General features: G+C 36.8%; 2 protein-coding genes across 2 annotated transcripts; both read right to left on the bottom strand.

Moving 5' to 3' along the window:
- Positions 1 to 18,823: 18,823 nt before the first annotated feature.
- LOC142336125 (uncharacterized) lies at positions 18,824 to 100,628 on the bottom strand. The gene is made up of 6 exons (XM_075384675.1): positions 100,386 to 100,628; positions 99,666 to 100,297; positions 98,713 to 98,767; positions 42,588 to 42,762; positions 42,014 to 42,139; positions 18,824 to 19,201 (listed from the first exon to the last, which is right to left on the bottom strand). Exons 1-6 carry the CDS (start codon positions 100,389 to 100,391, stop codon positions 18,999 to 19,001), a joined length of 1,197 nt encoding a protein of 398 aa, XP_075240790.1. The 5' UTR covers positions 100,392 to 100,628; the 3' UTR covers positions 18,824 to 18,998.
- A 1,931-nt stretch (positions 100,629 to 102,559) lies between these two features.
- Positions 102,560 to 103,204, bottom strand: LOC142336591 (uncharacterized). Its single transcript, XM_075385501.1, has one exon. The coding sequence runs from the start codon at positions 103,202 to 103,204 to the stop codon at positions 102,560 to 102,562; it is 645 nt and encodes a 214-aa protein (XP_075241616.1).
- Between the last annotated feature and the right edge of the window lie 18,838 nt (positions 103,205 to 122,042).

The following is a 122,042-nucleotide window of genomic DNA, read 5'->3' as shown; positions in this document are numbered from 1 at the left end:
TTTAGATAATTAGGGGCGACTTACATAGGAAAAAAAATCTCCTCATTACCAGCAGTTCCTAATTACTATACATTACAAACGAAGCTACTGTTAAAGTCCAACGCTCGAAAAAAGAAGTCAACAATCAAAAACGGAGGTAAATGCTCGTTGCTTTCTGCTAAAAAAAACATAGCCAGTAGAGTACCGGAAACGACTCGAATCGTCGTGGATTATAATCTCTAACCATACATTACCGAAATCAGAACCAAAATAGACAAGAGAAAAAAAAACAAAAGTAGCCCAACAAACCACATTAAAGTGCTTCAAAAATGATGACAATTTTTTAGGTGTTGGGGGCTAGGTGGGGTGGGTCGGAAGATAGGTTGGGGAGATGGATAGAGCTGGGGTAGTTGGGGGGGGTAGGTTGGGGTAGTTAGGTGAAGGGAGGGAGCAGCTTGGAGGGTATAGGGGTAGGTGCGGGTAAGATGGGGCGGGGGTGTAGGTAGGTGGTGGGGTGGGTAGGTAGGTGGGTGGGTAGATAGGTTGGGGAGGTGGGTAGCACTGGGGGATGTTGGGGTAGTCAGGTGAAGGGAGGGGGTAATTTGGGGGGTAGGGGTAGGTGGGGGCAACCTGGGGAGGGGGATAGGTAGGTAGTGAGAGTATAGGAAGGTGGGGGGGGGGGGGGGGTACGTAGGTAGTTGGGTGGGTGGATGGTTTAATATATTGTGGAGGTGGGTAGTGCTGGGGTAGTTGGAGGGCGGGGGTAGGTGGGGGTACCTAGGTGAAGGGAGGAGGAAGGGGTAGGTTGGGGTACGTTTAAGTTGGGGGGGGGGGGGGGTAGATAGGTGGTGGGAGTTTGTGCGGTGTAGTTTAGATAATAAAGGGTGACTTACATAGGAAAAAAAATCAAATTGACCTCTTCACCTTGAACATTACCAGCAGTTTCCTAATTACTATACATTACAAACGAAGCTACTGTTAAAGTCCAACGCTCGAAAAAAGAAGTCAACAATCAAAAACGGAGGTAAATGCTCGTTGCTTTCTGCTAAAAAAAACATAGCCAGTAGAGTACCGGAAACGACTCGAATCGTCGTGGATTATAAATCTCTAACCATACATTACCGAAATCAGAACCAAAATAGACAAGAGAAAAAAAAACAAAAGTAGCCCAACAAACCACATTAAAGTGCTTCAAAAATGATGACAATTTTTTAGGTGTTGGGGGCTAGGTGGGGTGGGTCGGAAGATAGGTTGGGGAGATGGATAGAGCTGGGGTAGTTGGGGGGGGGGGTAGGTTGGGGGTAGTTAGGTGAAGGGAGGGAGCAGCTTGGAGGTATAGGGGTAGGTGCGGGTAAGATGGGGCGGGGGTGTAGGTAGGTAGGTGGGGTGGGTAGGTAGGTGGGTGGGTAGATAGGTTGGGGAGGTGTGTAGTGCAGGGTTAGTTGGGGGGGGGTAGGTGGGGTTATCTAGGTGAAGGGGAGGGGGTAGGGGTAGTTGTGGGGTAAGTTGGGGGGTGCGGGGCGGTGGGGGCTGGAGGTAGGTAGGTGTTTGGGTGGGGGTAGATAGGTAGTGGTGGTGGGGGTTTAGTGCGGTGTAGTGACCTCTTCACCTTGAACATTACCAGCAGTTCCTAATTACTATACATTACAAACGAAGCTACTGTTAAAGTTCAATGTTCGAAAACAGAAGTCAACAATCAAAAACGAGGTAAATGCTCGAACAGAAAGAAGTCAAAATTCAAACTTGCTTTCTGCTAAAAAAACTTGTAGAACCTCAATACTCCTCTTCGAGTCGTAAAAACCTGTAGAATTTCAATACTCGTCCTCCAGTCGTAAAAAGACAAAAACGTTTACAATAATTGCTATGAACTTCGTTCAAGAGCAATTAATAAATAATGTGGATTTGATTCAACCAAAATTTATAGGACAAGAGCCGTCCTTCCTCTACAATGTGCTTTCAAATATGCGTGCGGCCATATACAAATTCCTGATGAACTTAAAAACTGAAAACCGCGCAAATAATTTCAAACACGTCGAAAAGTCCGTTCCAAGTTGATTTTTGCTATCTAATTAATTCCCCTGTTCATGTTCTTTTTAACAATAAGAACTGTTAAAACTTCCTAAGTTTATTGACCTCCAGCTGAACCAAGTACTGTTTGGAACTCGCAAAGCTATCCCCGATATGTTAAGTAGAAACAAACTAATTAGCCTAAAAAATTTTAAGAAGAAACTGAAATCGTACAGATTCCCAAACCAGCCGAGACAATTGCTCTCAAACGATAGGCAAGCGGTTGACTTCGGTAGTAGCCAGGTGGAGGGTGAGCAGGGGGAGATTTGATGAGGGGCTACTCAGCCACTTCCTACCCTCCGGGCTTTAACAGTGTCCCACTTTTTGTACAAAAAAATTTGTCCTCGATAGGATTAACAAGGAAACAACACTTGCAAAAAGTTGAAAAAAGAATGAAACATCAACAATCAAAAACTTCCGCTCAATTTCAATCGACAAAACTTCTGAACGCACAAAATTCTCTTAAAATAAGAAACATCAGACCTGCAAAGTAAGTCCTAAATCCAACGTACCTGAGGTCCTTCAGTTGTATAGTACCCTAAGTAAGATTCAAGTATTGCTACAACCAGAAACAAGAACGTGAGTCATTAAAATTTAACGTCTCGAATCGCCAGGCCATGACCTGTCCGTTCACGCAAAATTTTCAAAATAATTATAACAGAAAGCCTATCACCCACTTGTTGGCACGAAATTGACCTATTTGATTGAACGAACAATCTCCAGCGCAGTTTTTGTAAGTTTAGATAAACTCCAATGATAATTTAAAAACATAGCTGGCAGATTGCCAGAAAACAGCCGCAATAGCTTTGTAGATCTGCATTCTCAAAAAGATTTAAAATAAAAAAGACAGAAATATACGAGAAAAGAAAGTTTTTAATAAATGCTGAGATGGTATATTTTGAGTGAGAATCTGTATGACCTGCTTCTGCTTCTATTAGCTACTCTCACTTAAGCTTCAATTAGAGCGACACTTGACCTAATCTCTTAGAAATAAAGTAAAGAAAAGTCAATTTCAGAGTGAGGAATGCATTTTTGAGAGTGAGGTAAGTCAAGTGTGACCAAAAAACTTATTCACGCGAATGAACAACACTTGCTCCAAAGAGAGTGAAAAGGACGTCACACGCATTTCAGTTGGAATTGCAAGAACCAATGAAGAAAAAGCAAATTTGAAGTGGTCGTGACGTTGTCGTAACAAACCCTTGACGAAAGAAAACATTGCAGAACATGACCTGAAAAACAATCAAAAGAATTAAATGGAAAATTTGAGCGATCAACAATCTGACCAGCGAACCAAATTATTTCTACGAATAAAAAAAACAACTTCACTGACTTAGAGAAACAATAACGTCAATCGAGATGTAAATACTTCAAGGATAATAATGAAAACTACCGTTCTATAGCAAATGTGCTGCAGATTTTTCTTCAACTTCCTGATGTCAAATTCTTCAAAACCAAAGTGGTCATTCTTTTATTCTGCGCATGAAGCTAGCAACATTGTCAAAAATCTTTATTGACGACCTGAGTTCAGGAAAATTAACTTTGACAAAATTCCAAAAAACTTCAAACAAATATGATTGCAAATTTGTCTATTATTACGAAATATACACATGTTTGTCATAAAGAATAACTCATCCTTGAAAAGATATAAAGAGTAAATAAATTACAGGCCAGCAGAAATCGCCTTAATCTACTTATACAGAAACAGGTTTGCAAAAGTTCATTGGCCGCGAAAGAATGGCAAAGTCAAAGAAGGAAAAAAAATTCAAACATGAAAAAAGGGGCAAATTGTTAAAAAAAATTGCTAAATTCTTCATATTAACACTTTTTGAACCTTTTAGCTGTCACAAAAAACTATTCAGCAAACCATCTTCAAGGCCTCAAAAAGATACACTGGCCCCTAAATATCAATCAACTCAATAAATGGGGGGTTAGGTAGTTTGGGGGGGGGGGGTTAGATAGGTGGTGGGGGTTTGTGCGGTGTAGTTTAGATAATTAGGGGTGACTTACATAGAAAAAAATCACAAATTGACCTCTTCACCTTGAACATTACCAGCAGTTCCTAATTACTATACAACGAGGCTACTGTTAAAGTCCAACGCTCGAAAACAGAAGTCAACAATCAAAAACGGAGGTAAATGCTCGTTGCTTTCTGCTAAAAAAACATAGCCAGTAGAATACTGGAAACGACTCGAATCGTCGTGCATTATAATCTCTAACCAAACCTTACCGAAATCAGAACACCAAAATAAACAAGAGAAAAAACAAAAGTAGCCCAACAAACCACATTAAAGTGTTTCAAAAATGACGACAATTTTTTAGTTGTTGGGGGGCTAGGTGGGGTTGGTCGGAAGATAGGTTTGGGAGGTGGATAGTGCTGGGGTAGTTGGAGGGGGGGGGGGGTAGATAGGTGGTCGTGTTGGGGGGGGGGGGGGGGGAGGGGGAGGGGAGGTTTAGTGCGGTGTAGTTTATACAATTAAGGGTGACTTACATAAGAACAAAATTTCTCAAAATGACCTCTTCACCTTGAAAACTAATTAACAGCAGTTCTTAATTACTATACATTACAAACGAAGCTACTGTTAAAGTCCAACGCTCGAAAACAGAAGTCAACAATCAAAAACGGAGGTAAATGCTCGAACAGAAGAAGTCAAAATTCAAGTCATGAACAAACTTGCTTTCTGCTAGAAAAACCAGTAGAATCTCAAAACTCCTCTTCGAGTCGTGAAGGCCTGTAGAATCTCAATACTCCTCCAGTCGTAAAAAGACAAAAACGTTTACAATAATTGCTATGAACTTCGTTCAAGAGCAATTAATAAATAATGTGGACTTGATTCAACCAAAATTTATAGAGATTTAGGACAACAGCCGTCCTTCCTCTACAATGTGCTTTCAAATATGCGTGCGGCCATATACAAATTCCTGACGAACTTAAAAACTGAAAACCGCGCAAATAATTTCAAACACGTCGAAAAGTCCGTTCCAAGTTGATTTTTGCTATCTAATTAATTCCCCTGTTCGTGTTCTTTTTAACAATAAGAACTGTTAAAACTTCCTAAGTTTATTGACCTCCAGCTGAACCAAGTACTGTTTGGAACTCGCAAAGCTATCGCCAAAATATGTTAAGTAGAAACACAAACTAATTAGCCTAAAAAATTTGTAAGAAGAAACTCAAATCGTACCGATTCCCAAACCAGCCGAGACAATTGCTCTTAAACGATAGGCAAGCGGTTGACTTCGGTAGTGGGTGAGCAGCGGGAGATTTGATGAGGGGCTACTCAGCCACTTCCTACCCTCCGGGCTTTAACAGTGTCCCATTTTTTGTATAAAAAATTTGTCCTTGATAGGATTAACAAGGAAACGACACTTGCAAAATGTTGAAAAAGAATTAACATCAACAATCGAAACTTCCGCTCAATTTCAATCGACAGAACTTTTTAACGCACAAAATTCTCTTAAAATAAGAAACATCAGAGACCTGCAAAGTATATCTTGATTCCAGCGTACCTGAGGTACTTGTTGTATAGCACCCTAAGTAAGATTCAAGTATTGCTACAACCAGAAACAAGAACGTTAGTCATTAAAACTTAACGTCTCGAATCACAAGGCCAGGACATGTGCGTTCACGCAAAATTTTCAAATAAACATAACAGAAAGCCTATCACCCACTTGTTCGCACCTATTTGATTAAACAAACAATCTTCAGCGCAGTTTTTGTAAGTTTAGATAAACTCCAATGATAATTTAAAAACATAGCTTGCAGATTGTCAGAAAACAGCCGCAATAGCTTCGTACATCTGCATTCTCAAAAACTTTTTTTAAAAATAACGGAAATAGACAAAAGAAAATTTTTAATAAAAGCTGAGATGGTATATTTCGAGTGAGAATCTGTATGACCTACTTCAGCTTCTATTAGCTGCTCTCACGTAACCTTCAATTAGAGCGACACTTGACCTAATCTCTTAGAAATAAAGTAAAGAAAAGTCAATTTCAGAGTGAGGAAGGCATTTTTGAGAGTGAGGTAAGTCAAGTGTGACAAAAAACTTATTCACGCGAATGAACAAAAAAACTTGCTCCAAGGAGAGTAAAAAGGACGTCACATGCATTTCAGATGAAATTGCATGAACCAATGAACAAAAAGCAAATTTGAAGTGGTTGTGACGCTGTCGTAACAAAACCTTGACGACAGAAAACATAGCAGAACATGTCCTGAAAAACAATCAAAAAAATTAAATGAAAAATTTGAGCAATCAACAATCTGACCAGTGAACCAAATTATTACCACGAATCAAAAAGAAAAACAATTTCACTGACTTAGAGAAACAATAACGTCATTCGAGATGTAAACACTTCAAGGATAATAATGAAAACTACCGTTCTATAGCAAATGTGCTGCAGATTTTTCTTCAACTTCCTGATGTCAAATTCTTCAAAACCAAAGTGGTCATTCTTTTATTCTGCGCATGAAGCTAGCAACATTGTCAAAAATCTTTATTGACGACCTGAGTTCAGGAAAATTAACTTTGACAAAATTCCAAAAAACTTCAAACAAATATGATGGCAAATTTGTCTATTACTACGAAATATACACATGTTTGTCATAAAGACCAACTCATCCTTGAAAAGATATAAAGAGTAAATAAATTACAGGCCAGCAGAAATCGGTTTAATCTACTTGTACAGAAACAATTTTGCAATAGTTTCATTGGCGCCTAAAGAATGGCGAAGTCGAAGAAGGAAAAAAATTCCAAACATACAAAAAGGGCAAATTGTTAAAAATTGCTAAATTCTTCAAATTAAAACCTTTTGAACCTTTTAGCTGTCACAAAAAAATATTCAGCCAACCATCTTCAAGTCCTCAAAAAGATACCCTGGCCCCTAAATATCAATCAACTCAATAAATGACAAAAATTTTTCAAGAAAACATGGAAAAAAATGGCAAACGTCAATACAATTTTGCCTAAATTACTCAGATTAATAATTCCAAAACTATTTAGATGTCACACAAAAACCAACGAGTAACCATCTTGAAACCAATGAAAAACTTCACTAGCCCCTAGAGACCGAAACTCAAAAAATTAAACATTTTCAAAAAACAAGAAATTTGTAAATTTTGATAAAAGTTTGCTAAAATGCATCAGATTATCTTCAAAACTATTTAGTTCTCACAAGCACCATTTACAAACTCAAAACTTCTTTCAAAATCAAATATTAAATGAAAAAAATTTCTGTTTTTTACGATAATGAAACTCATTGGTTATTAGTTTCATTTTAAAAGGCAACTTATTCAATTCGAAAGGAACAGCAAAACTGAATGATCTTCGCCTAAATGCAGTTGTGACATTAGGAACCTTCAAATTGTACGCATATTTGCATCTAGTCACCTTATCACTTTGGGAAAATAATGCGCCAAGATACATCAGAATTTTCCACGAATGGTGAACTAAACGGTGACCAAAAAGAAGAATTTTGTAGAGGACACGTTGTTTCATTGGTAGCCAATGAAGCTGTTTGATATAATGTTGCTGTTGGTGAACCAGGTGGTAGAAACGAGACGACACCCTAAAAATGAGACGACACGCTGAGTTCATTATACGCTGTAATTTCTGTATAATATACACGTAGTCCATAGTACAGTGAGTTGCAGTAATCTAGTCGTGAGAGAATCATTACCCGAACTAACTCAACCAAAGCCTATCTGTCGCCTGTATCTATGATGAAGTAAATTGTTCTCAGGAAACAATAACATCTACGTCACACAGAACTAACTTGTTTTGTAGATGAAAGTCTGGAATCTAAATTGAAGCCCAACAAAGTAACATTGTTAGAAAAATTGGCGTCTGTTGGAAGTTTCTTTCTACTAAAAAAACATGTACTCAGTTTTATTCGAGTTTAATCGGAGCTTAGCACCACTGAACAACTTTTGCAGAGTCGTAAGTATCAAATCAAAAGCCCCCTGATTTATCGAAGCATGGTAAACAAAAAAGATATCAGTGTCATCGGCATAAAATGATAATTGATATCAAGACGTTCAAACAAAAATTCCAGAGGAACAAGATATCATGAAAAAAGAACTGGACCTAGATCAGATCCTGGAGGAACACCCGTTGTTATATTTCTTGGCATCGAATATTAACCATCAATCAACTCTTTTTGAGATCTACTACCCAGATAACTATTTAAAAAGCTAAGCACTATCTTTGAAACCCAAACTTGTTTCAAGAATTGAAAGAAGTGATTCATGATTGAGAAGGTCACTGGCAGCTGATAAACCAAGTCCAATGAAAAATGCTTTTTGTCCTATCTAAAGTGAGGAGCAAATCATTTGTCACCTTAAAGAGGGCTGTTTTTGTAGAAAAAACTTACTCTAGGCACTTTGGTATTTGCTAAAGAGATTATTCTTTTCAACTTGTTCACGCATTTGCATAAAAGCCGCGCGTTCTAATAGTTTTGAAATGTAACTTAGGCTTGAGATAGGTCGAAATTTGAAAAATCTTTATTGCCAGAATTTGCTTTCTTCAATTGGGGCTTAACAATGGCCATTTTACAGGCCTAGGGGAAACATCCCGCCTTCAGCGAAAGATTAAGAAGTTTCACGAGGTCGAGAACAAAATAATCTCGAAATGAATTTACAAGATGTGGCAGAATGATGTCCAGTAGAGATGTACTGTTTGACGACGCCGAAATCAATTCTCTAAACTGACTTATCGACAACTCTGTGAACAAATTCATTGAGTTAACTTAAGTTTTCAGAATTTCAGGACCTATCGCAGTGGGAATCAATGCAATAATACTTTCCACTTTAGGTATACAGAACTCGTTGAAGTCGTTTGCAAGCTGTTTTTTGTTTTCACATTTTGGGAGCTGTTCTACATCTTGACCAAGAAGCAATTTTAAGGTGGCAAACTTTTTACGGCTACAATTTTCCATCAACGCATTCTCAATGTATAATCTACGCTTCTCTAGGAATTCTTCAAAATACATATGGGTCATATGAGTAGAGATGTTTTCCACTTTCTGTATTTATGTTCTGCTTTTTCTTCCTTCGTCTCAATCTCAAAAGCTCGTCGTCAAAAAATGGGCATTGATGTTCAGTAAAAGTTTTTCTTTTGAGTGGCAGAACGGATTCCAAAATCTTCTGCTCAAACCTAAGATACATTTTGCATGCTTCAGGCAACATCAAACTTTAAGCACAGCTTCAGTAACTTAATAAAACCTTCGGAGTCAAACTTCTTCCAATTTTTATCCATCAAACGGTGTTGAGATTTGCGTTGTTTCACACTGCTGAGCGCGAAGCAACTATACGAATGACTGAGAAACTGGAACAAAGTTAATCAACTTTACAATGATATTTTTGGCTAAATCACGTTGTTTTATCTGAACTTCATTTGTAGGCGAGAGGACTAGTGTAAGGGATCAATGGTGTTAAAAATGGCCCCTAAAGATCGAAAAGCATGAAAAGTGCCAAAAAAACGTGAAAAAAATGCAAAAATTATCACAAATTATTGTAGTTAGGTTTGGATTAACAAAACCAATACATCAAAAAAGATTGGTGAAAACCATTTCTAGCTGGCAAAAGATTACTAGGAGCGTTAACCAATGTCAATTGAACCGTCGTTTAGGAAATAAAAACTTAAAGACAAAAAGCATTAAAACTTTTAACCTTGAACTTAGACGCTGCTAGCAGCTTCAGTAGATTTAACACCTAAAAGACTAAGAATTTCCGCTGAGGGCCTGCATTGCAACTTAATGCCCGCCGAGCTTTACCAGTTTATCCCGTTTCGAAAGCTAAAAAAATCATCAGAAAAGTGTGAAAACATCTTAAAAAAACACAGCGCATCAATACAATCCAAATTCTTTGGACTTTAAAAAACAAGAGAAAGCCAGTAATAGCGCCAGCTATCTCTGTGCCGCTATTAATAAAACTTCGAATTAGAATAGGTTTATTAGAATAGAATCAGCTTTCACCAACTCTCATAATCTATTGCTCTAAGTCTCGGTGACAGGACTTGTTGGGGCTTTTTCGTTTGAGACTTTTTAATTTTGACCTTGGCGAATTTAAATTACATTAAGTAAAACTATTGAACTCGAAAATGATGCAGCTGACAAAGATGCTTGATCAGTCAAACTTGAAAAAGTGTGGTGCGACAATGGTGTGAAATGAAAAGTTGAAAAGACAAACCAAAAACATGCCCAAGTACTTGCAAAAATGATGAAATGCAAGATCAAATTAAAATCAAAAATATCTCCAACAGACAGCTCAAAGATCAGAGGACCAATCTGGAGCACAAACCCTTTGATTGCTAATGTGCCTCTGCACAAAACTCCAACCCAACAAATCAACTACTTTTTTGCAAATTGAGAGCAGCAAAAGCTGTATATCTCAAGCTGTACATTGCACACGCATCCAATATACCCCAATGTATATGAGCAGTGTACATTTCTCCTCCGACTAGTCGAGCGGCTAAGGCAGTATACGATGAAAAACATCTTTGCTACTCCCTAATATTCTGTTTTTTTTTTAATTTTAAGTATCCATTTTATCAGAATCACAATTAAAATGTGGAGCAATCCAAATATTTTATGATACAAATTTAGTTTTCCGTGCATAGTAAAAAAAGGTTGCAATTATGCAGAAATAACATCAAAGTTTTGAGTAATTTTTTACTACCAGCTAAATGCCCGCTCTCGATTAAAAAACTGATAGTTATTCCATTTAATGCTGCCTTTCAGAGGAAAAACGTTGATATTTTCAAATAGTATGAACGATTATGCAAATTTTCTTAAATCAAAAACATTTTCCCAAATCAAACAATTAATTACGAGGCAACCAAACCATTATTAACGCGGCAACCATTTTCAGATACCGTTTAGTTTTCAGGTTCTCAGTGAAATCAGATCAGACCATTAAACTACAATTAGTGCGTATGGAGAGCATACTTTAGAAGCATAATTTTACAGAATAAGACAACCAAAGATTATTTTCACGATACTTGTAACAATCAGTAGTAAAAAACTTTTAACTGACTAACTTGATTTTCTAAAATTTCATGCCAACATCCAATTATAACTGTTCTTTGCTTCGAAAAAATTGCGTTTCTAGTTCAAATAAGTTAATAGTCTAAATTTTTTTGATATCTAATGTTTTTCAGTCTGAGCATGAATGTAGGTTGTAAAATCTAATTCCTAGAAGCAGTATCAACAATTCATTCGACAAACTTGTACTTTGAAAATTTCATATGGAAGTAGTTTGGTATAACGAGGTCAGGTCCATTTAGAATCAACTAAGTTTCTTTCAACAAGCAGTTGCTATGCTCTGCAAGCAAGGAGCTCTTGTTTTCAGAACGCATCTGTTGCTAACTCTTTCAGTTGCCTAACTTGGTAACATACTGAACTCAGTATATGAAAAAAGGCGTTGGAATTTGGAGGATCATACAAAGCAACACTTTTTTCTCGACATTATTGCCCAACATTTTATTGATGCAGATCCAATTAAAGCTATATTTAATTACCTAAACACCCCCCTTGAGTTCAGAGAGCTTAGAAAAGTTTTCCTCGAGTGTCACAGAAAACGTACCAACACGCAGATATTAATCAAACACGCAGCTATTAATCAAACTAACCGCATAAACAAGCGGCTATTAATCAAATAATCAACTGTCGCATGTGGTCAGAAACGTTTTCGATAAACAGCTCCTTACAGTAAATTTAAAAAATATTATCTTCGAAAAAATTGAAATAACAGAAATGAACGATATTTATTTCTATTTCTCGCCGAGCAAGGATCAAAATTAAGCGTTACTAGCAGGCCCGCAAACGCATCACAAGAAAAATCTTTTAACGACTCCAGATCATTAGCTCCTTAGCTCCAGAGTCATATGTCTAATCTCCTGCACTACCGACGCTGTTTCTTTTGTCTTTTGAAAAGATTACATACGCAAATTTCTGGTCAATGGCTTTTTTTCTCTTGCTCATTTTCGCCTTGCTGCATGCTTAATGAGCACAAAAACATGAAGATAGGAGCGCCGTTAACCAATGCGCTCAAGTGCGACTTACATATAATATAAAAGAAGATAAATAATAGATATTTGAAAGGGAGAATGAAATGAATAAAGAACGAGCGCATAACGAACGAAACGAAGAAGAAAAACTGAAGAACGGAAGAAAAAGACAAACAAACCGTGAACTTTTTAACCCAGCACATTATGCAACCTTTTCCTCTCCTACTCGGGCTCGAGCCCACGCCCCTCGCTTCACAGCCATAGGTCTAATCCTTGGCGCTACCGACGCCTGTTGCTTTTGTCTATTGAACTGACTACATACGCGAAAATCTGGTCAATTGTTTATTGTCTCGTTTGTTTTTGCTAAGCTGCATGCCTAATGAGCACAAAAACATTTACAGATAAGGAGCTTAAGCATGGTCGGTATAGGCTGCATAATTGAGGATCGTTAAAACATGGGAAGAAAGGTCCGCTGTCAACCATTGCTCTCAAGCGCGAATGAAATTTAATATAAAAGAGAAGACGGATAGGAAGAAATCGAGAAAGAAGAGAAGAAAGAATAAAGAAAGAACGAAAGAAAGATATAACAAACAAAAGCAAAGAAATGAAGAAGGGAAGAAAAACGCAAGCACCTCCCGAAATTTTTATCCCAGTATAACATGCATCCTCTTCCTCGGGCTCAAACCCTTGCCCATCGCTTCACAGTCATAGGTCTAATCCCTTGCGCTACCGACGCCTGTTGCTTTTGTCTATATAACTGACTACATACGCAAAATTCTGGTCAATGGTTTTTTATCTCGTTTGTTTTTGCTAAGTTGCATGCCTAATGAGCACAAAAACATCAGCAGATAAGGAGCTTAAGAATGATTGTATTGAGGATTGTTAAAACATGTGGAGAAAATTCGGCTGTTAACCATTGCGCTCAAGCGCGAATTACATTTAATATAATAGATATGAGCGATAGGAAGAAATCGAGAAAGAAAAGATGAAAGAATAAACAAAGAACGAAAGGAAGATAATAAATAACAAATAAATGCAAAGAAACGAATAAGGGAAGAAAAAGACAACCAACTCCACAATTGTTTATCCCCGTACATTAAGCATCCTTTTCCTCTCCTACTCGGACTCGGGCCCATGCCCCTCGCTTCACAGCCATAGGTATAATCCTTTGCACTACCGACGCCTGTTGCTTTCGTCTATTGAACTGAATACGTACATAAAATTCTGGTGAATGGTTTTTTTGTCTCGTTCGTTTCTGCTAAGATGTATGCCTAATGAGAACGATATCATTTGCAGACAAGAAGCTTGAGCATGCTCGGTATAGGCTGCATGTTTGAGGATCGTTAAAACATGTGAAGAAGGGTCCGCTGTCAACCATCCCGCTCAAGCGCGCATTATATTTAATATAATAGATAAGAGGGATAGGAAAGAACCAAAGAAGGAAAGAAAAGATGAAAGAACGAGAGAAAGATATTAATAACAAATGAAAACAAAGAAATGAAGAAGGGAAGAAAAAGGCAACCAACTCCACAATTGTTTAACCCCGTACATTTTGCATCCTTTTCTTCCCCTATTCGGGCTCGAACCCATGCCCCTCGCTTCAGTTATAGGTCTAAACATTTGCGCTATCGATGCTTGTTGCGTTTGCCTATTGAAATGACTATATACGCAAAATTCTGGTCAATGGTTTTTTGTTTCGTTTGTTTTTGCTAAGCTGCATGCCTAATGAGCACAAAAACATTTGCAGATAAGGAGCTGAAGCATGGTCGGTATAGGCTGCATAATTGAGGATCGCTAAAACATGGAAGAAAGGTCCGCTGTTAACCATTGCGCTCAAGCACGACTTACGTTTAATATAAAAGATAGGAGGGAGAGGAAGAATACTGGATGAAAGAAAAGATGAAAGAATAAAGAAAGAACGAAAGAAAGATATAAAAAACAAATGAAAACAAAGAAATGAAGAAGGGAAGAAAAAGGCAACCAACTCCACAATTGTTTAACCCCGTACTTTATGCATCCTTTTCTTCCCCTGCTCGGGCTCGAAACCACGGCCCTCGCTTCACAGCCATAAGTCTAAAACGTTGCGCTATCGACGCTTGTTGCGTTTGTCTATTGAAATGACTACATAAGCAAAAATTCTGGAGAATGGTTTTTTTTGTCTCGTTTGTTTCTGCTAAGATGAATGCCTAATGAGCACAAAAACATTTGCAGACAAGGAGCTTGAGTATGGTCGGTATAGGTTGCATGTTTGAGGATCGTTAAAACATGTGAAGAAAGGTTTGCTGTAAACCATCGCGCTCCAGCGCGAATTTCATTTAAAATACTAGATAAGAGGGATAGGAAAAAATCGAGAAGGAAAGAAAAGATGAAAGAATAAAGAAAGAACGAAAGGAAGATATAAATAACAAATAAATGCAAAGAAATGATGAAGGGAAGAAAAATACATCCAACTCCACAATTGTTTATCCCCGTACATTATGCATTCTTTTCCTCCACTACTCGGACTCGACCCCATGCCCCTCGCTTCACAAACATAGGTATAATCCTTTGCGCTAACGACGCCTAAGGCTTTCGTGTATTGAAATGAATACATACATAAAATTCTGGTGAATGGTTTTTTTCTCGTTTGTTTCAGCTAAGATGTATGCCTAATGAAAACAAAAACATTTGCACACAAGGAGCTTGAGCATGGTCGGTATAGGCTGCATGTTTGAGAATCGTTAAAACATGTGAAAGGTCCGCTGTCAACCATTGGGCTCAAGCGCTAATTACATTTAATATCATAGAGAAGAGGGATAGGAAGAAATCGAGAAAGAACGAAAAGAAGAAAGAATAAAGAAAGAACGAAAGAAAGATATAAATAACAAATAAAAAAAAAGAAATGAATAAGGTAAGAAGACAACCAACTCTACAATTGTTTATCCCCGTATATTATGCATCCTTTTCCTTCTTTACTCGGACTCGACCCCATGCTCCTCGCTTCACAGCCATAGGTGTAATCCTTTGCGCTATCGATGCCTGTTGCTTTCGTTTATTGAACTGAAAATATACATCAAATTCTGGTGAATGGTTTTTTGTCTCGTTCGTTTCTGCTAAGATGTATGCCTAGTGAGAAAAACATTTGCAGACAAGGAGCTTGAGCATGGTCGGTATAGGCTGCATGTTTGAGGATCGTTAAAACATGTGAAGAAAGGTCCGCTTTCAACCATTGCGCTCAAGCGCGAATTACATTTAATATAATAGATAAAAGGGATAGGAAGAAATCGAGAAAAAAAGAAAAGATGAAAGAATAAACAGCGAACGAAAGGAAGATATCAACAACAAATAATGGCAAAGAAATGAAGAAGGGAATAAAAAGGCAAGCACCTCTCGAAATTTTTAACCAAGTACAATATGCATCCTCTTCCTCTCCTACTCGTGCTCGAACCTTTGCCCTCGCTTTACAGCCATAGGTATAATCCTTTGCACTACCGACGCCTGTTGCTTTCGTCTATTGAACTGAATACGTACATAAAATTCTGGTGAATGGTTTTTTTGTCTCGTTCGTTTCTGCTAAGATGTATGCCTAATGAGAACGATATCATTTGCAGACAAGAAGCTTGAGCATGCTCGGTATAGGCTGCGTTTGAGGATCGTTAAAACATGTGAAGAAAGGTCCGCTTTCAACCATTGCGCTCAAGCGCGAATTACATTTAATATAATAGATAAAAGGGATAGGAAGAAATCGAGAAAAAAAGAAAAGATGAAAGAATAAACAGCGAACGAAAGGAAGATATAAACAACAAATAATGGCAAAGAAATGAAGAAGGGAAGAAAAAGGCAAGCACCTCTCGAAATTTTTAACCCAGTACAATATGCATCCTCTTCCTCTCCTACTCGTGCTCGCACCCTTGCCCTCGCTTCACAGCCATAGGTCTAATCCCTTGCGCTACCTATGCCTGTTGCTTTTGTCTTTTGAACTGAATACATACGTAAAATCCTGGTGAAAGGTTTTTTGTCTCGTTTGTTTTTGCTAAGATGCATGCTTAATGAAAACAAAATTATTTACAGATAAGGGCTTAAGCATGGTCGTATAGGCTGCGTTTTTGAGGATCGTTAAAACTTTTAAAGGTCCGCAGTTAGCCATTGCGCTCAGGCACAATTTAAATTTAGTATAATAGATAAGAGGAATAGGAAGAAATCGAGAGGGAAAGAAAAGACGAAAGAATAAAGAAAGAACGATAGTAAGATATAAATAACAAATGAAAACAACGAAATGAACGCAAGAAAAAGGCAAGCACCTCCCGAAAATTCTAAAGCAGTACAATATGTATCGTGTTCCTCTCCTAATCGGGCTCGAATCCTTGCCCCTCGGTTCACAGCCATAGGTCTGAACCCTTGTGCTACCTATGCCTGTTGCTTTTGTCTATTGAACTGACTACATACGTAAATTTCTGGTGAATGGTTTTTTTGTCTCGTTTATTTTTGCTAAGATGCATGCTAAGATGCTTAAACATTTGCAGATAAGGGGCTTAAGCATCGTCGTATAGTCTACGTTTTTGAGGATCGTTATAGCCTTTGATGAAAGATCCACAGTTAGCCATTGCGCTCAAGCACGACTTACATTTAATATAATAGATAAGAGGGATAGGAATAAATGGAGAAAGAAAGAAAAAATGAATAAATAAAAAACGAAAGGAAGATAAAAATAACAAATGAATGCAAAGAAATGAATAACGGAAGAAAAAGACAACCAACTCCACATTTGCTTAACCCCGTACGTTATGCATCCTTTTCTTCCCCTACTCGGGCTCGAACCCATGCCTCTCGCTTCACCGCCATAGGTCTATTCCTTTGCATTACCGACACCTGTTGCTTTTGTCTATTGAACTGACTACATTCGCAAAATTCTGGTCAATGGTTTTTAGTCCGGTTTGCTTTTGCTAAGCTGCATGCTTAATGAGCACAAAAACATTAGCAGATAAGGAGCTTAAGCATGGTCGTACAGGCTGCGTTTTTGAGAATCGTTAAAACTTTTGAACAAAGGTCCGCAGTTAGCCATTGCGCTCAAGCACAACCTACATTTAATATAGTAGATTAGAGGGATAGGAAGAAATGGAGAAGGAAAGAAGAGATGAATAAAAAAGAACGAAAGGAAGATAAAAATAACAAATGAATGCAAAGAAATGAATAAGGGAAGAAAAAGACAACCAACTCCACAATTGTTTGACCGCGTACATGATGCATCTTTTTCTTCCCCTATTCGGGCTCGAACCCATGCCCCTCGCTTCACAGTTAAAGGTCTAAACATTTGCGCTATCGATGCTTGTTGCGTTTGCCTATTGAACTGACTACATACGTAAAATTCTGGTGAATGGTTTTTTTTTGTCTCGTTTGTTTTTGCTAAGATGCATGCACATTTGCAGATGATAAGAAGCTTAAGGATGATCGTGTAGGCTGTATTTTTGAGAATTGTTAAAACACGAAGAAAGGTCCGCCGTTAACCATTGCGCTCAAGCGCGACTTGAATTTAATATAATAGATTAACTTTTTTCATCCCCCAAACACACAAAGGATCATAAAACAACTCAGAGTCGCAAGAAGTGCTCTCGAACAGGCGGCATGGTGTTGATAAGAGATTTTCATGTCTACAAAATCGACTGTACCCGACACGGGTTCGAACCCAGGACCCTCGGAATAGCAGTCCTCCATCTTAGCATCTACACTATAACGACTACAAAAATCTGTTTCTCACAATCGATATTATCGTACCAATAAACATATTACAGATTGCGAGCATTTGAGATCACACAAATATCAAAAAGTAAAGCGTGAAAAACTTAGTTGAAAGCTAAGAGTGTTCCAGAATAGTGCAGAATCTGTAAAGCTAAAACTTTGCAGAAAAACACGTTTACAATAAGAACTTCAAATTTAGTTCCGGAGCATTAAAAACATGTAGTACCCAGAACAGTAAATCCTGCATCTGGGCGAGCATACTTTCAAGCCCTCTTAGCCTCGTGGTAACTGCACCTGACTAACAATCTTTTGTCCCAGGTTCGGTTTTCACCCATCTACTTCAAGCCTTTTAGGTCATTTACCTCTCTCGATCTGTTTGCTTAATCATGCTGCTCAATGCGGCTCTTAAACATGCGCTTCGAGAGGCCCCTTAAACATGCAAAATTTTGTCCCAAATTAGAGCTCACGCGTTTAATATATAGGATTAGAAACCGCAGCAATAGAACAAAAAACTCACAAGTTTGTAAATTTCGCGGCCGCTTCTATACTGAACGGCTTAAGTAAGTCAGTACTCCCTGTCTACAAGAGGTAAAAATTCAATTTTTGAGGCAATATTAACCCAAATTGAAATCACATTTGGGAGACATTTTTAGCACCAATGATCCCCTGCTCTAGTCATCGCGCCTACCAATGAAATTCAGACAAAACAACGTTCACTGAACAGAAATCCCAATGTAAAGTTGAACTTTGTCTCAGTTTCTCAGTTAAAAGAAAGTTGTCACGATAGCACATTTTAGTCAAATCTTTTCTAACTCTTACTTTTAAGGCAAATGCAAACACAATCATAATTAAACAAACGTGAAACATCACATTCTGATACAACTTTCTTTTGACTGAGAAACTAGGACAAAGTTCATCAACTTTACATTGATATTTCTGGTAAGTGCACGTTGTTTTATCTGAATTTCAGTTGTATGTGAGAGGACTAGTGTAAGGAATCAATGGTGTTAAAAATGTCTTCGGAATGAGATTTCAAGTTGGGGTAATATTGCCTCAAAAATTGAATTTTGATTTCGCAAAAATAGGGGGTGCTAACTCGCTTTTGCCGTTCAGTATATTTTTGCCGAGGAATAATTTTAGGATCTATTCTGGTTCGGCCCTCAGTGTTTTTATGCCCCCAACTAACAAATTATGTGTTCTTATATACTAAGCTGGGGGGGGGGGGCAAACAGATCCCAATTATGTGGGACGATACTCACCAATATCAAAAGTGAGCTTGATGTCTGGTCTGATAGCCAGCTGTCCCGAGTGGATCTCTTTCTCCACTTGCGCAATAGCAGATGAGACTTCGGTTGACTTAAGAATTGCAAACACTCTCTGCTTCCACTGCACTACACTCCTTTCATCGCACACTAGCCCCCCAATTGAATCAGCCCCTCCTTCTAGCAATTACACAGAATGTATTAAACTCGCTCATTGAAGCACCTGAACTCTTCCATTGAAGAAAATTAATGTTTCAATAGCCCGTGAAAACAAATTTTGTGTTTGTTATTGATATCTGTTTCGTTGATCTGATAAAAACTACCGTTAGAATTTTTAAGAGTGCAAAACGTTGATGATGATTATTGTTCTACCACGAGAAGACATCCATTCCTTGACGGGGAGGAGTTGATGGGGGCGGGGGATTGGGGGGAGTAGTAAAAAGAACTGACTAGAGGAACAACCGGGGGGGGGGGGGGGGGACGGACACTTTTTGCAACGCGATTTAATAGGTCAATGACCTAAAAGGAAGAAATGATTCATTACCAAAATTGTCCCCCTTGTTTTTTAAGAATTTATTCCAGTTTCAAGTGTTTTATATCTATTAATTCGTCTAAATAATACCTCGGCCATTTGAATTTAGTTCATATTGTTTTGCAAAAGTTGCAAATGTTACTCATTTCCCCGCATTTAATCTTGCGCAGTCAGACAGAGGCGCGTTAGCGTGACATATTTATACACTGTAATTCATGTCAATTCGCTGCTTTATTCTCCAGTGCTAGAAAACTGAGTGTGCATATATCCGGTTTTAACAAAACCTAACCCAATTTTCAGCCAAAATTGTTCTGATTTTTCGGTTTTTTGCCCCCCACAAGGTTTTCGCGGCGAGATCATAGAAAAATTTGCCGACAGATCAAAAATTCAAGATTATGGGAACTAAATAAAGGGTTTGGGGGAACTAGGGAAACCCGCTTATAAACATTTTTGGCTAAAAAAATATTGGATTTGGGTCTAAAAAAACTTTGTCTGTTAAAAGGTCTCATCATCGACCAGAATTTAGTTGTATTCATTTCTACATTAAACACCTCTACATTAGTTGATCAATTCTTAACAAATAATTCAGATCAACCCTCTGAAATTAAAAAAAATTTTCCTTTGGTTACTTACTGAATTTATTCTATCCTCAATCTACAGCAGTAAGCAAGTAAACTTCAAACAAACGAAAGCGAATTTCTCAATATTCTTTTTTTTTATCAGACTATCGTTCTATTAATAGAGAGGGAGAGGGGGGGAAATGTTTTATAATCGCGTTTTATATTTCTTAATTGTATGAATGCGATTGTACCCCTTCAAGTTCAGTTAATTTCTAAAAACTAATCGGGGAATTAAATGAGCGGTTAGCTCATTCTGATTTAAAATGAAAAAAAATGTTCATTAACTTGAGAAATTCGCAAATTCTGAAACACCAGTTCCATCTTTCAAGATATCGAAAACGACTTTGTGAAGATCGATCGACAACCACTTTTTGGAGTTGCTGGGATCAAATGGTAAGTTAATTCGTAATTTAAGATTTCCGTACTGAAAATCGCGAAATTCATAATTTAATATTTTCGTATTGAAAATAGTGGAATTCTTAAGATTTCCGTGTTGACACACTTTGTAAAACAATTGATCCTTTTTATTTTGAACCGAAAAAACAAAACAGTTTTTAAAACAAAAGAACGAAGTAAGAACCCTTAATGATTCTCAGATTTAGTTCAGTAATGGGGCGTGGGGGGGGGGGGTGTATTAATTGATATATCGAAAACCTTAAAGCTTCTTTTCTGTTCCAAAATTTTTACGGTTTGGTTTATAGTCCTTTGAATAGGAGGGAATACGGTTTGATTTACAGTTCTTTTTATAGAGGGAATACGGAAAAAATTGAAGCGTTTTTGGTGTGACGTTATATAAACAAGTTTTAATTTTGGATGTATAATAGTAGGTCTGCGAATGTGCTGGATGTTTGGAACTCTTCACAACAACTTCAAGGATCACAACAACTTCAACCGACAAGGGTGAAACAGGGTCAAGTGTTGTAACATCATTGTAAGACAAAACTTTTTACGGGAGCGGATTATTGGGTAGGAACTATTTTTTCAAAAAATCCGGTCCTTTTATCTGACTTTTATTGGGTGTAAAACAATAATAAGAGAAACCCTGCATGTATGGCAGCGGAAAAGCTGACTTAATAAGTTGACTGCGACACAAATTTTGTTGCAAAGACGAATTTTGATACAGTCTGATATGTGCAGGAAGAACTGTGCTCTGTCACACGCTGTGGCAATTCAACCCCTCCTGGTACGTTGGACCACACCTTTCATTATTTCTCACACTTCACGCGTGCACCATCACAAACACTCACTACACACAAGAAATTTCTAGCCAAAAAGGGGGGACGGTACAAATTTCACTTTTTAAAAAAGCCAATTGGGCCATATAAGCCCGGCTGCCAGTGTTTTTTTGGACAATACAGGTACAAATACAGGATGAGACAAGACTTTTTAGTTTTGTTTTGGTTCTTCAGTCCTCTTCGCTAGTACTTTCAATGATTCTTGCTCGTCTTCTCTTTTTGGTAGGTGGTTCATCTTGCAAATTTTGTTGATCAATTGTTATTGGGAGGTTGGCTGGCGGTTGTTCATCAAGTGTGATTGGAGGTTGGGGGCAGCTATCTGAATCTTCTATCGCTTGACTAAGAATAAATCCATCGCAAGCTTCATCCGTAGAAGAACCACTGTCTGAAAACTCTGATAAATTGTCAAAATCTACCAGATTTTCATTCAATTCATCCTCGCTATAATTTCGTTGGTTGAATCCTGGATCGGGAGGGCTTGAGTTTATGTGTGTGTCTGCTTCAATGTTGTGAGTGACTGGTGGAGTATGTGCTGTTTCTGTTTCGATTTCCGATTCGCTTTCATAACCCCAATCGGGATCTTGCTCGATCATTATGAAGAACATTTCTTCACGAAGACTTTTATGGCCAAAGGGAAGTGTTAATACGTGGTCACTTAGTATATAGCGCTTATCGTCGTATCCTGATAAAGACTTTTTGTTGACAACAATTGTCTGCAGTTGGTGCTTGCTGGAGGCAATTCGGGTGTTTATCAGCCGCACTGTTTCCCCCGAGAGAATAGACTGCTTGTATAAGCAGTGGTTCAATTTTTTCCGGGCATCTTTTGTCACTCCTTTTGCCGACTGCTTGGTTGTGCCTGCAAAAAACTTAACAATTATTCAATTGAACAATTTTCAATTCTAGTGTTATCATGTCAATGCTTGTATGGGCCTGTGTCTGAATGTGTTTGCTGTATGAAAAAAAGTTCGTGTTTGCACAAAAAACAAAAGTTACCTTCTGTAAGGGCAATGGAGTAGAGTTTTGGCTTCAGTCCACAAAATTCACTGATGCTTCGGCCTGCCATTTCATCCCTGAACTTTAGAGTCACACGCGCATTGGTTCGGTTGTGTAGGGGGTGTTCAGCGGGAAAATTTGAAAAGTCAAATTGGTCCATCACGCTTTGCTTCTTTTGCAGCTCGACAAAAAAATCCCGTGAGCGAATTTCATACACGAACGAATCCGTATCGGAGTAAAGAAGCGTACAGTCGAAATGCTTCTTCATCGTGTTGTAATGAAAGTCAAACATGAACTTTTTTGACAAATCAAGAATGCAAGCCCCAACTATTGTGGGTTTATCCCAAAGAACTTCTGATACGGACAACGTTACGGAAGCCAAGTTTTCATCAAAGATTTTGAATGATTGAAATTCGGGTTTATTTGTCCACTGATACACTTCCTCTTCAGAGCGAACAATTTTCACTCGAATTCGATTACGCTCTCCCTCGCATGTTTTTCCAAACGAAGAATTGACAATCAGCTTGTATAAATCCTCCTCAAATTTTGTTTTTGCTTCTTTTCTTTTTTGTGTATTGAGCAGTACATAGGGGGTAAGCCACGTCCCCTGTTTAAAACTTAGCACGCGGTGAAGCTTAGCCACCTTCAGTCCGAGTTGTACATAGAGTTTGAGTGTTTGGTAGAGCAGAGTATAATTCAATTTGGGGAAAAGTGTCTGAATGAGCTTTTTTCCTGCGGGGGTGCTCGGACATTCATTTAATCAAGTAATCCTTCTTGATAATGACTTAACCACAGTGCATCTATTGACTCTTTTGTTGGAGCAAGGGGAAAATCCGAATGCAATTCATGCAGTTCATCAGGATATATTAAATCCACTTCTACAATAAATCCCACGTCGTTGTCATCAGGCGTGCTTAGTATTCGCTGCAATATTTCTTTTTCATTCTCATTTGTCCATTCGCTCTCGTCGAACATTTCAAAAGTACTAATAGGAAGCGGGAACTTTTCCATGATTCCTCCTTAGAGATTATTGGCATCAATCATCAGGATGAAAGTTGATTGTTGTTTTGGTTTGTAGTCAGGCATAAACTTGTTGTTTGCTTTGCACAGTCTTTTGGCGAACATTGAGCTGACAACACCTCTTATTAAATTTTCAACCATATCCAAGTGCTCCCTTTCCGCGAGCAATTCCAAATCGGGCTTGCATATTTTTAGCATTGCATCGCCTGACAAATTTGACGCTGTGTAGTACTGGCAGCAATCGAGGCCGTAGGTTTCGTAGCATACTTTTCGAAAGCAGAGAACTACAGTAGCTAGCAAAAATACATCAGTTGTCAGGTAAAGGTTATAGTAGTCGCCAATATTCCTGCCGTTGAAAAGCTCGAAAACTTCTAATGCTCTTGCGTATTCGGCTTCAGTAACAGTCACTTCATACTGCTGTAAACTGTTTGTCCACTTCTCCCGGGGAGGTAGTTCGACTTCATCCAATTTTTCAAACGAGTCAATGTAGCAATAGGGGAAGCTACCTTTTTGTTTCAATTGATCCACTGATGACCGGGGCCATTTTCCAAAATGGTCTTCTAGCATCTTAAACTGATCGTGTGGGAGGTTCTGCACCAGTTTATCGAGCGATGAATGCATGAATTTAAATGAGTCAAGGAGGCGAATATATTCATACTCGTTTATCCAAACACCTTTCCTATTTTGTCTGGATTTTATGTACACACCAATTTGCAGCGATATGAATTTTTCGCTTGTACTGGGTATTATTGAGAATGTGTTGCGTTCATTAGAGCTCTTCAGGGCTAGTATTACATGATGTAAATCATAGTTTGCAAGGTTGTGCGCAAATACTGGAGTGAAATTCAAGGCTCTTTGCTTGAGGTTGCACTGTGCGTGTGCCCAGCCCAAAAATTTTCCTGTGTAGTGGCAATGATCTAGCACGGTTGTATCGTCAGCACTTTTATCCAGTTCTGCTTCACAAATCCATCATGTTTTTGCCTCTTCTTTGGATATGCTGGGCAGCCCGAAAAAGTTTCGGTGTTTCTGTTTCTCATTGTAGATTTGCTTTCCCACTTGATTGAGAGTTTTCACAAACTGATCCATAACACCGGGTCCGCATTGAAGGCTTTTGCCCTTCTAGTGCAACAAATAGCATTGCATAGCTGCATGGTTTGTGAATTTCAATCGCTCGGGTTTCTGCTTTTTCGGGGTTGTTTTTGCAACCTCCAACGGGTACAATTAGTGATTCTAGATCAAAAAAACCTACAATCGAGGCAAACCAACGCGCCTGAACATTGTTAAATTGAAGTTGTTTTTGATCACTGCTGGGCATTTTGATTATCGCTTGTTTGTTTTGGTGACATAAAATTTCATGCTTCTCGTGACGCTGCTTGGAAGTACTTATGTTGAAGCAATTTCTGCAAATGTGATTATCGATGCGTGGTTGAATGTTTTTGTACTTGTGTATGAAACCCTTGATAATTGTGATTAGGACATAGTGATGCATTTGTCTGTCGCTCAGTAGTAGTACGTCTAGATTGAACTCGAACTGTTTCTTATTGGAGATACGAAAGGGGATCAGTTTTTTGTCGTGATGCCTACAAAAAGTAGTCAACTAAAGTTTTCGCCTTTTGTTTTTTTATGGTTTATTTTTTTAAAGGTCACAACAGGAGGGATTTTTTTGGGAATGGTTAATTTCAGAAATGAAAAGGAAACTCGCCTGAAGACGTTCACGCGAACATTGTTGAGATCCTCAAAGCGATTCATTTGGTTGAGTCCCATCGGCATTGCGAATTCTCCTTTTGGTTGTTTTGCGGAAGGGTTGCTAGCGTCATACAAATTTGGGTTTGATCGTTGTCTCTATGAGTCATGGGAAGTTGTCAGGGCGGGTCCAAACAAGTTATGATATTGCGCAGTAAAGCAATAAAGGAAGCATCTCTCATCTTGTTGGTTTCGAATATTCAGCAGAAATCTACTTCGTGCGAGTTCAGTTGGCAACGCTAAGTAGTAGGAAGCATGAATGGGCTTGACTTTCACTAGTCGAATTTCAATGTCATTGATTTGATGGATTGACCAGCCGCTTCCGTGCGAAGAAAAATTGTTGAGTGCAAGCAACATTTGCTCGGTCATTTCTGTGAAACATTCGTTGGTCATTCCGGCAAAATCAACGCGTTGCATTTTAGAATTTGCATAGATCGTCAAGCGTTCATCTTGGCTGCTGGAGACTTCTGATTCCACAGGTTTTCTGAGCTCTATAGTTGCAGTAAATTGAACTTTTTGCGGCTGAGCCTGAGTGTTCAGCTGAATGATGTTGTCGATTTCTTGCTGTTTACTGCGCATGAAGCTGAGCCGGTCAATTTCATGGGATCCTACCGGAATATCGTAGGTTTTTTTACACCGCCGAATGCTTGCTCGGTTGCCAAAATTCCCGCTTCTTTGTCTTTTTCTGCATCGGCATTCCACACTAGTAGACCATGAATCTTGTTCATGTGTTCCATGTAAGCCGAGTCGACAACGAATAATTTGTTACAATACAAGCAATAGCGGGGATTGACTGAAAGGTGTTCCTTTCTCATGTGCTTTTCCATTTCCAGTACTTTGGTTTTTGCGAATCCGCATTCATCGCAAACGAAGGAATTGTTTTGTGCATATTTTTTGTGAACAGTTTGATTGTGTCGTCGGAGGCTGCGTTTATCGGAGAGAATTTTATTGCAAATGGAACACTTCTCGAAACTTATATTTTTATGAACACTTGTATCAATTGAGAATGGACTCAAAAGCTTGACTTGATTGACAGTTTCGTTTTTGTAAAATTTTGTTTTTATTGAAGGCAATGTTGAAGAAATTAAAGGTAAATCAAGGTGGTTTCAAGGTGAAGGCAAAAAGCAAATGAAAAATATTTTGCCCTGGGGGACAAACGATTACAGGTTTCCGTGAACCAATCAAATCGCTCCTTTCATTTGTTTACTGATAGAAAAAGCGGCTTTTTGTGTGCAAACATTATGCAGAACAGCGAACTGTTAGGTAAACATTCAACCCAATTTTATATTTGTCCACTGTGTGAAATCCTTTCTTTTAAGATCTGTGGGTTGTGGGTCGTAAGTTTTACTTACTAAGGTTAGGTTTGCGTTGAGCAAATATCAGGAAGCCTTGAAGACTGAAAAATAAATAACCAACTAGTCTTGTGTTTGCTCATTATATGATATCTGTTAACTTTCTGTTTCAGATGGGGAGATCTCAGGGGCAAAGTTACTCTTTATGTTTGCCAACCCTAATTTTTTCTCACTTTTATTTGCCTACCTTGGGCCTGAAACAGTTGTGCGCTAGATTGTTTATTATTTAATGGGTAGATAAAAGGAAATTACCGCCTGATCTTATGCTTATTGACTCTGAGCTTGCAATCTCATGGTACTTTGAAAAATCGTGCTCAATCAAGATCAATGAGGAAAATTGTTGAGTGCAAGCAACATTTGCTCGGTCATTTCTGTGAAACATTCGTCGGTCATTCCCGCAAAATCAACGCGTTGCATTTTGGAATTTGCATAGATCGTCAAGCGTTCATCTTGGCTGCTGGAGACTTCTGATTCCACAGGTTTTCTGAGCTCTATAGTTGCAGTAAATTGAACTTTTTGCGGCTGAGCTTGAGTGTTCAGCTGAATGATGTTGTCGATTTCTTGCTGTTTACTGCGCATGAAGCTGAGCCGGTCAATTTCATGGGATCCTACCGGAATATCGTAGGTTTTTTTACACCGCCGAATGCTTGCTCGGTTGCCAAAATTCCCGCTACTTTGTCTTTTTCTGCATCGGCATTCCACACTGGTAGACCATGAATCTTGTTCATGTGTTCCATGTAAGCCGAGTCGACAACGAAGAATTTGTTACAATACAAGCAATAGCGGGGATTGACTGAAAGGTGTTCCTTTCTCATGTGATTTTCCATTTCCAGTACTTTGGTTTTTGCGAATCCGCATTCATCGCAAACGAAGGAATTGTTTTGTGCATATTTTTTGTGAACAGTTTGATTGTGTCGTCGGAGGCTGCGTTTATCGGAGAGAATTTTATTGCAAATGGAACACTTCTCGAAACTCATATTTTTATGAACACTTGTATCAATTGAGAATGGACTCAAAAGCTTGACTTGATTGACAGTTTCGTTTTTGTAAAATTTTGTTTTTATTGAAGGCAATGTTGAAGAAATTAAAGGTAAATCAAGGTGGTTTCAAGGTGAAGGCAAAAAGCAAATGAAAAATATTTTGCCCTGGGGGACAAACGATTACAGGTTTCCGTGAACCAATCAAATCGCTCCTTTCATTTGTTTACTGATAGAAAAAGCGGCTTTTTGTGTGCAAACATTATGCAGAACAGCGAACTGTTAGGTAAACATTCAACCCAATTTTATATTTGTCCACTGTGTGAAATCCTTTCTTTTAAGATCTGTGGGTTGTGGGTCGTAAGTTTTACTTACTAAGGTTAGGTTTGCGTTGAGCAAATATCAGGAAGCCTTGAAGACTGAAAAAAAATAACCAACTAGTCTTGTGTTTGCTCATTATATGATATCTGTTAACTTTCTGTTTCAGATGGGGAGATCTCAGGGGCAAAGTTACTCTTTATGTTTGCCAACCCTATTTTTTCTCACTTTTATTTGCCTACCTTGGGCCTGAAACAGTTGTGCGCTAGATTGCGTATTATTTAATGGGTAGATAAAAGGAAATTACCGCCTGATCTTATGCTTATTGACTCTGAGCTTGCAATCTCCTGGTACTTTGAAAAATCGTGTTCAATCAAGATCAATGAGAAAAATTGTTGAGTTCAAGCAACATTTGCTCGGTCATTTCTGTGAAACATTCGTTGGTCATTCCGGCAAAATCAACGCGTTGCATTTTGGAATTTGCATAGATTGTCAAGCGTTCATCTTGGCTGCTGGAGACTTCTGATTCCACAGGTTTTCTGAGCTCTATAGTTGCAGTAAATTGAACTTTTCGCGGCTGAGCCTGATTGTTCAGCTGAATGATGTTGTCAATTTCTTGCTGTTTACTGCGCATGAAGCTGAGCCGGTCAATTTCATGGGATCCTACCGGAATATCGTAGGTTTTTTTTACACCGCCGAATGCTTGCTCGGTTGCCAAAATTCCCGCTTCTTTGTCTTTTTCTGCATCGGCATTCCACACTGGTAGACCATGAATCTTGTTCATGTGTTCCATGTAAGCCGAGTCGACAACGAAGAATTTGTTACAATACAAGCAATAGCGGGGATTGACTGAAAGGTGTTCCTTTCTCATGTGATTTTCCATTTCCAGTACTTTGGTTTTTGCGAATCCGCATTCATCGCAAACGAAGGAATTGTTTTGTGCATATTTTTTGTGAACAGTTTGATTGTGTCGTCGGAGGCTGCGTTTATCGGAGAGAATTTTATTGCAAATGGAACACTTCTCGAAACTCATATTTTTATGAACACTTGTATCAATTGAGAATGGACTCAAAAGCTTGACTTGATTGACAGTTTCGTTTTTGTAAAATTTTGTTTTTATTGAAGGCAATGTTGAAGAAATTAAAGGTAAATCAAGGTGGTTTCAAGGTGAAGGCAAAAAGCAAATGAAAAATATTTTGCCCAGGGGGACAAACGATTACAGGTTTCCGTGAACCAATCAAATCGCTCCTTTCATTTGTTTGCTGATAGAAAAAGCGGCTTTTTGTGTGCAAACATTATGCAGAACAGCGAACTGTTAGGTAAACATTCAACCCAATTTTATGTTTGTCCACTGTGTGAAATCCTTTCTTTTAAGATCTGTGGGTTGTGGGTCGTAAGTTTTACTTACTAAGGTTAGGTTTGCGTTAAGCAAATATCAGGAAGCCTTGAAGACTGAAAAATAAATAACCAACTAGTCTTGTGTTTGCTCATTATATGATATCTGTTAACTTTCTGTTTCAGATGGGGAGATCTCAGGGGCAAAGTTACTCTTTATGTTTGCCAACCCTATTTTTTCTCACTTTTATTTGCCTACCTTGGGCCTGAAACAGTTGTGCGCTAGATTGCGTATTATTTAATGGGTAGATAAAAGGAAATTACCGCCTGATCTTATGCTTATTGACTCTGAGCTTGCAATCTCCTGGTACTTTGAAAAATCGTGTTCAATCAAGATCAATGAGAAAAATTGTTGAGTTCAAGCAACATTTGCTCGGTCATTTCTGTGAAACATTCGTTGGTCATTCCGGCAAAATCAACGCGTTGCATTTTGGAATTTGCATAGATTGTCAAGCGTTCATCTTGGCTGCTGGAGACTTCTGATTCCACAGGTTTTCTGAGCTCTATAGTTGCAGTAAATTGAACTTTTCGCGGCTGAGCCTGATTGTTCAGCTGAATGATGTTGTCAATTTCTTGCTGTTTACTGCGCATGAAGCTGAGCCGGTCAATTTCATGGGATCCTACCGGAATATCGTAGGTTTTTTTTACACCGCCGAATGCTTGCTCGGTTGCCAAAATTCCCGCTTCTTTGTCTTTTTCTGCATCGGCATTCCACACTGGTAGACCATGAATCTTGTTCATGTGTTCCATGTAAGCCGAGTCGACAACGAAGAATTTGTTACAATACAAGCAATAGCGGGGATTGACTGAAAGGTGTTCCTTTCTCATGTGATTTTCCATTTCCAGTACTTTGGTTTTTGCGAATCCGCATTCATCGCAAACGAAGGAATTGTTTTGTGCATATTTTTTGTGAACAGTTTGATTGTGTCGTCGGAGGCTGCGTTTATCGGAGAGAATTTTATTGCAAATGGAACACTTCTCGAAACTCATATTTTTATGAACACTTGTATCAATTGAGAATGGACTCAAAAGCTTGACTTGATTGACAGTTTCGTTTTTGTAAAATTTTGTTTTTATTGAAGGCAATGTTGAAGAAATTAAAGGTAAATCAAGGTGGTTTCAAGGTGAAGGCAAAAAGCAAATGAAAAATATTTTGCCCAGGGGGACAAACGATTACAGGTTTCCGTGAACCAATCAAATCGCTCCTTTCATTTGTTTGCTGATAGAAAAAGCGGCTTTTTGTGTGCAAACATTATGCAGAACAGCGAACTGTTAGGTAAACATTCAACCCAATTTTATGTTTGTCCACTGTGTGAAATCCTTTCTTTTAAGATCTGTGGGTTGTGGGTCGTAAGTTTTACTTACTAAGGTTAGGTTTGCGTTAAGCAAATATCAGGAAGCCTTGAAGACTGAAAAATAAATAACCAACTAGTCTTGTGTTTACTCATTATATGATATCTGTTAACTTACTGTTTCAGATGGGGAGATCTCAGGGGCAAAGTTACTCTTTAAGTTTGCCAACCCTAATTTTTTCTCACTTTTATTTGCCTACCTTGGGCCTGAAACAGTTGTGCGCTAGATTGTTTATTATTTAATGGGTAGATAAAAGGAAATTACCGCCTGATCCTATGCTTATTGACTCTGAGCTTGCAATCTCCTGGTACTTTGAAAAATCGTGTTCAATCAAGATCAATGAGGAAAATGATTAAAATATCTATGTAAATCAAGATATTTATAGACTCAAATGTACAATGAAACACAACTGAGTTTAAAATTGAGAAAGTTTAAGTTTCTTCGCAGGTGCATAACAAAGACTTGAAGGGGGGTTTCATCAAGTTCTAGATCATCCGAAAATTTGTTGGAAAGTAAAGGAAGTTGTTTTTCGGGAGTTTCAATTGTTTCAGGATCCGGCTGTGATTGGTCAAAAGCCCAGAATTCTGATATTTGCTCCACTTCTTCTAACTGCCCGAGCTGATTTTCCCAAATTTCAATGCAATCATTGTCATAATCTGCAAACAATTTTCGGGTTCGCTTGGATAAGGTTTTCACGTCTGCTCCCCTTTTCAATTTGATAGGTGTAATGCATCCATAGTATCGTGGCGAATAGGGTGATTCAGCTAACACCGTGTTTTTTTCTGGAGTTCTGGTGAGCTGTAAAATATCGTGTTGTTTTGTATAGTCGCTAATAGGTTTAATAAAGATGATCGGTAGAATAAAGCTGTTTTCACTGCGCCATAATCCAGTTTTATCATCAAAAGTTTCCTTAACCAGTGCAATATTTTTGTAATTGTGACACATGCGAACTAAGGTTCGTGTCTGGCAGCCATTAGCTTTTTTAATTTCCAGATAATCTGTGGCCAATCTCTTCAACAATTTTGAAAAGTAAATTCAGGAAAAAATTGAGGCTATCGACGAAATGAGTGTTCGTGTAACAATTAGTAATTATGGAGAGCCACTGATTTTAATTGTAATAAAACTATGAACAAAGTAACAGTATGATTAGAGTAAGAGATTTATAATGGAATTCTACTCTAAAATGTTTGTTTCTTTTATTCAGAAGCCTAACGTCATGATGACATCATATCTATAAATAGAAATAACCACATCCTAATAAAAATATCTATTCTTGAGTCGGACACTCTTTAGAAATGAAAAGTACAGCTTCCATGAGGCGAGCCAATTTATCCATTGTTAAAGAAAAAGAATTGAGGTTTGGTATTTTCGGAAACGGTCGAGATCTGGAATTTGTTTTCCTATTATGTGGTCTGTAATGTTTTGCACGACGATGCTGCATTAGGGATTGGAATGCATTGAACTCTCTTGGACAATTATGACATTGAATCATTCTGGTTTCTGGAGATATTTTTTGTCTTCCATATTGAAAACTTTTGTGAAAGACCATTTTGCTAGTAATGACTGAAACTTCAAGGGGAACCAAAGATTTGTTTACAAGAGTTCCTGGCGTCTTTTTCGGGGAAGTTTTGTTTGCTTAGCAAACTTGTCTAGACAGACAGGCGTGGGTTTCTACATTGTTTACAATCCATTAGACCTAGATAATGTTATGATCATTTGTTTAATTCCAATAATTTGAGTCAGTTCTGCTCTGTTTTTGACTAAAATGGGAAATGTTCTATCTAAAGATGCTGAGTACAGCGACTATCATTTGGATCTGTCGCTCAATGAAAAACGGCTTGTTAGGGCTGCTGTTAAGACTTATCATACCACTGGCACCTATTTATCCTTGAAATTGTTCAAACTCGATAGTGAACAAGTCGATTGGGATTTCAATCAAAAAATTACACTATAGGCGCGAGCGTTTCGGTTGCTATGTCAAAACATAGAAAAACTAGAACAAATGCTTGATCAACCGGTTGGCTTGATCAACTCACTCCTAAAACCAGATTCAACTGATGAATCGAAGCGTCCAGCTGGTGAGACGGAACCAAAACTTGAAAACACAACAATTGAAAATTATGCATATGGTTATCGTTCATCTGCAACAGTTATCGAAGGTTGTATATTTGGCTCCAATCATTATCATGTTATGTATGAACTTGGTTCGCAGGATGATAATATAATTGATTCTCTTTATGTACCTGCGGTGATACCGTGTCTCGTTAACTGTTTCAAATTACTTATTCAGCCTACGCAAAAAGACTTTGTCAAACGTGGTACAATAATTTCACGACTACATGTTGCTGTTGAATACCTTTCAAAATCAACTTCTTCTTCAGTCACCAAGAACCAGAAACAACTTCCAGCACCCTTGAGTGAGGCAGTTGCAAAATCTATTAGTACTTCGACGGCCAACAAACGTTCTTCTACAGTCCCTGATGTAACTATTAAACGATTTTGTCAGCTTATGCTAGGTGAACACTCCTCAGCTCTTTATCAGATTATGGATATTCTGCTTAGTGGACACGGAAGTTTCGTGCGAGAAACCTCGAACTCTTGCATAACCTTTCAATTTTGTAAAAATTGATATTCAAAATGTGTTGTTGTTTGAAAATTAAATTAAATTTTACTTCATATGTTTTACAAAAGCTAGCAACTCTAATTCAATTACATCAGGTCTAAAAGGAAACTTCTCACTATAAAAATAATGAACAATATATATGCAAAATAAAACCACAAAGCTGGGAGTCTGAGGATTGCAATGGAGACCGAATGTCTCTTCTATGTTCCATGATATCCATCATTATCTCCAAGTCTTTACACTGTTGTAAACGGTTGAAAATATCCTTGTAGGTAGTCAAGGGTAGAGCCAATGGATCTTCAAAGTATATTATTGGGTATGCATATCGTTTAGCTAGCACTACCCAGTGGGTTCCAATAGAGTTGGATCGTGATGCATTAACAATAATGTGTTGGTCTGCAAGTTCAGAGGATAATTATCAGCAGCATAAAACCCTCTGAATTTGAACTTGAGATGTTTACACTTTTTCACTTGATGATCAATTTGGTCTTCGTCCATTAGTATGTGATCATGGGAAGAGCGTTTTTAGACGCGTTTCTTGCCGAGTCAATGTAGATAGTAGATGCTTTTTCAAGAAAAAGAAATTTCAACGTTATGAGCTAACGCTGCATCGAAATTGAGTTCGACAGACAATGATGAATTTGTGAGCTCTGGATGAATAAAGGCATGAGTTGCCTCTTGAGTGCTGGTCAGATCAAATACCATTATATAATGGTTTGCGAACTCACTCAGAGGTATTCCATGGCCATTTTCTACATAAGCTAATGCACTCATTGAATTGTAGTAAAACCTCTTGTTATCAGTTGTTGACATTGGAGTTCCAGCCGTTGCAAAACCATTTCGATAAATGGTGATCTCTCTTAAACTAAATTTTTGACAATGAAATGGATTAGCGGTGTTGGTACTGATGAATGCTGTACCAACGCATAATGCAACAATGACTCTTCTGATTGGCTCTTTAGTAAAAATATCCTCATGTTTCCAGCTTTGTTGGCCTGTTGTAGCCAAGAATGTTTTGGTAATTACTTCATTGTATCGGTAAATTGCCGGAGCTTTCAATAATGACTTCTCAATTGCACCTACAGCATTATCTGACACCGTCATCTTCCTGATAAATAAATTAGCCTCATCTATTTTAACCTTGTAGTGTTTCGCTGCGTCTTCGCTGATGACGGCAAAGTCATCTTGAGATCTTCTCATTGAAATGCGTAACGTAACTCCATTAACCAAATGTTTCTCACATGAAAAGAAATGAACCGCCAACTTTCCATATAATGTTATGCGTGCGGATTGTCGCACTGTTCTTTTTCTTATATCTGATATTGCTGCTGGAATAGTGCCGGGGTTTTCTTCATACACGTAACCCTGACATTTTAGCCAGGTTTTCTTTGCGTCTGTCCCATGAGAGAATTCAGTTTCTATGAAACTTTTGTGTGCATAGTGTCCATTAGCTGTTGAAATTTTGATACCATTTGCAGAAACAGTACAGTCGGCGAAAAGTGAATAAAGGATATTATTAGCAAAATATGGAAGATCACTGGTGTTAGCGTCACCAGCTGTGTAGCGCAAATCCGTTCCATCTATTTGAAGTATTCGACACTTGATCTCCAGGTAAATTTTTTGCAAGTCAATAAAATTGTTGCGATCACCAACAACTTCAAATTCCAATGATGATCCCAAAGTCGAATAAAGCGGTCCTGTTTTTTGCTCGAATGATTGGTCAAATGTTACCAGCAAAGGTGGTTTTTCAAATAAGTCTAAAAACTGGGAGTGGTTTCAGATGGTATTACAATATTAGTTCGCATTTTTCACTCGCGAGAAAAAATCCAGACGACTCTTTTTTGGACGGGGTTTTCGAGAAATGATTCTTCTGGTTGAGATTTTTCGTTTTTGGTTTGAACGAGTTCTCGTGTATTGTCGTCTTTTTCGTCTAATTATTTTACGGCCTGATGCAATACGTGATTGAAAAGATCCACCTATTTGTTTGCGAGCTGTTTTGGCAACTACTTTTCAGTGCTTGTTTTGCTGACTTTCATTTGGTTGCAACTTCTACTAACTCCGGTGCTCCTTGAACCAATAAATCACGACCAATCTTTTTTGCTGCGGGCCAGAGAAATTTGCATGCTAATGGCAGAGCAACTCTTCCAATACCTGCAGCAAGGGCTCCAAAACCGCTGCCTCTTTGTCTGTAATGTCCGGAAAAATGCGGCATTGATTGAGATGCCTGATTGCTGTAGTATGCCTGCATATTAAATAAGTTTTTGAAACTCTAAACTGTCTATAACTTTTCCGGTTCCAGTGAAAGGAATTAGTTTTCCAGTTTCGTTTCTCAACTCTACCTGGATGTTCTGAATATTGTTTGATAATATTGGCTTGTAATCTAAATTTGTGTAGGACTTGTTGTGTATGGGTGTCACTGTGTTTATGCTACCGTTTTTCAAACGTCTTTCAGACTCAATGATTTTTATTACGGGGAGCTCTCACATCACCAACGTTTTGATGTTTAATTATATCAATGTAAACAAAAATTAACCGTGATCCGCAAGTGATATCAACTGGAAAATCTCCAACATGTCTGTTCAAAGAGTTGCCCACATTTTCCGATTTGTAACCAATATGAATAAAACCATGATTCGAAATATCTCTTGTTCCTTTAAAACGAAGAATACTGGGGACCTCTTCGTTCTCAAATGACAAACCTTCGTTAGGCCCAAATTTCAAAACCAACTTTTGTGTTACAGTGTCAAAATCATAGTCAAACTGTTTCAATTGAGCGATTCGAAAAACTTCTTCCAGAAGCTCTTCTGAACTGTTGTATATAATTTTGCGAATTCTTCAAAGTTGTCCGGTGCGGTTATTTGAAGCATCAAGTTCAGCGCCAGAATTAACGTACGCAACTATTTCAGCTGAATTTACATTGTTGATGTTTGATGGAAATGATATTGAAGCAAGGGCAACTTGCCAATCTCCATCTAACTGTAATGGTTGTGCTAATTGGTTTCGAAACTTAGCCATGGTATTATTGGTAAAAATTCCCATTGATGCATTTGATATCAAATCAATTGTAAATTCTTTATGAATACTACTCATGTTTTGTCTTCGAAAGGAAGGACGTTCACTTGGACTAATTCCGGTTCATAAAATTTGCCTTCAATTATAACGTTGTTTGCATCTATAAGGTTGTATGTGGGTGGACTGAGGGTGGCGACCTTGAATACTGTGAAGACTTCGTCTGTATAATTTTGTTTATAACATTTCCTAAATATTTCGTCTGGCTTTGCAATATGAACCAGGTCTCCTTCGTATTTCGGCTTGTATTTTTTGGTGCTAATTGCTAGGGATATTAGAAACGGTTCATGTTTTTTGAAAGTTTTATTAGGTGCAAGTTGGGTAACACGATTAACACGAGTGTTTATAGTATTTACAAACTGGGGCAATTCCTTAATATAAGTCCAAGTCCAATTTTCCTCCAAGTATTTGTGAATGATATTTTTGAGCGATCGAATATTGCTCTCATCAAATGCCGACTTGGTTTCGTTTTCGGTTGTATATAAATGAATCTCCTTCTTTTCACAAAACGTTTTGAATTCACCTTTAAACTCGGATCCCTTGTCTGTCCAAACCCTTTCTGGTTTTTTCTGCTTTATCATTTTTTTGAACGCTTCAACAGCATCTTTTGCATATAAAGCTTTCATTGGTTGCGCTCGTAGGTATCGCGATAAAACATCAACAGCCACTAGTAAATATTTGACTCCATTGTTGTGTTGCGCAACTTTATCCATATACGCCACATCGACAGACCAGATTTCGTTTATTCGGTATGCAACAACTTTCAGTCTCGGAAAAGTTTTTCTGAATTGTTTGTATTTTGTGTATGGGGCTTTCGACTGAAGGTATTGAACAACTTTTGATCTTGGTAAACCGCTCGCTTTCCACAAGTTAGCAATGCTACCAAAAGCTGCACTACCTTTTGTGTATAATTGGTTTAATTGTTTAACGTGAGAGGAAGTAATTTGCCCACGAGCTAGACGGTTGGATTTCGTCTTTTGCATCTTCAAAGCTTCCTTCATCATCGCCAGACGCTTTTGATTCTTCTGTTCTCGAGACTCCTGATTCTTCGTTTTCTGGTCCATCCTCAAACAACTGTAACTTTTCGTTTAGTGATAAGGCAAGAAAGTTTTTTGCGTATGTATTACAAGTTAATTGTGAACTGATATCTAGAAAGGTCAGGACTTTGTAATGTTCGAGTGAAAGCTTCGATGTTGTCTGCTGTAGATCGTAAAGAAAATCTGCGACAAGAATTCCTGTGCCTGAATTATTAACCATTAGTCTTGATATTTGATCCAACGACAGCGATTCTGACTCTTCTATTTTTTCCAATATTATGCTAGCTTTTTCAAACTTTTTTCTGTCAAGGTGTTTAATATCTCTCAAAACTCTCTCCTTGATTTTAGGTGAAACTTCAGGCGAGGAATTTTCAGGCGAGGATTTCAGGCGAGGAATTTTCTCATCTGTAGTCTCATTCAATTCATCTTTGACGGTCTCCAAAATATTATCTGTCTGCTGTTGCGTGTCTTGTTGCGGGGTAGAGGGTGCTGGTGGAAACTTGCTTTTCTGCAACAGTGATATTTGTTTTGCTTTGTCTCGGACATTTTTATTGTTGAGAAGTTGAGTTATTTGGGGTTGCTCATTCGCATACATTTGGCGAGGAATTAGCACAAACTCTTCAGTGTGCATTATGCTCCAGAAACACAATACAAGGTAACGCAATGAGTTTAATGAGACGGATTCCAGAATCTGATCAAAAAATTTTGATTCTCTCACTTTTTTCAACTCGCCTGTCTGCAAGTTTACGTAGTGGTTTCTCGAATTTTTTTAAATTCTACTTTATTAATTGGCACAACTCCAGAGAGTACGTTCATCACACAGTCACTCAAAAACCAAATGAAATCGCCCTGATGTAAGGTTTTTATTTGAGCTGTGTTCTGATTCCTGTTATTTGCCCATTGCTTGAGCATAAGCAAATGTTTCCTTTTCATTTGTAATTGCTGTAATGACTGCTTCAGGGGACGAAATGTAAAAAATAGAAGGATCCGGTCCAATAAGTTGCGATGAAGAACGTTAACCCTGGCTGGTTTTTGGGTCGAGATCAATCATCAAATGTCCAAACGGCTCCGCAGTTGCTAGTTTGTATGCTTCTTTCATCAGTTGGAGACAATACAACTGTTTTCCAAGGTATTCAATTTGTTGAATGTCACGAAGCAACTTGAATAATATTATGTGTGTTGTATTCAGACCAATGGTTCTGGACCAATTGCTTTGATGGTACAAATTATGCTTGACGTATATAACATGTAATTTGCGATGACGTCCTGAGGTAGCTATTTTTACAAATTCTTTATCGCTGAAGATTTCTTCACATGAATCGTCATAGATAAGCAGACAATGAGATAGGTTTTTTGTTATATCAAGGTCTGAGTATTTTAGAAACCCGATCCCTGGAATAGCTCGTTGCATATCTTTGAAAAGTGGTTGGAATTCTTTGTAAAAATAATAAATTTTCTCAAAGCGCGGATAAAAGGTCGAACCTTTTAGCATTCGAAACAGGAGTTCTGTTTTACCACAACCACTTGGTCCTACAATTGACATGAATACCCTGTCATGTGTAAGAATAACTTTGTTCATAGTTTGGGATTAGGTAATATGTAACCAACTAGACTTGATAATAGAGCAATCCAAATTGATTTCTCTTCACAGCTTTCTGATAGTAGAAAGAGCATAGAGAAGCACAGAATGATCATTAACACAATGATACTAACTTGAACAAAAAATATTACTTCGGACGTTTGCACTGTTGAATTTGAACAACAACGCCATGGGGGCCTCTCCTTGTCGTTTACATCGAAGACTAAATTACTGATACCAACGTCAGCCTCTTCTCTTTGATTCATTGGAGAAAAATAAGGGGGCCTCTCCTTGTCGTTTACATCGAAGACTAAATTACTGATACCAACGTCAGCCTCTTCTCTTTGATTCATTGGAGAAAAATAATTAATTGAAAACTGAATTGAAACAAGAATGATATAAAATGTTAAATTTTTGAATTATTCACTGGGCAACTGTTTCATGTACCAGAACTCAAACAAATTGAAACCTTTAACATGACTTTTTATCTCTAGTTTATAACAAACAGTTGATGAGTCATTTTTATTGAACGATGGTTGATTGAAGACTTTTTCAAGTTCTGGGTGCTCCAAGACATCACCGCAACTCATTCGGCATCTCATTAAGTGATAGCTCACGTTCTGGTGGTGCTTTTTTCAATTTAAATTGAACTTTTTTGTCCGCCCATTGCTTCCAACGTGGGATTCGCTGCTCTTTGGGGGACTCCATGGGCTTCTGGTTTGTTTTGATCATAGCCATAATTGAACTGATTCCGATGTTCTCGAGCTCTCTGCTTATTTTTTACGTACAATTGGAAGTGATAGAAATTATCTATCACGGGAAGGAAAGCTCTGAAGCTGTCTAGCTCGTCTGGGGAAAGAGTAATAGTTGCAAAATAATGTTTTGCTGCTGTGCTATAAAGCGAAGTGTAACGAGGTTGTTGTTCAGTGGCTCATCGTTGAGATAGTTCGCTCGGTTCTGTTGATCACTTGAGAAATTATTCTGTATCGGTGGAGAGGGAACCTGAAATCTGTTGAATATTACTATAGGTTGATCGTCAAGTGGGGTCAAGCAAGTAAAAATCTTCAAGTTGTCTGACAGATAGGTTGTTAAAGTTGCCGTGTCTTCTCTGTGCATCACTTTGTGTCCACTGTGAAAATATTCTTGCTTTACGTTCCGCGCAGTGATTTGATAATTGTTTGTTGAACGAAAATTTGAATGAAGATAACAGGGGGGTACTTGTGCTTCTGATATTATATCTGAGATTCGGGGACAATTTAGATCCTCCAGATTATAAAGTGTTTTGTAAAAGCTTAGTGAGGAGCGCACACTTTTCAATTCCTTTGGCAAAAAAATTTTTCCGGGTGAATCGGAAACTGCAACTCAAGACAGATTGCTTTCAAATCACAGTAAGGTATATCATCTTCGTCCCAATCAAGACCGTGTAGGTTGTTGGTCAACCAAATAACAGTTTGTCTATCGTGTGCGGGTAGTTCGGTGAATTTAAGTGGGGGTTTGAAAAATATTGTATCGTTGTAACTGGAACAAAAACTGAGTTCTTTTATAATGAATCCAAGTGACTTGCGTTTGAAACCTTCGAGATCGAGGACAATTATATTTGCGGTTTTGCTGCCAAAATTTTCTAGCATTCCAATTCACGAAATAAATGTGAATGAAAAATTTTCACTGATAGAATGAATAATATTCCTGTCAAGTGTCCAAAAAGACAATTGTTTACTGGTGAGTAACGGAAAGCGTAAACATATCCAGGGCCTTTGTTTCTGCAATCTTTTATAAATCCAGCGGCGTCATGCAATGCAGCATGAAGTCGTAACACTTTGCTTCGTTTCAGTAAAGGATCTAGTCTTGAATTATCAATTCCAATGAAACCACCATAGGGTCTAAATTTAAGTGCTATTTCTCCGTCAACTTCTGGATCTAATAAAGAACAAGCAGCTACGAAATATAACTGTCGATAAGATATGTGCGTATAATTTATGTTACCTCTCAGTGATAAAACTTTTTCATGAATGAGCTTGATGTCTTTTGTTCCTATTGTGTTCATTATTTACTGTTTACTAAACGTGTGCGTTTTGAATTTTTGTTTAAAAATCTCTCAATTCTGATTGGTTGTTAACTCGAATAAGAAATCCAGCACTGCGATTGGTCAATTTATTTTGGAAAGTGTCGTGACCCTGAACATGTTTGGGCATGATCCAATGACTCTACTTAATATATCATTAATCATTTTTTACATCTACTTACAGGTTAGTTATTTTATTGTTGTTTTCGCCAATTTATGTATGCATTTATGGACATCAGTGAGTATGACCATAACTGTGTACATACTTAATGGAAAACTTGTTTTTTAGTACAACTCTGGGTTTTTTATCAATGTGTATGTATGTATATATGTATGTATGTATGTATGTATGTGTGTGTGTGTATGTATCTATGTATGTATGTATGTATGTATGTATGTATGTATGTATGTATGTATCTATGTATGTATGTATGTATGTATGTATGTAATGTATGTATGTATGTATGTATGTATGTATGTGTGTGTGTGAGTGTATGTATGTATGAATGCATGCGTGTATGTATGTATGTATGTATGTATGTATGTATGTATGTATGCATGCATGCATGCATGTATGTATGGATGTATGTATGTATGTATGTATGTATGTACATATTGTAGCAGGATGGCGCAGTGGAAGCGCGCTGGGCCCATAACCCAGAGGTCGGTGGATCAAAACTTCCTCCTGCTTGATATTTTAAACGTTCAAAATCAACAAAAATTTGTTTACCATATTTTTCCAAGTTTTTGTCCCCCCTTATATGAGGGGACAACATTTTTTTTCAAAAACTGCGTTTCGGCGAAATAAAACAAGGGTGACAATTTTCGTAATGAATCCTTGCCTCCTTTTAGGTCATTGACTTATTCCACATGTATTAATATTGCGTTGCAAAAAGTGTCCGTCCCCCCCCCCCGTTGTTCCTCTAGTCAGTTCTTTTTACTACTGGGGGGAGACTCTAAGAGAACTATGAACAACTTCCTGCACCAAATAGGCGAGGCATCTTTTCATCTCCAGAATATTTTTTGTATAACAAACAAAATAGGTGCAGAATTCGTGTAGTATAAGCAGACGACAGATACGTACTTTGAGTGCTGTTAGTAGTCTCACAGCGAAATACTTCGTGGTTGATATAATTAGTCAAAGCATATAACTGCTTAGAAGTACTCTCCCGGTCAAAAAAGAGATCCTTCGATGGCACCGATAGACAGGCTGAAATCAAACAAAAACATAAACTGACATGCTCTCGTGCAAATTGCTCTCAGACAAATGGCTCTCGAACGACAGGCGGGCAATTTAATTCAAGGGCTGTAGATTAGATAAATTTTTCACGGGTGCAAAAAATTCCGCCTACGCAAGGATTCGAGCCTCCTCCTTCCCGAGTTCATAACAGCATCACTGACCAATTGGCTATCAAGCCCATCTTACAATCGCTTTCATTTTAGGAACAATCTTTATTTCGGAGGGAGAGAAATTGAAATAACTTAAAAATGAAGTCACTTGAGAAGTCATAGAATGTTTTAGAGCAAAATGGCCAAGCAAAAATTCTTCACAAAAAAGACACACAAGTCTGCAATAATTGCTTCAAACTTCGTTCGAGAGCAATAAAACAGAATTATTGGCTCAAATAGTATCAATTGATGCAAAAACTCAATCTCACGCTTTTTGATAAGACGCTTGAACCCCAAATTGGGAGTACTGATTGTTGGTTTCCTTTTTGGTTTAGTTGGCGTCTTCTTCGTGTTCAAGACACTTGATACACCCAAGGCCTTGCTACCGACACCTTTGGAAACCTTCACAGGGATTTTCGGCTCTTTCCTCCAAAGTGCACAGCGCTATAAACATGAGTTAATGATAATTACCAAACGGCCTTCAAATTGCCAACAGATAACTCCTATTCATTCGCTGATCTCGATTAGGATTGAAACAAAATAGAAACGATCAAGACATGATAATAACGAGCCTTTTGCAATTTCAAAAAAATCAAAAATTGGCACAACAAAATCAATAATCGGCCTTACTTTAGTTCAAAAGATTATGCCTTGAGTTAGATTCAAGATTTTGTATAGGCGTATTGACAACCACCGCCAAGAATAGGCAATGTCCAATTTCCTCGTCTTATCACAATAAGACCCGAACTTATCATAATCGTAGCTTAAAACTCGAAGGGTAATTACTCTACATATTTTTTGCTCCCGTAATACAAATATGTATTTAGTGCAATTGTGCGTATAATTGCACATCTTGAAGTTCCTCGAACTTAGGCTGCAATCTAAAATTAGTCCTTACTTTCAAGCTTCAATTCTATCTCAAGCTGATTTTCATTATTCAAGGCAACTTTTCCTCGTGGAACAAAAACGGTAACACTATTTTTAAAACATAAACCGACAAATGTCGGAAAAATTGCTCTTGAATGACATGCAATTTATTTCAGGGGTTGTAGCCCAGATCAATTTTTCTTTATGGTGAAAAAACCTTCCCCTCGCCGGGATTCGAACCACAGACCTCGTTATCCACAAGCAACCGCGCTAACCACTGCGCTACGAATCACTTACCTCTTCTATGCTGAAACCGATTTTATATTAGCAACAAGCTTTACTTCGGAGCAAAAGAGATCACTCAAAAATGAAAAACAAAAGCGTGAAAAAGTCACTAGAGAGGTCAAAGAATGTTCTAGAAGAAAAGCGCAAAATTGTCAAGCGAAAAATTTACATAAAGAAACACCTTAACAACAATTGCTATGAACTTCGTTCAAGAGCAATTAACAAGTTGGGAGAGGTGTGGGACGAGGAAAAATGTGATTCAGAGTATCAGAGCAAAATCAGGGTATCAAATATTATAAATTTTGAATGGTTTTTCTCAGGCCAAACAAGAAACAAAAATAATAAAAATCCTTTACAAAATTTGATACTTTTTTTGCTGCTGTTTGCTCTTAGTATCCTGTAAAAATTAATTTGGTGAGTATTTGCCAAAATTTGACCCATGGTATTAGTGATAAGTGACGTTTAAGCAAGTTCAACTTTCTTTCACTACAGATAATTCCTCTTCTACTTACTTACCTTGGTCAAGAAAATGAGATAGCGGGGCGATAAAAATTTTTTAAAGCAACTTTTCGCCCTGCTGTTTCGCTCTCCGCTTAAGGCAAACCCCTTGGCCTTGTTTTAAGAAAAACAAACGACTAACGTCGCAGGAATTGCTCTTCAGCATGCATGGTCCCAATGCTATTGTAGTCTTCTTCACCGGGATGGATTTGATTTCAATCTGCTTCATTTGACTTTTCGAATTAAACAACAACTTGAGTTAATCTAAGTAATAGTGAGCCAAAAAGAGCAAAATAGATCATGCGAAGCAGCCAAGGACTACGAAACAAATAAAAACTCAAATGGGTTCTTCAAGTAAACATTCAGGAAGTAACCGTTTGATAAAAACTAATAATTCAATGCAACGATTTTTATCCAGACATCTCCTGCGTTTCCATTCAGCTAAATTAGGTGTTCAATAACATTCAAGCACAGCGCGATAAACTTGGCCACTTTAAATGATTTCTTATGTGTTGTGTCTAGCAACTCTGCGCGGTACAAGAGGTAACTCACGGGCTCAAAAACCATATGCGTCAGTGTTCACTAAGGACCACTGGAAGGGACTCAATCCAACTGAGAAAAGAACGCGAAGCCCCCAAAGACAAAAGAACCGGCGGAGACTCAACCATTCACAGGAACTCCTTTAGGAACACAATTTGGCCACAACCACACTGCCCATAGAGATTTGCCGGATCAACTGTACAAATGTATCTGGCGCAAAGTATGGACAGTCCGAAAGTGCAATGAACTGAAAAAAACAAGATCAATTAAAAACCTAAACACCAAACGACGTGCTTTAGATAACACCAATTGCAACAAGGACCTGATTATAACTGGCAGGTAGACATAACTAGAAGTGATAAGCAACCTTTGTCCAGCCCACTCAACAGCCTCCAGATGTAGAAGGAATGCAGCAAGGGATTCAACAACTCCCGGGTTCTATTTTGACTAGGAATTGGCAGGTGTAAAGACGAGGGGTAAAATCAACTGCGTCACCCCATTTCGCATCAACTTCGAGTTCACACCAGATCTATTATGAAAAGATGCTCATTTTGGGAGACCTTAATGCAATGATTGGCCTAGATCTCAATGACCCTCTGCCCAGACACATTGGAAGGGCAGCAGCAAGTAAAGGGAGTAGTCGGAATGGTTTGCTCCTTGCTGAATTTTATCACTGAACACAAGTTGAGCGTGGAGAATGAACTTTCTTGAAAACTGGTGTGCGGAAGTGCACATGGCGACATCCGAGAACAAAGGAACTGTCTCTAAAAAATTATGCACTGACAAAGTTGTCGGCAACAAGACATCTTGGAATAAGAGACGTCAGACGCGCTTGTGAGAATAGTCAGGACTCCGATCTTGCAAAGCTGATAGTATGCATTGAGAAATGGCCAAAAAAGAATCCAAGGAAGGATGCGAAAAAAGCCAAAGCTGTTGAAAGACTAGAATAGCCTACAAAATCTTGAAAGAGACGTTACAAAATTACAGGGTAGCCTTGTTCGAGAATAACCAGAAAATAAGCGGACCCAGTCAAAGTCAGTTTCAAGAACACTATCAAAAGCTGTTCAAGCAACGACTGACTCAAAATGCCACGGTGCTACAAGCCCTCTCAAAGAAACCAAAGAGTTCTGAAGACTTCTTTAGAGAGCCTACTGAGGCCGAGGTTAAAACAAACTTAAGAAACCTGAAATCTGGAAAGCACCTGGAAGGAGTGGCATTGTTCCAGAAAAGCTGAAAGCGCTTGAGAAGGAGGTAAGTCCTATTCTCACAAAAAGGTATCAAATCATCTGGACAGAAAGAACGAAAGTTCCCCAGGATTAGAAGGACGCCAAAGTTGTCAGCTTGTTCAAGAAAGGGCTGAAGACAGACCCGAACAACTATCGGTCCTTATTCATGCTCCAAGACAAAGGAAAAAATCTACGCAAAATTATAAAGAGCAGAGTTGAATCAAGAACAGATCACAAACTGGACACAAGCTCCATTTTGGCTTCAGAAAAAGACGAAGCACTCTGCAAGCAATCTGGGGTATGAGAAAGATCATTCAAGACTCGAGAGAATCTAGAGAAGAGCTGGTGATGGTCTTCATCGACCTTGTCAAAGCTTTTGACTCAATTGATAGAAGCCATGATGAGATCTCAAAAAGCTTTCGCAGGCGCAGTTGAAAACCCCCTCAGAGGCGTGATATGGCAGATACATGAGAATGCTTACGGGTAACTAGACTCAGAGAAAGAGTTCAAACTAGAAAGAGGGATCAGACAAGGATGTGTCATCAGTCAGCATATAATTAGCTTAATATTTGATATTGTCTGTAAAAAGTCTAGCCCCAAATGATCATCTTGCTTACACAGAGGACGTAGTAATACTGGCAAAAGTGAGCAGCAAGCGCAGAGCAAAATGAATAAACTCAGCCTGGTTGTAGAGGATGCCGGAATGGAAATTGCATTTCCAAAGACAGAAATAATGACATTGAACATTGAAAAAGCATGTTATGTCACACTCCAGGGCAAAAGACTGAAAGAAGTCACTGAGTTTAAGTATCTGCGTTCGATACTAAATGGGCAATCTGGCATAGAAGCTGCTGTGAGAAGTAACTGCACTAAAGCTAGAATACTCTCACAATGAGAATTAAATGTTGGCTAATCGAAATGTGTTTCAAGCCAGTACTGCTGTACGGGCTGGAAACAGTCATAACGCAAGAGAAAGACAACGACAAAATAGGCAATGTTCTTAACAAAGCCCGTCGCATGGTCCTCAAGACATGCAGCAAAAAAATTACACAGCTGAAACTCTTGCACTGATAGCTCCTCTAAGAGATATCAAGATATAACTCGCAGTAAGAACAGCGAAGCTTTGGCTGGGTCTCAAGAAACTGCATGATGAAGAGTTCATTTACGCATAGGAGGAAGACGTATTCCAAAGACTGGATGCGTCAATCAAACTTGACTTAAGAGATACTGTGTAATTGATACAGAAGAATGGATAAGAATTCCATCAAAATTAGAGTATTCATTGGATGTAAACTCAAATGAAATCAGTTAGTCATGCGAAACCAAACTGTTGCATGCGAGAAAGAAAACTGTGCAAAGCACTTTGCAACAAGAAAAGAGATGCTCAAGCATCTGAGAAAAGATCACTCTGAAAGTGACGAAGGATTGGACACGAAGGATGAAGTAAGCCCACAAGTGTGCCAATGGTATGTCCACCTACGGGCTGCAAAACGACATACAAGCAGTTTAGATGATGGCTTGACCACATGAAAAAGGCACGCCTTCAGTGTACAATAGTAGACAATGATGATGTCACTGAGGAGAACACAGCAGAACCTCAAAGCATTGAACTGAGTTGAGTGGGAACACAGTGAGACAAAACGAGGCAAAATTTCAGTGCCCCTATGCCCTAGGACAACTCTTTGACCAAACCCAGATGATCGTACACCCAGAACTGCCCGATTGGTTAAGCAGGGACACGCCCCTAGCGGGAGTCAAACCTCTTGATCTATTCCAACCTCGAAGGTCTGGAGACTAATGACCGGCGCTTTTGAGTTGCTTCCGCACTTAACCAATGGGAGGTGCACGCTAAGGAAAGTTGGAAGGGACTCAATCAAACTAAAAAAACTCGAAGACCCCAAAGAAAAAAGAAGCCGCGCAGACTCAACCATTCACAGCAACCCTTCAACACATTCTGGCTAGATCAACACGGCCTGCACAGATTTGGCGAATCAACTGTACCAAATTGATCTGGCGCAAAATATGGACAGTCAAAAGTGCAGTGATCTGACAAAAACAAGGTCAAACAAAAACCTAAATACCAAAAGACGTGCTTTAGATATCCATTGCAACCAGGACCGCATTATTACTTGCAGGTAGATTTTGGAGCAAATTTCTAAGTGATACACAACCTGCGTCCAGCCCACGCAACAGCCTCCAGATGCAGAAGGAACGCAGCAAGGAATTCAACAGCTCCCGGGTTCTATCGTGACCAGGAATTGGCAGGTGTGAAGACGAGAGTTATAATTAACTGAGTCTCCCCATTTCGCATCAATTCTTCCGAACTAAAGTTAAGTAGATCAAAGAAGGATCAGACTGCGAAAGAGATCGACTCGAGAACCTTAGCCTGTTCTCACGGCCACGGTGACTATCGGAAGAGGATGGCAGGGAGATTTGAATCCAGAAAACGTTTGCGTTTTTAATCAGCTAAATTAAACGTTCGATAACTTTCAAGCACAGCGCGATAAACAACTTGGCTGATTTACCTGATTTATGCGATATGTCTGTCACCCATGCGTGATACAAGTGGAACCTAAGTGCGAACAAAAAACCATGTGCCTCAGCGTACGCTAAGGACAGCTGGACGGGACATCATCAACTTAGGCTAAGGACAGCTGGATGGGACTCAATCAAAATGAAAAAGAAGATCCTTAAACCCCCCAAGATTAAAGAAGCGGCAGAGACTCAACTAGTCACAGCAACTCCTTCAACAACACCTTTGGGCCACAACTACACTGCCTGTAAACACTTGCCGGAGCACCCGTTTAAAACGTATCCAGCGAAAAATATGGACAGTCCAAAACAGCCCACAATTTAGGTCAAATCATGTCTAACAATTAGACATGTCCAACAATTAGCTAAACACCAACCAATGTGCTTTACAAGTCACCAATTGCAACAACGACCTGATTATTACTGACAGGTAGTCCTTGGAGCAAAATTCGAAATGAAAAACAATCTGCTTCCAACCCACGCAAAGCCTCCAGATAGAAAAAGAATATAGGAAGGAATTCAACAGCTCCCGGGTTCTATCTTGACCAGGAATTGGCAGGAGTGAAGGCGAGGGGTATAGTTAACTGCGTCATCTTTTGCAACCAGCCTTTCGAACTAAACAGGGCCAATTATTGATTTAGTTGTGGCTATTATTGATTTTTGAAATCGCAAAAGGCTGCTGTTGTAGCCTGCTTCACCGGGGTGGAATTAAATTTAATCTGCTTCATTTAACGTTTCGACGCAAATAACAGCTAATTGAGTTAATCAAATTAATATTGAGCAAAAAAGAGCACATTCGATTATACGAAGCAGTCAAGGACTCAGAAACAAATGGGTTCTTCAAGTAAAAGACAATGAAGAAAAAAGTTAAAACAAACTTCGTCATAGAGAACTTTGAAACATTCAAGAAAAACAGCGTGAAAAAAACTAACTGAAGGCAAAGATTTGAATCCACACATCATTTGCGTTTTCAATCAGCTAAATTAAACGTTCAATAACTTTCAGGCACAGCGCGAAACAACTTGTCTTCTTAAATGATTTATGCGATGTCTGTCACCCCTGCGAGGTTCCATCAAAAACGATGTGCTTCAGCGCACGGTTAGCACAGCTGGAAGGGACTCAATCAAACTAAAGAAGATCTCAAAACCTCCAAAGATGACAGAAGCAGCGGCGACTCAACCAGTCACAGCAACTTCTTAAACGACACATTTGGGCCGAAACTCTACTGCCTGTAAAGACTTGTCGCATCACCTGTATGAAATGTATCTGGCGCAAAACATTGACAGTCTAAAAATGCAGTGATCTGAAAAAAACAGTGTCCAACAATTAGCTAAACAACAAACGGTGTGCTTTAGATAACATCAATTGCAACAAGGACTTGATTATTACTTGCAGGTAGTCTGTGGAGCAAAAGTCGAAGTGACAAGCAACCTGCGTCTAACCCACACAAAAACCTCCAGATACAAGAATACAGCAAGAGATTCAACGGCTCCTGGGCTCCATATTGACCAGGAATTGGCCGGTGTGAAAACAAGGGGTATAATTAACTACGTTATCTTTTTTGCACCGGTCCTTTCGAACTCAAGTGAGGCCGCTTATTGATTCTGCTCTGCCAATTAATGGATATTAAAATTGCAAAAGGCTGCTCTTGTGGCCTGCTTCAACGGGCGGAATGAGTTTTAATCTGCTACATTCGACTTTTCGAAGTAAAAAAACAGGCAATTGATATAATCTTATTACTAATGAGAGAAAAAGCGCAAATTAGATCATGCCAAGCAGTCAAGGATTAAAATACAATTATAAACTCAAATGAGTCCTTCAAGTAAAAGACATTTACGACAAAAGCTAAAACAAACTTCGTCTGAGAGAAATTTGAAATTTTCAAGAAATAACAGCGTGATAAAAACTACTAACTGAAAGCAACGATTTGAATCCAGAAATTGATTGGGTTTTCAATCAGCTAAATGTAACGTTCGATAACTTTCAAGCACAATGCGATAAACAACTTGGCTGATTTAACTGATTTATGCGACGTGTCTGTCACCCCTCCGCGAAACAAGTGGAACCTCAAGTGCCAACAAAAAAACCATGTGCCTCAGCGCGCGCTAAGAACAGCTGGACGGTACTCAATCAAACTAAAAAAAAAATCTCGAAACACCCAAATATATAAGAAGCGGCGGCAAATTAACCGGTCACAGCAGCTTCTTAAACGACACCTTTGGGCCACAACTACACTGCCTGTAGAAACTTGTCGAATCACCTGTATAAAATGTATCTGGCGCAAAACATTGACAGTCCAAAAATGCAGTGATCTGAAAAATACGATGTCCAACAATTAGCTAAACAACAAAAGGTGTGCTTTAGATATCATCAATTGCAACAAGGACTTGATTATTATTTGCAGTTTGTCAGTGGAGCAAAAGTCAAAATGATAAGCAACCTGCCTCCAAACCACGCAAAATCCTCCAGATGTAGGAATACAGCAAAGGATTCAACAGATTCTGGGTTCCATATTGACCAGTAATCTGCCGGTCTGAAAACAAGGGGTATAATTAACTACGTTATCCTTTTTGCACCGGTCCTTTCAAACTCAGGTGAGGCCGCTTATTGATTCTGCTCTGCCAATTAATGGATATTAAAATTGCAAAAGGCTGCTCTTGTAGCCTGCTTCAAAGAGCGGAATGAGTTTTAATCTGCTACATTTGACTTTTCGAAGTAAAAAACAGGCAAATGAGTTAATCTAATTACTAATGAGAGAAAAAGAGCAAATTAGATCGTGCGAAGCAGTCAAGGACTAAAAAACAATTATAAACTCAAATGAGTCCTTCAAGTAAAAGACATTTACGACAAAAGCTAAAACAAACTTCGTCTGGGAGAAATTTGAAATTTTCAAGAAATAACAGCGTGATAAAAACTACTAACTGAAAGCAACGATTTGAATCCAGAAATTGATTGGGTTTTCAATCAGCTAAATGTAACGTTCGATAACTTTCAAGCACAATGCGATAAACAACTTGGCTGATTTAACTGATTTATGCGATGTGTCTGTCACCCCTCCGCGAAACAAGTGGCACCTCAAGTGCCAACAAAAAAACCATGTGCCTCAGCGCGCGCTAAGAACAGCTGGACGGTACTCAATCAAACTAAAAAAAAGATCTCGAAACCCCCAAATATATAAGAAGCGGCGGCAATTTAACCAGTCACAGCAACTTCTTAAACGACACCTTTGGGCCACAACTACACTGCCTGTAGAAACTTGTCGGATCACCTGTATAAAATGTATCTGGCGCAAAACATTGACAGTCCAAAAATGCAGTGATCTGAAAAATACGAGGTCCAATAATTAGCTAAACAACAAAAGGTGTGCTTCAGATATCATCAATTGCAACAAGGACTTGATTATTATTTGAAATTTGTCAGTGGAGCAAAAGTCAAAATGATAAGCAACCTGCCTCCAACCCACGCAAAATCCTCCAGATGTAGGAATACAGCAAAGGATTCAACAGATTCTGGGTTCCATATTGACCAGTAATTGGCCGGTCTGAAAATAAGGGGTATAATTAACTACGTTATCCTTTTTGCACCGGTCCTTTTGAACTCAGGTGAGGCCGCTTATTGATTCTGCTCTGCCAATTAATGGATATTAAAATTGCAAAAGGCTGCTCTTGTAGCCTGCTTCAAAGAGCGGAATGAGTTTTAATCTGCTACATTTGACTTTTCGAAGTAAAAAACAGGCAAATGAGTTAATCTAATTACTAATGAGAGAAAAAGAGCAAATTAGATCATGCGAAGCAGTCAAGGACTAAAAAACAATTATAAACTCAAATGAGTCCTTCAAGTAAAAGACATTTACGACAAAAGCTAAAACAAACTTCGTCTGGGAGAAATTTGAAATTTTCAAGAAATAACAGCGTGATAAAAACTACTAACTGAAAGCAACGATTTGAATCCAGAAATTGATTGGGTTTTCAATCAGCTAAATGTAACGTTCGATAGCTTTCAAGCACAATGCGATAAACAACTTGGCTGATTTAACTGATTTATGCGATGTGTCTGTCACCCCTCCGCGAAACAAGTGGCACCTCAAGTGCCAACAAAAAAACCATGTGCCTCAGCGCGCGCTAAGAACAGCTGGACGGTACTCAATCAAACTAAAAAAAAGATCTCGAAACCCCCAAATATATAAGAAGCGGCGGCAATTTAACCAGTCACAGCAACTTCTTAAACGACACCTTTGGGCCACAACTACACTGCCTGTAGAAACTTGTCGGATCACCTGTATAAAATGTATCTGGCGCAAAACATTGACAGTCCAAAAATGCAGTGATCTGAAAAATACGATGTCCAATAATTAGCTAAACAACAGAAGGTGTGCTTCAGATATCATCAATTGCAACAAGGACTTGATTATTATTTGAAATTTGTCAGTGGAGCAAAAGTCAAAATGATAAGCAACCTGCCTCCAACCCACGCAAAATCCTCCAGATGTAGGAATACAGCAAAGGATTCAACAGATTCTGGGTTCCATATTGACCAGTAATTGGCCGGTCTGAAAATAAGGGGTATAATTAACTACGTTATCCTTTTTGCACCGGTCCTTTCGAACTCAAGTGAGGCCGCTTATTGATTCTGCTCTGCCAATTAATGGATATTAAAATTGCAAAAGGCTGCTCTTGTAGCCTGCTTCAACGAGCGGAATGAGTTTTAATCTACTACATTTGACTTTTCGAAGTAAAAAAACAGGCAATTCAGTTAATCTAATTACTAATGAGAGAAAAAGAGCAAATTAGATCATGCGAAGCAGTCAAGGACTAAAAAACAATTATAAACTCAAATGAGTCCTTCAAGTAAAAGACATTTACGACAAAAGCTAAAACAATCTTCGTCTGAGAGAAATTTGAAATTTTCAAGAAATAACAGCGTGATAAAAACTACTAACTGAAAGCAACGATTTGAATCCAGAAATTGATTGGGTTTTCAATCAGCTAAATGTAACGTTCGATATTTTTCAAGCACAATGCGATAAACAACTTGGCTGATTTAACTGATTTATGCTATGTGTCTGTCACCCCTCCGCGAAACAAGTGGCACCTCAAGTGCCAACAAAAAAACCTTGTCCCTCAGCGCGCGCTAAGAACAGCTGGACGGTACTCAATCAAACTAAAAAAAAAGATCTCGAAACCCCAAATATATAAGAAGCGGCGGCAATTTAGCCAGTCACAGCAACTTCTTAAACGACACCTTTGGGCCACAACTAAACTGCCTGTAGAAACTTGTCGGATCACCTGTATAAAATGTATCTGGCGCAAAACATTGACAGTCCAAAAATGCAGTGATCTGAAAAATACGATGTCCAACAATTAGCTAAACAACAAAAGGTGTGCTTTAGATATCATCAATTGCAACAAGGACTTGATTATTATTTGAAGTTTGTCAGTGGAGCAAAAGTCAAAATGATAAGCAACCTGCCTCCAACCCACGCAAAAGCCTCCAGATGTAGGAATACAGCAAAGGATTCAACAGATTCTGGGTTCCATATTGACCAGTAATTGGCCGGTTTGAAAACAAGGGGTATAATTAACTACGTTATCCTTTTTGCACCGGTCCTTTCGAACTCAAGTGAGGCCGCTTATTGATTCTGCTCTGCCAATTAATGGATATTAAAATTGCAAAAGGCTGCTCTTGTAGCCTGCTTCAACGGGCGGAATGAGTTTTAATCTGCTACATTTGACTTTTCGAAGTAAAAAAACAGGCAATTGAGTTAATCTAATTACTAATGAGAGAAAAAGAGCAAATTAGATCATGCGAAGCAGTCAAGGACTAAAAAACAATTATAAACTCAAATGAGTCCTTCAAGTAGAAGACATTTACGACAAAAGCTAAAAAAAACTTCGTCTGAGAGAAATTTGAAACTTTCAAGAAATAACAGCAAGATAAAAACTACTAAACGGAAGCAACGATTTGAATCCAGAAATTGATTGGGTTTAAAATCAGCTAAATGTAACGTTCGATAACTTTCAAGCACAATGCGATAAACAACTTGGCTGATTTAACTGATTTATGCGATGTGTCTGTCACCCCTCCGCGAAACAAGTGGCACCTCAAGTGCCAACAAAAAACCATGTGCCTCAGCGCGCGCTCAGAACAGCTGGACGGTACTCAATCAAACTAAAAAAAGAAGATCTCGAAACCCCCAAATATATAAGAAGCGGCGGCAATTTAACCAGTCACGGCAACTTCTTAAACGACACCTTTGGGCCACAACTACACTGCCTGTAGAAACTTGTCGGATCACCTGTATAAAATGTATCTGGCGCAAATCATTGACAGTCCAAAAATGCAGTGATCTGAAAATACGATGTCCAACAATTAGCTAAACAACAAAAGGTGTGCTTTAGATAACATCAATTGCAACAAGGACTTGATTATTACTTGCAGGTAGTCTGTGGAGCAAAAGTCGAAGTGACAAGCAACCTGCGTCTAACCCACACAAAAACCTCCAGATACAAGAATACAGCAGGGGATTCAACAGCTCCTGGGCTCCATATGGACCGGAATTGGCCGTTGTTAAAACGAGGGGAATAATTAACTACGTTAGGCTTTTGCACCGGTCCTTTCGAACTCAAGTGAGGCCGCTTATTGATTCTGCTCTGCCAATTAATGGATTTTAAAATTGCAAAAGGCTGCTCTTGTAGCCTGCTTCACTGGGCGGAATGAGTTTTAATCTGCTACATTTGACTTTTCGAAGTAAAAAAACAGCCAATTGAGTTAATCTAATTACTAATGAGAAAAAAAAGCAAATTAGATCATGCGAAGCAGTCAAGGACTACAAAACAATGATAAACTCAAATGGGTCCTTCAAGTAAAAGACATTTACGACAAAAGCTAAAACAATCTTCGTCTGAGAGAAATTTGAAAATTTCAAGAAATAACAGCGTGATAAAAAGTACTAACTGAAAGCAACGATTTGAATCCAGAAATTGTTTGGGTTTTCAATCAGCTGAATTTAACGTTCGATAACTTTCAAGCACAATGCGATAAACAACTTGGCTGATTTAACTGATTTATGCGATGTGTCTGTCACCCCTCCGCGAAACAAGTGGCACCTCAAGTGCCAACAAAAAACCATGTGCCTCAGCGCGCGCTCAGAACAGCTGGACGGTACTCAATCAAACTAAAAAAAGAAGATCTCGAAACCCCCAAATATATAAGAAGCGGCGGCAATTTAACCAGTCACGGCAACTTCTTAAACGACACCTTTGGGCCACAACTACACTGCCTGTAGAAACTTGTCGGATCACCTGTATAAAATGTATCTGGCGCAAATCATTGACAGTCCAAAAATGCAGTGATCTGAAAATACGATGTCCAACAATTAGCTAAACAACAAAAGGTGTGCTTTAGATAACATCAATTGCAACAAGGACTTGATTATTACTTGCAGGTAGTCTGTGGAGCAAAAGTCGAAGTGACAAGCAACCTGCGTCTAACCCACACAAAAACCTCCAGATACAAGAATACAGCAGGGGATTCAACAGCTCCTGGGCTCCATATGGACCGGAATTGGCCGTTGTTAAAACGAGGGGAATAATTAACTACGTTAGGCTTTTGCACCGGTCCTTTCGAACTCAAGTGAGGCCGCTTATTGATTCTGCTCTGCCAATTAATGGATTTTAAAATTGCAAAAGGCTGCTCTTGTAGCCTGCTTCACCGGGCGGAATGAGTTTTAATCTGCTACATTTGACTTTTCGAAGTAAAAAAACAGCCAATTGAGTTAATCTAATTACTAATGAGAAAAAAAAGCAAATTAGATCATGCGAAGCAGTCAAGGACTACAAAACAATGATAAACTCAAATGGGTCCTTCAAGTAAAAGACATTTACGACAAAAGCTAAAACAATCTTCGTCTGAGAGAAATTTGAAAATTTCAAGAAATAACAGCGTGATAAAAAGTACTAAATGAAAGCAACGATTTGAATCCAGAAAATGTTTGGGTTTTCAATCAGCTGAATTTAACGTTCGATAACTTTCAAGCACAGCACGATAGCCAACTTGGCTGATTTAACTGAATTATGCGATTTGTCTGTCAACCCTTCGCGAAACAAGTGGCACCTCAAGTGCCAACAAAAAATCATGTGCCTCAGCGTGCGCTAAGGACAGCTGGACGGGACTCAATCAAACTAGAAAAGAAGATCTCAAAACACCCAAAGATAACAGAAGCATCGGCGACTCAACCAGTCACGGCAACTTCTTCAACGACACCTTTGGGCCACAACTACACTGCCTGTAGAAACTTGTCGGATCACCTGTATAAAATGTATCTGGCGCAAAACATTGACAGTCCAAAAATGCAGTGATCTGAAAAACACGATGTCCAACAATTAGATAAACAACAAAAGGTGTGCTTTAGATAACATCAATTGCAACAAGGACTTGATTATTACTTGCAGGTAGTCTGTGGAGCAAAAGTCGAAGTGACAAGCAACCTGCGTCTAACCCACACAAAAAACTCCAGATACAAGAATACAGCAAGGGAATCAACAGCTCCTGGGCTCCATATTGACCGGAATTGGTCGTTGTTAAAACGAGGGGTATAATTAACTACGTTAGGCTTTTGCACCGGTCCTTTCGAACTCAAGTGAGTCCGCTTATTGATTCTGCTCTGCCAAATATTGGATTTTAAAATTGCAAAAGGCTGCTCTTGTAGCCTGCTTCACCGGGCGGAAAGAGTTTTAATCAGCTACATTTGACTTCTCGAAGTAAAAAACAGCCAATTGAGTTAATCTAATTACTAATGAGAGAAAAAGAGATTATGTGAAGCAGTCAAGGACTAAAAACAATTATAAACTCAAATGGGTCCTTCAAGTAAAAGACATTTATGACAAACGCTGAAACAAACTTCGTCTGAGAGAAATTTGAAAATTTCAAGAAATAACAGCGTGATAAAAAGTACTAACTGAAAGCAACGATTTGAATCCAGAAATTGTTTGGGTTTTCAATCAGCTGAATTTAACGTTCGATAACTTTCAAGCACAGCACGATAGGCAACTTGGCTGATTTAACTGAATTATGCGATTTGTCTGTCAACCCTTCGCGAAACAAGTGGCACCTCAAGTGCCAACAAAAAATCATGTACCTCAGCGTGCGCTCAAGACAGCTGGACGGGACTCAATCAAACTAAAAAAGAAGATCTCAAAATACCCAAAGATAAAAGAAGCATCGGCGACTCAACCAGTCACGGCAACTTCTTCAACGACACCTTTGGGCCACAACTACACTGCCTGTAGAAACTTGTCGGATCACCTGTATAAAATGTATCTGGCGCAAAACATTGACAGTCCAAAAATGCAGTGATCTGAAAAACACGATGTCCAACAATTAGCTAAACAACAAAAGGTGTGCTTTAGATAACATCAATTGCAACAAGGACTTGATTATAACTTGCAGGTAGTCTGTGGAGCAAAAGTCGAAGTGACAAGCAACCTGCGTCTAACCCACACAAAAACCTCCAGATACAAGAATACAGCAAGGGATTCAACAGCTCCTGGGCTCCATATTGACCGGAATTGGTCGCTGTTAAAACGAGGGGTATAATTAACTACGTTAGGCTTTTGCACCGGTCCTTTCGAACTCAAGTGAGTCCGCTTATTGATTCTGCTCTGCCAATTATTGGATATTAAAATTGCAAAAGGCTGCTCTTGTAGCCTGTTTCACCGGGCGGAATGAGTTTTTATCAGCTACATTTGACTTTTCGAAGTAAAAAACAGCCAATTGAGTTAATCTAATTACTAATGAGAGAAAAAGAGTAAATTAGATTATGCGAAGCAGTCAAGGACTAAAAACAATTATAAACTGAAATGGGTCCTTCAAGTAAAGACATTTACGACAAACGCTAAAACAAAGTTCGTGAGAGAAATTTGAAGAATTCAAATAACAGCGTGATAAAAAGTACTAACTGAAAGCAACGATTTGAAGCCAGAAATTGTTTGGGTTTTCAATCAGCTGAATTTAACGTTCGATAACTTTCAAGCACAGCACGATAGGCAACTTGGCTGATTTAACTGAATTATGCAATGTATCTGTCACCCATGCGAGGAACAAGTGAAACCTCAAGTGCCAACAAAAAATCATGTGCCTCAGCGTGCGCTAAGGACAGCTGGACGGGACTCAATCAAACTAAAAAAAGATCTCGAAACCCCGAAAGCTAAAAGAAGCGGCGGTGACTCAACCAGTCACAGCAACTTCTTAAACAACACCTTTGGGCCACAACTAACCTGCCTGTAAAAACTTGTCGGATCACCTGTATAAAATGTATCTGGCGCAAAACATTGACAGTTCAAAAATGCAGTGATCTGAAAAACACAATGTCCAACAATTAGCTAAACAACAAAAGGTGTGCTTTAGATGACATCAATTGCAACAAGGACTTGATTATTACTTGCAGGTAGTCTGTGGAGCAAAAGTCGAAGTGATAAGCAACCTGCGTCTAACCCACACAAAAACCTCCAGCTGCAAGAATACAGCAAGGGATTCAACAGCTCCTGGGCTCCATATTGACCAGGAATTGGCCGGCGTGAAAACGAGGGGTATAATTAACTACGTTATCCTTTTGCACCGGTCCTTTCGAACTCAAGTGAGGCCGCTTATTGATTCTGCTCTGCCAATTATTGGATTTTAAAATTGCAAAAGGCTGCTCTTGTAGCCTGCTTCACCAGGCGGAATGAGTTTTAATCTGCTACATTTGACTTTTCAAAGTAAAAAACAGCCAATTGAGTTAATCTAATTACCAATGAGAGAAAAAGAGCAAATTAGATTATGCGAAGCAGTCAAGGACTAAAAACAATTATAAACTCAAATGGGTCCTTCAAGTAAAAGACATTTACGACAAACGCTAAAACAAACTCCGTCTGAGAGAAATTTGAAACGTTCAAGAAAAAACAGCATGAAAAAAAAAAACTAACTCAAGGCAAAGATTTGAATCCACACATTTGCGTTTTCAATCAGCTAAATTAAACGTTCAATAACTTTCAGGCACAGCGCGATAAACAACTTGGCTCCGTTAAATGATTTATGCGATGTCTGTAACCTCTGCGAGGTACAAGAGGCACCTCGTATTCCAACAAAAACCATGTGCCTCAGCGTACGCTAGGGACAGCTGGAAGGGAATCAATCAAACTAAAAAAGAAGATCTCAAAACACCCAAAGATAAAAGAAGCATCGGCGACTCAACCAGTCACGGCAACTTCTTCAACGGCACCTTTGGGCCACAACAACACTGCCTGTAAAAACTTGTCGGATCACCTGTGTAAAATGTAACTGGCGCAAAATATTGACAGTCCAAAAGTGAAGTGATCTAAAAAAACAATGTCCAACAATTAGCTGAACAACAAAAGGTGTGCTTTAGATATCATCAAATGCAACAAGGGCTTGATTATTACTTGCAGGTTGTCTGTGGAGCAAAAGTCGAAGTTATAAGCAACCTAACTCCAACCCACGCAAGAGCCTCCAGATGCAGGAATACAGCAAAGGATTCAACAGCTTCTGGGTTCCATATTGACCAGGAAATGGCCGGTGTGAAAACGAGGGGTATGATTAACTACGTTATACTTTTGCACCGGTCCTTTCGAACTCAAGTGAGGCCGCTTATTGATTCTGTTCGGAAAATTATTGGATTTTGAAACTTCAAAAGGCTGCTTTTGTAGTCTGCTTCATCGGGCGGAATTAATTTTAATCTGCTGCATTTGACTTTTCGAAGTAAATAACAGCCAATTGAACTAAAATAATTACTAATGAGAGAAAAAGAGCAAATTAGATCATGCGAAGCAGTCAAGGACTAAAAAACAATTCTAAACTCAAATGTGTCCTTCAAGTAAAAGACATTTACGACAAAAGCCAAAAAAACTTCGTTTGAGAAAAAATTGAAACTTTCAAGAAAGAACAGCGTGGAAAAAAACTAACTGAGAGCAAAGACTTGAATCCACACATCATTTGCATTCTCAATTAGCTAAATTTAACGTTCGATAACCTTCAAGCACAGCGCGATAAACAACTTGGCTGATTTAACTGATTTATGCCATCTGTCTGTCACCCCTGCGCGGTACAAGTGGCACCCCAAGTGCCAACAAAAAACCATGTGCCTCAGCGTGCGCTAACGACAGCTGGACGGTACTCAATCAAACCAAAAAAGAAGATCTCGAAATCCCCAAAGATAGAAGCGGCGGCGACTCAACCAGTCACAGCAACTTCTTCACGAACACCTTTGGGCCACAACTACACAGCCTGTAAAAACTTGTTGGATCACCTGTATAAAATGCAACTGGCGCGAAAAATATTGACAGTCCAAAAACCCAGCGATCTACAAAACAATGTCCAACAATTAGCTAAAAAACAAAAAATGTGCTTTAGATATCATCAATTGCAACAAGAACTCAATTATTACTTGCAGGTACTCTGTGGAGCATAAGTCGAAGTGATAAGCAACCTGCCTCCAACCCACGCAAGAGCCTCCAGATGCAGGAATACAGCAAGGGATTCAACAGCTTCTGGGCTCCATATTGACCGGAATTGGCCGTTGTTAAAACGAGGGGTATAATTAACTACGTTAGGCTTTTGCACCGGCCCTTTCGAACTCAAGTGAGGCCGCTTATTGATTCTGCTCTGCCAATTATTGGATTTTAAAATTGCAAAAGGCTGCTCTTGTAGCCTGCTTCACCGGGCGGAATGAGTTTTAATCTGCTACATTTAACTTTTTGAAGTAAAAAACAGCCAGCTAAGTTAGCTAATTAACAATGAGCGAAAGAGCAAGCTAAATCAAGCGAAGCAGTCAAGGATAAAACAATTATTTACTCAAATGTGGTCCTTCAAGTAAAAGACATTTACGACAAACGCTAAAAACTTTGTCTGAGAGAACTTTGAAACTTTCAAGAAATAACAGCGTGATAAATAAACTACTAACTGAAAGCAACGATTTGAATCCAGAAATCGTTTGGGTTTTCAATCAGCTAAACTAAACGTTCGATAACTTTCAAGCTCAGCGCGATAAAAAACCTGGCCGATTTAACTGATTTATGCGATGTATCTGTCACCCCTGCGCGGAACAAGTGAAACCTCAAGAGCCAACAAAAAATCATGTGCCTCAGCGTGCGCTAAGGACAGCTGGACGGGACTCAATCAAACTAAAAAAGATCTCGAAACCCATAAAGCTAAAACAAGCGGCGGCGACTCAACCAGTCAAAGCAACTTCAACAAATTTGGTCCACAACTAAACTGCCTAAAAAACTTGTCAGATCACCTGTACAAAATGTAGCTGGTGCAAAATATTGACAGTCCAAAATTGCAGTGATCTGAAAAAACGATGTCCAACAATTAGCTAAACAACAAAAGGTGTGCTTTCGATATCATAAATTGCAACAAGGTATTGATTATCACTTGCAGGTAGTCTGTGGAGCAAAAGTTCAAGTGATAAGCAACCAGACTCCAACCCACGCAAAAGCCCCAGATGCAGTAACACAGTAAGGGATTCAACAGCTTCTGGGTTCCATATTGACCAGAAATTGTCCGGTGTGAAAACAAGGGGTATAATTAACTACGTTATCCTTTTTGCACCGCTCCTTTCAAACTCAAGTGAGTCCGCTTATTATTTCTGTTCTGCCAATTATTGGATTTTGAAATTGCAAAAGGCTGCTTTAATTGCCTGCTTCACAGGGCGGAATTTTAATCTGCTTCATTTAATTTTTCGACGTAAATAACAGCCAACTAAGTTAGCTAATTAACAATGAGCAAAAGAGCAAGCTAAATCAAGCGAAGCAGTCAAGGATAAAAAACAATTATTAACTCAAATGGGTCGTTCAAGTAAAAGACATTTACGACAAACGCTAAAAAACTTTGTCTGAGAGAACTTTGAAACTTTCAAGAAATAACAGCGTGCTAAATAAACTACTAACTGAAAGCAACGATTTGAATCCAGAAATCGGTTGGGTTTTCAATCAGCTAAACTAAACGCTCGATAACTTTTAAGCACAGCGCGATAAACAACCTGGCTGATTTATGCGATGTATCTGTCAACCCTGCGCGGAACACGTGAAACCTCAAGTGCCAACAAAAAATAACGTGCCTCAGCGTGCGATAGGGACAGCTGGACGGGACTCAATCAAACTAAAAAAGAAGATCTCAAAACACCCAAAGATAAAAGAAGCATCGGCGACTCAACCAGTCACGGCAACTTGTTCAACGACACCTTTGGTCCACAACTACACTGCCTGTAAAAACTTGTCAGATCACCTGTATAAAATGTAACTGGTGCAAAATATTGACAGTCCAAAAGTGCAGTGATCTGAAAAAACGATGTCCAACAATTAGCTAAACAACAAAAGGTGTGCTTTAGATATCATCAATTGCAACAAGGACTTGATTATCACTTGCAGGTAGTCTGTGGAGCAAAAGCTTAAGATATAAGCAACCAGACTCCAACCCACGCAAAAGCCCCAGATGCAGGAATACAGCAAGGGATTCAACAGCTTCTGGGTTCCATATTGACCAGGAATTGTCCGGTGTGAAAACAAGGGATATAATTAACTACGTTATCCTTTTTGCACCGCTCCTTTCGAACTCAAGTGAGGCCGCTTATTGATTCTGCTCTGCCAAGTATTGGATTTTAAAAATGCAAAAGGCTGCTTGTGTAGCCTGCTTCACCGGGCGGGATTTTACTCTCCTTCATTTAATTTTTCGACGTAAACAACAGCCAACTGAGTTAGCTAATTATTAATGAGCAAAAGAGCAAACTAGATCAAGCGAAGCAGTCATGGACTAAAAAACAATTAAAAACTCAAATGGGTCCTTCAAGTAAAACATTAACGTCAAAAACTAAAACAAACTTCGTCTCAGAGAACTTTGAAATTTTCCAGATATAACAGCGTGATAAAAACTACTAATTGAAAGCAACGATATTAATCCAGAAATCGTTTGGGTTTTCAATCAGCTAAATTAAACTTTGGATAACTTTCAATCACAGCGCGGTAAACATTTGGCTAATTTAACTGATTTATGCGATGTGTCTGTCAACCCTGCGCGGAACAAGTGGCACCTCAAGTGCCAACAAGAAACGAGTTGGCGCAGCGTGCGCTAGAGACAGCTGGACGGGATTCAATCAGCGTAGGCTAAGGACAGCTCGACGGGACTCAATCAAACTAAAAAAAAACATTAAACACCCACGATGAAAGAAGAGGCGGCGACTCAACCAGTCATAGCAACGCTTTCAACAACATATTTGAGCCACAACTACACTGTAAAGACTTGCCGGGTCACCCGTATAAAACGTATCCAGCAAAAAAATTGGACAGTTCAAAATTAGCCCAAAACTAATGTCAAAACATGTCCAACAATTAGACATGTCAAACAATTCGCCAAACAACAAAAGGTGTGCTTTAGATATCATCAATTGCAACAAGAACTCGATTATTACTTGCAGGTACTCTGTGGAGCAAAACTCGAAGTGATAAGCAACCTGCCTCCAACCCACGCGAGAGCCTCCAGATGCAGGAATACAGCAGGGGATTCAACAGCTTCTGGGTCAATATTGACCAGGAATTGGCCGGTGTGAAAACAAGGGGTATAATTAACTATGCTATCCTTTTGCACCGGTCCTTTCGAACTCCAGTGAGGCCGTTTATTATTTTTGTTCTGCCAATTATTGGATTTTGAAATAGCAAAGGCAGCTTTTATCGCCCGCTTCACAGGGCGGAATTTTAATCTGCTTCATTTATTTTTCGACGTGAATAACAGCCAACTAAGTTAGCTAATTAATAATGAGCGAAAGAGCAAACTAAATCAAGCGAAGCAGTCAAGGACAAAAAAAACAGTTGTTAACTCAAATGGGTTCTTCAAGTAAAAGACATTTACGACAAACGCTAAAAACTTTGTCTGAGAGAACTTTGAAACTTTCAAGAAATAACAGCGTGATAAATAAACTACTAACTGAAAGCAACGATTTGGATCCAGAAATCGTTTGGGTTTTCAATCAGCTAAACTAAACGCTCGATAACTTTCAAGCACAGCGCGATAAACAACCTGGCTGATTTAACTGATTTATGCGATGTATCTGTCACGCCTGCGCGGAACAAGTGAAACCTCAAGTGCCAACAAAAAATCATGTGCCTCAGCGTGCGCTAAGGACAGCTGGACGGGACTCAATCAAACTACAAAATATCTCGAAACCTCCAAAGCTAAAAGAAGCGGCAGCGACTCAACCAGACACAGCAACTTCAACACCTTTGGTCCACAACTACACTGCCTGTAAACACTTGCCGGAGCACCCGTATCAAACGTATCCAGCGAAAAATATGGACAGTCCAAAACAGCCCACAATTTAGGTCAAAACATGTCTAACAATTAGACATGTCCAACAATTAGATACACACCAACCGATGTGCTTTACAAATAACCAATTGCAACAACGACCTGATTATTACTGGCAGGTAGTCTTTGGAGCAAAATTGGAAGTGAAAAGCAACTTGCTTCCAACCCACGCAAAGCCTCAAGATAGAAAAAGAATATAGGAAGGAATTCAATAGCTCCCGGGTTCTATCTTGACTAGGAATTGGCAGGAGTGAAGGCGACGGGTATAGTTAACTGCGTCATCTTTTGCAACGAGCCTTTCGAACTAAATAGGGCCAATTATTGATTTAGTTGTGGCAATTATTGATTTTTGAAATCGCAAAACTTGTCAGATCACCTGTATAAAATGTATCTGGTGCAAAATATTGAGTCCAAAAGTGCACTGATCTGAAAAAACGATGTCCAACAATTAGCTAAACAACAAAAGGGGTGCTTTTGATATCGTCAATTGCAACAAGGGTTGATTATTAATCGCAGGTAGTCTGTGGAGCAAAAGTTGAAGTGATAAGCAACCAGACTCCAACCCACGCAAAAGGCCCAGATGCAGGAATACAGCAAGGGATTCAACAGCTTCTGGGTTCCATATTGACCAGGAATTGGCCGGTTTGAAAACAAGGGGTATAATTAACTACGTTATCCTTTTTGCACCACTCCTTTCGAACTCAAGTGAGACCGCTTATTGATTCTGCTCTGCCAAGTATTGGATTTTAAAAATGCAAAAGGCTGCTTGTGTAGCCTGGTTCACCGGGCGGAATTTTACTCTCCTTCATTTAATTTTTCGATGTAAATAACAGCCAACTAAGGTAGCTAATTAACAATGAGCGAAAGAGCAAACTAAATCAAGCGAAGCAGTCAAGGATAAAAAACAATTATTAACTCAAATGGGTCGTTCAAGTAAAAGACATTTACGACAAACGCTAAAAAACTTTGTCTGAGAGAACTTTGAAACTTTCAAGAAATAACAGCGTGCTAAATAAACTACTAACTGAAAGCAACGATTTGAATCCAGAAATCGGTTGGGTTTTCAATCAGCTAAACTAAACGCTCGATAACTTTTAAGCACAGCGCGATAAACAACCTGGCTGATTTATGCGATGTATCTGTCAACCCTGCGCGGAACACGTGAAACCTCAAGTGCCAACAAAAAATAACGTGCCTCAGCGTGCGATAGGGACAGCTGGACGGGACTCAATCAAACTAAAAAAGAAGATCTCAAAACACCCAAAGATAAAAGAAGCATCGGCGACTCAACCAGTCACGGCAACTTGTTCAACGACACCTTTGGGCCACAACTACACTGCCTGTAAAAACTTGTCGGATCACCTGTATAAAATAAAACTGGCGCAAAATATTGACAGTCCAAAAGTGCAGTGATCTATAAAAAACAATGTCCAACAATTAGCTGAACAACAAAAGGTGTGCTTTAGATATCATCAATTGCAACAAGGACTTGATTATCACTTGCAGGTAGTCTGTGGAGCAAAAGTTTAAGTGATAAGCAACCAGACTCCAACCCACGCAAAAGCCCCAGATAGAGGAATACAGCCAGGGATTCAACAGCTTCTGGGTTCCATATTGACCAGGAATTGGCCGGTGTGAAAACAAGGGGTATAATTAACTACGTTATCCTTTTTGCACCGCTGCTTTCGAACTCAAGTGAGGCCGCTTATTGATTCTGCTCTGCCAAGAATTGGATTTTAAAAATGCAAAAGGCTGCTTGTGTAGCCTGCTTCACCGGGCGGAATTTTACTCTCCTTCATTTAATTTTTTGAAGTAAACAACAGCACACTGAGTTAGCTAATTAATAATGAGCAAAAGAGCAAACTAGATCAAGCGAAGCAGTCAAGGACTAAAAACAATTATAAACTCAAATGGGTCCTTCAAGTAAAACAATTACGTCAAAAACTAAAACAAACTTCGTCTGAGAGAACTTTGAAACTTTCCAGAATAACAGCGTGATAAAAACTATTAATTAAAAGCAAAGAGTTGAATCCAAGAATCGTTTGGGTTTTCAATCAGCTAAATTAAACTTTCGATAACTTTCAATCACAGCTCGCTAAACAACTTGGCTAATTCAACTGATTTACGCGATGTGTCTGTCAACTATGCGCGGAACAAGTGGCACCTCAAGCGCCAACAAAAAACGAGTTGGCTCAGCGTGCTCTAAGGACAGCTGGACGGGATTCAATCAAACTAAAAAACTCTTTAAACACCCACGATTAAAGAAGAGGCGGCGACTCAACCAGTCACAGCAACGCTTTCAACAAAACATTTGAGCCACAACTACACTGTCTGTAAAGACTTGCCGGGTCACCCGTATAAAACGTATCCAGCAAAACGTAGCCGGGTCACCCGTATAAAACGTAGTTTTGGACAGTCCAAAATTAGCCCAAAACTAACGTCAAAACATGTCCAACAATTAGACATGTCGAACAATTAGCTAAACACCAAACGATGCGCTTTACAAATCACCAATTACAACAACGACCTGATTATTACTGGCAGATAGTCTTTGGAGCAAAATTCGAAGTGAAAAGCAACCTGCCTCCAACCCACGCATAAGCCTCCAGATGCATAAGGAATACAGCTAGGGATTCATCAGCTGCTGGGCTCGATTTTGACAAAGAATTGGCAGGTGTGAACAAGAGGGGTTTAATTAACTGCGTCATACCAATTTGCACCCAGCCGACAAAGTAAAGGAAGTCAAAATATTGATTTTTGTTGGGTCAAATATTGAATTTTAAAATTGCAAAAGGCTGCTTTTGTAGCCCGCTTCGCCTGGCGCAATTAGTTTTAATCTGCTTCATTTACTTTCTCCGGGTAAATAACAACCAATTGAGTTAATCTAATTGATAATAAGCGAATGATCAAATTAGATCATCGAAGCAGTCAAGGACTTTAATTAAAAACTGAAATGGGTCCTTAAGTAAGATATTTAGGACAAAAGAAAAAACAAACTTCGTCTGAGAGAAACTTGAAATTTTCAAGAATTAACAGCGTGATAAAAAGTACTAACTGAAAGCAACGAATTGAATCCAGAAATTGTTTGAGTTTTCAATCAGCTGAATTTAACGTTCGATAATTTTCAAGCACAGCGTGGTAAGCAACTTGGCTGATTTAACTGATTGTCGCCAGCAATTGGCGAAAAATGTCCAGCAATTAGCTTAACACCAAACGGTGTGCTTTACAAATCATCAATTGCAACAAGGACTGGATTATTACTTGCAGGAAGTCTGGAACAAAAGTCGAGGTGATAAGCAAAATGCGTATAACCAGAGCAAAAGTCTCCAGATAGAGGAATACAGCAAGGGATTCAACATCTTCTGGGTTCCATATTGACAAAGAATTGGCCGGTATAAAAACGAGGGGTGTAATTAACTGCGTCATACCATTTTGCACTCAGCCCGTCGAACTAAAGGAAAAGCCGGTTTTTGATTTTGTTGTGCCAAATATTGATTTTTAAAACTACAAAAGGCTGCTTTTGTAGCTTGCTTCACCGGGCGGAATTAGTTTTAATCCGCTTCATTTAACTTTTCGAGGTAAATAACAACCAGTTGAGTCAACCAATGAGCGAAAAAGAGCAAATTAGGTCATGCGAAGCAGTCAAGGACTAAAGAACAATTATTAAACCAAATGAGTCTTGAAGACATTTAAGACAAAAGTTAAAACAAATGTCGTCTGAGAGAACTTTTAAACTTTCAAGAAATAACAGCGTGATAAAAACTATTAATTAAAAGCAAAGAGTTGAATCCAAGAATCGTTTGCGTTTTCAATCAGCTAAATTAGACGTTTGATAACTTTCAAGCACAGTGCGATAAACAACTTGGTTACTTTAAAGGATTTCTTATGTGATGTGTTTGACCTCTGCGCGGTACAAAACGTAACTCACGGGCCAACAAAACCCAAGCCATGTGCGCGAGCGTACACTAAGGACAACTGGACGGGATTCAATCTAACTCAGAAAAAGATCCCGAAACCCCAAAGATGAAATAAGCGGCGGAGAATCAACCAGTCACAGCAGCTCTTTCAACAACACCTTTGGGCCACAACTACACTGCATGTAAAGACTTGCCGGATCACCTGTATAAAATGTATCCCGCGCAAAATATGGCCAGTCCGAAATTAGCCCACAATTCATGTCAAAATATGTCCAACAATTAGACATGTCCAACAATTATCCAAACCCTAAACAATGTGCTTTAGAAATCATCAATTGCAACAAAACCATGAGTATTACTGACATCTATTCTGTAGAGCAAAGCCGAAGTAAAGCCGAAGCATAAGCAACCTGCTTCTAACCCACGCAAAAGCTTCCAGATAGAGGAATATAGCAAGGAATTCAACAGCACCCGGGTGGCATCTTGACCAGAAGTTTTTAAGTATGTAGACGAGGAGTATAAATAACTTCGTTAAACCGAGTCGCCACTTGAGCTAACCATAGGGCATTAAAAAAAATTACACGTCCATAACATAGACAGATACCGTCTAAGGTCTCGACGCTTGTCTGTATTGGGCAGGAAAACCCATCCTTTTAAACACATAAGACTACAGAGAAAGCAAAAGAGGAAACCAGAAAAGAAGCCAAACACCAACCCGGTGATGAGATGAGAAAGGCTCGAGGGAAAGTAAAAAGCGATAGGCTAACACAAGAGATCGCAAACGCTAGAAAAATCCACCAGCCTTAAATGAACATCAAAGTCGCAACGCAACGTGCAACCCTCCTCGGACATCAATGGACAAGAGAAACAGAGGAACATTAATGCTGGTATTAAAGAAAGCAGAAGACAAATGTTGGGTGATATTCGTGTCCTTAGAAATCCGAGTCAACTCTGCATTGAGAGATAGTCACGGTTTCAGAAATCCGACGCTGCAGATCGAGCAGCAAAAATTCAAACGGTATCAAAGGCGTGATCATGCTAACAGAAGCACTCAACGGTTAGGACAAGGAAAAGTTTAAACGAACGAATAATTGCCTTTGAGACACACAACGTAATGTTAATTTCAACATAGCAATCACTCAGGAGTAATGAAGAGGAAGGTGTTAAATCCTGCCGCTATGATCTCAACAACGAACTTTAAAGGACTCCCAACAAGATTCTAAAAGGAGTGCGAGATCACACCGCACATGTCGGATGGGAGTGCAGTAATGAAACTAACACACGCCAGTAGCTCGATGACTCATTAAGTTGAAAAGGGAGCGTCAGAGAGTCAGTATGAAACTAGAACTGTCTCAGTCCACAAGCCAGTAAGCCTTCGTTTACTAATTCAATAAACAAAAAGGAAAGGGGAAATCAGCGAGAGGCAAACTGGCTTATTGCAAACTCCTGGACTTCAGGCAGAGAGAAAAAGGCATAAATCCAAAAAAAAATCTACCAGACAATAACAGAAAGATACGACGCTCTCGCGGAACACCTTCCCAAGACATTAAATAATAAAAAAAAATGAATTTGGATAGGGCCAAACATTGGGGAAAATTGTTGGAAAGCATGGTCTGTGGATGTCAAGCTGCCAGCAAAAGAGCTGATATAGTAATATTTACCAGATCCCAACACATTCCATCAGCCTCTTTCGAGCATTGCACAAAATAGCTGAAAGGAGTTGGGACAAAAGCCATGGAAGAAACAAAACATAGCCGGCAGATTGCCGGAATAGCTGCGAAATAGACTTGCGTGCCGTAAAATACAGATGGAAAAAGATACAGAAGTGAGTTGATAATAGTTATCGCCGCCGCCTATAAAACTTACAAGCTTATTTCAAAGGAGGTTGTTTTTGGGTGCAAAAAAATTGTCCCTGTCGCGTCTCGAACCGGCGATCTCCGGATTAACAGCCAGTCGCCTTAACCACTCGGCTGTCGGACCATACAATCTGTTTTCTTACAATCAACTTTGTTTTAGGAACAGATTCTGTTTCTGAATAACCGCAATTTAGGTCACGCAGAAAGCGTGAAATCAAGCGCGAAAAAGCCATTTAAGCAGTGACGAGACAGAATGTTCTAGAACAAATGTAAAACGAAAATGAAGCGTCAGACGACGAAACAAAAAACATAGCCGGAAGAATTCCGGAAGCGACTCGAAGCGTAAAAACTTGACAAAAACCCTAATTGCAGCTGAAACCATTACCTTTTTTTTAATAAACCATAAACTCATTAAAACTCATTCTAATCTCAAAAAGATCGCTAAAGCAAACGGCAGATAATAATAACTTAGAAACCAAATTAAATTTTTCAAAAATAAAGCTCAAAGTTAAGAATCAGAAAACTATTACAGTTAGATTTCTCATCAGTGCAATTAAGACAAAAACAACATATACTTTCTTCTTCTTGTATATATGCTAAACATGATTTCAAACTAATTCAAAAATTAAAATAATCATAGAAAAGCAACCGAGTAATATTTAAAGGCAAAAAAATGTTTAAGAACAATACCAAGGTCGGCAAAAATACAATAAAATTTAATAAGTAGCAATTCTGGAAAAAGCTTTCTAGTAAACTCTTAGTACTGCCTTATGTTGAATGAAATCAATTGCAACCCAAAGAAATGACAAAAATCTAAGAAAAAGCCGAAATCATTCAATTTGTTAATAACTGAAAAAATCAATAAAACCAGTATAAATGTAGGTGCCAGGACAGAGATAGAATGACACAAGCTAGAATGTGAACAATATGGACACAATGTAAGGAACACCGTAACAAAGACTAATTCTTGATTTTTGAAAGTTCAAATCAAAGTTTAAAAGTTTTGAAAGTTTAAAAATCAAATTTAAAAAAACAAGAAAAACTAACACCATTTCATTTTTCAGCAATCGAGACATAGAAAACACAACGATACATCCGAGACAAAAATCTATCCTCCTGAACAGATCAAAAAGCAGAAATCAAACATACGAAACATTGAAACATTTTGCAATAAAAGGTCAAAAAATTTTTAGGACTGCATTTATAAATAAAATTTAACTAATTTTCAAATTAACGCTAAAAAATTATTGACGTTTTTATTGAAACGAAATCAAAGCCCCTCATGTTGCACAAAAAGAATATTTCTAGTAACTAAAACCAAAATACAGACAAAAAACTGAGAAAAATAGGAAAAAAACTACCAAAATCGGATTAGCATATGTACAATTTTATAAAACAAAAATACATCGAAGTAAAAAGAGGCATCGAGTATATGAATTGTCGACGGGAAGTTGTCATATTGACTGATTTTTGACAAAAAAACAGCTAAAAGATCCAAAAATGAAGAGAATAATAGGAAAAAAGCCAAAAATTAATTAAAAAATCAAGAAATTTATGCCAATTTTGAACTTGAAACGCGTTTTCAGGCTCTGCAAAACACTGTGCTAATAATTTCCAAGGTTTACATTTCAATATAGCATCGAATAAAAATCATTTCTACAAAAACCAAATTACAAGCAAAAAAAATGGGCCACTTAGACGAAAAAACGGCTAAAAACGGTTATCTATATGTGCCATTCAGTCAAAAACTACTTTTCAAAGTCAAAAAGTCATTCACTAAACGCAGCGCATGATCAAAAAACTTCTCTCGCTCAGAAAAAATTAGTTCACACGGCAATTTTCCTCACTTTCGCTTTTAGGTCAAAACAGCGTCTGAACGAATAGTACTTCCGGTAAAAAAAAAAACCTTAAGAAAACCAATACTCCTCTTCGAGTCGTAAAAAAAAACCAAGAGCACCGCAATATAGCTACGCTCAGCTTACAGCTTCGCAGCTATAATAAACTGAAAAAACATCAACATCAATTGAAATATGAAAGCATATCAGATATGAAAAGCAACACGCCAAGGAAAACCGCCACCGTTAATTCCCATAATCCCCCATTGCGATTGAAAACTCAGAAAAAATGAATATTGATTTTTGAACGAAAGCTTTAAAGGGCAATATTTTTAATCCATTTTGTTGATAGACATACTCCTGTTCATTAATGAAAGGATACAGGGGCTATTCTCAATAAATATTAGCATTACAGATGGCTACTAAAACTTATAGGAAAAAACTAAATCCGGTAAAAAAAAGCGGTTATCTAAAATAAGCCTGCATGAGCGTATCCCGTTTCTATTATGATTTCGTTTTTCGATACTGATTCGGCTCACTTTAGATTGATTTGCTGAGCAAGTGCTGTTTAACAGCCCTTTTAGCAGAATGAGCAATGAATAAAACTAGCTTAGAAGTCGTACACAATTATACAAAACTTTACACAAAACAAAAACAAGAAAAAATAACAAAAGAAAAGTGACTGACGAAAACTGATGAACAATAAGACATACCCAGCAAACTGCCGACAACAGGCCGCCGTTGATTCCCATAACCAAGATTGGGATTGAACGAAGAGAAAAACTAGAAAAAAATGACTTTGTACAGACAATTCAAAAGTGCGCACTACTTTGATGTCATTCTGAAGCAAAAAATACTCCTGTTTCGTAGTGAGACCACACAAGGGATAGTATCAATACCAATAAGCATCAGAGATGGCAACTAAGAAAAAAGTTCGAGTAACGGGCATCTAAAATTGGGCTTTTTCCCTTTCCCCTTTTCCAAAGGGAGTTTATCCCTTTCCCATTTCTGATTTCGTTTTTTGTTACTGACTTTGTTCATTTTCAATTGCTTTGCTAAGCAACTACTGTCGAAAAAAACTTTTAGCAGAATGAGAGAAGAGTGAAAGAAGCCTAGAGAAGTCAAAAAGATTTCCCGCAAAATGTTCAACAAGCTGTGAACTAAGGTAAAGTGAAAAATTTTTATTCGACAAAGTAAACATAGCAGGACAAGTCCTGAAATACAATCCAAAGAATTGAATGAAAAACTCAGACGTACACTACCTTACCATCAGATCAATTGAACCATTCCAGCCAGAACACAAACAAAATCATCAAAAAAATTGAGAAATTAAAAGAATAAAAACTAAACAAAATATACTCATTGCTAAAGCTCCAAGCTTTCAAACCTAAGGCAAAATTTTTTTCCCTTTAAAAAGACCTCTTTCAAAAATATGCTCAAAATCAATTTTTGTTTCTGAAATCGGTCCAGTATTATATCTGCAAGACCTGAAAAATATTCATTGGCCCTTGAAGATCGATGATTAACTCGAAAATGACCAAAAAATTTGAGAAAAAAGAAATCAATTGCAAATTATCAGAAAATGTTGCTAAAAATCGTGATATAAATGTCTTCAGAATCAGTTCTTTGTCTCTAGAGGCTATCCAGTAACCCAATTCCAAGCTTTAAAAAACTCATTGGCTCATAGATCGATAGGCAATAAACTGTAGAAAAAATTTCAAACTTCAAAAAAAGAAATTCGTTCTATTAAAATGTTGAAAGCCATTCAATTGCCCCCAAGCAATTAATAATTGTTTAACAACATACTATCAAACACTGGATGAGCTTAACTGTCTACTGAGACAAGAAAAAACAAATGTTTTGAAAAAACCTGAAAAAAATTTCAAATTTTATCCAAAAACTTCCAAAAGTCGAAAGGTTAAATTGTTGAAAACAAATCCATTTAAACTAAAAACTATGTAGTAACATTTTGTCAGAACGTGGAATTTGTTTTCTCGCACTTAAAAATGGACAAATATCAAAAACTGACAAAAACTTTAGGAAGCCCTAAAAAATTGCAGATTTTATCAAAAAATGCTAAAATTTGAAACATTTAAATGTTAAAAATCATTCCATTGTTAATAAAAACTACGCAATCCCCTATTAACAATCCTCAAAGGAGATTTCCTGGTCCCTGAAGCTGGAAAAACTGAAAAAATGATGAAATTTTCAAAAACCTGAAAAAAATGCGAATTTTTTCAAAAAAAAAATTGCTAAAATTTGTGATATTCAAAAGTTGAAGCCTATTCCATGGCATCTAAAAATTTTTCAGTAACTTATCATCCAATCGCTAATGACGTTTTCTGGCCACTGGGTCTCAAACAACTTGAATAATGACAATAAATGTCAAAAATATGAAAAAATTGCAAGCTTTGTCAAAAAATGCTAAAATTCATGATTCAAAAAATTGAAAACCATTCCTTTACAACTAGACACTATACAGTAATCTATTACGAAACCCTTTATCAAACTCTAGAGGAGGCTTGTTGGCACCTAGGGCTAAAAAAATCAGATCAATTACCATCAGATCAATTATCATCAGATCAATTGAACCATTCCAGCCAGAACACAAACAAAATCATCAAAAAATTGAGAAATTAAAAGAATAAAAACTAAACAAAATATACTCATTGCTAAAACTCGAAGCTTTCAAACCTAAGGCAACATTTTTTCCCTTTAAAAAGACCTCTTTCAAAAAAATGCTCAAAATCAATTTTTGTTTCTGAAATCGGTCCAGTATTATATCTGCAAGACCTGAAAAATATTCATTGGCCCTTGAAGATCGATGATTAAATCGAAAATGACCAAAAAATTTGAGAAAAAAGAAATCAATTGCAAATTATCAGAAAATGTTGCTAAAAATCGTGACATAAATGTCTTCAGAATCAGTTCTTTGTCTCTAGAGGCTATCCAGTAACCCAATTCCAAGCTTTAAAAAACTCATTGGCTCATAGATCGATAGGCAATAAACTATAGAAAAAATTTCAAACTTCAAAAAAAAAGAAATTCGTTCTATTAAAATGGTGAAAGCCATTCAATTGCCCCCAAGCAATTAATAATTGTTTAACAACATACTATCAAACACTGGATGAGCTTAACTGTCTACTGAGACAAGAAAAAACAAATAACAAATGTTTTGAAAAAACCTGAAAAAAATTTCAAATTTTATCCAAAAACTTCCAAAAGTCGAAAGGTTAAATTGTTGAAAACAAATCCATTTAAACTAAAAACTATGTAGTAACATTTTGTCAGAACGTGGAATTTGTTTTCTCGCACTTAAAAATGGACAAATATCAAAAACTGACAAAAACTTTAGGAAGCCCTAAAAAATTGCAGATTTTATCAAAAAATGCTAAAATTTGAAACATTTAAATGTTAAAAATCATTCCATTGTTAATAAAAACTACGCAATCCCCTATTAACAATCCTCAAAGGAGATTTCCTGGTCCCTGAAGCTGGAAAAACTGAAAAAATGATGAAATTTTCAAAAACCTGAAAAAAATGCGAATTTTTTCAAAAAAAAATTGCTAAAATTTGTGATATTCAAAAGTTGAAGCCTATTCCATGGCAACTAAAAATTTTTTAGTAACTTATCATCCAATCGCTAATGACGTTTTCTGGCCACTGGGACTCAAACAACTTGAATAATGACAATAAATGTCAAAAATATGAAAAAATTGCAAGCTTTGTCAAAAAATGCTAAAATTCATGATTCAAAAAATTGAAAACCATTCCTTTACAACTAGAGACTATACAGTAATCTATTACGAAACCCTTTATCAAACTCTAGAGGAGGCTTGTTGGCACCTAGGGCTAAAAAAATCAAAAAATGACAAAAATTTTCAAAAAAGCTGAAAAAAATTGCAAAAATTAGTATCCTTTCGCGAGTTTGTGTTTGAAGTACCAAAACTTATAGCTCATAAAATGGTCATAACAAGAAATTTCTTGTCATAAAAGACCTTAATCAACTTTTAAAAACTTCAACCTAAGACTAATCAAACAAAGAAACTCAAAAAAATGACGAAAACATGAAAAATTGCACCACTTTGAGCCCAAAAACTCCTAAAATGACCGTTTAACCTTAAATTAAGGCCGTCCCAGCAGCTGCTCCAGTATTAGCACTTGAAAGACAACTAAGGCCCACTTTGGGCCTCTAATGAAACTTAATGCCCGCTGGATTTTACCTGTTTATCCCGTTTTGAACGATCAAAGTCATTGAAAAATGTGTGAACACATCTTAAAAAAAAAACAAAGCGCACCAATACAATTCAAATTCTTTGAATTGTAAAAAACATAGCAGGACAAGTTCTGACGTACAATTCGAAGAATTTTCATTAACTTAACAAAAACTAGACCTGGAGGGACTATCAGTGACAATGTCAAAATGCCGCATGTGAACAAAAAACCACTAGCGACAAAGAGCAATTTTGGTTCACACAAAAAACTGTCTAGAACGACCTATGAATGGATTGCAGAAACCATTTAGAGAAAAATCCGATCCAAAAAAACGAAAAAAAAAATCAAAGTGAAATTGCCGCATGTGAACAAAAAACCACTAGTGAGAAAGCGAATTTTTGTTCGAACACCGTTTTCTCACTCTACTTTAAAATTAGAATGAAAAAATTCACGCCACAAAATTACTCGCTTGTTTTGCTCGACTTCTTATTTCGGCGTGACCAAAATCACTACTCCAATTTGACTTCAAGAATAATGGAAATCTGTGAACAGATCTTTGAAAAATTACAGCCCCCCAATACAATTCAATTTCTTTGAATTGTAGAAACACTGGAGCGCTTATAATAGCCGGCTGAGAAGATGAGGGCGGCTATTAAAAAGCAGATTTAAATTGATTGTGACGTCATATGGTCGTAGTAAAAATCTTGACGATGAAATAAAAAAAACATAGCAGGACAAGTCCTACAGTACAATTCAAAGAATTTTCATTGACTAAATAGAAAAACCAGACCTAGAATGGGATATGAGTGAATTGAGAAAGTCATTTAAAAAAATCAGATCAAAAAATAAAAAAACAAAAAATCAATGTCAAAATGCCGCATGTGAACAAAAAAACCACTAGCGAGAAATGAAAATTTAATTCAAACAAAAAACTAGGCCTAGAATGAGCTGTGAATGGATTGGGAAAACCATTTAGAGAAAAATCCGATCCAAAAACTCGAAAAAACAGAAAAAAATCAGAGTGAAATTGCCGCATGTGAACAAAAAACCACTACCGAGAAACTGAATTTTTGTTCAAACACCATTTTCGCACTCTACTATAAAATTAGAGCAAAAAAAATTCACGCCGCAAAATCACTCGCTTTTTCGCTCCACTTCCTGTTTCGGCATGACTAAAATCACTACTTCAATTTGACTCCAAACACTACTCCAAAATCATGAAAGTGTGAACAGATCTTTGAAAAATTACAGCCCCCTAATACAATTCAATTTCTTTGAATTGTAAAAAAAACTGGAGCACTTATAGTAGCCGGCTGAGAAGCTGAGGCGGCTATTAAAAAAGTGTTCTAAGTTGCGAGTTCAAAAAAACCTTTAGTAACACCTTGTAAAACAGGTCGGGTAGTTTGCATCAAAATATCACTAATCGACAAAAAAATATAGAACGGGTTTATAATGAGAGAACTTCGGGAAGGAACAGGAGACGACAAAGGACAAAATTGAAACATAAGAATTAGAGATTTTAACTAAGACTTATAGGAACGACGTTCAAATAGCGGGCATCTAAAATTGGGCTTTATGGGTTCATCCCGTTTCTATTTCTGACTTCAATTTTTTATACCGACTCTGTTCATTTTGAATTGCTTTGCTTAGCAACTGATGTTCAAATTCACTTTTAGCAGAATGAGATGTGTTGTGGTACAAAACGTAACTCACGGGCCAACAAAACCCAAGCCATGTGCGCGAGCGTACACTAAGGACAACTGGACGGGATTCAATCTAACTCAGAAAAAGATCCCGAAACCCCAAAGATAAAATAAGCGGCGGAGACTCAACCAGTCACAGCAGCTCTTTCAACAACACCTTTGGGCCACAACTACACTGCCTGTAAAGACTTGCCGGATCACCTGTATAAAATGTATCCCGCGCAAAATATGGACAGTCCGAAATTAGCCCACAATTCATGTCAAAGTATGTCCAACAATTAGACATGTCCAACAATTATCCAAACCCCAAACAATGTGCTTTAGAAATCATCAATTGCAACAAAACCATGAGTACTACTGACAGCTATACTGTAGAGCAAAGTCGAAGTGATAAGCAACCTGCTTCTAACCCACGCAAAAGCTTCCAGATAGAGGAATATAGCAAGGAATTCAACAGCACCCGGGTGGCATCTTGACCAGAAGTTTTTAAGTATGTAGACGAGGAGTATAAATAACTTCGTTAAACCGAGTCGCCACTTGAGCTAACCATAGGGCATTAAAAAAAATTACACGTCCATAACATAGACAGATACCGTCTAAGGTCTCGACGCTTGTCTGTATTGGGCAGGAAAACCCATCCTTTTAAACACATAAGACTACAGAGAAAGCAAAAGAGGAAACCAGAAAAGAAGCCAAACACCAACCCGGTGATGAGATGAGAAAGGCTCGAGGGAAAGTAAAAAGCGATAGGCTAACACAAGAGATCGCAAACGCTAGAAAAATCCACCAGCCTTAAATGAACATCAAAGTCGCAACGCAACGTGCAACCCTCCTCGGACATCAATGGACAAGAGAAACAGAGGAACATTAATGCTGGTATTAAAGAAAGCAGAAGACAAATGTTGGGTGATATTCGTGTCCTTAGAAATCCGAGTCAACTCTGCATTGAGAGATAGTCACGGTTTCAGAAATCCGACGCTGCAGATCGAGCAGCAAAAATTAAACGGTATCAAAGGCGTGATCATGCTAACAGAAGCATTCAACGGTTAGGACAAGGAAAAGTTTAAACGAACGAATAATTGCCTTTGAGACACACAACGTAATGTTAATTTCAACATAGCAATCACTCAGGAGTAATGAAGAGGAAGGTGTTAAATCTTGCTGCAATGATCTCAACAACGAAAAACGATCTAAACAAAAACACGAAAAAATAACAAAAGAAAAGTGACTGACGAAAACTGATAAACAATAAGACATACCAAGCAGACAGCAGACTGCCGACAACAAGCCGCCGTTGATTCCCATAACCAAGATTGAGATTGAACGAAGAGAAAAAACTAGTAAAAAAATGACTGTACAAAAAATTCTAAAGTGCGCACAACTTTAATGTCATTTTGGAGCAAAAAATACTCCTGTTTCGTAGTGAGACCACACAAGGGATAGTATCAATGCCAATAAGCATTAGAGATGGCAACTAAGAAAAAAAATTCGAGTAACGGGCATCTAAAATTGGGCCTTTTCCCTTTCCCCTTTTCCAAAGGGAGTTTATCACTTTTCCATTTCTGATTTCGTTTTTTGTTACTGACTTTGTTCATTTTCAATTGCTTTGCTAAGCAACTACTGTCAAAAAAAACTTTTAGCAGAATGAGAGAAGAGTGAAAGAAGCCTAGAGATGTCAAAAAGATTTCCCGCAAGATGTTCAACAAGCTGTGAACAAAGGTAAAGTTAAAAATTTTTATTCGACAAAGTAAAAAAACATAGCAGGACAAGTCCTGAAATACAATCCAAAGAATTGAATGAAAAACTCAGACGTACACTACCTTACCATCAGATCAATTGAACCATTCCAGCCAGAACACAAACAAAATCATCAAAAAATTGAGAAATTAAAAGAATCAAAACTAAACAAAATATACTCATTGCTAAAACTCGAAGCTTTCAAACCTAAGGCAAAATTTTTTTCCCTTTAAAAAGACCTCTTTCAAAAATATGCTCAAAATCAATTTTTGTTTCTGAAATCGGTCCAGTATTATATCTGCAAGACCTGAAAAATATTCATTGGCCCTTGAAGATCGATGATTAACTCGAAAATGACCAAAAAATTTGAGAAAAAAGAAATCAATTGCAAATTATCAGAAAATGTTGCCAAAAATCGTGATATAAATGTCTTCAGAATCCATTCTTTGTCTCTAGAGGCTATCCAGTAACCCAATTCATAGATCGATAGGCAAAAAATTTTAGAAAAAATTTCAAACTTCAAAAAATAGAAATTCGTTCTATTAAAATGTTGAAAGCCATTCAATTGCCCCCGAGCAATTAATAATTGTTTAGCAACATACGATCAAACACTGGATGAGGTTACCTGTCTACTGAGACAAGAAAAAACAAATGTTTTGAAAAAACTTGAAAAAAATTTTAAATTTAATCAAAAAACTTCCAAAAGTCGAAAGGTTAAATTGTTGAAAACAAATCCATTGAAACTAAAAACTATGTAGTAACATTTTATCAGAACGTGGAATTTGTTTTCTCGCACTTAAAAATGGACAAATATCAAAAACTGACAAAAACTTTAGGAAGCCCTAAAAAATTGCAGATTTTATCAAAAAATGCTAAAATTTGAAACATTTAAATGTTAAAAATCATTCCATTGTTAATAAAAACTACGCAATCCCCTATTAACAATCCTCAAAGGAGATTTCCTGGTCCCTGAAGCTGGAAAAACTGAAAAAATGAAATTTTCAAAAACCTGAAAAAAATGCGAATTTTTTCAAAAAAAAAATTGCTAAAATTTGTGATATTCAAAAGTTGAAGCCTATTCCATGGCAACTAAAAATTTTTCAGTAACTTATCATCCAATCGCTAATGACGTTTTCTGGCCACTGGGACTCAAACAACTTGAATAATGACAATAAATGTCAAAAATACGAAAAAATTGCAAGCTTTGTCAAAAAATGCTAAAATTCATGATGGCAAAAAATTGAAAACCATTCCACTACAACTAGACACTATGCAGTAATCTATTATGAAACCCTTTATCAAACTCTAGAGGTTTCTTGGCACCTAGGGCTAAAAAAAATCAAAAAATGACAAAATTTTTTTTTTAAAAAACCTGAAAAAAATTGCAAAAATTAGTATCTTTCGCGAGTTTGTGTTTGTAGTACCAAAACTTATAGCTCATAAAATGGTCATAACAAGCAATTTTTTGTCGCAAACGACCTTAATCAACTTTTAAAAACTTGAACCTAAGACTAATCAAACGAAGAAACTCAAAAAATGACAAAAACATGAAAAATTGCATCACTTTGAGCCCAAAAACTCCTAAAAATGACCGTTTACCCTTAAATTAAGGCCATCCCAGCAGCTGCTCCATTATTAGCACTTGAAGGACAACTAAGGCCCACTTTGGGCCTCTAATGAAACTTAATGCCCGCTGGACTTTACCTGTTTATCCCGTTTTGAACGATCAAAGTCATTAAAAATGTGTGAACACATCTTAAAAAAAACAAAGCGCACCAATACAATTCAAATTCTTTGAATTGTAAAAAACATAGCAGGACAAGTTCTGACGTACAATTCGAAGAATTTTCATTAACTTAACAAAAACTAGACCTGGAGGGACTATCAGTGACAATGTCAAAATGCCGCATGTGAACAAAAAACCACTAGCGACAAAGAGCAATTTTGGTTCACACAAAAAACTGTCTAGAACGACCTATGAATGGATTGCAGAAACCATTTAGAAAAAAATCCGATCCAAAAAACGAAAAAAAACAGAAAATCTTAGTGAAATTGCCGCATGTGAACAAAAAAACAATAGTGAGAAAGCGAATTTTTGTTCGAACGCCGTTTTCTCACTCTACTTTAAAATTAGAATGGAAAAAATTCACGCCACAAAAATACTTGTTTGTTTTGCTCTACCTCCTATTTCGGCGTGACCAAAATCACTACTCCAATTTGACTTCAAGAATCATGAAAATGTGTAAACAGATCTTTAATTTCTTTGAATTGTAGAAAAATTGGAGCGCTTATAATAGCCGGCTGAGAAGACGAGAGCGGCTATTAAAAAGCAGATTTGAATTGATTGTGACGTCATATGGTCGTAGTAAAAATCTTGACGATGAAATAAAACAGCAGGACAAGTCCTGACGTACAATTCTAAGCAATTTCATTGACTAAACAAAAGACCAGACCTAATAGGGACTATGAGTGAACTGGGAAAACTATTTCTAGAGAATCAGATCCAAAAATTTTTTTAAAAAAACAGAAAATCAAAGTTAAAATGCAGCATGTGAACAAAAAAACCACTAGCGAGAAATGAAAATTTAATTCAAACAAAAAACTAGGCCTAGAATGAGCTGTGAATGGATTGGGAAAACCATTTAGAGAAAAATCCGATCCAAAAACTCGAAAAAACAGCAAAAAATCAGAGTGAAATTGCCGCATGTGAACAAAAAACCACTACCGAGAAACTGAATTTTTGTTCAAACACCATTTTCGCACTCTACTATAAAATTAGAGCAAAAAAAATTCACGCCGCAAAATCACTCGCTTTTTCGCTCCACTTCCTGTTTCGGCATGACTAAAATCACTACTCCAATTTGACTCCAAACACTACTCCAAAATCATGAAAATGTGTGAACAGATCTTTGAAAAATTACAGCCCCCTAATACAATTCAATTTCTTTGAATTGTAAAAAAAACTGGAGCACTTATAGTAGCCGGCTGAGAAGCTGAGGCGGCTATTAAAAAAGTGTTCTAAGTTGCGAGTTCAAAAAAACCTTTAGTAACACCTTGTAAAACAGGTCGGGTAGTTTGCATCAAAATATCACTAATCGACAAAAAAATATAGAACGGGTTTATAATGAGAGAACTTCGGGAAGGAACAGGGGACGACAAAGGACAAAATTGAAACATAAAAAGTAGAGATGTTAACTAAGATTTATAAGAACAAAGTAGCGGCCATCACAAATCGGGCTTCATGAGTTTATCCTGTTTCTATTTTGATTTCGTTTTTCGATACTGCTTCTCTTCACTTAAGATTGCTTTGCTGAGCAACTTCTGTTCAAAAGCACTTTGAGCAGAATCAGCGTCTATTAGACATTAAAACAGAACTAAATGAATGTCGCTGAAACTTCGGAAGTGCCGGACTTTCTAAAAAAGGAAAACGTATTTTTCTTTTTATGAATTTTCAAAATTCATAGAGTTGTACCATTTAAACCAAAATTTAAATTGAGGCCCTTCACTTTGAATATAACTTTACTCCGAAGGTTCATTGGATTAAGTGAAAGACCACATTGCAGAAAAGGCTTAAATTTACTTTGCTATATTAGTTATTTAGCTGTTTTGAGCAAAAGACTTTGAAAACTAGCACTATTCCCAGCTGAAGGACTCAAAGAAAAAGGCGCGGAGAAACTCAAGTCGTTCGACTGTACATTATACATTTGGTGAAATATTGAAAATGTTTGCTCTGTTGAAATCACCGATTCAATACCAGATCATTTGAGTTTTTATCACGCTCAATGAAAAAAGTAAACGCAAAAAGTTTTTATTAAGGCAAACTCTGTTTTCAAAATCTATTTTGCTCAGCATAATTTACGCAGTTTTATTTAGTTGACGCAAAAAAGTCAAAGTTTAATATATCCAAATTTAGAAAAACTGACAATCCGTTAAAAGAAAATTCATAAGTTAGCAGGCTTTTCACTAAAAGCAGGCACTTTTTTGTTGAACCCATTTTTCAGTTTTACATAGTCGGTCTTCAACTTACTCCTAAAATTAATGATTTCTCAATGCAAAAAAATGTGGAAGGAATGATACAACGTCTCTTGTTACCGCAAAACTTGAAATGGACCAATCAATTTTACATCGTACATACCTGTAGAACAACGTTCTCATTTTTTTTTGTTTTCAAATCTGGTTAACAGTACTGGCTTTAAAAAAACACGCCTAAGTTCTAAAAATGATTGGAAGTCGGGATAACCTTAGTCAAAAAAGAATGTTTTTAAAACTATTTTTTTGCTATATTACTTTTGAAGTTCAGTATATAAATAGCCTACTTTTAAAAGGTAGAGCTAATTATAAGACAGAAAAGGTGATCCCATCAAAAACGCTATTAATGCTGAAAAATTCTCCTTTATCAAAGTTTTTCATCAGTATCTGTTTTCCTCAAAACAAAAACAACCAAAAAGCTAAAATTAGGCGGCGAAAAACAAGTTCTTTTCACCAATTTTAAGCAAAATATATAGCCCCGCAGACTGCCAGAATAGCTTCGAAATAGATTTGCGTGTCGTATTATACAGATAGAAACAGATATAAGTTGAAAAAGCTATGGACGCCGCTCGAAAAAATGTAAAAAGAAACATTCAGCGACATATTAACCCGGCTTGTTAAAAATCACCATCAAAGACTTTTATTTCACATGTTTTTTTTACATTCAACTAACTCAAAATCAACTTAGGTTTTAAAGTGCAAAAAGTCATTCAGTGAGATAGGTCACGTGCGTTTAAAATTTAATCACGTAACTGACCTAAAAACATTTGCAAGAGAGTAAGAAACAAAGTCACGTGCGCAAATGCCATTAGTGAGAGGAAGTCAGTAAGAAAAATTAACTTTTTCAGCGTTGCGGTGTGAGCAAATGTAGAACAAAAAAGCGTCGGACGACGAAGTCCTGACACATTTCAATGAATTTTTAATGACTTAACAGAACACTAGACCTAGAATGGACAATAAATGGATTTGAAAACCACTTAGAAATTCCGATCAAAAATTGAAGAAATTAGCACACACAAAGGTCAGATTGGCGCATGCGTACAAAAACCACTATAGAGAAAACAAATTTTTGTTCAAACACCGTTTTGTCACTCTAAAATCACACGCTTTCTTCGCAGTTGTCATCGCCAAAAAGCAGCCTTTCAAGTAGCTAGTATCCGAGATCAGTAAGCATCAAAGCAGAGAAAGCAAATTAACGCAAAACAATTACGAAAATTCATTTACGTTTTCGATTTGTACAAGTACACATACCAAACAAAGACCATAATTTCATGCAATCAAAAATGTACACATCTTCAAAAAAGCTACGATAAGCAGAGAAACATCTCTCATTTCGAAATAAAGGGGCTATCTAAGAAATTTGAAAAAATTACAAGTTGTCACTTTTGTCAGATTTCAAGGAAAAAATTGCTTGATAACAGAGAAGCTGCACTCCAGGTTGTAATAGAAAGTGTTTTCAAGCATTACGCTTAAATTCAGTGTAAAGTTAAAGTAAAAAACAATATGGGTCAATAATTGCTTAACTAGCCATAAAACCGGAAAAGTAGTCGAAAATTCAGGTTAGCGTATCACTGTGTTTAATAACAAAAACATTTCAAACGTTATCAAAACAACATGAAGATTATAACTTAAGTCTATAATAACCTTTAAGACAATACAGACATTTTGAAAAAGAAAAATGAACAAAAAAATTCACGCCTTATTTCTCGCTCTATTTCAAAAGAAAGGTAAAATTCTTTACTCCGCTTTTCGAGCTTGTTCACCGAGACAACGTAATCTAACTTCAAAAACTACGTGAATTCCAGTTTTTATGCTTGTTCACCTTCAAATTTTTTTATTGCAAAAAATAGTAGCGCTAAAACAGCCGGCTGTGAAGATGAGGGCGTCTATAGTACACGACAGAAATGGCGTTAGCCACTATTAGGGAGATTGCCTTCGGGCCACAGGCAATTGAATTCTAGCCAAAGGCATTCGCATTCTAGCAATCTCATAGTCCAAAACATTAGCGAGATGGTAACTCATGACTTCGGAAATCTTTCACATAAATCTGCGTAAGTGAACCATCAACACGTTAAGCTCGACAGATTCATCTAGAAGAGACTAGCAGATATCAATGCAACTTCGAGTCGATTGAGAGAAAAGAGCAAAAATTAACCAAATAGGACCAATGAACCAGGAGAAATTACAACCATCTAGCACAAATCTACGCCAAGCTCAACCTGAAGAAACATTAGCAAATCGGTGGCAGGACTTAAAATCTACAAAAAGTGAAAATTAGACGACAAAATGGAGGTCATAAAAAATTGAAAAGGAATCAAAATTGAATCGAAGTTAAAACGAATCAGAATAGAAACAACATCAATAAGTTTTACACGACGTCATCAAGCACGCCCATGACACTACAGAAAAAAAATGAAAGATGCACCTGCTATGCCGAAGAGAAATCGGCCTCAAATTACGCCCGGCACACAATATCGCGCCCGAATCAGAAGGCATGTTGCAAAGGGGGCCGACGCGTAACAGACCTCAAATAATTTTTCAATGTTCAGTGATATTGTGATAGTCCAACTCAGTTATGCTCGAAATCAAAATCCTCTGCTTATCGGAAACATTTTAAAATGGGGAAATTCAATCCCTTGTTTTGTCCAGAGAATTCTGACTTTTGAGGCATCAAAGCATAACATATGTATAAAATAACAACATTCAAATCCAATTGATCAGCAAAACATGGATTTGATACTTTTCAGATTGTACACTATATTTCAAACCAAATGCAGACAATTATCTTCATCGCCAAGTTGAATTGCGCCTTCAAAATTTAAATTTATAGTCGAGCGTCTGAAAAGGTGCTCCAAAAAAATTTAATTGCACTTATAACAACTGCAACAAGCTTCTGGATTGTATAAAAACACCTTGAATTCCCATTAAGTTATTAACAGAAACAACTTTAATAGGCAGTGTAGGTCAGCAGGGAAGAAAAACTTATAAATAAAATCTGACAATGGTACAATGAACATTTTCTTGGTGCCTTGCCGTACGACGCAACCTTCGAGTGTTGTTTAAATTAATGAAAGGAAAACATTTGAAGAAACTTCTATAGAACTAATGATGCTGCATCCATTTCAAGTATGTTTTTAAAAGCTTAAAATAAAAAAAAAACTTACTATGAAGGATTGAGCCGATATTCAAGATAGAGTTTTCAAGAGCAGATGACTTTATTTAAAGCAGTATTTTTGGTTCACTGGCTGGAGCACAGATTTGATGTTGGTAAGTGTAGTATTTCAAAAATTGGAAACTTCTTTCTGTAAGTTTCATAAAATAATTTAGTACTTTGTATTCCCAGAAAAACTATGCTGGGAGAATGTGACCTTTTTGGTTTCAGGTCAAAACTTGCATTATCTTGAAGCTCATCCTGCGATTGAAGCACGTCTTCGCAGCCCAGTTTAATTGTTTCTCCAAAGTAACGAAGCAGCTTTTTCGAACTGGCTAGTAAAAGAACTGAGAAGTGTAAATGACTTATCACTAAGGCGTTCATAAGTAATAGTCTTGTCTGCTCAGTGAACGGGCAAGAACTACATTTCAATGTTTTTATACCTGCCGCCATTTTGCGTACTATGTTTTTCCATTCTTCTTGAAAACTTAAAGTGCAACCAAGATACATACCAAAGTATTTTATTCAATTCAAATTGGGTATATATATGATTACAAAACAACAAATTGTTTCTCATAATATTCAGATTTCTTTTAAGGTATTTGTACAGCTCTAGATTAGTATTGTACGTAAGAATGATGGTATCATCAGCGTATTGAATTATTTTTACATAAAAAGGTATCTGTTGGCTCAAGTCATTAACATAAAAGTTAAAAAAAGGGGAGCAAAATTCTCCAATCCAAAGTTCAATCCTATCGGATTCGACATAAGTCACTATGGGTTTGTAGCCTGTGTGATAAACATTGATTATGCTTATTGCATATTGTTGCTCAAAATCAAAATCCTCTGCTTATCCGAAACATTTCAAAAAGGGGAGGTCATGCCCTTGTTTTGTCGAGAGAATTCTGATAGTTTTTAGTAATGAAGGCTTAACTTATGTATAATTCAACAGCATTGAAATTCAATTGATCAGCAAAACATTGATTTGATGCTTTTCAGATTGTACACTATTTCAAACCAATGCAGACAATTATCTTCATCGCCAAGTTGAAATGCGCCTTCAAAGTTTAAATTAATAGTAGAGCGTCTGAAAAGCTGCTCCAAAAACATATTCAATTGCGCTTACTCTCTAACGACTGTAATAGTAATTCTTGATTGTAAAAAAACACATTGAATTCCCATTAAGTTATAAACAGAAACAACTTTAATAGGAAGTGTAGGTAAGAGCAGGTAAGAATTAAGAAAATCAAATCTGACAATGGTACTATGAAGACTTGATACGTTCTCATGATGCCTTGGCGTACGACGCATCATTCGAGTTTTGTTTAAACTAATGAAAGAAAAACTTTTGAAGATACTTCTATAGAAGTATCTATTTGCAATGTACACGACATTCACAGTGGTAAAATAAGCTCAATCGAAAGAGTTTTGAAGTCTTTTCTCTTTTTAAAAAATCATTACGGTTTCTTGGAGTAAAAATTTTGGGAATCAGTAGCATAACGCTACCCTCTTTTGACTTCTTCGACATTCGGTCACATCTGAAGCAAGCAAAAAAATTCTATCTATACAAGATCGATAAATATATCTTCATTGTTCAACCAAGTTTCCGTTAAGGCAAACAGTTTTGTTTGAGGACTCTAATAAGTATTTTTTCATTTGTTCCCTTTTATTGACCGAAGTCCGGCAATGTAATTGAAAGAAGCATCATGGATCTTTTCAGTAAACTTTCATAAATTATCAGTGGCACAGGATTACCTTCAACGTCACCACATTTTAACAAGTATTTGAAAAATTCAAAAAGAATATAACTACTTATAAATTTCATACATAAAAAAGCGCTATGTCGTACAGCAAGGCATTTTCAACAAAAAGTAAAACATTTTACAATTCAAACATGCTTAGTGTTTTTCCCACGGTTCGCGGAGACGCGGGACGACGATAGGCCTCAGACAAACGCACGGAAACCAGAAACAAATATCGTTTATTGATCATAACGAGGTTTTCACACTTTTCTAATTATTTCTGACCTCACCATAGTTCACATTATCAAGGTGAGTATCTATACAAAGCATGTTGTTGTATGGATACACATATGACGTGTTAGTGTACTGTCTCTTTACAACAGTTTTTATCGACATTTTTTTTACAGCTTGAACTGTTAGAGACGAGAGTTTCTATTGACATATGTAGGCTGTTTCTTTCGGTATTTCGAGAAGAGAGCATCCGAAATGTTCAGTAGAATATGAGAAACATGGATTGTCAGAAATGGAATTCCAGTTCGATAATTTAGGTTAACATTGCCGTGAAACAGTTTATTGTATTCGCTATTCTCTTAATCCAGTAAATCAATTTAAAGGCCCCTGTTATCCGTTTTTCCTCCGATCTTTAATCATTTTTGTTTAAGTTAAATCATTAACTCATCACACAGTCTATTTTTCTGCAAAGTTCGTGTTCGTATTTTTCATCGGGATTGCTGTCATCAAGCAAAGTTTGATTCAATTTCTCTCGCCATAATTTAACCAATTGTTTGTATTATTCAAATACATCTTTCAATATTACTTTTTCATTTTCGTCTTTGGGTATTTCTTTAGCATTCCCAATGTTTCTAGTAACGTCGAATCCTCATGTGCATTTTCTGTAACATCGGTTGGAGTAGTTTTGTCGGTTTCTAATTCCCCGATTATGGTACTCCACAAAACAATATTTTGTGCCTCCGGAAGTTCTGATTAATGGGAACTTTCTTACAACGCTTGTATTATAGATACATACATTTGCTTTCGATTGAGCTTCATGAAGGCTTCCTGACGGAGTTACATTTTTGATCGGAATTGAATTTGAATCGGAACTAAAACAAAAAGAAAGTCACAGGAAAAAGAATGTTTAGTTTTGGCATTTCAAAAAAAATTATTGAATACTTCTCTGTTGACTCAGACATTTTTGTTAAAATGATTTCAAACCAATTAATTATCAGTTTTTTTCGATTAAAAGCATTACTAAAAATCATAATAGTAATTTTATTAAATTCCCAGAGCTGTATAATGTCAAACCAACTGCCAACAAAAGGAAATAAAAAAAATATTTTACGAAAAAAGGTTTTAAAAAATCTTCAAACATTTTAACAACGGATATCTGAAGAGGAAATAAAACTGTATGCAATCCCTCCAGCATAGATATCTTTGAGAAAAAAGGCCCGATACTAGAATGATAAGGAAAGGACATCGTAACAAAAACGCAACGATAAGCCATCGTAATGATTTTGAAAGTTGGAATTCAATTAATACAATTAAAGTAAAAAACATAGCATTTCATTATATAGCATTGAGATTCGGTAAAATTACTGAGTCATCCTCCTGTTGAAAAAACCAGTACAAACAGAATTCGGATATTTGAATTATTTTGCCAAAAATTTCAAAATGTTAAAATATCAATTAGGAAACAAATTCTCATTGAATTTCAAAGACAACACCGAAAAAATTAAGGAAAACAGTTTTGTTTGAGGACTCTAATAAGTATTTTTTCATTTGTTCCCTTTTATTGACCGAAGTCCGGCAATGTAATTGAAAGAAGCATCATGGATCTTTTCAGTAAACTTTCATAAATTATCAGTGGCACAGGATTACCTTCAACGTCACCACATTTTAACAAGTATTTGAAAAATTCAAAAAGAATAAAACTACTTATAAATTTCATACATAAAAAAGCACTATGTCGTACAGCAAGGCATTTTCAACAAAAAGTAAAACATTTTACAATTCAAACATGCAGTCTTTTTCCCACGGTTCGCGGAGACGCGGGACGACGATAGGCCTCAGACAAACGCACGGAAACCAAAAACAGATATCGTTTATTGATCATAACGAGGTTTTCACACTTTTCTATTTATTTCTGACCTCACCATAGTTCACATTATCAAGGTGAGTATCTATACAAAGCATGTTGTTGTATGGATACACATATGACGTGTTAGTGTACTGTCGTTAGTGTACTGTCTCTTTACAACAGTTTTTATCGACATTTTTTTACAGCTTGAACTGTTAGAGACGAGAGTTTCTATTGACATATGTAGGCTGTTTCTTTCGGTATTTCGAGAAGAGAGCATCCGAAATGTTCAGTAGAATATGAAAAACATGGATTGTCAGAAATGGAATTCCAGTTCGATAATTTAGGTTAACATTGCCGTGAAACAGTTTATTGTATTCGCTATTCTCTTAATCCAGTAAATCAATTTAAAGGCCCCCGTTATCCGTTTTTCCTTTGATCTTTAATCATTTTTGTTTAGTTTAAATCATTATTTCATCACACAGTCTATTTTTCTGCAAAATTCGTGTTCGTATTTTTCATCGGGATTGCTGTCATCAAGCAAAGTTTGATTCAATTTCTCTCGCCATAATTTAACCAATTGTTTGTATTATTCAAATACATCTTTCGTCTAGCATTCGAATTTGGCAAAACTGTGTCCCATATAGCAATATTACTTTTTCATTTTCGTCTTTGGGTATTTCTTTAGCATTCCCAATGTTTCTAGTAACGTCGAATCCTCATGTGCATTTTCTGTAACATCGGTTGGAGTAGTTTTGTCGGTTTCTAATTCCCCGATTATGGTACTCCCCAAAACAATATTTTGTGCCTCCGGAAGTTCTGATTAATGGGAAATTTCTTACAACGCTTGTATTATAGATACATACATTTGCTTTCGATTGAGCTTCATGAAGGCTTCCTGACGGAGTTACATTTTTGATCGGAATTGAATTTGATTATAGACAGAAAACCGATGATACAGTTTGAGAATAAATCACAGAAGTTCACCTTGTATTCTTATTCCTGTAACCTACAAATCAATTTTCTGAAAGCATCTTCTAAAAAACCCAAAATTGTTCAAAAAAAATCAGCTAACATTGGGCGAAATGCTCCCAAACAACCGGCGAGCGGTTGGCTCTATCAGCAGCCGGCCACGGTTTAGTAAAAGGCGTGAGGTGAGCCCCGCTGGGGAAGGGGGTACAATGGGGGCAGTAGGGGGCAACGTTGGTAGGGGTTCTTTGGTTGCACGGGGCTTTTGCGGCCTGAAAGATGTGCAGGGGTGGGGATTGGGGTGAGGGGCTGATGTGGGAGGGGGGCTCATTTTCTAAGAACTGCCCTTCACACCGTAGGTATAAATCTCCAAAACTGTTTCTGTGAATCGCCTAGTTGGAGAATAGTGAGCTGAAAGGCTCTAATAGAACTTTATGTCCACTGGGCGCTCTTTCTTTATCTCGTTTCCGAGGACGAAAAGTCAAAATGGGTCAGACAAGAAATCAGTCAAGAAAAAAATTCGCATGAAAAAAAGAACCACATGACTTATATAATTGCTACAAACTTCGTTTGAGAGCAATTAACAATGATTTCCTAAAAAGTGTTAGTTAAGTCATTTATGTTAAAAGAACATTTGCTCACATATTTCTACTATAATTCAGCGTTAATGAGGGTAATAGATGACACCACGCCACATAACAGCAGCTGAAGTGCGGCATCAACAAACGAGTTGAGAGAGAGAAATATAGTGTGAGAGAAAACGTTGACGAGAAAGAGACGGAAAGAAAGCCCCACACAAAGAGCTAAAAAAAATTTCCTTGATGATATTCGACTCTGCAACCTCTAGATTTCAATTCTTGTCAGTATTTAAATTACACAGAAAAAACTGAAAAGTGCAAAATTTAGAAAAGTATCCAGATTTCGCAACGAAAAAAATGTGCCCAAACATTTTTTTCTCTTTGGAGTTCTGTCATGTAACCCATCTGCGAGAATTAAAAAGTTTCGTTGGCCAGTAATGATAGTTAAACTCAGAAAAAGAAAAAAATTAAAGAAATCCTTCTAAAATTCGTAATATCAATAACTTGAAAAGCATTTCATTGTCTCAAGATACTATCCAGTATTCTTATTTCAAGCCTTAAATAGTTTCACTGGCTCATAGAAATCCATAAAATCGGAGAATGATCATAATTTTCCGAAGAATTAAAAAAAAGAATTTTATCAGAATATAGCTCAAACCAGAGTTATTAAAAATATTAATAATCATTCCATTAAATCTAGAAACTATGCAGCAGCTGATTATCAAACCTTGGAGGAGGTCCCTTGTACCAGAACAATTCAAAAATATTCAGAAAAAGACATTGAATAATTACAAAGCACTGATTTCAAGCACTGATGTCTTCGAACTAATATAGCTTTATAATTATCAGGTTTGGGTGAGCTCTATTCAATTTAGAGATAAGCTTCTAAGTTTAAAATTAATTAGTGAGTAGAGGATTCATTTAACTGAGTTAGGTAAGCCATGTACGATTAAAATTCATCAAAACACTGACCTATACAGCAAGCAATAACGAATGACCTCACGCAAACAAATTCAGCTGTAGAGTGGTTGAACTCAACAAAATTAAAAAGATAGCATGAACAAATCTGGAAGCGCCTTAAATCGTCGGGTATACTGTCTGAAAACCATTATTCACTGGATCACCAGATTCAAATAAAAAAAAATTAAAAAACTTAAAACCCTGTCGTAACGAATATTTAGGTGACATCATTGAAGCGCGCAAAAATTGAAACAAAATGCAGAACGATGTATATTTTAAGTTAAAAAAAATTGACAAAGAAAACAATGGACCCGCTTAATTTTTCTATTAGTAGAAACATGTCCGATAACGTTGAAAAATACCGAGAATTTTTAAGATGAACAAAAAATGTCAAGCGTAAAAACTCACTGCTTTTTATTTAAGAAATAAGCGTCTCAAAAACACATTGGAAAAGCAAAAATCAGATAACACTCTTAGAAACTCAACTGAACTAAAACAAAAAAAAGTCACAGGAAAAAGAATGTTTAGTTTTGCCATTTCAAAAAAATGATTGAATACTTCTCTGTTGACGCAGACACTTTTGTTAAAATGACTTCAAACCAATTAATTATCAGTTTTTTTTCGATTAAAAGCATTACTAAAAATCATAATAGTAATTTTATTAAATTTCCAGAGCTGTATAATGTCAAAACAACTGCCAACAAAAGGAAATAAAGAAATTATTGCGAAAAAAGGTTTTAAAAAATCTTCAAACATTTTAACAACGGATATCTGAAATGGAAATAAAACTGTATGCAATCCCTCCAGCATAGATATCTTTGAGAAAAAAGGCCAGATACTAGAATGACAAGGAAAGGACATCGTAACAAAAAAGCAACGATAAGCCATCGTAAAGATTTTGAAAGTTGGAATTCAATTAAAACAATTAAAGTAAAAAACAGTGCATTTCATTATGTAGCAATGAGATTCGGTAAAATTACTGAGTCATCCTCCTGATGAAAAAACCAGTACAAACAGAATTCGGATATTTGAATTATTTTGCCAAAAATTTCAAAATGTTAAAATATCAATTAGGAAACAAATTCTCATTGAATTTCAAAGACAACACCGAAAAAATTAATTAACAATAACACGAACTTAAGATCTCTGATGGTCCACGGAAATTCAAACCAAAATTCAAAAGGCAAAATTGTCAAAACCAAGAATTCAATGCATGAATTATCAGAGGGACGTTGCCAAATACACTGATTACAAGTCTCAGAATTGTAGGCCACTATCGGTAGGATACAAGTACCCAAAACAATTCAATTACCAAATCGAAGGGAGCTGTTGCTTAGTAAGACATTTTATACCCATGTCGGCTTTCTCTGCAAGAGAAACTGATTTCAGCCACTATCGCCTCGTCCATCCCAAGTGTACATGATTCCTAGTAACATTAACGTCTCTAACTCTTCAAGTGTGTGGCTCTCAAAACGTTAAATTCCACAGATTTGATGTTGGTAAGTGTAGTATTTCAAAAATTGGAAACTTCTTTCTGTAAGTTTCATAAAATAATTTAGTACTTTGTATTCCCAGAAAAACTATGCTGGGAGAATGTGACCTTTTTGGTTTCAGGTCAAAACTTGCATTATCTTGAAGCTCATCCTGCGATTGAAGCACGTCTTCGCAGCCCAGTTTAATTGTTTCTCCAAAGTAACGAAGCAGCTTTTTCGAACTGGCTAGTAAAAGAACTGAGAAGTGTAAATGACTTATCACTAAGGCGTTCATAAGTAATAGTCTTGTCTGCTCAGTGAACGGGCAAGAACTACATTTCAATGTTTTTATACCTGCCGCCATTTTGCGTACTATGTTTTTCCATTCTTCTTGAAAACTTAAAGTGCAACCAAGATACATACCAAAGTATTTTATTCAGTTCAAATTGGGTATATATATGATTACAAAACAACAAATTGTTTCTCATAATATTCAGATTTCTTTTAAGGTATTTGTACAGCTCTAGATTAGTATTGTATGTAAGAATGATGGTATCATCAGCGTATTGAATTATTTTTACATAAAAAGGTATCTGTTGGCTCACGTCATTAACATAAAAGTTTCACTGGCTCATAGAGATCCATAAAATCGGAGAATGATCATAATTTTCCGAAGAATTGAAAAAAGAATTTTATCAGAATATAGCTCAAACCAGAGTTATTAAAAATATTAATAATCATTCCATTAAATCTAGAAACTATGCAGCAGCTGATTATCAAAACTTGGAGGAGGTCCCTTGTACCAGAACAATTCAAAAATATTCAGAAAAAGACATTGAATAATTACAAAGCACTGATTTCAAGCACTGATGTCTTCGAACTAATATAGCTTTATAATTATCAGGTTTGGGTGAGCTCAATTCAATTTAGAGATAAGCTTCTAAGTTTAAAATTAATTAGTGAGTAGAGGATTCATTTAACTGAGTTAGGTAAGCCATGTCCGATTAAAATTCATCAAAACACTGACCTATACAGCAAGCAATAACGAATGACCTCACGCAAACAAATTCAACTGTAGAGTGGTTGAACTCAACAATATTAAAAAGATAGCATGAACAGATCTGGAAGCGCCTTAAATCGTCGGGTATACTGTCTGAAAACCATTATTCACTGGATCACCAGATTCAAATAAAAAAAATTAAAAAACTTAAAACCCTGTCGTAACGAATATTTAGGTGACATCATTGAAGCGCGCAAAAATTGAAACAAAATGCAGAACGATGTATATTTTAAGTTGAAAAAAATTGACAAAGAAAACAATGAACCCGCTTAATTTTTCTATTACTAGAAACATGTCCGATAACGTTGAAAAATACCGAGAATTTTTAAGATGAACAAAAAATGTCAAGCGTAAAAACTGACTGCTTTTTATTTAAGAAATATGCGTCTCAAAAACACATTGGAAAAGCAAAAATCAGATAACACTTTTAGAAACTCAACTGAACTAAAACAAAAAGAAAGTCACAGGAAAAAGAGTGTTTAGTTTTGGCATTTCAAAAAAATTATTGAATACTTCTCTGTTGACGCAGACATTTTTGTTAAAATGACTTCAAACCAATTATCAGTTTTTTTCGATTAAAAGCAGTACTAAAAATCATAATAGTAATTTTATTAAATTCCCAGAGCTGTATAATGTCAAACCAACTGCCAACAAAAGGAAATAAAAAAATATATTGCGAAAAAAGGTTTTAAAAAATCTTCAAACATTTTAACAACGGATATCTGAAGAGGAAATAAAACTGTATGCAATCCCTCCAGCATAGATATCTTTGAGAAAAAAGGCCAGATACTAGAATGACAAGGAAAGGACATCGTAACAAAAAAGCAACGATAAGCCATCGTAATGATTTTGAAAGTTGGAATTCAATTAAAACAATTAAAGTAAAAAACAGTGCATTTCATTATTTAGCAATGAGATTCGGTAAAATTACTGAGTCATCCTCCTGTTGAAAAAACCAGTACAAACAGAATTCGGATATTTGAATTATTTTGCCAAAAATTTCAAAGTGTTAAAATATCAATTAGGAAACAAATTCTCATTGAATTTCAAAGACAACACCGAAAAAATTAATTAACAATAACACGAACTTAACATCTCTGATGGTCCACGGAAATTCAAACCAAAATTCAAAAGGCAAAATTGTCAAAACCAAGAATTCAATGCATGAATTATCAGAGGGACGTTGCCAAATACACTGATTACAAGTCTCAGAATTGTAGGCCACTATCGGTAGGATACAAGTACCCAAAACCATTCAATTACCAAATCGAAGGGAGCTGTTGCTTAGTAAGACATTTTATACCCATGTCGGCTTTCTCTGCAAGAGAAACTGATTTCAGCCACTATCGCCTCGTCCATCCCAAGTGTACATGATTCCTAGTAACATTAACGTCTCTAACTCCTCAAGTGTGTGGCTCTCAAAACGTTAAATTCCACCAGTTCAAGCGCAGTCCCAGTGTCAAGCGGTTCAGCCTTTGGCATTTGAGTCTGGCCTTCCTGGTTACAACTATCACTTAGTTTGCTTCACGTTCAACACCATGCAGTATGCTTTACTCGCTCTAATAAGTTTGTAATGTTTTGTAGACCTTCCTATCTGTCAGCAACAGCAAGGTATCGTCAGCGTATCTAATATTGGTGACCTGCTTACTGCCAATCCTCAAACCTGGTTACCCTTCGGACAAACTCATGCCAGAGATTGAGGAGATCGCAACAATAATTCTCGGCGTACGCCTTTTCTTATGGGAAAATTATTTTTCTCTCAAGAATCAACAGCTGTCTCTGGTTGTAGTGTATTAACTGTATGACTCGCAAATTGTTGTCAACCAAACCAATGCCATGAAATAAGAGCAGAATTTTATTGTTTTAACGTCAAAACCTTTCATGCAGTCGACTTGGTACAACACCTGTTTCACTTCCGGTTTTTTCCCATTAACGTCCTGAATAGCTTGTCTAGTAATCCAGTCCGACATCACACCAAACTCTTGTTTAAATAATTTGGGCCTAATTGTTTTTGGTCTCAGCTAGAGAATTTCCAGCAGTAACCTTGAAACCGTGGCATATCAAGGTGATGCTCAATGATGCTCGCATTTGTTCGCGCACGCTTTGATCGGCAATGATTAGAATCATCGGCAGATATCTCATTGGCAGAAACTGTGCTTCCAAACAGCAAGGAAACTAATGAGTTGCACAATGCGTTTCGCGTCTCAGTGGTAATTACCGATGTATCCATCTTAACCTACAGCCACAACACTTATCAGCAAATCAGCACTATTAGAATTTAGCTCTCTGGGGGACAACTTTTTAGTCGGCTGGTGAATATTTAGATTTGACGGCAACACTTAGGCGTAATGGAGCCGCATTCATCTGCAAATTGCTTGATTGCCATTTCAGGTTTTTTTATGAACTCCTCGACATTCTCCTTAAATATCGTCGTTTTTTTTTCATGAGCTCAATTATTTCACTGGTCATCGATATTTTCTGTTTATTTTTGTTCCTTCGAGTTTCCTCTCTTCTCAACTGCATTTTCAGACTGTTCAAAGCAGAGTTCTGAACATCTTGAGCTATGTTCTTAATTCAAAGGGGATACGAAATTGGAAAAAAAATGAAATAAAAAAACGATATCAGTTTTAATTATCACTTTTTTTTACTTTGAATTCCAATAGCTGATGAGTCCTTTTCTTATTTTATAATGAGCGAGTGAATATTTACATAATTTGGCGGGAATCTTTACGCACGCACAGTGGGGGCATAAACTGGAGATCGAAATAATCAACATAAGAAACTATAATTACCTTCTGAGTCTTGTTGATCCCAATGACAGTTTTTGCTATTAGAACCAGTTTTACCCTAGAAACACAAAATCAGATTAGCAATTATTAATTGCAATTAATTGGGGTATTTCCCATTGTAGCCACTCCCCCAGCTTAGTGGTCATATAACCATTAATTATACCATAACTTTTTTATGAAAGACACCTAGCTCGGAAACAAAAGGAAAAAAATTTAAAGGAAAAGGTAAAAAGATCATTTTTGGGGGGATTTTGCTAATTGGGTTGGCTGAAAAGTGGGCCCACAAGGCCTTGTTGCCAATCCTCTCTAAGTTAAACTCTCTCCATTCTTTGTGATATTTTTAATTATGTGTTTAGTTTTGTTTAACCTTTTTATTTCCAATTTACTTTTATTTAATGTATATATGCAGTTTGTGCTACTCTTGGAGAAATGTAATTTTTCTTTCTTTAATTGAGGGGGCTATAATTTCGTGCGGGCTGGGGGGCTAATATGGGAAATAAGCATTAATTCTTATTTGAAACAATAATTTAATTATTAATTGATTTCAAACACTCAATTAATGGCAATTAATTGCCCATTTAAAAAACGTGATTTTTGACAAACAAATCCAAATTACTTTTCGCTTTTTTCGAACCTTTGCAGACAAATAAATCTCAAACGCAACGCTTGCTGTTGTTCTGGCTAATTTACATACAGCTAAACTTTTTGAAAAGACTAATGTCAATACGAAAGGTTTTCATTCAAAGGAAAAGGAGGGTTATTTCCTCACTATTATTTTCAAACTTTTCATTCAATTAATTGCAATTATTATTTTACATCAAAAAATTGATAATTGTTATCCTGTCAATCAATTCGATGCATCAATTAACTGCATTTAATTGGATAATAAATTAATAATTGCCAATCCCTGCACCCAATCATAAGGTATACAACTGTAAAGCAACCAGAATGCTTACCAATAACTGGAATCTACATAGAAATGCCAAACATCTCTGAAAGCTTCGCCACTCTTTGCCGAATCAGGCGGGCTGAACTGAATGTATTGAGTAACACAATCTCCAGCAGGAATCAAGAGAACGGAATCTGCTGTCATGCCGCAAACTGAGAACCCTTTTGAGTTTGTACACTTTTTAAACTCAACAGTCTGTTGAAAAGCTTTTGGATTTTCAATTTTCAATGGCATCTTTCTAGTTTTATTGACAGGCACAGCTGGAAACTCAAGAATGGTATTACGCACAAAGAAATCTAAGGTTACAACAGTTGCATTTTCTTCATCCTCAGACGGCGGCGTGGCACGAAACAAAGGAAGCTTATCAAAATCCATTATTTCTGCAGTTTCGTTCCATCGACTGCGAATGATGTTCTGGTCCAAATTTTCATCATTCACCACGTCTCTTCTAGGTTTCTTTGCCGGAGAGCAAACCGATACAGAGAACTGCACATCCTTAATACCTTCATCATCAAATGGATTGCTCGCTTCCTCATTATTAAAATTGCTCATCGTTGAGGACCCGTACGAAGGCGACACACGTTTACTTTTTTCAGGAGCAACTTTGTTACTTTTCGGTGTAAGGAAAGCGAAAGCAGGCTAAAAATTGAATATTGTTTTAATTTCTCAATATGAGAGCCTCATCAAGTGAGACCTGATTCACAGATCATTCAAAAATTGTAATTACTTTCATAGTAGACAGAACCGATCTCCTTCATTTTTCAAGAGCCAGCACAACGATCAGTACACAAGCCATCTAATATCTAAAACACCTGATGTTATCACGGATATAAAAAATCCCAGCTCTCAACGACCACAAAATAGTTCAAATTTACAAAAAACCATTGCGCTTGAGTACCATCCTGGAAGATTGTTTGGTAAACATGCCAAGTCCATACACTATTGCTCTCTAGTAGGAACAGTAGTCGTAGAAGTAGAAAAAGATTTGAAGTCCGTTCTTCAGGGTTTAGAACTCATTCATTAGTCGAAGTTTGTCAGTTTCATATTGCTGTCGCAGTTTCCACATTTGCATATATTGCGTCAGGTACGTACTTGGGCTACTCTGTGTAGCCTTTACAAAAATCTTTCCAATTAATTTTAAACAATGAATTTTTACATAAACGTATCCAAAATTCTGAAAATCTGAAGCACTAGGTTGTACAGAATTGTTGTCCGTTGGAAATTTTTTGTCAGTCTCTACTAGTCGATTTTTCCTTATTTCTTTAAAAAACTGAAACGTGTAAACTAAAATAACCACTTGGTTAAAGATGCAGAGAAGTAATTGTCAATTAAAACTTAAATTGATTAACTAAAACGAACGTTTTCGAACATTGCGTTCACCGTCAGGTTTAAAAATTAAATGAAATCATTTACAAAAGAAATAAACTTGTCTTTGACTATAATTCTAAGCAATGAGTTAAAATAACATCGAATTTTTGAAATTAATTACAGTTGAAATCACATTTACAACAACTTATTTACACTTATTACACTAAAATCAATTCATTTTTTATTCCGGATTTTATGAAAATCCCGGCTATAATACTTTGTATTCCTGAAAAGGGATTTTTACTTTCATTCCTATCTGTTTTGATTTTTACGTTTTGGGGTTGACAAAATTTCAAATTAACATGTATCAGAATATTTTTTGAATTTTAAAAGTCAAATTTTTGAATTTGAACAAGTACTTCAATGTCAATTCCCTTCGCCGATACTCATCGGGCGTATTTAATTGCGGTTTCAGTTTTTTGATGTAGATCGCTTCTATTGTCATTAGTTTTTCAACCCCGCGACATGCTTCAAGAATCTCCCATTGTACGTTATGCGTTGTACCACAACTTTCAACAAGTTGTTGTCCAACAGGGGAATCCTTCTTTTGATGCTCTGAAATTCTAGTGGTAACATGTCGGCTGGTTTGGCCAACATAGATGGAACTGCGTCCATTACATGTAACTTTATTTACCACATGGGATTTCAGATTCTTATCAAAAGGTGATTTCAGGGTGGGCAAGCAAGTTCTTAGCTCTCCTGTTGTGAAAATGATTTGAATATCACACAATTTTTTCCGTCTACTTGCAAAATTTTGCGTGACATTTCCTCTGTATTGAACAAAAAACTTAGGTTTAGGCTCCCTATTGTTAAGGCTTTTAACTTTTTTAAGATGTTGTTCATTTTGGGATGGTTTTACAGTGACTTTTTCCTTCGACTATTTTATCCAACGTCTCATTGACAATACCGGAGGACCACTCCGTTGGGTACTAATTTTCAGTTCAGGTCTCTTGATTTTTCTTCAGAGCTATATCAAAGTACTGCCAGTCGCTGGTCGCATTAAAAATCCTATGCACAGTCCCTTGAATCACACTTGTTTTATGTTGTAACGGGAATTTAGGATTATGCCGGTATCAGTTGATTTTTGATACCAATGACACCTGATTTTTCTATTTTCGTTTAGGTTTATGTTTAGATCTAGGAATGTCAGGTCTCCACTTCTGTTTGGTGTCTCAATAGTGAATTGTAAGTTCTTGTGAAGAGAATTTGCATACTCAAGGTAATCTAAAGGGTTCACCTTTACCGTGCATATTTTATGTCATCCACATACCTCTTGAATAATTTCAATTCCAGTGTGTCCTCTTTCCTACCTTTTTCTGCACAATAGGAACAAATCCAAACAATTTCCTGCATGGTCTGATTTTTTGTGTCAGTGACACCTTGGCGTTTTGCATGAAACCGGTTTTTGCATGATTCGCTCTCGACTCCTTTCCCTCGGAAAATAACGCGTCGGTTACAGCCAATGCATATCACCTTTGTGTCAGGAGTTTTGATCTCCCTTCCCTTTTTTGGTTTCTGCAAAGATTTTTCAAATTATTTCATCCACAAATTTGCCACAATTACCGCCAGCGAAGCACCCATTGCTAAACCGTCCGATTGAGTGTACCACATTTTATTACACTTAAAGTGAACACTTGTTACGGCTAGTCTCGAAAGGCTCTTCATAGCTGACCTCGGAATCTCAGGTACCTCGTCACTGGAGTACAGTTCTTTAAGCGCAATTTCAATTGCCTCCTCATCCAGTACATTGGTGTATAAGCTTTTTACATCGAGAGATACCACTAGCTCATCATCATCCAATTTGGTTGCCTCTAGAGCTGCTCTGGCATCTTTCGATTTAGTCTCAATATTTGCACCTGGTAACTTCCCGAAAAAGGGAGAGAGAAATTTATTGAGCTTCTTGTAACTGCTATCGGGTATTGACAAAACAGGCCGAAGCGGCGTACCATTTTTATGTACTTTAGCAAGTCCATAAAGCCTGGCCGGTTGCGATCCAATTGTCCTGAGCCTGTGATAGATCTTTTCACTTATCTTTCCCTGTTTCATTAATTGATGCAAACTGCTTTTTATCAGTTCTTCCGTTCTTCTTGTTAGATCATCACTTTCTCTATTTCGAGGCTCAAACTGACTGGAGCTCAGGATTTCATTTAGCTTATCCAAGCATGTTGTCTGTTTCATAACACAAAAACCGCTACCTTTATCAAAAGCTACAGCTAGTAGTTTGTGATCTTTCAAAAATAATTAGCTTTTTTAAACCCTCTATCCATTGGTGTCTCACGTACATTCTTGGCGTACTATTTGGCAAAAGATTTTATTTCACATATCTTTTCACCATCAGTGTTGTTCTCCCTCAACTCACGAAATAATCTGTCTACATCTGCAAGGAAGTGCACTTCATTAAATTTCTCCCTGACTGGATACTTTGGACCTAACGATAAAACGTCCAGGACAAATTTCGGCAGTTCAACACCGACCAGTGTAACAACATTTTTATGAGATCCATTCCGCAAAAGGCCTGTCTTGTCTCTCAAACAGCTTCGCTAACTTGTCATTAAGTCTTTTGCTAATCAATTCGGAATGATCTCTCATTTCCTTTCTAATGCTGTACACAATTGAAGGTAACAGTTTTTTTTCCTCTTTCCTGAGAATGCCCCTAACCTCTGCAAAATATTTTTCGAACAATCTACGGCCTTGTTCCGCACGACTTTTTTTTGTTTCCTTAAGAGCTTAAGCTGAAAACTGTGCACCACTTGATCTGAAAAAACTTCGTTTTTGGGAATTCGGAACCTCAAAAAATCCAGAATGATATCATTGTTATTACAATTTTTCAACGAATCTAATCGATATTTAAAGTTTAACAGTTTATTTGAAGATTTTACATAGTTTAAGGTTACATGTTATAAAAGTTTAAGAGTTACATAGTTTAATGTTACATGTTGAAATCCGGAATGATATCGTTTTTATTACAGTTTTCAAAAAATCTAAGAGATATTTACAGCTTAACAGTTTATTTGAAGATTTTACATAGTTTAAGGTTACATGTTATAAAATTTTTAATCAAACATTATTTTCTAATTCATAACAAACTAAGGCTCGGTTTTCTCAAAATAGTTTATTGAAAAATATGCTTGAATCCTGCAACCCTTCTGTCTATTGGAACTCTTTTTTGTCGTTTCAGCAGTTTCGCTGTAATTTTGTTTAAATTTGGTCATTGAAGTTTCTTTTCTAATTGTAATTGGAAGTGTTTTCCATTTTCAAATAAAGTTACGAACAATTGAACCACTACTCCATTTTGACCTACATTTTTGTTTCAAGAAAAAGTTATGGGTAAGTTTGTTTGCAATAATTGGCACGTTTTCCAAACATCTGAAATGTTTATTAGAGCGATTTTTTGTTTGTTGGAGAATATTGAAAAACCTATTTAATGACACGTGTTATTTCGAGCTCTGTTGGAAGAATTTTCCAGAAATAGATCTCTGGCAGTATCGTATTTGGTTTTCATAAAACAAACTTTTAGGTCCAAGTTTTATGCCAAAGTTTGTTAATTCTGTCAATGGAGTAAGATGGTAAATTCTGAAAAAAGCACTAAGATCTAAATGAGATAAAATTAGAGATATAAAAAAGATTTATTCTTGTTTTTAAAAATACCTAATAACGAACAAAAAAAAGATCTGATTGCTGAAGCCTTTTTACTGATAACCTTATTTAGTTGATTTTTTTTCTCAGATTCTTCCAATCGGTGTCCCTTGAAATCGACAGTTTCAATGATTGGCAACTTTTCTTTCCTGAACACCATTAACTTAGTTTTTTCCTCATTCAAGGTTAACCTGTTTTGTTTTATATATAGATCGGTCCTTTTCAATGTATCTTTAGCTATTAGCTGCAAATTCGCTTCATTCTTTGCATGATGTAGAAATGCTGTATCATCGGCAAGCTGTAATACATCACAATTTGTTGATACAGCTTCACTGAAGTCGTTGACATAAAGTATAAAAATTAAAGGCCCTAAGACAATTCCCTGAGGAACACCGTGATTTATGACAACCCAATCTGATTTTGCTATCCCGTATTTTACACACTGTTTTCTATCACAAAAGAAGGAGTTTAATAAGATTCTTACATTCTCTCCAATTCCATACATTTTTATTTTGTTCGTAAAAACATCTATAGACATTGAGTTGAAAACCTTTGCTAAGTCTTAAAAAAGTGTGTGACAACAATTTCGTTTTCTTCAACGCATTGGTTTATTTTTCCAGTTAATGAGAAGATGGTATCGAGACAAAACTTTTGCTTTTGAAATCCGAACTGATTCTTGTTAATCAGACCGTTAAGAGTTAGGTTGTAAGTTAGTTGTTCAAGTAGTAATCGCTCAAAAATTTTTGCTAAGGTTGGTGTGACTGATGTGGCTCGATAGTTTTCTGGTTTCAGTGTTTCTCCTTTCTTGTAAACAGGTGTAACATTGGTTGTTTTCAAAATAATAGGAAACATGTTTTTGTTAAAACGTTCATTGACGACAAGTTGTAAATCAGTTCCAATAGACAATTTACTATCTTTTAGCGCCCCTGCTGGTATGTAGTGCGGTCCGGGCAATTTATGCTTAGGTAGAATATCAATAACAGTAAACAATTCTTTTCTGGTGACTGGTCGGAAGCTAAATTCCGGTCCCTCATATCTTAGGGAAGAATGATTTGGAGAAACGTTTTTGCCTTTGTATAATCCGAGCATCGTAAAACAGTTATTAAGAATAATGGCAATCTTTCTGTCATCCTCAACAAAAGGGATACCTTCCCTTAATTTGCAAATTTTTTTATTTGACTGTTAGAGTTGATCCTGTTTTTGATGAATATCCATTGTTCTCTTGAAGTTGGTAGCTGCTGGAAAAAATTCGTTGTATAATCATATGCAGCTTTTTTCAGTTTTCTATGCACTGCGTAAAGACTTGTAAACATTATAAATCTCTGATTTTGGGTTTTTCTTCCACTCATTAAAGAGACGGTGTTTTTTATTTGTGAGATCACGTAATTTCTTTGTCAACCATTTTTTTTGTTGTTTTTGGTACCACTTTCTACCAACTTCAAGGGTGCATGACAAGTCAGTGTGTTTTCAAAAATGTCGATAAATTCAGAAACATTTCGTTAGGCTCATTTATCTGGTACATAGGCGACGAATCTTGCAGCGTAATGTCACGATTGAAATTTTATCTTGATATTACGTAGCAAAAACTGTCTTTTCTTATCACTGTGATCTATCTTTATTGATGACTGATATAATATTGTGAAGTTATCAACTCCATGAGTCGACTCTAGTACTTTGGCTTCAAAAATCTGGTTCTTCGAGATAAAACAGTGATCAATTGACAAATATTTTTCACCATTTTTCCCAGATTCCTCCGTTTCATTAACGTAACATAACCCATTGTTTGTTGTGAAAAACTCAAGTGACTTTCTACCTCTTGCGCCTAACAAGTTTATTTTGTAATCTGCGAATAAAATTAGGTTATTTGTATACGATTATACATTTAAGATTTCTACAGTCATTTCATCCTGAAAAAAATATAGAAAGATTTACATTGGGGCGGTATGCTATATTATTGAGTAGTTTTTGTGTTAAAGGCTAAACAATTTCAATCCACATTGACTCAAAAAAACTTCTATTGATTGTGTTCAAATCTTTTTCATTTTTCCTGTAAACTGTTTGGGAGACCAAATACATACCCCTCCGCCTCTCTGTACCTTAGTTAAAGATGATCTTAGTTGTTCTTAGTTGTTGAATGAAATGATGACACTTGCACAGATAAAACTCAGGAATGTCAGTTTTTTCATTTATCCGTGTTTCGGTAACAACTAGGAATGAAGTGTCATCAATATTTTTCAAAAAACGGGACTGTTGCTCGTATTTATTGTTGAGGCTCCCAGAATTCATATTCCAAAACTTAGGAAACTTCGATTTTCTACCACATTCACCATTGTGTTTTTAAATTGTTGTTGTATTATCCAAAATTGCTGGACCGGGTTTCTTTCAATGTCACCAGTTTTTTGTAAAATAACTACGATGATTATAAGTAGACATTTTATGTTAATTATTCCAAACCATATTAAAAAAATTTTAATCTGATCAATAATACGGCAGTTAGATTTTTTAAATTTACATAAAATTGAGTAACTTCTGATTTTGAGAAACTCAATCTTTTCTAGAAAAAAAGCAAACTTATTCAAAATTAAAACCAAGATAAAAATCCACCTATATCTCGAATAAAACATTTTCAATGATTTCTAAGAAATCACGCAAATGTATCTGAATTCAATACGATTGTTGAAATTATTCCATCCATCTCTCATGGGTACAAAACATCTTTGCATTTTGGTGGCATTTGTCTCAAAGAGACATCGTTTGTTGAACAATTATAACCAATCCTTTTCAAGTGATTTCTCAAAGACGCTACCATTTTATTAATTCCATGTAAATTGGCCATCATGCCTTATATCTTTGTTTTCCAACTCGTGATTCAGGACATTTATTTTGCACGACTGAAATTCACCATTAAATTGATCGGCTATATTATTGCCTTCCTTGTTGTATTCATTCATTTCTTTGTTATTCAGATCTCTTCTATACAGATCATTTTTTACATTTGGTAATTTGCAAATGGCAACCTTATGTGGTGTGAATTTTGTTATACGTTTGCCAACCAGGTCCAAAATTTGAACTGCTGTTTTTTTCCGTCAGTACCCTGATCAAAAGCGTTATGCCTGAGGTGAAATAAAAGAGTTTCCGACTTTGTTGCTGTTGACTATGAATCAATGGTACTGTTAACGTCATTAATAGTTGAAGATGGGTAGGAGTATATAGCAGTTTCGCTACGGATATTGCTTTGTTTTACAAATTTGAAAGTGCTGTACGAAATAACTAAATTTTTAGCAAACCTAGGTCCAAATTTGGGGGAAAAGTTTTTGCTAGAACTCTCAGACGCTTTACGTTCATTGTCATTGATATCATCAATAATTTTTGTCATCATTGTGTCATTTTGAGCTCTCAAGTGAATCATTGCCTACGTTGACTGATCATATAATCTTTTTCGTTGTCTAAAACTGCTCGAAGTTCTTTGTTTTCTTGTTCAATTAACGCAGCTTTTTCATATAATTCTATGTCTTTCTTAAACTCATATATTTCACATTGTTGCAAACTACTGCTCAGTGATGTTCTTTTATTTTCTCTCAGTTTCAAAATTTCTTGCATCAGCTTTTCCTTATTCCATTTTGCTAGTGCAGTTGTCTCCATTTTAATGTCGGATACTTTAAGTTTGATTTATCTTGTTCTCCTCGGCTAATTTCATGGGTAGTTCTTTCTTGAACACGTTCTAGCTTTGACGTCACTTTTACCTTCTTTTAGATCAATGTGGAACAATGAGTCATGCATTTCAATATAAAGACAGCGAATAATTTTTAATTTAAAAAACGCTCAGTAAAGTTCTGTTTTTCTTTTGAAACCCTCGTACCATTTTTTTGCTTTTCAATTTTTTTCATTTGTGACATATTTCGAAAATTTGCCTGAGAGCATTAGGTAATTTTATAATTGTATCCTAATCTTAATAATTGATTTCCGCTGAAACTTTTGAAATGTTTCGGATCTTTTCCATTTGTCCCCCCAGCCTAATGGTTGCATATTATTTTCCCCCGGTCGCCAGTGCTATATATTTAGCTATCTACTACGTAAATGCAAAGTGCACTCTAACTTGGTGAGGGGGGGGGGGCAAACGCATAACGTACTGGGGGGGGGGGCAAACGGAACAGATCTGATGTTTTTTTTTTTGAGTTTGAAAAGTTCAAAAACCCCTTTGCTTCCAGAATGAGCAGTTTTTATTTCAATAAGGATGTGAATACCATGAAAGTTACGTCATATCATAAACACAGTAATCTTGTTATAAATATTTGTTCACCATAAATTTCCATTAGTTGAAATACGAATTTTGCTAGCCTTTATAAAGCGTGAAGGTATTCTCTATTCTTTACATTAATTATGTGCAAAAGTAGTCATTAATTATACAACCATCCCGAACAACGGAAATTGATTGCACCCAAGAGTTGCATTGTTGGAGCAAAAGTTTACATAATGATTAAAGTAAATAATTAAAGACTGCAAACTCAATATGACCAGGTTTATGAATAAGAAGTAGATATAATCAGCCCAATCATTCCTTTGTAGGAATATATTGCAGAGTATATCCTCTGCCATTATATAAACTGTCATCAAAATGCACCATACCAATGGTATTTTACATGGTGACGGATTGGAGACTCTGAACCACTACTTCTTGAGTCATTTGCAACAGCTTTGTCAGCTTTGAAAGAAGTGCACATCATGATGATTGATTAAGAAACACATTCCGAGGTCCAGCAGCTTCACTGAACAAAAAAAATTGGTAGACAGTATCAGAATATGATACCAGCAAAACGTATCTTACAGGCAATGCTTATCCAAATTAGTACTACAATTAACCGAACCAAACTTGGAGTCAAATTGGGCAGCTGCTTATCGCTTTGTTGAGGATACTAGCAAGAACTACGGAAAATAAATTCCATAAATAACGAGTCAGCCTCTCATCAAGACGCTCTTGTTGGCTCATCAGTTTTTATACCGTCTGATGCTATTTGATTTGTGTGTTAAGAGCTACCACTACATATCTTGAGAATTTTCATTGACTCTAAAAATTTATTAAGTCAATCTTTTAAATACTGCAGTAAATAAGTAACAGAAATGAACTGATAGGTACTCAATCAATACGCGAAATCTAATAAATAGCATCTGAAAACATTCTTAACTGATATTCAAATCAATTGTAGTGCGTGAAGTGAATCATTTGAGAGTGTAATAAATCTCTATAGCTCAATTCAAGCAAGACTTTGTTCAAAAAATGTAATCACTGAAACCTGGTAAGAAAATCGCGCAGGCTCAGTTAACAGTTTAACCGTTCGGCGGAAGTGAAAAAGAAGGCTTTCATAAGTTTGATCAGAAATATCGAGGTACTAAATGTTCGCAGCAGTCAATCTTTTACAAAATGCAAACTTTCTGCAATTGCATCTTCTCAATAAGGGTCTTTTATTTCATCAGAACTTAGCCAAAATTCTCTCAAATAGCTTTGAACCTCAATCTTGATGCTTTACAAAATCATTTATGCAATCTACAGGTCCATGAAGTATTAGTGCTCAATTTAAAACAAGAAAAAATTGATCCAGAAAAAGACACGCCAGAAAATTTCCTTGTAAATTTACAGCGAAAACCAAATCGTGCGTGCTCAATATCAAATTTGTCGGCGGTGGCGCCATTGGATACAGGAAAACCAGATGCAGCGATAGAAGGAGCACGTTTCACAAGAGAGACAGCGCACAGGCCAGAAAAAATCGATGCTGTAGCACACATCAGAAAAATTGAAAAATTTTTTTATAAAAGCAATGCCAGGTAGGCTGCAATTGGAACTGATGGAGCAAACTACGGCTAAACGAATTGATGATTTGTGTAATCTCTCGAGACGCCAGATGACAACTCAAGAGTTATGCGGGAAAGATGACTATACAGAGGATGGAGTTAATGAAAAAATTGAATATTTATCTTGAAATCTGATCAATGCTCTGTCAAAGATCACAACAGCTCAACAAGCAACAGAAGAGAGAGTCACAGACCTTACAATCGAAAATTACAGTCTTAAGACCATTAAACAGTGGAAGCGGTGCAAGAATCAGTAACACAAAATATCAAATAAAATTTTCAATATCAACAAAATCGAAAATCCAGGAAAATTTCCACCAAATTATCAAGGAATTTTCAGAGGAAACTTCAGAGCAAATTATCTTCCTGATAACAGTCAGAAAAGAAGTTATAACAACCTAAATTACAAATCATTCTTTAGCTCCAACTACAGAACTTAAAGATTTCAGATTTAAACGCCCTGATTGAAATACTAGAGCCAAGGAAACAATTACAATCGACCCAATAGATTTCCCAAGTAGAATTACAATCGGCAGCCTGATAGATTTCAACAATGCTACCACAATCCAAATTCCAAAATCCAAACCACCATACAACTCAAAAAATATTGCATGGTACAGACTTGCAGACACCAACTGGACATTATATGCCAGTAATCAGTGCGACAACTACCTTTTGCGAAGTATATGAATATCCAAACCTTAAAGTAATACAATGGGCAGCAAATAATTTGAAAACAGAACGAAACCAGCAATTTTCCTACACCAATAAAAAAACTGAAATACCACTTAAGACCAAACAATCACAATCGTCACAATCATCTGACAAAATATCTGATCCTCAGTAGTACCATTGAATGGATAGACAATTTCATAAGTTAAACTCCTATTTTCCCCTCAAATGTTGTCAGATCACTTATGGTCACAGGCGCACAACCAGTTGAGGTCCCAAAGCAATTTTTTAACGATTTGCGTCAAAACAGGGATATCAAAAAGTTACTTGAGATTGAGAATAGAACAATGCCTACAGTTAAAATGGCCAGCGGTCAGGTTGTGTTCTTTGACACTGAGGCATCAGCACCGTTCAACATGGGGAACCAATACTTTAATGAGAAGTTTCTTGTCCTCAAATCTGCAAACTCTTTGATCCTTTAAAACCCATTCTTCAAGAAGGACAACATCCAAATATAACTTGAAAACAACTTCCTACAAAGTTCTGAAATGACGATACATGTAAATTCGATAAAAGAAATGGAGCAGAAAAATAAAAAGAAAAAAATCGACAAAAATCTTTGGTCTTTCTTTAATAAATACATTCTCAAACCAGGAAAATCAACGTTACTTTAATGTCAACTTCAGAGAGACGAAAACTTGGAAAATTTTACAGAAGTTGTAGTTCCAATTGAGTCACTCGAGGAGTCAACTCAAACAAGCTTCAAATCTCCATTAAGTACAATCTCATGTGAACAGAAGTTGTATGTTTCTGTTTTGAATTTTGCAGACGATCTCGTAACATTGCCAAAAATGACAGAAATTCGACGTTTCCACATGTTAACGTCTAATCAAGCCTAAAATTTGTTCTTCTTTGATCCTAGTATTATATCACTAGAAAAAAAAATGAAGAACTCAGAGTACCTTAAAAATGAAATCAATCAGCTTATCCAAAATACAACTCCAAACCCTGATTGCCAACCTACAAAACTCCATCTGAATACAACCAACTGTGGCTCCCAACGCCGAAAACTTGTACTAACGTTAATGTTCTGAGACTTTAGCAGCGGATATCCATGAGCAAATCCTAAATTTCCAACAACTTGAAAAAATTGAGACTTCCAGCTTCACAATAGACAGAGAAGGACCTTTTTGAAAGAATTTGATTGCTAAAACTCCATCCTGACTGACGAACAGAAATCAAAAGTAGAAGAGTTACGGGTAAAATTTAGTGACGTGTTTGCAAAAACACCTTATGTAACGTAACATCGAGCAAAATGCATCAAAGCGGTAGATCTAGTAACATTTTTTGACAGGTTTTTGTTTAAGATTGATCACCAAGAAGTTTTTGACAATTAAAACTATTAAATCTAAAATGAGCGCATTCGATTTAGTATATTAGTAGGTTCAACAAAAGTTATTTTAAAAGAACTTTATGTGAGCTCTCTACATATGAAAGAACGGATATAAGGCTTATGTGGTTAAGAAAATGAACCATTCTTTCTCGCTGGATAGATTGTTCATTTCAATCCTCGCTGCCCCTTTATTTACTCACTAACATGATCTGTCATTTATTTGTTCAATCAAACTGTGCAATTGAGCTGAAAGGCACACAAAAAAAACAAAAAAGATGGATAGTATTGAAAGTATTAGTCAACAAAAAATAACACTGTCAAAAAAATTGTTCCGTCACAGGAATAACTGAAAAAGAGCTGAAAAATTAAAAAAGTACCAAAGTTAGGAGCAAGATTAAACACGGGTAGTAAATTATAGAAGTGGAGCAGTGGTAGATGTTTCTTAACGGACTCATTCAATAAAACAACTCTGTTTTGAGAGAAAGAAAATAATAAATCAGAATCACGACCACAAACTTACGAGTTTTAAATATTATCAAAAAAATTCAAAACCTTATCCCGTAAACGTAAACCTTCGTTTCTGCACAGTGATCGTAAGCCTTCTTGTGTTGATACTGGTAGTTTTCGCAATCCCATTCATCGTTTTTTTAATAGTTTGGATGCCTTCGGACAACAAAGATCATCCATATTTTCCACATCCATCCTCCACAGCATTTCGAAAATGCGAGGATGAGAATACTTTACATAGATGCAATAAAAGTCCAGTAATGTGAACAAAAAAACATGAGCAGTGCAATTGAGCTAACATTTAACAATAACCAGGTCCTTTTTGTTGCTGCTTTACTGCTCCAGTGGAATCGTGTAAATTTGCATGTAAACGAAACAATTTTGACCCTGCTAGAAAAAATCAAACCAGAATGGCATTACCGTATACAGTAAGTCCTCCGTGGCGATAAGTTGATATTTTGATCCCAAATTTTACAAGTTGCCAGGAAAATTTTTTTTTGTTTTTCGTTGTTTGGAAACCTTGCAGACATACTACTGTAACAATTGAGAATATGACAATAGAAAAGTGTGAAAATATCCATCAATTTTTCTTCATCTATCTAAAGTGATATTTGTCTTTTTGAAAGTCTCTATATAAAAATGAAAATCAGGAAGATTTCAACAATAAATTTCTCTATTCGTCTTTTTTAATACAATTTTTGTCAAAAAACTCCACCGAATTCCGTTCCAGCTATGTTGTGAAATGAAATTTTCTTGTTTATCAAATTGAATTGTGGAAGTAGTGAGACGTAGACGGTTATTAATAACCAGCTTTAGTTCTATAAAATTGGTCATTATCTTCATTTTTGAGAAAAATTATAGCTCAAGAACTGTATAATTTTTTTAAGATCGTAGTGAAATCTTACGTGCACAACTTTTGATTCATCTCTTAGAGTCAAAAAAATATTTCTCGAGGAACCAAAATTCCAACTCATTTTCTAGTTGAAGTAATTAATGAAATGAACAAAACCTATAAATTGGAAAGACAGACCCCTTATAAAAATGCACAAAATTTATTATAATGTATATTGTTGAATATTAGAAAAGTCCGTCAAATTTTGTATCAAGTCCTTGATTTCGTCCAGAGTATAGCTGACCTAAGCGATTTGTTTGAACTCTCTGTTCTCCTTATGACACAAAAATTGAATTTGTACATAAATTGAGGCTGGATTGACCTTGATATATTGAAGAAAAGTAACATAGAGTGTTTGAGTGTGCGATTTCGTCCAATCCTAATCTTTCTCGCTGTTCGACACTGTTCCAACACTTGTTCCATGCTTGTAATTTTGTGCTTGTAATAATTGAGGTTCTCTCTTCTCAGGTTCTCCATTGAGTAGACCTTCGTTGTGAAGGCAGAACTTTTGAAATTCGTAGTCTTCAATTCGCAATTGTTGGTATTGTTCAAGTCCCAGAATCATCTTTTCTAACGATTTGGAACGTTGGTTCATTATAAAATTGTCCATTTTATAAAAATTTGTGACACAGGAAATCTCCCAAATCTTTCTAAAATGGATTTAAAGTCCATATAAAAAGGAATCGAATCAATTCCTGTATTTGGTGAGGGTTTAGTGTACATATAAGGAGCCGTCGAATGAAAAAGCGGTACTTCAGAGAGGGAAATTTCAAGAACTTGAACTGAGAGTGTAGAATTGTATACATGGTTATTAATTTTGCCAGATCCTTTCAATAACTAAAAACTCCGTTTAGTGTAATGATATGGACGTCATTTAAAATCATAAATATTTAATAAATGACGTTTTTTTCAGAAATTTCCGTATCAGGTGGTCTATTAGGAAATCTTGCGTTTGGCAAATTTTTAAACCAGATTTTCAAAAGGATCTTGGTGTTTAGCAATTCTTTGTTGCATTAAGGAAAAAGAGTGCATGAAAAATTTCGAATAAGTATAACAGAGAATTCTTTTAGCAAACCCTTTCTTGATTTTCGTCATTTCGAAATGATTCTTTAGATTTTCATTGGGTTCAGAATTCGCTTCCTCCCTTTATCGAAAATCACGTTGACGTATTTTTTGTTTCTTTGTTTAGATCCGATTCTGTTATCCCAATATAAAAATTGCAGCAAAAATGTGCCAAGTTGTACCCCAACTTTACAGAAGATATAGCAAGAAAATTTTTTTATTTCTGTATCAGTTAAGGAGTATAAACCTTATCTACTAATACTAATTTTTAAAATACTCTTAAGGAAATTATTCCAACTCATAAGGAAATTATTCGGCCTCTAAAAACTTGTCATTAGACAAGTAGAGAAGTACAAATAGTAGTGAAACTAGAAATCCTCTCATATATTTATCAAACATTAGATTGCTTGTATACACTCAATAAACACCAGTTCTCTTTTTCCATCGTAGAAGTGCCAAGATTGGTTTTTACCCAATTAAACAGAGCTGTGGAGCACAACTTGGAGAACAAGTATGAGAAAAATCATCCTGTTTCTCTGAAAAACGATTGACCAGAAAAAAATTCAGGCATTACCTCTTACGTGCTGAACAAGGGAATGCAAGTACACAAACACTTGGATCGTCTTTTCTGAATAGATTTTTTTGCTAATCCTCTTTAATAAATGGAAGTTAGAAAATAATGAGGTATTTAATTTGTTGATGAGGTAATTAATTAAATGTCCATGTTTTTTGAATGTGCGATTTTATGTATAATTCGAACTAACGTATTGTTACAAAGCAATTTTTTAACAGTTTTTTTCAATAAGTGAAATTCGAAGTATATTTTTTGTTAAAAATTGAAAACGTTTTCTCTTAAATATCAATTTTCGAATAAAAAAATCCTTAAATGTCGATAAAAATGTAGAAAGTGTAAATTAGTAAGGCAAAAAAATTTTAATTTTCCTGAATCGAAATTTTTTTGTATATTTTAAATGACAACAATTGAACTTGTTTTGTCTCATTAAAAATCAATCTTCGAAACAAAACTTTTTGTTAAAAATCGAAAATGATTTAATTTTTTTTTCTAGAAAACCGGATTCTTAAATCAATTTTTTGGTTATAAAGCAGATTTTTTTATCAAAGTGGTTACAAAATAATGAAAAAAGTTGTCTCTTTTGTTTTGTTTGAACATAATTTGGATAGTATTGGGAAATTCCTACAATTAGAAAATAGTTCAATGTATAAGGAATTGAAATAAAAAATATAGATCCATCACAAACAACTTTAAGGAAATCAAGTATAAAATTCATAACCTATCAACGTTATTCCAAAAAAGTTTTCACGACGTGATTTGGCAAGTTTTTAATTTCACTGCCAAACGGTCGGACTCTTTCAACGATTGCTGTTAGTTACGTAGTTTGAACACTGATGGGAGTGGTGTCCGAAGCCTCATCTGCAAGAAAACTTTGGTTTGCAGAAAATTTTGTTCCTTCGTCTGTGGATGGAGCTGAAATGGAGGCTGTTGTGGACATGTCAGTAGAAACATAATACAGCTGGATCAAGATTCTGGAAATCATTGACCGAGGGCGATCCATTGTCGATATTCAGTTCAACACTACCAGAACTGTTCACTACCTTTATAAGCTTGTTTTCCGGCTCTAGCCTCGATACTTGATTGTCTTGGGTGTATTGAACTTGTTGTTGGGAATCTGTCCTTTTCCCAATGAAAAATAAAATTTTATGTTCCCAGCCACATAGCTGCAAAGGAGGATACCCAGCAAAAGGAGGATACTTATGCAAAAAGACCACAGCAAGTTTGTGACCCATTGCGTGAGTTCCAAGCTGGTTGTCGGCGGTTGGAACTTGTGCCTGTAGATACTTCTCAAACTGTTGCATCTGTTGCTCTACGATGTGCCATATTGTAATAGGCAGGGTTCAGAAAGACTCGTAGAGCTCATTCGATAAGTCTCTGATACTTATCCTAGCCGTCTCCTCTATGAAACGAATTGAGTGGAGCAAGCTGTTATTCTGCAATGTACGTTCCACTTCTAGATGTGGTGAGATGAGAAGAAGGGTTTAGGATAACGGTAGTTGAAAAAGATGAACAGAGGTGATGTTGTTTTTAGAGAAGAGAGAAAAAATGATGCTGTGTAAATAGTCGAACTCTATTTTTACTAAACTCTAACTACACAGAACAAAGTATCCAAAAAGGGTTTATGATTAAAAGAAAAATGACGTTATCATCCAAAAAAGGAAATGTATTTGTTGTAAAGTAGCCAAAGAAGGAGTCATTTAATAGAAAGTTTATTGTTACTATACAAAAGAGCTAAGCTCAATACCAAAAATTGGCCAGAGAAGGTAGCCTTTTCCACGTGTTATCCGACAACCCTAATTAACAGCCAAGGATGGATAACTTAGAGGGAACGAGTTGGCCTAATTGATCAAAAACGTAAATAATTTGTATATAAATGAGTTAGCCTAAATGATGATCAGAAATGTAAAAAATTTGTATATAAAGGTTAGGAAGTCGTGTTCCATATTTTACTTTCTTTTTTTCTCTCTCCCCTCTCTCCCTCTACATTGTAGTTTTCGTGATAATTAAAGAACAGCGAATTTTGAAGGGATGAAGTTATTGTTACTGCATCAGGAAAATGGACAAAAATGGATTGAGATAGATTTCTGTTCTTTTCCACAATTTCGGGCACGGAATTCAACATGAAGTGCCTTTCATACTTGTTGAGAATTCAAATCTTTCATTAAATTGAATGATTCCGTTGTTTTGAGTGAAAATTGCGCAGAAATTGTAAAAAAAATAAGAGTCAACATCAATTTCATCTTCTCTATGGGCATCAGTTATTCCTTCTTTATTTTTGTGATCTTTTTTTCAAATTGTTGGAACATCAAAATCATCCACTCTATGGGCATCAGTTGTTCCTTCTTTTGTTTTTGTAATTTTTTTCAAACTGTTGTAAGTGGTTCTTGATCAACATTTTTCACAACCGCTTAAAATTGCGATTAAAACCCTGAAAAGATAAAATATAATAATAAAAAAAGAAACGGCAAGGCATAAAATGCAATCGCTTATCTTTAAAATTAGTTTTCCGAGACTGAAATTAGATTGGATGGGAGATTCCAATACAGCAACACTAATTTGTACAATGAAAAATTGACCGTCAGTAGTAGATGGTAATTGATATCTCTTTGGTTGTTATAAAAGCACATTTATGTTTTGTTTTCTATTTTCAATGAAATTAAATTTCATCTCAGCCAGTAAAATTTATCAGTACTTAAGATACAGAAGTTTGAATTATATCTATTGAAAACGCTGGTTCTATTGATAAATTTTGTATCTACTTCAAGGTGTTGTTTTTTCCTAGTTAAAATAACACTTTTTGTTGGAAGGAAAGATTTCAAATACAGTGTAGCAATCAATTGTCTGACTTTTAGTGCGAAAAAAGTGTAATGTTCAAATTTTTTTGCCATGCTATGAATTTGAAAAGAAAACTGTTTAACTATTTGAAGAAATGTCGCAATCTGAGCCCCAATTTTTAACTTGCTAGCGTGTTCTAACATGACGTTATTCTAAATATAGAAATGACGTCATTTCGTTATATGGAAGTATGAGTCTTCGCCGAGTACTTCAAAACTACGTAACAGCTTTCATCATTATATTTTCTGTTAATTTCCGATTCAGCTGTTCAGCTACTTGCCTGATTTTTACTCATTTCAACTTGGACTGAAATAACAATGCCATCTTCTGATAGAGATCTGCCATTGAAATGCACAACGTGCGACCAACTGGTTGTAAAGAAGAATGTGGTTATACACAAGCAGTCTTGCGACAATGGAACTTTTTGTTGTCCCAAATGTCCTAATTTTAATTCAAAGAAGACGGAATACTTGAATTATCATCCCGCCAAGCATCATGCCCTGAAAAATATAATCTTACTACTAAGTGTACTGTGTGCTGGGAAGAGTTCCCGAGCTCTTGTTCTCCTCAACAGCAGAAGAATATCGGCAAAAGTTTGGGAATATTCGAGTGAAAAGCTCAAATAAGCCTTAGAATCGGTGGCGCTGGACCAGAATAACGAGCAGTTACAGCATGAATTTAGTGATTGCCAGCGCTTTTGTGACGATGCGGAAATGGAGAATGGGAGACATCGAGTTTTCACCTTCAAGTTGTCCATGCTCGACACCAATGATAATGAGATCAAGAAGAGGTTAAAGGAACTTTTGAGGAACTTAATTGCGCTGCCAAAGTGAATGTAGCTCTTTTATTCATCTTGCGCAATATGGACACGGACAAATATTGGTAATTTCTTGCGCATGAGAATATCACGTTTTTGAGAATTCTCATTTACTCTGCTTATAAGGGGACTTGCTCTCTACAAAACAGAGTTGAAAAGCTGGATCTAGCTGAGACGTTTGCAAAAGCGAGGGAGAATAAGAAGGGGCGATTGGCTTTGACTACAAATATAAAAATTTTTTGGGTTCCTTTTAAAACGCCCAATAGAATCATTCGATGCTGTTCTTCCCGAGAAGATGCTGTTTTTCCTGAGATGTTCAGATTTGAATTTTTTGTATCGAATAAGCAAGAGAAATCTAAAAAACTTTTTTTGCTTGTTTAGAGCAGTGGCTGTTCACTTGTATGGATCAGCTGAGTTAGAGACGAAAACAGGAGTTTTATTTGGTGCTTTTCTTTAAAAATCTGATCGTGACGCAATCAATTTTAAGGTTCCATCGATCGATCAACTCTTATTTGTTAGAAATGGAATAAAGCATAACATTTTCATTTATGATATCTATATAGAGGAAGGAGAGTTTTTTAGAAAAAGTGCAAGAGGAGGTGTTGAAATGTACGAGAAGAGCATTAATTTAATTTGCTACAACCACCGTATTTGCTTTGTGCACGATATTAACACATTCCTTGCCCTGGTTGCGATTCAATTTAAAAAATTTGGGAAATATCAAACATGAAGTAAAATCGTGCCGAGACAAAGTAGAGCGTTTTTATCCAAAAATGGTGTATACTCTGCTACAGAAATTATCGGATGAACTCGACGGATTTGGAACTTCCTATAACGCTGATCAAAAATAGTTCAAGAATTTGGCTATTTTTGACTTTGAATCCTTCTCCGTTCCCACTGAATAGCCAAAAGATACAAACACAACTACCTGGATACAAACACAACTACCTGGATTGTAAAACATTATTAAATATCTCTCTCCATTTGCCCCAATTTGATTGAATAATCTGTGTTTCTATTCAAAAACCCTAAGACTCTGATTGTTCATTTGTCGAAGCTCTTGAAGAGTTAGCTAGCAAGAGTAATACCGAAATGCAAACACAATTTGCATCAATTCAGGAGATATTTGATAATCTTTGGGAAATTGATTAAAGCGAAAAATCAGACAATTTCTTTCTATGAGTTCGAAGATGAATGACTACTCAGTTCCTACAAATCCAAAAATTCAGTTTTAAAACATTATTTTATTTTGAACACTTTACTGTGTTTAGCTTTAGCAGTGGAAAATACAATTTGAATTTCATCAAGTTCAACTTTTTACCTGGTGTTTTTCAGGGGCAAGATATTCAACCCACTGTAATGAGAAACGCGGATCATTTTGTTTTCTTCTAGTTCGGTGACGTGGCAATTCCTTGACATCTTAAATTTTTTTGGAGGAGCTATATCTCTCAATTCATTCCTAAAAGCTTACAAGACCGGTGAGACTAAAGGGTTCTTCACATATGAACGGTTTAACTCTCCAAACAAATTTGACGCAACTTTTTCCTCTCTATGAAAGTTTCTTCAGTAAAATAAGGGATCACAAGCGCTTGGAGAAAGAGTTTACCAATTTTACAAAATTGAAGAACAGTGGACTATCTAAGAAGCTGTGACAAAATTGAGACTGAAAGAAGTTCCCCCATCTAGAGTCCATAACTTCAATCACCTGAAAATTATCCGGGAGAAAGAGCAAATGTCTACCTTTAAAGATTTTGTCAAATGGTACAACAACAGGGAATTTGTTTCAACGCTAGATGAGTAGCCGAAAATGACAGAATTTTACCACAAAAAAGGAGTTGATATGTTGAAAATTGGGTTTACACTCCCCAAATTAGCAAACATTTGTCTCTACAAGTCAACAAATCACAAATTTATTCCATTTATTGAAACTGACAAGGACCTGCATGACAAAATACGAGAGGTCATGACTAGTGGACCTCCTATTGGGTTCAAAAGACAGGCAGTAATTGATCAGACCCACATCTGGAATTCAGAAAGCATTTGTAATTCTCTAGTGGGTATTGATGCCAGTCAACTCTATCAATTTTTCAATGAGCCGAAAAATTCCAACTGGGCTTTACAAACGATAGCAGCTTGATACAGATTGTCGAAAATTAAATGCTCAAATCAACAGATCAGAACATTACAGAACATGGTAATGTATCAGCTTCAATCACAACGTCCGCTATGCACTGTTGAAAATTAAAAGCCATTATACAACCGACAAACAGAAAAAGTTTGACTGTTTTAACGTGGGTGGATTTTGGGATAATTGCAAAACAGTGTTTGAAGCCATGGGATGTTATTTCTCTTTTTACCCATGCCAAGAAGCTCGAGCCAGTTTCTCGAAAGAGGAAATTCAGAGAGGAAAAACAAAAAAAAACACTATAATTTGAGAAGAAATTACTTGCGAAACAGATTGTACTATGTCGTTTAAGTTTGGGAGTGTAACGGGTGGAAAAGAGATAAGAAGAAGATAATGTCAGAAATCATGTGAAAAAAAACTTTTCCAACTTTTCTTCCAAGCTATCTATGAAGCAAGAGTCTCTTTTTAGCTACAACGAGAGACGGGAAAATGTTGGGATATGTACAAAGCGATCCTGAAGTTCCTGATGGATTAAACTACAAGTCCTTCATTTTCCCTCCTGTTTTTGAAAATTTTAATGTCAGCCGAGCCCATATTGGGGATTATATGAGATTGAAAACAACTTCCATAACAAAGTTAAAAAATCTACGGAATAT

Source organism: Convolutriloba macropyga, chromosome 3, assembly GCF_964194025.1.
Source record: "Convolutriloba macropyga chromosome 3, txConMacr16.3, whole genome shotgun sequence".
NCBI classification, from domain to species: Eukaryota; Metazoa; Xenacoelomorpha; order Acoela; family Convolutidae; genus Convolutriloba; species Convolutriloba macropyga.
Note: the sequence above shows the minus strand (reverse complement) of the source record. Positions and strands in the feature narration are given on the sequence as shown.

What these genes read in the sequence shown, in the direction of transcription:
- LOC142336591 (XM_075385501.1), bottom strand. Translation starts at nt 103,204, where the DNA reads ATGAAACAGACAACATGCTTGGATAAGCTAAATGAAATCCTGAGCTCC.
- LOC142336125 (XM_075384675.1), bottom strand. An exon ending in TATGTAGATTCCAGTTATTG is followed by an intron (nt 98,768 to 99,665) that starts GTAAGCATTCTG and finishes TTGTGTTTCTAG; the next exon opens with GGTAAAACTGGTTCTAATAG. An exon ending in GGATCAACAAGACTCAGAAG is followed by an intron (nt 42,763 to 98,712) that starts GTAATTATAGTT and finishes TCATGTTTATAG; the next exon opens with CGCTGTGCACTTTGGAGGAA.